Consider the following 144179-nt stretch of genomic DNA (forward strand, 5'->3'; position numbering starts at 1 on the left):
TTGTACACTCGTTGGGATTCATTTTGCACTAAAAAACGTAAGATAAATCTAATTTGAACCCTAAAACATCGTGCCCTTATGATGTGCTCCAAGGTTAAATTAGATGAGAAATTGGAAAAAATTACAGATACTTTATCCAAAAACGGGTATTCACTAGATGTGATTAGGTCTTAGGTCAGTTATCAAATAAAATTGGCTGAATTCTCTTGAATTAAAGCGAATATAGTGGTCAAATGTCCAATTTATCTTCGTTTGCCTTGGTTGGATACAGTAAGTGAGAAATTTGACAAACAAACAAGTTAAGCAGTTCATGGATGTTATTTTGCTGCAAATGTACGTGTTGTGTTCTCTACGAGAACTTTTATTACCATCTTCTCGAAAAGACGTTCTACCCCCCCACACACACACAACAACCATAATAGTAACGTTATTTACAATTTGGAATGTGGTTGCGGTGCCAACTACTTGGGTCGAACGAGATTAAGATTAGATGGAAGAATCCAACAACATGTACCCGGTAACATTACCAATGGAACCTACCGGGCAACGGAGGTTGTTACTAATACATACGCGTCTTCAATTACTGATCATTTATTTAAAAACCCGTCTTGTGCAGCGAACTTTAGCACGGACTCTTTTTCTATTCTGAGTCGTGCTATATCACCTTAAGATCTTGGAGACTATTCACATTCGACTTAGAAAACCTTCCCTTTGCAAGCGAAGGGAATGCCTCCTTGGTTTAAATGTGATTAATCTCTAGGGTAGTCGACCAAAACGCTGTTTTATTTTAATCGTTTTCCCACTTTTTTTCTCCCCGTAAATTTAATGAAACGTAATATTAATCGCTTTTTCATTCTTTGTTTTAAAAATTCCCTCGATACAGCTTTGAGACGCGAGGGTCGAAACCAGTCAGCTCGCTACTCATTTCTTTTTCTTTCCTATCCTATTCCCATTTTTCCCCGTTTTGGAGAGAAGATTAAAGGAATATATATATATATATATATATATATATATAAATTTACTTTTAATCATGAATCATAAAAGTCTTCCCTTCCAATTTGCAATATTTAAGTTTTGTATCGCTAAAAACATTATGAAATATAGGTATCCATATATACGTGCATACATACATCTATATGTATGTATACATGTATATAATATATATATATATATATAAGTGCATACAGAAAGTACTCGTTTGTGTATCTGTGTGTTTAATTTTGTTCGTTATGGAGTCAAAATGGCTGGTCAGATTCTTGATAAACTTTCTACAAAAGTACTTTCTGTTTATACAACCTAACATCACAAGTGCATTTCAGAAGATTTACCATCGCAAAAGCAGAAAGTGCCGGCCTATAGAATTGACAACAGAAAATTCCGTAACGCTGGGACAAGTTCGAAGTAAATGTTTCTACTTTTACTTTTTTTAACTTTGATTCAAGCTATTACGTAAAAATAATTTTAAAACATATACATTAAGTTCTCTCCAGGGAAACACATAAAGATTTAGCTAGGTCTAATGCGGAAATCCACGATTAGAGTAGGCTATAATCGATTTTATGGCAATATTGGTTGTTTCATAGCTCCCGACGATAATAAATCTATTAGAAGTCTTGATAATTCCTTCATAATAAATGTATTAGAAATGTGTAAATACTTCTAATCCCGGGCAACGGGTAGTGTCTCTGCGCGTATATATATATATATATATATATATATATATATATATATATATATATATATATATATATATATATATAACATTTTCTCTTTGTAAGGAAACATCATTTTGTTGGTCACTCTTGTCTACGAATGGAAACAAAGTTGATATAAAAAATATATTTTCGCGAAAATTATCTTTACTTTCATCATGTTTTGCTTAGAGTAAAATTTTTGGGTATCAAAACCTATCGCTTTACAAACACCTCCTTTTCATAACCTATCATAGTTCCATCAATCACAGTCCATTTTATGTAGGCTGATTTTGAACCCAGTCAACGACGGGTAATTTTGCTAGTATATATATATAAAGAAAGACTTTGAAATGGAGAGCCCCGTTTTCAATTTGAAGGAGGGGCGCCTGAGCATTCTGTGTTAACAATTTAAAGAGTTCCGTACACGTAAGTAATATTTATAAACATATTTTAATGTTTTCCATTATTTTGTGCTTGGGAAATATTCGATTATGGCATGTGTAGTTGATATAAAAATTCACTTAATAGTTATCGCCTCAAATTTCGGTTCGCTGAAATTATTTCAAGTAAAGAGCATCAAAAACTATTTCAAAAACAAAAAAAAACATGAACTGAACTTTTATTGACTATGGTAACATTTATTTCTTGTATATTTATTTTTCGGGTAGTCGTTGGTTGGCTTTTCAGCCAACCTTACTAAATAATATCGACGAAATATCGAAAAACAAAGAAACAAAAACAGTTTTAAAAAATAATGAAGCTTTACTTACTTTTGTAAAATAATCCGAAACAGAAAAATGGGATATTAAAAAATAAATACGTAATTCCTTTAGTTTTTTAAAGCCAAGAATCGATATAAATATGAATAAGAAGAAAATGGCGTCGTATTTAAGCAGAACAGCTTCGTTTCAGTTTTACAGTATTCAATGTCGGATTCTGAGTTGTATTACTGTAATGTACAGAACACGCAGAAAGGATTGTAATCAACTGAATTCTTTCTATTACACTGACAAAAAAGGCTAAAACAGATATATAAATAAAAATAAAACGGTTATGTAATTTTTTTCAAAAAGACACGTAATCACGTGAGCAGGATTCTTTTACTTCTTTGGACACGATAACAAGTAACGTTCTTATTTTGTATTATTTATATATTTATCTATTTTCGAAGGAGTGCCACGTGCAGGTGGAGAAGGATAAAAAACAGGGTTATGCAAAATTTGTGTAAAGAATTGTCTAAAGTTCCGACATTTTCTTGGGGGGGGGCTTTCACTTTAATAAGAACGTGAATTTATGAGGTGAATTTATTCGACACAATATGATTCAACTCAAAAAAATAAATAAAAGATAACTTGAATTAAGATTAAAGTGAAGGGTTATTGTGGGCCCTCACCCCTTTTAAAAAACCTTGTTAAACTTTGTGACATGTTTACATTCTACGGAGATCAGGCGCGAATGAACACCCAATAATTTTATCATACCATATTTCTTCAAACTGAAACATAATTATCAAAGTATACTTACACAAATATAAGAAAAGTCTTTGCTTAAGTTTGAGCCGTATTTCCATGGAGAACAGGCGCGAACGCAGACCCCACAATTTTATTATACCATCCCTATGTAAGTTGAAACATACTTATCAAAGTATTCTTATGTACATCTATATCAAAAACCCTTGTAAACGTTTTTTTTTTTCATTTTTTTCCATATTTTGGGGGCCAGGCGCGAACGCAGACCCCACAATTTTTATGAACCACCGTTCTGCCAGATCAATCATACCCATTCCTGATCCTCGATACATCTCCTATCATTATATGTAATCAGTTTTTTTAAATAGTCAACCATATAGGAGACTATTCGTGACCAGGCACACACACACGCACACGCACGCACAGACGTTCAGCTTTATATATATATATATATATATATATATATATATATATATATATATATATACGTGCATGCGTGAGATCATACGCACATCACTAGAAACTTAGATATAAAATTGTTTCACACCATTAAGTCCTTTTTCCAATATTTCGCTGGCAGCTTTTCTTTTTTCTCCATTTATTTTGCACATAATTAGATGAGAAGAATTGAAATATTTCCCTTTCTTCTTTTCCTTTTTGCGCAAAGCATGCAAAGAACTGACATATATTTATCCAGTTAGGCTACCAATTCTGTCGCGCTCATAGCACAAAAAAGTGGTGTATGATTCTCAGTTCATATATGCTTTGTCAGGTTAGACTTTAACGCAATGGTTTTCTTTATTCAAATGGAAGTTATATTTAATAGAGAGAATTTATCGAAATGTTATAGCATTTTTTTATAATTTTAAAGTCAGCTTCGTTTATGAATTCATATTTTTAATACGTGACTTACACATAATAGTGGTAAAGTTTTTTAATGCAATATTCTGGCTTGTAAATCGATATTATATTTTTATTAATCTATTTGATTTTCATTTCTACAAAAGAGATGTTTTCACATTTCCTTCTCTTAAAATATCAAAAATCTACTTGTAGGTCAGTTTGGATTGCCTTAATCCTGCAATTCGGTTTTTTATATCCTCGCCAAGATACGGTCTTGCCATTTTAGGGGATTAATTGTTCTACGTATTAGTATATGCTATAATAATGATGATCTGCAAAATAGAAATTTTCAGTTAAAATAAACAAAAATTCATGGAAAAATATTGAATAATCGATTTCTTCATTCTTTCACTCGGCCCATTGTTTTTACTTATCAGTGTATCTCTTCGCAGTTCAGCCCGGCTTTGCTCGGGCCTATATTCTGTTCATAACTTATGTGTATATGTATATATGACGTAAAAGTTTGACTCAAGTCCAGGTTACGTACATCTAAAATTTAAAGTGCTTAGACCCAAATATGGGTGAATAATTTCCTAGAGATCGCAAAAGTCAAATCTTCTGAACTTTGACCTGTTGGCATCCTAATTCTCCGCCAAAAACCGATTAAAATACTTGCCCTATGTTTGAATACATTTTATGTAAAATTTCAAATCTAAAGACCAAAAGTTTGCTTAATCAATTGGTAGTGTTTAGACCCAGAATTAACGGAGGATTTTGGTAGAGTTTTCAAAAGTAAAGTCGTTGAAGTTTGGCACCTTGACAGCCTAATTTTCTGGCATAAAATCGATTAAACATTTTTGCCGAGATTCAATACCACTTAGACTGAAAGCTGACAAAGTAGTTTAGTAGGGTAATGTACACACACAGACACACACACAGACAATTTAACTTTTTCTATATATACTAGCAGTTCAGCCTGCCGTGGCTCTATGTACTGTTCACAACTTGCCCGACGTGTAAATACACTTAAATTAAGATTTCAAATGTTTAGACCAAAAATTGTCTGAGTCATTTTGTAGAGACTGCAGAGGTAATCTTTTTAAACTTTGACCCTAATTTTGACACCTTAACGTTTATTATATTGGTCTCAACTAAAAATAAAAGTTTTACCAACGTTCAAGTTACTTGCATCTCAAATGTCAAGTGTTTAGACACAAGATTGGCGAGAAATTTGGTAGAATTTGGAAAGGTCAACTGTTTCAACTCTGACCTTTTGGCAGGCAAATTCTCGCCCCAAAATTGATTAAAATGATTGTAGCATGTCTGAATATCGGTTATGTATAAATTTTAACTCTTGGAACAAAAATTGACTGAATACTTTGCTAGACACTGCACAGGTCACATATTTTTTAACTTTGACTTCTTGACAGCTCAACTTTTCGACCCAAACCAATTAAAAAGCTTTCCCTATCTCTGAATATCCCTTATGTAAAATTTCAAATGCTTAGACCGAAACTGGCAGAGGTAATTTTTTCTTAACTTTGACCCAAATTTTGACGCATTAACATTTATTTTGGAGGGCTCAAATCAAATGAAAAAGTTTGATCCATGCCCAAGTAACTTACATTTTAAATTTCAACTGCTTAAACACAAGATTGACGGAGGATTTTCGTAGAGTTTTCAAAGGTCAAATTCTTAAACTCTGACCGCTTGAACGCCAAATTTCTGGCCGAACACTGATTAAAAAGATTTTCCCAGATCTTAATACTCCTGTGTCAAATCCCGTGTCTCTATACTGAACATTGATTGAGTCATTTGGTATGGAAATGTACACACACCGACACACACATATACAGACATTTTCACATTAATATATATATATATATATATATATATATATATATATATATATATATATATATATATATATATATATATATATATACTCGGGTTTTTTTATTCAAAAGTAATGGACTAATGAATTCAACGAGGTTGTTAGATAGTGCTCAATAAAAAGAGCTGATAATACTTGTTTATTGTTATATAAACATGATGTGAGCATGTTTATATAACAATAAACAAGTTATATATATATATATATATATATATATATATATATATATATATATATATATATATATATATGCATCTATTTACATATGCAGAATTAATGTTAAAACGTTAACGGATATTTTATGTTTGAAATATTTAATTCGATTCATCCAAAATTATTTATTTATAATTATAAGGCCGGAAACTCAAATATTCCTAGTGGAGTCTATAACTTTAATATATTTCTATACTCTAATATTATACTTAGAAGCAGCACTTTAATGTATGAAAAGGCAGATCTTAGGAATTGTCTTATAAATGCGCATGAATTCTAATAATAAAAATGTCTTTCATATAAATTTTGAAATTCTAATTGGCAATAATTATTCTTCTTCTACGTTAAAAAAGATGAAGCTACATCATCCAACATTGCGTTAATTGATATTTTTCAAATTATTTTAATCGCATTTTGTAGATATTCTAATTTTACTATTATACCTCAATACCCATGTTTAGCTAGTGAGTAGAATGAAGCTTGCTACAGGAAGAGTAACAGAAAATGAAACGAAAATATCAGATTGTTGGTTTAGAAGAAGTAGCTTACCATAGATGCTTGTATATAATCATATTATTTAATTGTCTTCAATCCCGGGTTATTTCATTCCGATCACCATATCGGATTGTTGGGAGAGTATACACACTGCATATCGGTCCAAATCATTTATATTACGCTCAATGATTCGACTTTCCTTTCAATCGAATAGTATGTCAAATACATTAAAAACGAAAAGTATAACGACTTAACATTTCTTGTCTCATTTAACGGCTGAGCGTTTCTCGTGTTGTATGATGACTAAGTGCCTCGTATTTTTCTTGTGTAAAAATAATTTTGTTTTAATTTTGAATAAATAAATAAAATAAAATAAATATAAGGTAATTATGTGTTTTGTCTCAACCTCTAGCCCGATTACTTAGATGTTTTCGGCACTGTGGTTCGCGGGCTGGCCAACTAGCACATCATCTTTTTTCAGTTAATCTAATTTGGGACTTGAACATTCGAATGTTATCTGACCTGTTATCTGTTCGCAGTCTGGATTCTCCCTTGGTATATATTTTGAACGACTATTCTTCCTCCTTCTCCAATGACCTATTATCTAAAATGCATTCTATAGACTAAACTGCTTTACATAATTAAAATTAGACATTTAACGTGTAGTTTAATGTTTCTTGAAAACGTACTCTTAACAAAAAATTATATTTATTTGTATATACTATGGGCAATTGTATATATTATATGTATTATATTACCATGCCATAACCCTTTCTTCCCGAGGTATACTCAACATTGTTCAGTTATATCAATAAAGGGTTTTCTAACTACGGATTTTCATACCCTTTAATTCAAGGCTTTTTAAGAAATGAGATCCACAGTCTTCTAGCAAACTTCTTGTCCTAATTTCACCAACTCGAACGATTAAAACATAACGTTTGCTTGCTCTCTCTCTCTCTATTTATATATTAGTATTTCTCGAGCTTAATAAAGGAGTGTTGATTCCATCAAATAACATTGATGTTTGATTCTCGACGATAAAACAATTCTTCACTGATGATCCTTCTCACTTTTAACTATTGGGATAATTATTGAACTATGCAGAGAAGATCAGCATCTACTGTTCAATTGCCATCAGATTACACAATATTTGACCGTGTACCAATAATCACCAACTATAAGCTAAATCCAGTACAAGTTTATGGTTCATACTAGCTGCTTTGAGTTTTATCTTATTGTTGTAGTCAGTGCATCATTAGACACTGTTTTTGGCGTCATGTACATCGTTAATTAGCAAGGGTCACTCTGCAGATATTAAAACCCGTTCCATTGTTTTATTTTATTCTTTTTATCAAAGATGCTTATTGTCTTCTTTTAATTGTACGAAGCACGTCGTAAATTAAGTCTGAATCACAATCTAAGAGATGTCATAAGCAAAATGTTATCCCATATAAAAGGTCACCATATAGCTACTTACCAACCTATTTATTCTCTGTTCACTGTCTACTGGACGTCTTTTATGCGCCTTTATCTTTGCTCATGATCACTTATCTCCTGATGACCAGATCTTTGCTACATTTGATTATCCCGTAAGAAATAAATCATTTTCTCGTATAATGACTGATTCTTACTACTATTGCCTAGCGTGTTGATATAAGAGGAGTGCAATGGGAGAATTTAGATAAGTATGTTTTAAAGACATACTATATTGCATTTACTTGGTTGAGCAGAGCGCATCTTTACTTGTCACTTTAGTCTGCTGCAACGTCTGATGGTACTCAAACTATTTATCAGTGCTTAAGTGGGATTATCTGACCATCCACTTCGAAGTAAATGTTTTTATATACCTTTCGTACAAGTGAATTCTGAGCATCTTATAAACGGACTTCGATCAATACTACCGAATATAGTAAACATTTACATGTTAATTAACTCTGTGCAAATATTATTATACGGATTCATCATTGTATATAATTCAGTCAAACGAAGCAGAGAAACGGAGATATTTATCCCGAATTTAAAAAAATAATTTTACGGAAGTATTCGCACAGGGTGTGGAAAAATTAACAAAATGGCTGTAGAATTAAAATTACACTGGAATGTGAAAATGTGTTGAAAAAAAAAGAAAAAATACCGCAACGTGGCATTGGTGTCGCTGGAAAAATCCACCAGGAACTCGACAGATTAAAAAATGTAGGTATATTATCGAAAATATAATACAGAAAGTGGGCTACCCCTACAGTCTATGTGAAAAAGAAACCAGCGGAAATCTGTGTTACGACAGATTTTCCGACGAGGTTGAATGCGTCTTTGAAGGACTTCCATCATCCGCTGCATTGTCCGGAGGAAAATTTTACAAGACTAAACGGTAGTCCGAATTTCTCGAATACCGACGTAAGCGACGAAATATTCACATTCCAATTAAAAATGAGAGACATAAATTACTCTGAATCGAGATCTTTACAGATTTTTTAGATTAGCCTTGGGGGCCAAGTCCGTGCCTGCAACTTTTCAACAGGTTATGGATACGATACTAGGCGGGCTTGACTTCGCCATCGCATATCTAGACGAAATTATTATAGCCAAGAGTAACAATGAAACAGCAAAAAGACCATATCTAAGAAGGATTCAGGCGGATACATGATTTTGTATTCAAAATTCAAAATCAAGAAGAATAAATACGAATTCTTCATGCTGAAAATAAAATATTTGGGGCAATTAATTCTCAAGAATAGCAAACTCCCTGACCCAGAGAGAGCCGCTGCGACAAGAAACATGCCAGAAGCAGAAACTACTACCTAACTACAAAGTTTTCTTGGACTCGCCAGCAACCATACGTGAACTGCGGGTAATGTTTAACAAGCTTTAAAAAAAATAATCGTTGGGAATGAACTGCTGAGTGTCAGATAGATTTTGAGGATTTTAAAAAGTTGTTGATATTAGACCTCTTCCTTACATATTTCAACTCGAGAGAAAATATCACAGTAACTAGTGATGTTAACCATTAGGGTATAGGTGTATTTTTGTTACATAAGTTGCCAGATGAGTCGGTAAAACTAATTGCCTATAGATCCAGGAGACTACCCCCGATCGAACAGAACTCACTAATAAGGAAGGAGAATCTCGGCATTATGTATGCAATTTCAAAATTTCATCTTTCCCTGCACGGTAAGCATTTTAAACTGCTAACAGACCATAAGTCCCTTCTAACCATTTTGGGGGAGGAGTCAAAAAGACGGACTACTCATATTTAAGGCTAACAGTTTACTAAGATGGGGAACCAGTTTATTGAATTATGATTGTAAACTGGAATTCTTGGCGGCAAAGAATATCGCACGTGCGGATGGGCTGTCCAGGCTAATTAACCAAATAGGAACCCGTGGATGACTCATTAATCGCCGCAATTAATTTATGCGGACAAGTAGTGAGACAAAGACGAGGATTTACAATACATTATATTCCTGCGTCAGTTTTTCACTCGTTTTGGTGCTGTTGATTGCCTGGTAAATGATAATGCTACCCAATACACTTCTTTGGAGTTCCGATAATTTTGCGAGACATATCGCATTAAACATTTATACATCTCAAGAATGTTATCGAAGATGTAACGGCAAAGCACAGCCTTTTGCAGACATCCTAAAAACTTGGCTTATGGACCACCCACGGAAAAAGCTATACAGCAGGTTTTTTTTAATCATACAAGAGGTTATGTTTGTTCGTAGAATTGCGGAGGTTATGTTTGTTCGTAGAATTGGACCAGTATTTGAGAAGTTCCTACAAAGACAAACCACAAATAGGAGAACCTCTATGGTACCACATACAATACAGAAATACACTATTGGAGAGAAAATGTACTCCGAATATTTTTAAAATAACGTTTCGTTTTAAGGGAACTGGAAAAATTAATGCAAAGGATCAGGAATATGAGCAGATACCAAAATTCAGACCCGAAACGCATATGAACCAGATACGGAAACATTTGACTAAGGAGAGATTAATGTAAAAAATCAAATTATATCTTCAAAAATATGTAAAAAATGAATAATTTGAACTAAAAAAAAAAACTTAAAAATACAGAAAAAATATAATGGAGGAAAAAGACAGATACAAATATAGGCACTTGCCTACACAAGGATCAATGCAAGCATAATACGTTTAATAGTGTAATCTATCTGCCTACCTATCTATCTGTCTGTCTATCTATCTATATGTTTATATATATATATATATATATATATATATATATATATATATATATATAAGCAAAAATGTGTGTGGAGGCTAGGAATAGTTTTGAATGGCTAATCTAATAATCAAAAAATAAACGATGATTTCAATCGTCTTAACTTTTGATTTTAATCTTGGGGTTGGTGTTAATTTTTTCTAAGTGAACATTTACAAAAATAAAATTATACGAAACTACAGCCAAAGACATTGTATATACGAAAATTGCCATTTACATCCAAATTGTACGTCTGGTTTCTATAGTAACACACCCGCATGCACATAACGCGCATGGATGGAACTGCTATGGCAACACGCACACACGCACCCAAATGAGCATGCATACAACCCCCAAGTTCTCGATAATATTAACTGCTTTTTTAAAAAAACTAAATCATACCCACGCCTCATTTTTTTTTAAATAAATCGTTTTTAATTATCTCTCAAGATGGAGATATTTCGTATCTATCCGTATCTGTTAAAATTTTAAAATGCACATTTTTTCCTAGGTGAACCTTTAAAAAATACAATTATACGAAACTAACCCAAAACACATTGAAAATACAAAAACTGACGATAAAATGTAACTCTTACGCCGGGTTTCTATAGCAACACTCCCGCACACACGCAAACGCGCATGCATGCGACAGTCATGTTCCCATGGAAACACGCACACATGAACACAAACTCGCCTGATAACAGCGTAAAAATTACTTTGCCCCTTCCTTTCTTTTTTCTATTTACATCCGTTTTATTACTGACTGCTTGCTTAAATTATTTATAGATTTTAGAAATATTTTTAATTTTGAACTTCGCTTGTATTTAGTATTTTTACATTTTTGATTTTTTTTTAAACTGACTTTTTTTATTAAACAATTACCGCAAAATTCCAAGTAATAACACATTTTTTTTTAAAAACCTTCACGTGTCTGTTTCCTATTTAAAAAAACAAAAATTGTTTCTTTTCATCGATTAATTAAATTTTTTTCGGTTACACAGCTTTAGTGACCTAGGAAATAACAAATTTATCGACAAAAATAATTTTTTTAAATGCATACAAAGCAGAAATCTAGCGTGCAATATTTTTTTTATTATTGTTTATTATTGTCTGAAATCCTTTCTTTTTGTTGATATAATTAATTATATCACATTTTCCTTGCATGCAACTTTTCTTTTCAGCTGATTTGCTAGGATGGTCAAATTCGATAATTTACAGAAATTTTTTAATTGATACAGAAATTCTCGCCCGCTTCTCGATCGACGGCGATTAGAAACTAAACTATGTTTCGACAGGCAACAAAAATTATTATAAACTTTCATGCAATAACAACTTCTTTGAAAATTTTATTTTTCATTTTTTTCTTAACATTTTCCTTGTGGATGGGGGTTAATTCGATGATTGTTAACAAATTTCATTATTTAGTAGAAGCACAAGGATACTTTGAACGCTATAACAAAAAAAACAGGCATCGATTACTTTAACTTTGACATGGATTGTAGACCCCCCCCATTCCTTTGTCCCTTTCTTTCTTTTTACTACTTTTTAGACTGGACCCTATCTTGTATAAGATATTTTCTATTTACATCTTTTTATTACTGTCTGCTTGCCTAAATTATTTATGGATTTAAGAAATATTATTTTTAATTTTCAACTTCTCTTGTATTTAATATTTTTTTTTTACATTTTTGGATTTTTTAATGACACTTTTAATGAGAAATTTATCGTAAAATTTCAAGCAATAACAACTTCTTAAAAGATTCTTTTTTTTCCATTTTTCCTATTAACTGAAAAGTAGTTATAAGAAAATTATTTTCATCTGCTTGGTATTTTTCCAAAAATTAAAAAAAATATTTGTGTACAGTAAGAAATAATTTGTTATAGATTATGATCAGCCAATATTCTGTGAGGCATTTATTAATATTTTTCTTGTGGGTGGGGGAGTTAATGCGATTATTGTTTAAAAAAATATTATATGGTAGAAGCAGAACAAGACTTTGAACGTTATAACAAAAAAAAAACAGGCATAGATTACATTAGATGTGACATGAATTGTAACGAAACCCCCAAAATAAAATTACTTTATCCCTTTCATTTTTTTACTACTTTTCTATTTACAGACTCAACACAATCTTGTATATTAAGCAAGGTATTACCAGTTCTTTTTAAAAATTACTGACCATATTTTTATATATATTTATGTTGCGATATTTTTTATTTACATTTTTCTATTACTGACTGCTTGCTTAAATTATTTATAGATTTAAGAAGTATTAATTTTAATTTGGAATTTAAACAAAGGATTGAATAATTTCGCCAGTCTATTTCGTATTACTTTCATTACACTTATATTACAGTTGTTAATTTTGAGAACATTACTATCAATTATGCCAAAATTAGGGAAGTTCATCGATAAGTGCGTCGATGCATCAACCAATGCAAAGAAGTAATAATGCGCAACAATCAACACTTACTGTGCCCTACAAGACATCAGAACAGCCAGGGGATGCTAGGGTCGTATTTGTTGAAAATGGCCGTTTGGATCACTCGGCTGGGAGTGGTTCTTCCTTCATTGCAGATTCGGATGCAATTGGTGATAATTCAAATTTGCCTGGGCCTTAGACAAGTAGTTTCTAAATCGTAGCATTAGACGGTGCACTGCACGCCAATCTCCCCATTTACCCAAATGAAAAGAGTAAAATCCAGGTTGTTTCTCAGGCTTCAATGGACGAAGACCCAGGATAACGTTATTTGGAAGAAAAAAACATGTTTTAACTTCAGCTAAAGAGCAACGAAAGAATCGTCTTAAAAGAAAGGCATTAGGTCAGTTTGCTCCACGCGCTTCTGAAACCGAAAGAACAACGAGACAGACGTCCAAGGAAAAAGCTTCAGCCATGTCTACTGCACGCGCTTCGGAAAACGTAGAGCATCGAGACAGACGGATGGAGGGTCAGATACAATATAGAGCCAATTTGGAAGGACATTCAAGAACAACTAAGTATATCTGGTCTTTATAAGATTTCAACTATATTCCCTCTTCTAATTATGCTGAACATCTTAACATAAAAATAGCCTCTATGTATAAGAAATACTTCCATTGTTTCGCGAAAAGATGGCCAAGTGAGCCAGCCGGAATATGCTGTTCAAATAAAAAGGTGAACTCCCAGTTCTTGAAGAATTTCCACAGCCGCTAGTAGGCTTGCTCACAGGTTCAAATCCTGAATCAAGAAGCTTCATGAAAGAAATAAGCACTACAATTGCGCATTTCAGATGACGTCTTTCGGGTCCAATTACCAATATGAAGGGGGTTTATGCCAACATTCAAAGTACAGGAGCAGGTCTACCATCTGATTAGATCTCTTCAGCACACTGAAAATGAAAAAAATGGTGTCAAAGTTAAAAATATTTCATTTTTACGTTTTCTACCAAATTACTATGAGATGCAGGGTAATCGGATTTAAGAATTTTTTTTTTTATTTGCTTTGACCCAGACAAATAACTGCTAAAGAGTCCAGAATATCATCCGGGCAACGCCGGGTCGATATGCTTCTAGTTAATAATTCAACAGACTATATCGATATATCTATAAAAGTGAAATCGTCTGTGTGTATGTGTGTGTGTATTTCCCTAACAAAATACTCTATCAATTTTGAGTCTACAGACGCAAAATGTATCATAAGAGGTATTGAGATTTGGGAAATTGTTTTTATTGTTTTTCGGACAGAACTTTGGCTGTCAAAGAGTCAAAGTTCAACGATTTGGGCTTGGAAATCTATACCAAACTCCTCCATAAAATTTGAGATTTTAGATGTAGGTTCCTTGGACATGGATCAAACTTTTAACTTCATTTGTACCCCAAAACGGTAAATGTTAAGCGGTTCAAATTGGGGTCAAATTTATAAAAATGGACCCCTCAGCCAGTTTTTGGTCTAAACATTTGAAATTTTGCAGAACGTGTATTCAGACACAGGGCAATCGTTTTTTGGATGAAATTTCCGCTGTCAAGAGGTTAAAGTTCAAGACATTGGTACCTTTACATTCTTTAGCAAACTATTTAGCAAATTTTGGGTCTAACATTATTCCAGTGTTTATTACTACGAATTAATAACAAAGATTACAAAAAATGTAGACGAAAAGTGCATAAAATTGCTTAAAAACAATGAACGACATTAGAACGTAGCATAATAGTATGATCATCAGTAGAAAATATGGCAAATATGTAAATAGTCTCATTCGAAAAGTTTTATCGCAGCATATATAAAAATGAAGAATTTAACATAAACGTAGTAGCGATACGCATTGATTGCATCTATCAGTACATACTATACGAATTATAAAGGAAAATACTAAACTAATATGAGGAATATGTTAGTGATACTGCCGTATTTAATATTACTTGAGTCATATAATAATGACACATAATAAAACTAATTATTAAGATAAGCAAATAAAAGTGTAAGAGTAACCTACATCAGAAGCACATTACAAATCAAGACATCAATATTTTTTTAATAATGATAAACGATAAGTACAAATAGATATTGATATATAAATAACTAATAATAAATCCGATATATTACCACGTTGAATGCATATGATAAATGTATAAGTAAATAATTACTATGATGTAAAAGCTGGGAAATATAAAACATATATATTGATTAAATAATTGTTTTAACAATTTCGATTAGTTGAATAGGGCGCCGACGTAAACAAAACAAGTAGCTTAACTCCAAACAAAACGACATATAATGACGAAAATTTGGAAATGAAATAAACCGCATACAGGCAAATTTAATTAAATTGGAAGATAGACTAATAATTACCATTATGGAAAACTAAAAATTAAATTATAAAAAATAACTGCGAACCTTAAAACCTGTGCTCCGGCACTGAGTAGTATGATAGCTTATCGAAAAAAAGCTATAAACACGTTGAAATATAAAACATTAGGTTTGAATTTTTCAATAATAGGTATGTTTGGAAAGTAATCATTTAATAATAACGAGTAAAATTAATACATAGAAAATAATAAACTGAATTATTATAACACTTGTTGCAAAGCAAACTTAAGGCCGTACCAGCGTAAGGGGAACAAAGTAAAAGCATGATCGAAACCAATCGCTATCAACTACTACGACATTCTGGTGATCATAGCATTGCAAGGTAATTGCGTTCAATCTAAAAATACTCTTGAAACTTGATATATAAAATACACACACACACACACACATATAAAGGGAAAATTATTCCCAACTCGTATTTAGGGTTAAATGCACTTTCGTAAAAGTAACAAAAATAATGATAAATAAAACTTGATATATATAGTGTTTATAAATAGGAATGAAAAATGAATGCCAGCTGTATTAACTTCCTATTCGTGGTCTGAAAAACATTTGTTATACTGTTTTTCAAGCACTGATGAAATATAATGTTGTGCATATTATAATTTGATGAACAGTTATATCTTATATGCCAACACTGCGGGCTGAAATAAATGAAGGCAATATTCTGACTAATAAAATAAAAACTTTGAAAAGTTCACGTATTAATGAAAATAATGCGGGTTAAACACCGGGTTGTTAAGTCGAAGAATTCACGGCGACTGTGTTCAAGTAATTATCACTTCATATACTGATGGTTGCGTAGGTACAAAACAATAGAGCAGTAGATAAAATAATTACTTGGTTGGTTAGTTGCTTTTGTTTTACGGCATATCAACCCTTTTAAAGTCGGTTTCTATTAAACCCATAGTTGGGACCCTAGCAGGTACTACCACTCCGTGTCAGAGTGAACCTGGGAGAAATGGCAATTAAGTGGTGGCTCCACACTCCCCAAATCCCGCAAGCTGGGGCCGCATAACTGGATATAGTTGAAGGTCATATTCAGGACCAGATAAAATAATTAATATTTATCCACAAAACTATTATTATTAGTCCCCTTAAACTAGAACTTCACTTCTTTAAGACTGACTGTCCAATGTACAACTTTTTGACGAACTTTATGTATTAATGTATTTTTCTCTTCCTTTATACGTTTTAGTGAATTGGGGATTGAATACCAGTTTGCAGAGTAAGAAGGGGATTTTCTCTTTTGATACGAATCCTTCTAGAGTCAGTAATTCTTACAATGATGCTTGTTGAAGTATGAAAAACTAGTATCTGTAAGTAGAAATAATATGTTTGTGCAATATTATTTATATATATATATATTATCCATATATATATCGTCGCATGTATATAGATACACGCATATATTTAGTTATTAAAACACACATAGATATGCGTTACTAGTATAAGCTCATATGTTCGTATATATTACATATATACGAACATATATACGTACATAATATATATGTATATGTGTATGTGCGTGTGCATGTGTGAGTGTGTGCGTGTTGATAGCTTCTGTACTTGTATAACCTAAGATCAGTGAGTGAAAGTAAATTTTCAATTTGAAGACATGAAAAAATTGTTCCTCTGCTTGGAGCTAATCTAATTGATGGTTTTGCGGCTGGAACCTTTATTTTTGTTTTTACTTTCGTTTTAGTTTTTCTTATACATTCTGCTAAAATTCAATTTGAATATTGCGATGCTAGATTAGCAGTCGCTATCATCTAATGACGCATTGGACTCGGACTTGCTTTCTATTTTCGGACCTCATATTCGTCTTGATAAAGCGCTGCCAACGACAAACGAAAGAGGAACAACAAGTAGCAAAAGTAATAAGGCCATTAGATCAAAATCAAATTGGGAGAAAGGTTCAATGCAAATAGACAGGAGATAATAAAGAAAAAGAGAAAAATGAACAGCTCAAATGAAAACTGTGACTGGGATAGATGGAAGAGATAAAACTGTAGAAGTAGTATTAGTATAATAGTAATGATGTTATATTTTGTAATACCTATCATCCACTTTATGAACATAACCAATGTGTATTATGTTGCAATCCAATATATATTAAGAGAGAGAGAATAAATGACAGAAAGTTATATTCCAAAATTCTTGATGTTGACCATCTTATAATGTATTCCTTTAATTCAGTTGACTTATACAATTCTTGACATATAAGTTAATTGAATTAAAAGAATAAATTATAAGATGGTCAACATCATGAATTTTAGAATATAACTTTTTGTCATTTATTCTCTATACTGCTCTGTAGTTACATTGAGCTCCTTATATAAGGATTGATAAATAATAATAAAATATATTTCTACAGAAAAAAAAGAAGTTATATGTTGTCCCCGTGTTAAAAAAGTAAACATCAAGGTTTATCATGGATTCCAAATAATAAAAATAGTTTACATTTATTATGAATAATCTGCAAACAGTTTCTATATATTTTTTCTAAACAAAAAAAAATCAAGCAATGGCAATTATACATATGTATATATATATATATATATATATATATATATATATATATATATATATATATATATATATATATAGGTATGTGTGTAAATCAATATATGTACTTCTATCCTCTCATGCAAGAAATTGGGAGTATAATACGCGTCTTTTCTCTATCTCCCAGATGATTGTTTTTAAGTATTAAGGGGAACCGCTAAAAATAACTGCCAATTAAACGACAACCTAAAACTTCCCATCTCTTATCATATGAATACGTGAGGAATTCATCCAGAGAATAAGGAAATACTTCAACTGTAGCTATTTTAGTTCATCAAAGATAATAATAATTTATATATGAAATTTATATTATGATGTAAACCTATAGGTATTATTCTGTAATCAGAGTTTTTTTTCTGTCTGTTTCGATTTACTCAAAACCGCACACACCTCGTCTTCTCATGTATCGTTCTCTTCTTCCTCTTCTACTTCTTGCTCTTTTTCTTTTTTTTTCTTCTCAGTCGTCAGAAGCGTCGTCTTTGTCTTGACTACGTTTTTCCTTCTCCCTTCTTGCTCACAGTGACCCGTTTTTATGCTAAGCTGAACACTCGTGTGTGCGAGAGAACACGAGATTTTACGTGATTACTTGGCAATATTAACCGGCAGCCGCCATCTAGCCATTTTTCTTTGGACGTGCCCGCTTTGCAGAGTGCACACCTCGAGCGTTTGTCAGGTAAGCCCGTCTGTTCGCAATTTATTACACATATTCATTACATTTGCACCGAACACAAGGCAGAGTGCACTTTGATGTAGGGGTTACTATCAGGGGCATATGTTAAAAGGATACTATGTAGGGTGTTGAGCAGCAAAACTTTTGTTTACATTACATTTAAACATTTGCATGTCTATACAATTGTAGAAGCAGGAACCCAGAAGGGAATTCCAAAGTCTAGCAATTTTATGCATTTTAAACTATTAGAGTAGAAGGTATTTAGGGATCTCTACTGTGTAGAACTTTGCTGCTTGTCGGGTTTGTCGGGGGTATTTTTGTCGAGGAGCTACAAAAGTGTGTAGTTCGTCGCAACATCAACCATTAAAACATTGTAAAACAGGCAGAGGAAGGCAACATCTCGTCTGTGATACAGAGATTGAAACAAACGACAGTGCAGGACCTATCAATTTGGCGATTCCCTTTGTAACGCTGTGCAGGAGTGAGAGACTAGTGATAGATGCACCAGCCCAAATGTAACAATACTTCATAGATGGGTGAATGGTGACGTTGTAGAGGTACATGGTTACTTTAGGGCGTATAGCACGATAGAGATACACCACCTTCTTTGCAGCAGCCTTGACAGTGCTCTCTATCTATCTGTTCCAACTCATGTTCCCTGTGAACGTGAGGCCGACGAGTTTGAATACAGTACTTTTAGGTAATGCTTTAATTTAACCATAGCTACTGCTGGTTTAGAAGGTTTCTTGTTATCATTAAACGAAACTTAGTCTTGGCAGCATCGAACGTTACCATCCATTTTTGTCCCTCTTCAACTATAGACTGAGGATCTTTATCTGCGGGTTGCACTATTGCCTTAGATATGTGTTTATTTTTTTTCTCTGCGTGCGAATTATAGGGTGTTGTGTCGTCAGCAAATATACCTATCTCAGAGATTATTTTATCAATCGGATCATATGTGAATATCAGGATCGATAAAGGTCCAAGGATTGATCCCTGAGATACACCCGCATTCATGTTATATTGTTTAGGCGTAGGATCATCGAGAACAATATAAATTCTTCTCTTATGATTTAATTATGTTTAACATCTGTCAAGTAATATCATAAGATCTGATTTTCCTTAGAAGACCATCGTGCCATATCCTGTTAAAACCTTAGATATATCTAAGACGACTGTTCTCCCCTTCACTGTCTTATCCAGTCCGTGGTATATACGTTCAGAGATTACACTTAGAATATATTCAGTAGAACAGGCTTGCCTAAATCTATACTGATGGTCAGACACGCGTTTAGTAACTTAAAGGTTGTGGACTAGGGCTTGATTAACTATGAACTCAAATATGTTGGCGAAAAGAGGGAGGAGGCTAATGGAGTGATAATTTAATAGGTCAGTACCACCGAAGCAGTTTCCAGCAGTCAGGAAATCATGATTTGTTAATGAATTTGTTTTAAAGTTTGGAGAGAACTGGAGTAACCCCGGCGCAGCATTTTAAAATAGTGATATGGTATGGTCAACATGCTTTTGAGGTGTCTATGTTTTTTATGATGTTATGTACGTGAGAAGGGATGATTTTCAGATTATCAAATGTGGTTTTCGTCCGCAAGGGAAAATCAGGGAGGGAGTAGTTTGCCGGGTCCAAAGTAGAGCTTGAGGCAATCTGACGGGCAAGCATGTTAGCTTTCTTAGTTGCTGTGCAAACAAACTCATGATTGTTGGATAATGCGGGAATTGTTGGTTGGCCTTTATTTACTACGATGTTTTAGACTTTCCCGAAATCACGAGTTCCTAATTTTTGCGCTTCCGTGCATTTTACACGTGGTTTCGGTATATTCCCTCTTAGCTGTCGCTACTTTTTTCTTACAATTACATCTAGCTTCTCCAGACTTTTTCAGTTTATACTGGACTCATGCCAGATAAATCTGCGGTATGGATGTTGCTTCTGAGCAATAGCAGCTGTGTAAGTAGAGGTAAACCATTGGGGAGAGAAGGGTCTGCTATAGAACTTCCGTGTGGGAACATGTGTTTCAATTGTTGCTTTAAATCATTCAATAGTCTCATTTGCGCACTGTTCTGGAGAAAGGGAAAATATATTTCCCCTATGGGGCATCTCTGATTTGATCTCTATTGGCATTCCAGTCAGCTTTATTGTAGTACCTTGTCGTTTTGAGCAATTACTCTTCAACTTGTGGTCGAGAGTTTAGAGTAACGTCTATCATTATCAAAACATGATAAGCATTCCCGAGTGAGCAATGGGCATTTGTTACACAATCATCAGGCACAGTTGTCAGAAATTGATCAATCTGGAAGTCTGATCGGGAATGTTATTGTCTTTGTTAAGAACCTGTAAAGTTCTGGATGATATTATAAGCTGCGTCGGTGTAGTTAGAAAAGTGTAGTGAAGTAGAAAAAAAAAGAAATAAAAAAAAAATTATATATAAGACACAGCTGTTCCTTCCAAAAGGTCTAGCTCTTCAACGTCCAAAAATAATTCACCGTCACATAAAGAATTCGCTGTCACTCCTTCCAACCGTCGTTTCACTCTCTGCGCGCTCCACGCCTGCTTTAAAAAAGTACCGTTCATATGCTGCCCATTTCTCCACTTATGGAAATTGACTATCAACCAGAGCCATCTAGTTTTCCATTTCTCCAAACAGCCAATTTGCAAAGGGGGACAACTTAAACCACATGCCCCCTTGATCATCACATGTCAATATGGCGGACGTCTCTCTCGCTGCGATCTTCGCGGAGTCTCTTCGTGAACGTCGCTACTTGGCTCGACGTCGCTGTCTTCCTCTGATGACACCACTACCGGCCGCACATCAAGGATGTGTCGAGGGATGCCGTCGATAGATACATTGTTCGGGGACTGGACACTTGTCACAATGCCCCTCCCCCAGCGGGTGGTACAGCGAGCATCAGGCGGTTTGATCCACACTTCCTCTCCCACTCGCACAGTCGCTCGCTTCTCGCCTTCCTCCGCGGGTACCTGTGCAGTTCGGGGATGCCGCCACTCGTACTTGAAGACTGCCCTCTGCGGCACTGACTCCACTTTTTGCCCTGATTTTGGAGCCATATTATACCAGAAGACAGCTTCTGGCGGCGAAATCTGGCCCCTTTCAGCTATAGCCTTAATGGTCCTGTGATGCCGCTCCACAATTCCGTTTCCACCTGGTCTATATGCAGCCCTGAAATAGCGCCGCACTCCCCACTTATCCAACACATTCTCCATGGCAGCTGAGCGAAAGGCAGTTCTATTGTCCATTAGCACTCCGTCACTGGACCCCTCTCCAAAAACACCTCTTCCAAGACCTTTGCAATTTCACGTGCATTTTCCGCCTTGATTTCCCTCCAAATGGCTACTCTTCCTGGTCCACAGTCGACCATTGACAGATACGGCCTCTGTCGATAGTGCGTTACGTCTATCGCCAACCTGCTCCAGTTCTCTGCCACCTGAACCTCACCAGCTTCGTGTCTACTCGCCGCAGGGTCGATTGATTGACACCAGCTGCATCTCTCAACCACTGTCCTAACGGCCTTCTTTGTGATTCTGCGGTCCACTTTCCTGGCCAAGAACAAGGTTCTATCCACTCCAAAATGGTGCATGTCATGCAAATCCTTCAGAGTGTCTTAAAACAACATATTGTAACAGCCGCCTCATTCGGCGCCTTTAGCCAGATCTTCCGCAATCTCATCATCACATCTGCTCTGTTCTTCCTGTAGCTTAGGACTGGATCCAAGAGAACACAGTGGCTGAGTCGGTCCTCACCTCAACATTCTGTAGCCCCCATTTCAAGGCTAAGTTGATGCCCTTCATAACCGCATCCAGCTCCGCCACATTTATGTGAGCCACGTCGTCCTTCTTCCGCAACCAAGCAGCATCTTCTGCAGTAACACCACCTATCTCCAAGGTGACCCCAACTGCTATACAGCTTGCATCACACCACATAACACCTTCTGCACTGTTGGGTACATGCCAAACACCTCTCACTGGATCCTCCCTCTTCACCTCTTCAATAATCTCTCTCATAATGTCCACAATCTCTTTATCAACCCCATCCTCCCACTTCGCTTAACTAGCTAGCCTTTTGATATAACTACATGCAGTCCGTAGCCATCCTGCAATAGGGTAATGACCCACCAGTCTTCCGCATATTGAGAAGAATTCTCGCCTGCTCAATTTTTCCGACACCTCCGGGATCTCATTTCCCCTCCGGAACTAACCGTCCTATCTGGTCCTTTCTTAGTTGGAGCCCTAACACAGCTCCTCCATCCAACGATTCCGGGCGTTTTGCAATTAGCCCAAAGCTGTTGAGGTATTTTACTACGTCCTACGCAGTTGTTACCGTCTCATCCACCAAAATATCATCAATGTAGGAACTGGTGGCTCTTCTGACTGCGTCCTCCTTGCTTAGCACCGTTTTTGAGGATCGCTGCCATAATTTTTGGTACAGAATTCATGCCAAAACCCAACCTAGTCAGGCAGTACGTTCGGCCCTTGTATCTGACCAGCTGGTATTTCCAGAATTCCTGTGAAATGTGGATCTGTAGGTATGCAGATTTTAAATCCGCAATCGTCGCAGCCTTCTGAATCTGCCTCTACTCTCGCATGGTCTCTCCGCACACGTCCATCATATCGCCTCCCGTGTGACACGCAACGTGTACTTTCAGCTCCCTGAAGTCCAGTACTGGCCGAACTTTTTGTTTTTTGGGCTCAACAACCGCCATTAACGGCAGCACACCTTCCATCTTCTCCGTCCATGGTCTTAAAATCCCCTCTGAGATCCATCGGTCCACCTCCTTCTCAAATTCAAGTCTTGTGCCTCCTCGCAACGTATGCTCGTAGCATTCCACTCTGTTGTTCAGTATGGGAGGTTCTCCCTTCCATGCCCACTTGACTGTCCATTTCTCACCATCAAAGTGTCCAGAGAAATCTTGGTCCTCTATCGTGCAACTTTTGTCTAACCCGGCCGTTCCTGTGACACCTTTTTCGAATTGCACACCTGCAGCCCTTGATTTCCTCCAAATCTCACGGAGTTCCTATATACCGTAACGCCCCTAGTCGAGCAATTGCGTCCATCGCTAGCACCACATCGACACCCGTGACAATTTTGTTAATAACAATCTCCTAGATTGTTAGTGACATCCCATGTACCATCAACCGAACGATACTTGTGCAATTGCACTTCACCTCTCTGCCGTCAACTGCCCTAATGCTGCTGGTTCCATTGCATGTGTCAACCATGTCTTTGGTGACAATTGTTGAAGTGCAGCCCGTGTCGACAAGGGCTGTTGCACTTCGTCCATTTAGGGTCACCGCTACTTGTGGTGACATCCCCTGAAGCGTCTTAATCAAATAAGTGGGGTAGCCACCGGCGCATTGGCTTCCCCCTGTTCGTTTTCCCTGGGAACAGAATCTGCTGATGTGGCCGACTTCGCCACAGCGGTAACACGTGACTTCTGGCTTTGGCTCCCTGCACTCCCTCGCCATATGGGGGCCTTGGCATCGGTAGCATCTGCCAGAGAACCAGTGTCTCTGACACAGTCCTCTCTGCTTTTCTTCCTTCACAATTTCCTGCTGCAGTTTGCTTCGTTGAGCGACAGCTACGATTCCCTGCTTACTCTCTTTTTTCCTGGCCAGCACCCTAGCCTGTGTAATCAACTCCGCCACCTACATAGTATTTACACCGGGCAGTTGCTGCAGAGCTATAGAAATATGGTCCGGGAATCCATTGATAAATGCCATCTTAACCATCTGTCGACGGCCTCCTCCATTGAATCCTGCTTGTCCCGTCAACCTCCTGATATTGTTGGCGTAAACATCGACAGGCTCTCCGGTCCACACCATACGACTTAGTTTGCCATATGCCACAAACGGTCTTTCGGTAAATGCTTCCTTTAACTTTCCTTCAATGGCGTCAACAGACAGTCGATCCTCCTCCCGCATCTGCAGATATAGGGCCAGAGCATCACCATCAAGATACAGCGGTATCAAGCTGGCTACATCCGCGATGTCCCGCAACTTAGAAGAAATTAAAAAAATATATATAAGACACAGCTGTTCCTTCCAAAAGGTCTAGCTCTTCAACGTCCAAAAATAATTCACCGTCACATAAAGAATTCGCCGTCACTCTTTCCAACCGTCGTTTCGCTCTCTGCGCTCTTCACGCCTGCTTTAAAAAAAAAAAGCAAAAGAACCGTTTATATGCTGCCCATTTCTACACTTATGCAAATTGACTATATACCAGAGCCATCTAGTTTTCCATTTCTCCAAACAGCCAATTTGCAAAGGGGGACAACTCAAACCACACAGAGCCATCTAGTTTTCCATTTCTCCAAACAGCTAATTTGCAAAGGGGGACAACTCAAACAACAAAAAGCCAAGTCAATTATTGTGGTGTGCGTTAAAGTCATCAAATACATGGATTTAAGCGCTAGTGTCGAAGGGGGGTACATCTATGCTGTCAGAGACATGATTGGTTAGAGTACAGTCCTGGTTCGAGAAAGAGTGATAAAAATATATAGGAACCAAACGTTATGTTGTAAAATTAGTTTAAAGCACATGAAGGCCTGGTCATCTGATTCTCGTTTAGATTCCCTAATTATGGTGTGAATGTTGTGAGACTTCAAGTGCATGTGTCAGTCAAAGTCCTTACGAATAAGTGTAAAGCAATCAGATATGTTAAGTATGTAAGTGGGATTTGAGGAGTGCAAGTTCGTTTCACTTAGTGCTAAGATATCCGTGAAGTTTGCTATGAGAAATGATTCTACATCATCTATGTCAGTTCTAAGTCCACGGATATTTGTAAATGTAATCCTCAATCGCGTGTGTGTCTGGCTTGATCGTTATTTTGGATTGGGCTGTCATTTCATTTCGTTTCGTAGTTTCAATTTAGGGTGAAAGGTGCCAGACAAAGCGGATGTGCATATCTACTATCATGCAACACAGGGGACTATCAGCCTACTCCTCATCCGCAGGAATAAGGCATCAGTATTGCCAACCAAAAATGAGTGCATGATCCCTTTCTGTGTGCGACATTGCACTACGAATATGCCAATATTATACAACTAATGATAGAGCAGCTGCGCTAAGTGCTACCAAAGAGTTAGAGCTCTGTACTGTCAGTCAGAAATAGCAGCCCGCAACTCTCAAAACTTAAATACTGTCAGACAAGAGTGGCCTAATACAATCATCTTAGTATATATTGTAACTAAGCACTCTCAAATGTCCAGTTTTAGAGTAAGATATATATATATATATATATATATATATATATATATATATAAGGAGACAATATTAAATACAATGAAGTTACTTTGCTTCATGATTAACTTTTATTTTTTCGATTATTGTATGAAAATTTCCATAGTTATCACGAGCGCATTCCATTCCACTGCGAACCATCTTTAGTTGAAATTTGTGGAATTCATGATGTAAATGTGAATAGGATCAAAATTGAAATGCAGGCAAGTGAAAATTAAAAAAAAATATCGAGTGATGGGAGGTTAAAAATATTTAAAAAATTCGATTAAAGCTTTGTTAAATGTGAAGTCGATTAAAAATCTGAATTTTATAAATCTACGAGTCTATGAGCCAATTTAAGCAAAGCGCGTTGTTTATGCGCTACGCCAGACATTTTCACACGCTGTTGGTTTTCTTGTATCCGTTATTTATTACAGGGTGTTTTGTTCTAATGTAAGATGGTTGGAGAATGTTAAACTTAAGTAATGCAGAGGAGAGGCATTTATAATCTTTTATTAAATGCTTGTATATAGCGCTAGGGTTGCTTAAATGCATAGTAAGGCGGCAGGACAATGGTTTCGTTGTATGTCGAATGCAAGTATTAGTCTTCTGATTTTGGAGGAGTGACATACTTTTATATAACTGGTGAAAGCCGGTTTTGTTCGTCTGTGACAGTGGAACATCTCTTGAGCGATGAGAGTCGTTCCGGTACTTCTTGGTATTCTAATAGAAAATTGTCGTTGTCGTTCATCTGCTTATCACGGTTTTTCTTTGAAAAAAAAATCCGGCAGTCATAAAATTATGTCGCCAATGAAGAGAGAAGAGAATCAATCAAATCTATAATAGTTGACGCATCTAAAATCAGATGTGCCCATACGAATTACGTGGTCATTTATTTAAAATAAAAGTGTAGAAAGCAAAGGAGCATGTGAACTTAAGCTTAGGCGTTGATGATCAGAGAAAACATTAGTTCATTGTAGGGAAAATTATGAAAACCAAGAAAATTGTTTAGCATTAAAGTTGCCGCGCGTGTGTGCATCATGTGACGTTAAGCTGTTGGGGAGAGGGAAGAAGAATAAGGGCGGCAGCGCTCATAACTTCTTTAACAGAGCGGATACGCAAATCTCGCGTATCTTGTGCAAAATCTCCCCGCTCGATTGCATAAAAGGAGGCCGCCGGGAAAGATGGCGGACAGACAGTTACGAAAATCCTTGGAGACCCTTGTACGAGAATATTTGTATGAGAATCATTGTTGTGTGTTATTGAGTCACTTTGGTGTCTTGCTTTTTTTATTACTTTTCCCTTCCTCCTTTTCTTGTTACACAAATTTACTGTGAAATACCAATAGAATTCCTATTTAAAACTTACGCGGGACAGACGAATGGAAATGAGATACTTATGCAGCATACAAACTGTGATGAAATCATAATGATATAATAAAAAATGTTAATATGAAAAAGAAAGGGCGTCTTGTAACAATAGTATGTATTCACCTAACAATTTCATAAACAAAGAAGATTAATATATGAATTTAACTTGATACTCTATCAGAAAATAGCGTAATGTGTATTCTACATAAGTAATGGAAATGATATTTTTAACTTAAACTGAGCACACAAAAGAAAATGTTTTTAAAACTTATGTGGACCTATGAAAAGTATATGATATTTTAAGCGTAACGTGAGCGTTATAAACTAAGGACGATGCTGTTATAAACTATAGCCGAAATAAGAGTAACAAATAATATTTCAAACCTATAAAGATATATAAAATTGAATGTGAAACAGATGAAGGTTGTTTAAAATAAAGCATGAGAGACGTAAATAAAATTGCATTTTTACTTCATGCCGAGACATAAAGAAGTCTTTATTAGAGAGCATGACTATATTTAAAATAGAATCAGTCCATGCATGCGGTTTATACAAATACAATTCTAAATCTATTTTTTAAACAATTAACAGTTTATCGTTTGTGCTTACATACCTCAATTGACGTGCCTATTTTTTAAACTATTAACAGTTTATCGTTTGTGCTTACATACCTCCATTGACGTGCCTATTTTTTAAACTATTAACAGTTTATCGTTTTTGCTTACATACCTCAATTGACGTGCCAATTTTTTAAACTATTAACAGTTTATCGTTTGTGCTTACATACCTCAATTGACGTGCCTATTTTTTAAAACTATTAACAGTTTATCGTTTTTGCTTACATACCTCAATTGACGTGCCTATTTTTTAAGCTATTAACAGTTTATCGTTTGTGCTTACATACCTCAATTGACGTGCCAATTTTTTAAACTATTAACAGTTTATCGTTTGTGCTTACATACCTCCATTGACGTGCCAATTTTTTAAACTATTAACAGTTTATCGTTTGTGCTTACATACCTCAATTGACGTGCCTATTTTTTAAACTATTAACAGTTTATCGTTTTTGCTTACATACCTCAATTGACGTGCCTATTTTTTAAGCTATTAACAGTTTATCGTTTTTGCTTACATACCTCAATTGACGTGCCAATTTTTTAAACTATTAACAGTTTATCGTTTGTGCTTACATACCTCCATTGACGTGCCAATTTTTTAAACTATTAACAGTTTATCGTTTGTGCTTACATACCTCCATTGACGTGCCTATTTTTTAAACTATTAACAGTTTATCGTTTTTGCTTACATACCTCAATTGACGTGCCTATTTTTTAAGCTATTAACAGTTTATCGTTTGTGCTTACATACCTCAATTGACGTGCCAATTTTTTAAACTATTAACAGTTTATCGTTTGTGCTTACATACCTCCATTGACGTGCCAATTTTTTAAACTATTAACAGTTTATCGTTTGTGCTTACATACCTCAATTGACGTGCCTATTTTTTAAACTATTAACAGTTTATCGTTTTTGCTTACATACCTCAATTGACGTGCCTATTTTTTAAGCTATTAACAGTTTATCGTTTGTGCTTACATACCTCAATTGACGTGCCAATTTTTTAAACTATTAACAGTTTATCGTTTGTGCTTACATACCTCCATTGACGTGCCAATTTTTTAAACTATTAACAGTTTATCGTTTGTGCTTACATACCTCAATTGACGTGCCTATTTTTTAAACTATTAACAGTTTATCGTTTTTGCTTACATACCTCAATTGACGTGCCTATTTTTTAAGCTATTAACAGTTTATCGTTTTTGCTTACATACCTCAATTGACGTGCCAATTTATTAAACTATTAACAGTTTATCGTTTGTGCTTACATACCTCCATTGACGTGCCAATTTTTTAAACTATTGACAGTTTATCGTTTGTGCTTACATACCTCAATTGACGTGCCTATTTTTTAAACTATTAACAGTTTATCGTTTGTGCTTACATACCTCAATTGACGTGCCTATTTTTTAAAACTATTAACAGTTTATCGTTTGTGCTTACATACCTCCATTGACGTGCCTATTTTTAAAACTATTAACAGTTTATCGTTTTTGCTTACATACCTCAATTGACGTGCCTATTTTTTAAACTATTAACAGTTTATCGTTTGTGCTTACATACCTCAATTGACGTGCCAATTTTTTAAACTATTAACAGTTTATCGTTTGTGCTTACATACCTCCATTGACGTGCCTATTTTTTAAACTATTAACAGTTTATCGTTTTTGCTTACATACCTCAATTGACGTGCCTATTTTTAAACTATTAACAGTTTATCGTTTTTGCTTACATACCTCAATTGACGTGCCTATTTTTTAAACTATTAACAGTTTATCGTTTTTACTTACATACCTCAATTGACGTGCCTATTTTTAAACTATTAACAGTTTATCGTTTTTGCTTACATACCTCAATTGACGTGCCTATTTATTAAATTATTAACAGTTTATCGTTTTTGCTTACATACCTCAATTTACGTGCCTATTTTTTAAACTATTAACAGTTTATCGTTTTTGCTTACATACCTCAATTGACGTGCCTATTTTTTAAACTATTAACAGTTTATCGTTTGTGCTTACATACCTCAATTGACGTGCCTATTTTTTAAACTATTAACAGTTTATCGTTTGTGCTTACATACCTCAATTGACGTGCCTATTTTAAAACTATTAACAGTTTATCGTTTTTGCTTACATACCTCAATTGACGTGCCTATTTTTAAACTATTAACAGTTTATCGTTTGTGCTTACATACCTCAATTGAGGTGCCTATTTTTAAACTATTAACAGTTTATCGTTTGTGCTTACATACCTCAATTGACGTGCCAATTTATTAAACTATTAACAGTTTATCGTTTGTGCTTACATACCTCAATTGACGTGCCTATTTCTTAAACTATTAACAGTTTATCGTTTGTGCTTACCTACCTCAATTGACGTGCCTATTTATTAAACTATTAACAGTTTATCGTTTTTGCTTACATACCTCAATTTACGTGCCTATTTTTTAAACTATTAACAGTTTATCGTTTTTTCTTACATACCTCAATTTACGTGCCTATTTTTTAAACTATTAACAGTTTATCGTTTGTGCTTACATACCTCAATTGACGTGCCTATTTATTAAACTATTAACAGTTTATCGTTTGTGCTTACATACCTCAATTGACGTGCCTATTTTTTAAACTATTAACAGTTTATCGTTTTTGCTTACATACCTCAATTGACGTGCCTATTTTTAAACTATTAACAGTTTATCGTTTTTGCTTACATACCTCAATTGACGTGCCTATTTTTAAACTATTAACAGTTTATCGTTTGTGCTCACATACCTCAATTTATGTGCCTATTTTTAAACTATTAACAGTTTATCGTTTGTGCTTACATACCTCAATTGACGTGCCTATTTATTAAACTATTAACAGTTTATGATTTTTGCTTACATACCTCAATTGACGTGCCTATTTTTAAACTATTAACAGTTTATCGTTTGTGCTTACATACCTCAATTGACGTGCCTATTTTTAAACTATTAACAGTTTATCGTTTTTGCTTACATACCTCAATTGACGTGCCTATTTATTAAACTATTAACAGTTTATCGTTTTTGCTTACATACCTCAATTGACGTGCCTATTTATTAAACTATTAACAGTTTATCGTTTTTGCTTACATACCTCAATTGACGTGCTTATTTATTAAACTATTAACAGTTTATCGTTTTTGCTTACATACCTCAATTGACGTGCCTATTTTTTAAACTATTAACAGTTTATCGTTTTTGCTTACATACCTCAATTGACGTGCCTATTTTTAAACTATTAACAGTTTATCGTTTTTGCTTACATACCTCAATTGACGTGCCTATTTGTAAACTATTAACAGTTTATCGTTTGTGCTTACATACCTCAATTGACGTGCCTGTTTTTAAACTATTAACAGTTTATCGTTTGTGCTTACATACCTCAATTGACGTGCCTATTTTTAAACTATTAACAGTTTATCGTTTGTGCTTACATACCTCAATTGACGTGCCTATTTTTAAACTATTAACAGTTTATCGTTTTTGCTTACAGACCTCAGTTGACGTGCATATTTATTAAACTATTAACAGTTTATGGTTTTTGCTTACATACCTCAATTGACGTGCCTATTTTTAGACTATTAACAGTTTATCGTTTGTGCTTACATACCTCAATTGACGTGCCTATTTATTAAACTATTAACAGTTTATCGTTTTTGCTTACATACCTCAATTGACGTGCCTATTTATTAAACTATTAACAGTTTATCGTTTTTGCTTACATACCTCAATTGACGTGCCTATTTATTAAACTATAAACAGTTTATCGTTTTTGCTTACATACCTCAATTGACGTGCCTATTTATTAAACTATAAACAGTTTATCGTTTGTGCTTACATACCTCAATTTACGTGCCCATTTTTTAAACTATTAACAGTTTATCGTTTGTGCTTACATACCTCAATTGACGTGCCTATTTATTAAACTATTAACAGTTTATCGTTTGTGCTTACATACCTCAATTGACGTGCCTATTTTTTAAACTATTAACAGTTTATCGTTTTTGCTTACATACCTCAATTGACGTGCCTATTTATTAAACTATTAACAGTTTATCGTTTTTGCTTATATACCTCAATTGACGTGCCTATTTTTTAAACTATTAACAGTTTATCGTTTGTGCTTACATACCTCAATTTACGTGCCTATTTTTTACACTATTAACCGTTTATCGTTTTTGCTTACATACCTCAATTTACGTGCCTATTTTTTAAACTATTAACAGTTTATCGTTTTTGCTTACATACCTCAATTGACGTACCTATTTTTTAAACTATTAACAGTTTATCGTTTGTGCTTACATACCTAAATTGACGTGCCTATTTATTAAACTATTAACAGTTTATCGTTTTTGCTTACATACCTCAATTGACGTGCCTATTTTTAAACTATTAACAGTTTATCGTTTTTGCTTACATACCTCAATTGACGTGCCTATTTTTAAACTATTAACAGTTTATCGTTTGTGCTTACATACCTCAATTGACGTGCCTATTTTGTAAACTATTAACAGTTTATCGTTTGTGCTTACATACCTCAATTGACGTGCCTATTTATTAAACTATTAACAGTTTATCGTTTTTGCTTACATACCTCAGTTGACGTGCATATTTATTAAACTATTAACAGTTTATCGTTTTTGTTACATACCTCAATTGACGTGCCTATTTTTAAACTATTAACAGTTTATCGTTTGTGCTTACATACCTCAATTGACGTGCATATTTTTAAACTATTAACAGTTTATCGTTTGTGCTTACATACCTCAATTGACGTGCCTATTTTTAAACAATTAACAGTTAATCGTTTGTGCTTACATACCTCAATTGACGTGCCTATTTTTTAAACTATTAACAGTTTATCGTATTTGCTTACATACCTCAATTGACGTGCTTATTTTTTAAACTATTAACAGTTTATCGTTTGTGCTTACATACCTCAATTGACGTGCCTATTTATTAAACTATTAACAGTTTATCGTTTTTGCTTACATACCTCAATTGACGTGCCTATTTTTAAACTATTAACAGTTTATCGTTTGTGCTTACATACCTCAATTGACGTGCCTATTTTTAAACTATTAACAGTTTATCGTTTTTGCTTACATACCTCAATTGACGTGCCTATTTTTAAACTATTAACAGTTTATCGTTTGTGCTTACATACCTCAATTGACGTGCCTTTTTTAAAACTATTAACAGTTTATCGTTTGTGCTTACATACCTCAATTGACGTGCCTATTTTTAAACTATTAACAGTTTATCGTTTGTGCTTACATACCTCAATTGACGTGCCTATTTTTAAACTATTAACAGTTTATCGTTTTTGCTTACAGACCTCAGTTGACGTGCATATTTATTAAACTATTAACAGTTTATCGTTTTTGCTTACATACCTCAATTGACGTGCCTATTTTTAGACTATTAACAGTTTATCGTTTGTGCTTACATACCTCAATTGACGTGCCTATTTATTAAACTATTAACAGTTTATCGTTTTTGCTTACATACCTCAATTGACGTGCCTATTTATTAAACTATTAACAGTTTATCGTTTTTGCTTACATACCTCAATTGACGTGCCTATATATTAAACTATAAACAGTTTATCGTTTTTGCTTACATACCTCAATTGACGTGCCTATTTATTAAACTATTAACAGTTTATCGTTTGTGCTTACATACCTCAATTTACGTGCCCATTTTTTAAACTATTAACAGTTTATCGTTTGTGCTTACATACCTCAATTGACGTGCCTATTTATTAAACTATTAACAGTTTATCGTTTGTGCTTACATACCTCAATTGACGTGCCTATTTTTTAAACTATTAACAGTTTATCGTTTTTGCTGACATACCTCAATTGACGTGCCTATTTATTAAACTATTAACAGTTTATCGTTTTTGCTTATATACCTCAATTGACGTGCCTATTTTTTAAACTATTAACAGTTTATCGTTTGTGCTTACATACCTCAATTTACGTGCCTATTTTTTACACTATTAACAGTTTATCGTTTTTGCTTACATACCTCAATTTACGTGCCTATTTTTTAAACTATTAACAGTTTATCGTTTTTGCTTACATACCTCAATTGACGTACCTATTTTTTAAACTATTAACAGTTTATCGTTTGTGCTTACATACCTCAATTGACGTGCCTATTTATTAAACAATTAACAGTTTATCGTTTTTGCTTACATACCTCAATTGACGTGCCTATTTTTAAACTATTAACAGTTTATCGTTTGTGCTTACATACCTCAATTGACGTGCCTATTTTTAAACTATTAACAGTTTATCGTTTGTGCTTACATACCTCAATTGACGTGCCTATTTTTAAACAATTAACAGTTTATCGTTTGTGCTTACATACCTCAATTGACGTGCTTATTTTTTAAACTATTAACAGTTTATCGTATTTGCTTACATACCTCAATTGACGTGCTTATTTTTAAACTATTAACAGTTTATCGTTTGTGCTTACATACCTCAATTGACGTGCCTATTTATTAAACTATTAACAGTTTATCGTTTGTGCTTACATACCTCAATTGACGTGCCTATTTTTAAACTATTAACAGTTTATCTTTTGTGCTTACATACCTCAATTGACGTGCCTATTTTTAAACTATTAACAGTTTATCGTTTTTGCTTACATACCTCAATTGACGTGCCTATTTTTAAACTATTAACAGTTTATCGTTTGTGCTTACATACCTCAATTGACGTGCCTTTTTTTTAAACTATTAACAGTTTATCGTTTGTGCTTACATACCTCAATTGACGTGCCTTTTTATTTAAACTATTAACAGTTTATCGTTTGTGCTTACATACCTCAATTGACGTGCCTTTTTTTTAAACTATTAACAGTTTATCGTTTGTGCTTACATACCTCAATTGACGTGCCTATTTATTTAAACTATTAACAGTTTATCGTTTTTGCTTACATACCTCAATTGACGTGCCTATTTTTAAACTATTAACAGTTTATCGTTTGTGCTTACATACCTCAATGGACGTGCCTATTTGTAAACTATTAACAGTTTATCGTTTGTGCTTACATACCTCAATTGACGTGCCTATTTATTAAACTATTAACAGTTTATCGTTTTTGCTTACATACCTCCATTGACGTGCCTATTTTTAAACTATTAACAGTTTATCGTTTGTGCTTACATACCTCAATTGACGTGCCTATTTATTAAACTATTAACAGTTTATCGTTTGTGCTTACATACCTCAATTGACGTGCCTATTTTTAACCTATTAAACGTTTATCGTTTTTGCTTACATACCTCAATTGACGTGCCTATTGTTAAACTATTAACAGTTTATCGTTTTTGCTTACATACCTCAATTGACGTGCCTATTTATTAAACTATTAACAGTTTATCGTTTGTGCTTACATACCTCAATTGACGTGCCTATTTTTAACCTATTAACAGTTTATCGTTTTTGCTTACATACCTCAATTGACGTGCCTATTTTTAACCTATTAACAGTTTATCGTTTTTGCTTACATACCTCAATTTACGTGCATATTTATTAAACTATTAACAGTTTATCGTTTGTGCTTACATACCTCAATTGACGTGCCAATTTATTAAACTATTAACAGTTTATCGTTTTTGCTTACATACCTAAATTGACGTGTCTATTTTTAAACTATTAACAGTTTATCGTTTGTGCTTACATACATCAATTTACGTGCATATTTATTAAACTATTAACAGTTTATCGTTTTTGCTTACATACCTCAATTGACGTGCCTATTTTTAAACTATTAACAGTTTATCGTTTGTGCTTACATACCTCAATTGACGTGCCTATTTTTAAACTATTAACAGTTTATCGTTTGTGCTTACATACCTCAATTTACGTGCCTATTTTTTACACTATTAACCGTTTATCGTTTTTGCTTACATACCTCAATTTACGTGCCTATTTTTTAAACTATTAACAGTTTATCGTTTTTGCTTACATACCTCAATTGACGTACCTATTTATTAAACTATTAACAGTTTATCGTTTGTGCTTACATACCTCAATTGACGTGCCTATTTATTAAACTATTAACAGTTTATCGTTTTTGCTTACATACCTCAATTGACGTGCCTATTTTTAAACTATTAACAGTTTATCGTTTTTGCTTACATACCTCAATTGACGTGCCTATTTTTAAACTATTAACAGTTTATCGTTTGTGCTTACATACCTCAATTGACGTGCCTATTTTGTAAACTATTAACAGTTTATCGTTTGTGCTTACATACCTCAATTGACGTGCCTATTTATTAAACTATTAACAGTTTATCGTTTTTGCTTACATACCTCAGTTGACGTGCATATTTATTAAACTATTAACAGTTTATCGTTTTTGTTACATACCTCAATTGACGTGCCTATTTTTAAACTATTAACAGTTTATCGTTTGTGCTTACATACCTCAATTGACGTGCATATTTTTAAACTATTAACAGTTTATCGTTTGTGCTTACATACCTCAATTGACGTGCCTATTTTTAAACAATTAACAGTTAATCGTTTGTGCTTACATACCTCAATTGACGTGCCTATTTTTTAAACTATTAACAGTTTATCGTATTTGCTTACATACCTCAATTGACGTGCTTATTTTTTAAACTATTAACAGTTTATCGTTTGTGCTTACATACCTCAATTGACGTGCCTATTTATTAAACTATTAACAGTTTATCGTTTTTGCTTACATACCTCAATTGACGTGCCTATTTTTAAACTATTAACAGTTTATCGTTTGTGCTTACATACCTCAATTGACGTGCCTATTTTTAAACTATTAACAGTTTATCGTTTTTGCTTACATACCTCAATTGACGTGCCTATTTTTAAACTATTAACAGTTTATCTTTTGTGCTTACATACCTCAATTGACGTGCCTTTTTTTAAACTATTAACAGTTTATCGTTTGTGCTTACATACCTCAATTGACGTGCCTATTTTTAAACTATTAACAGTTTATCGTTTGTGCTTACATACCTCAATTGACGTGCCTATTTTTAAACTATTAACAGTTTATCGTTTTTGCTTACAGACCTCAGTTGACGTGCATATTTATTAAACTATTAACAGTTTATCGTTTTTGCTTACATACCTCAATTGACGTGCCTATTTTTAGACTATTAACAGTTTATCGTTTGTGCTTACATACCTCAATTGACGTGCCTATTTATTAAACTATTAACAGTTTATCGTTTTTGCTTACATACCTCAATTGACGTGCCTATTTATTAAACTATTAACAGTTTATCGTTTTTGCTTACATACCTCAATTGACGTGCCTATTTATTAAACTATAAACAGTTTATCGTTTTTGCTTACATACCTCAATTGACGTGCCTATTTATTAAACTATTAACAGTTTATCGTTTGTGCTTACATACCTCAATTTACGTGCCCATTTTTTAAACTATTAACAGTTTATCGTTTGTGCTTACATACCTCAATTGACGTGCCTATTTATTAAACTATTAACAGTTTATCGTTTGTGCTTACATACCTCAATTGACGTGCCTATTTTTTAAACTATTAACAGTTTATCGTTTTTGCTGACATACCTCAATTGACGTGCCTATTTATTAAACTATTAACAGTTTATCGTTTTTGCTTATATACCTCAATTGACGTGCCTATTTTTTAAACTATTAACAGTTTATCGTTTGTGCTTACATACCTCAATTTACGTGCCTATTTTTTACACTATTAACAGTTTATCGTTTTTGCTTACATACCTCAATTTACGTGCCTATTTTTTAAACTATTAACAGTTTATCGTTTTTGCTTACATACCTCAATTGACGTGCCTATTTTTTAAACTATTAACAGTTTATCGTTTGTGCTTACATACCTCAATTGACGTGCCTATTTATTAAACAATTAACAGTTTATCGTTTTTGCTTACATACCTCAATTGACGTGCCTATTTTTAAACTATTAACAGTTTATCGTTTGTGCTTACATACCTCAATTGACGTGCCTATTTTTAAACTATTAACAGTTTATCGTTTGTGCTTACATACCTCAATTGACGTGCCTATTTTTAAACAATTAACAGTTTATCGTTTGTGCTTACATACCTCAATTGACGTGCTTATTTTTTAAACTATTAACAGTTTATCGTATTTGCTTACATACCTCAATTGACGTGCTTATTTTTTAAACTATTAACAGTTTATCGTTTGTGCTTACATACCTCAATTGACGTGCCTATTTATTAAACTATTAACAGTTTATCGTTTTTGCTTACATACCTCAATTGACGTGCCTATTTTTAAACTATTAACAGTTTATCGTTTGTGCTTACATACCTCAATTGACGTGCCTATTTTTAAACTATTAACAGTTTATCGTTTTTGCTTACATACCTCAATTGACGTGCCTATTTTTAAACTATTAACAGTTTATCGTTTGTGCTTACATACCTCAATTGACGTGCCTTTTTTTTAAACTATTAACAGTTTATCGTTTGTGCTTACATACCTCAATTGACGTGCCTTTTTATTTAAACTATTAACAGTTTATCGTTTGTGCTTACATACCTCAATTGACGTGCCTTTTTTTTAAACTATTAACAGTTTATCGTTTGTGCTTACATACCTCAATTGACGTGCCTATTTTTAAACTATTAACAGTTTATCGTTTGTGCTTACATACCTCAATTGACGTGCCTATTTATTTAAACTATTAACAGTTTATCGTTTTTGCTTACATACCTCAATTGACGTGCCTATTTTTAAACTATTAACAGTTTATCGTTTGTGCTTACATACCTCAATGGACGTGCCTATTTGTAAACTATTAACAGTTTATCGTTTGTGCTTACATACCTCAATTGACGTGCCTATTTATTAAACTATTAACAGTTTATCGTTTTTGCTTACATACCTCCATTGACGTGCCTATTTTTAAACTATTAACAGTTTATCGTTTGTGCTTACATACCTCAATTGACGTGCCTATTTATTAAACTATTAACAGTTTATCGTTTGTGCTTACATACCTCAATTGACGTGCCTATTTTTAACCTATTAAACGTTTATCGTTTTTGCTTACATACCTCAATTGACGTGCCTATTGTTAAACTATTAACAGTTTATCGTTTTTGCTTACATACCTCAATTGACGTGCCTATTTATTAAACTATTAACAGTTTATCGTTAGGCTTACATACCTCAATTGACGTGCCTATTTTTAACCTATTAACAGTTTATCGTTTTTGCTTACATACCTCAATTGACGTGCCTATTTTTAACCTATTAACAGTTTATCGTTTTTGCTTACATACCTCAATTTACGTGCATATTTATTAAACTATTAACAGTTTATCGTTTGTGCTTACATACCTCAATTGACGTGCCAATTTATTAAACTATTAACAGTTTATCGTTTTTGCTTACATACCTAAATTGACGTGTCTATTTTTAAACTATTAACAGTTTATCGTTTGTGCTTACATACATCAATTTACGTGCATATTTATTAAACTATTAACAGTTTATCGTTTTTGCTTACATACCTCAATTGACGTGCCTATTTTTAAACTATTAACAGTTTATCGTTTGTGCTTACATACCTCAATTGACGTGCCTATTTTTAAACTATTAACAGTTTATCGTTTGTGCTTACATACCTCAATTGACGTGCCTATTTTTAAACTATTAACAGTTTATCGTTTGTGCTTACAAACCTCAATTGACGTGCCTATTTTTAAACTATTAACAGTTTATCGTTTTTGCTTACATACCTCAATTGACGTTCCTATTTTTAAACTATTAACAGTTTATCGTTTGTGCTTACAAACCTCAATTGACGTGCCTATTTATTAAACTATTAACAGTTTTTCGTTTGTGCTTACAAACCTCAATTGACGTGCCTATTTTTAAACTATTAACAGTTTATCGTTTGTGCTTACATACCTCAATTGACCTGCCTATTTTTTAAACTATTAACAGTTTATCGTTTTTGCTTACATACCTCAATTGACGTGCCTATTTTTTAAGCTATTAACAGTTTATCGTTTGTGCTTACATACCTCAATTGACGTGCCTATTTTTTAAACTATTAACAGTTTATCGTTTGTGATTACATACCTCAATTGACGTGCCTATTTTTAAACTATTAACATTTTATCGTTTCTGCTTACATACCTCAATTTACGTGCCTATTTATTAAACTATTAACAGTTTATCGTTTGTGCTTACATACCTCAATTGACGTGCCTATTTTTTAAACTATTAACAGTTTATCGTTTGTGCTTACATACCTCAATTGACGTGCCTATTTTTAAACTATAAACAGTTTATCGTTTTTGCTTACATACCTCAATTGACGTGCCTATTTTTAAACTATTTCCAGTTTATCGTTTGTGCTTACATACCTCAATTGACGTGCCTATTTATTAAACTATTCACAGTTTATCGTTTGTGCTTACATACCTCAATTGACGTGCCTATTTTTTAAGCTATTAACAGTTTATCGTTTGTGCTTACATACCTCAATTGACGTGCCTATTTTTTAAGCTATTAACAGTTTATCGTTTGTGCTTACATACCTCAATTGACGTGCCTATTTTTTAAACTATTAACAGTTTATCGTTTGTGCTTACATACCTCAATTGACGTGCCTATTTTTTAAGCTATTAACAGTTTATCGTTTGTGCTTACATACCTCAATTTACGTGCCTATTTTTTAAGCTATTAACAGTTTATCGTTTGTGCTTACATACCTCAATTTACGTGCCTATTTTTAAAACTATTAACAGTTTATCGTTTGTGCTTACATACCTCAATTGACGTGCCTATTTTTAAACTATTACCAGTTTATCGTTTTTGCTTACATACCTCAATTGACGTGCCTATTTTTAAACTATTAACAGTTTATCGTTTGTGCTTACATACCTCAATTGACGTGCCTATTTATTAAACTATTAACAGTTTATCGTTTTTGCTTACATACCTCAATTGACGTGCCTATTTTCTAAGCTATTAATTGTTTATCGTTTGTGCTTACATACCTCAATTTACGTGCCTATTTATTTAAGCTATTAACAGTTTATCGTTTGTGCTTACAAACCTCAATTGACGTGCCTATTTTTAAACTATTAACAGTTTATCGTTTTTGCTTACATACCTCAATTGACGTTCCTATTTTTAAACTATTAACAGTTTATCGTTTGTGCTTACAAACCTCAATTGACGTGCCTATTTATTAAACTATTAACAGTTTTTCGTTTGTGCTTACAAACCTCAATTGACGTGCCTATTTTTAAACTATTAACAGTTTATCGTTTGTGCTTACATACCTCAATTGACCTGCCTATTTTTTAAGCTATTAACAGTTTATCGTTTGTGCTTACATACCTCAATTTACGTGCCTATTTATTTAAGCTATTAACAGTTTATCGTTTGTGCTTGCATACCTCAATTTACGTGCCTATTTTTTAAGCTATTAACAGTTTATCGTTTGTGCTTGCATACCTCAATTTACGTGCCTATTTTTTAAGCTATTAACAGTTTATCGTTTTTGCTTACATACCTCAATTTACGTGCCTATTTTTTAAACTGTAAACAGTTTATCGTTTTTGCTTACATACCTCAATTGACGTGCCTATTTTTTAAACTATTAACAGTTTATCGTTTGTGCTTACATACCTCAATTGACGTGCCTATTTTTTAAGCTATTAACAGTTTATCGTTTGTGCTTACATACCTCAATTGACGTGCCTATTTTTTAAACTATTAACAGTTTATCGTTTGTGCTTACATACCTCAATTGACGTGCCTATTTTTTAAACTATTAACAGTTTATCGTTTGTGCTTACATACCTCAATTGACGTGCCTATTTTTAAGCTATTAACAGTTTATCGTTTGTGTTTACATACCTCAATTGACGTGCCTATTTTTAAACTATTAACAGTTTATCGTTTGTGCTTACATACCTCAATTGACGTGCCTATTTATTAAACTATTAACAGTTTATCGTTTGTGCTTACATACCTCAATTGACGTGCCTATTTTTAAACTATTAACAGTTTATCGTTTGTGCTTACATACCTCAATTGACGTGCCTATTTTTAAACTATTAACAGTTTATCGTTTGTGCTTACATACCTCAATTGACGTGCCTATTTTTTAAACTATTAACAGTTTATCGTTTGTGCTTACATACCTCAATTGACGTGCCTATTTATTAAACTATTAACAGTTTATCGTTTTTGCTTACATACCTCAGTTGACGTGCATATTTATTAAACTATTAACAGTTTATCGTTTGTGCTTGCATACCTCAATTGACGTGCCTATTTTTAAACTATTAACAGTTTATCGTTTGTGCTTACATACCTCAATTGACGTGCCTATTTTTAAACTATTAACAGTTTATCGTTTGTGCTTACATACCTCAATTGACGTGCCTATTTTTTAAACTATTAACAGTTTATCGTATTTGCTTACATACCTCAATTTACGTGCCTATTTTTTAAACTATTAACAGTTTATCGTTTGTGCTTACATACCTCAATTGACGTGCCTATTTATTAAACTATTAACAGTTTATCGTTTTTGCTTACATACCTCAATTGACGTGCCTATTTTTAAACTATTAACAGTTTATCGTTTGTGCTTACATACCTCAATTGACGTGCCTATTTTTAAACTATTAACAGTTTATCGTTTTTGCTTACATACCTCAATTGACGTGCCTATTTTTAAACTATTAACAGTTTATCGTTTTTGCTTACATACCTCAATTGACGTGCCTATTTTTAAACTATTAACAGTTTATCGTTTGTGCTTACATACCTCAATTGACGTGCCTATTTTTTAAACTATTAACAGTTTATCGTTTGTGCTTACATACCTCAATTGACGTGCCTATTTTTAACTATTAACAGTTTATCGTTTGTGCTTACATACCTCAATTGACGTGCCTATTTATTTAAACTATTAACAGTTTATCGTTTTTGCTTACATACCTCAATTGACGTGCCTATTTTTAAACTATTAACAGTTTATCGTTTGTGCTTACATACCTCAATGGACGTGCCTATTTTTAAACTATTAACAGTTTATCGTTTGTGCTTACATACCTCAATTTACGTGCCTATTTATTAAACTATTAACAGTTTATCGTTTTTGCTTACATACCTCAATTGACGTGCCTATTTTTAAACTATTAACAGTTTATCGTTTGTGCTTACATACCTCAATGTACGTGCCTATTTTTTAACTATTAACAGTTTATCGTTTGTGCTTACATACCTCAATTGACGTGCCTATTTTTAACCTATTAACAGTTTATCGTTTTTGCTTACATACCTCAATTAACGTGCCTATTTTTAAACTATTAACAGTTTATCGTTTGTGCTTACATACCTCAATTGACGTGCCTATTTTTAAACTATTAACAGTTTATCGTTTGTGCTTACATACCTCAATTGACGTGCCAATTTATTAAACTATTAACAATTTATCGTTTGTGCTTACATACCCCAATTGACGTGTCTATTTTTAAACTATTAACAGTTTATCGTTTGTGCTTACATACATCAATTTACGTGCATATTTATTAAACTATTAACAGTTTATCGTTTGTGCTTACAAACCTCAATTGACGTGCCTATTTATTAAACTATTAACAGTTTTTCGTTTGTGCTTACAAACCTCAATTGACGTGCCAATTTATTAAACTATTAACAGTTTATCGTTTTTGCTTACATACCTCAATTGACGTGCCTATTTTTTAAACTATTAACAGTTTATCGTTTTTGCTTACATACCTCAATTGACGTGCCTATTTTTAAACTATTAACAGTTTATCGTTTCTGCTTACATACCTCAATTTACGTGCCTATTTATTAAACTATTAACAGTTTATCGTTTGTGCTTACATACCTCAATGGACGTGCCTATTTTTAAACTATTAACAGTTTATCGTTTGTGCTTACATACCTCAATTGACGTGCCTATTTTTAAACTATTAACAGTTTATCGTTTGTGCTTACATACCTCAATTGACGTGCCTATTTTTAAACTATTAACAGTTTATCGTTTCTGCTTACATACCTCAATTGACGTGCCTATTTATTAAACTATTCACAGTTTATCGTTTGTGCTTACATACCTCAATTGACGTGCCTATTTTTTAAGCTATTAACAGTTTATCGTTTTTGCTTACATACCTCAATTGACGTGCCTATTTTTTAAGCTATTAACAGTTGATCGTTTGTGCTTACATACCTCAATTGACGTGCATATTTTTTAAACTATTAACAGTTTATCGTTTGTGCTTACATACCTCAATTGACGTGCCTATTTTTTAAGCTATTAACAGTTTATCGCTTGTGCTTACATACCTCAATTTACGTGCCTATTTTTTAAGCTATTAACAGTTTATCGTTTGTGCTTACATACCTCAATTTATGTGCCTATTTTTAAAACTATTAACAGTTTATCGTTTGTGCTTACATACCTCAATTGACGTGCCTATTTTTAAACTATTACCAGTTTATCGTTTGTGCTTACATACCTCAATTGACGTGCATATTTTTAAACTATTAACAGTTTATCGTTTGTGCTTACATACCTCCATTGACGTGCCTATTTATTATACTATTAACAGTTTATCGTTTGTGCTTACATACCTCAATTGACGTGCCTATTTATTTAAGCTATTAACAGTTTATCGTTTGTGCTTACATACCTCAATTTACGTGCCTATTTATTTAAGCTATTAACAGTTTATCGTTTGTGCTTGCATACCTCAATTTACGTGCCTATTTTTTAAGCTATTAACAGTTTATCGTTTGTGCTTACATACCTCAATTGACGTGCCTATTTTTTAAGCTATTAACAGTTTATCGTTTGTGCTTACATACCTCAATTTACGTGCCTATTTTTTAAGCTATTAACAGTTTATCGTTTGTGCTTGCATACCTCAATTGACGTGCCTGTTTTTTAAGCTATTAACAGTTTATCGTTTGTGCTTACATACCTCAATTTACGTGCCTATTTATTTAAGCTATTAACAGTTTATCGTTTGTGCTTGCATACCTCAATTGACGTGCCTATTTTTTAAGCTATTAACAGTTTATCGTTTGTGCTTGCATACCTCAATTTACGTGCCTATTTATTTAGGCTATTAACAGTTAATCGTTTGTGCTTGCATACCTCAATTTACGTGCCTATTTTTTAAGCTATTAACAGTTTATCGTTTGTGCTTGCATACCTCAATTGACGTGCCTATTTTTTAAGCTATTAACAGTGTATCGTTTGTGCTTACATACCTCAATTTACGTGCCTATTTATTTAAGCTATTAACAGTTTATCCTTTGTGCTTGCATACCTCAATTGACGTGCCTATTTTTTAAGCTATTAACAGTTTATCGTTTTTGCTTGCATACCTCAATTGACGTGCCTATTTTTTAAACTATTAACAGTTTATCGTTTTTACTTACATACCTCAATTGACGTGCCTATTTATTTAAGCTATTAACAGTTTATCGTTTGTGCTTGCATACCTCAATTGACGCGCCTATTTATTTAAGCTATTAACAGTTTATCGTTTGTGCTTGCATACCTCAATTTACGTGCCTATTTTTTAAGCTATTAACAGTTTATCGTTTTTGCTTACATACCTCAATTGACGTGCCTATTTTTTAAGCTATTAACAGTTTATCGTTTGTGCTTACATACCTCAATTGACGTGCCTATTTATTTAAGCTATTAACAGTTTATCGTTTGTGCTTGCATACCTCAATTGACGTGCCTATTTTTTAAGCTATTAACAGTTTATCGTTTGTGCTTGCATACCTCAATGTACGTGCCTATTTTTTAAGCTATTAACAGTTTATCGTTTGTGCTTGCATACCTCAATTACCGTGCCTATTTTTTAAGCTATTAACAGTTTATCGTTTTTGCTTACATACCTCAATTTACGTGCCTATTTGTTTTAGCTATTAACAGTTTATCGTTTGTGCTTGCATACCTCAATTGACGTGCCTATTTTTTAAGCTATTAACAGTTTATCGTTTGTGCTCCCATACCTCAATTTACGTGCCTATTTATTTAAGCTATTAACAGTTTTTCGTTTGTGCTTGCATACCTCAATTGACGTGCCTATTTTTTAAGCTATTAACAGTTTATCGTTTGTGCTTGCATACCTCAATTGACGTGCCTATTTTTTTAAGCTATTAACAGTTTATCGTTTGTGCTTGCATACCTCAATTTACGTGCCTATTTTTTAAGCCGATTGCCTACCCTACAATTGTAACGTAAATTTCAATAATTAGAAAATTACTTTTCAGACTGATTCTAGAAATTGTGCACACATTTACTTTTTGTAGGGGGGTCATTTTTTACCTTATGTCCTTCTGCACATTTTTCTGTAGGATTCCGACTTTTAAAGGTTTTCCACTATGCAACTGAATAAAATTTCATTGCTGCGACAACTAGACATACAGATATAAAGACCTGTATTATACACTCTCATTCACTGGCCGCCACGCGCGAGAAACAAATCTATTTCACTCGTACCAACACTGCAACTTCTGAATTTCCTTTTCGAGTTTTTTTAGCATTTGCCGGCGGGTGTGCAGACAACGATTATCACGGTTAAATTTGGGGGAATTATTTCTCTAGTCCCCCTTCACAAAAAGGGTGTTGTCTATTCCGAATACCGTTCGGCACATGGGGATGTTGAGGATGTCTACTCCAAACGATAAGATGGGGGGTTCGGGTGTGTCCATTCCGAAAGCCCTTCATTAAGAGAGTGTTGGATGTATATTGCAAACGCTGTCCTTAACATGAAGATATTCAAAGAAGTGAACAAAAGGCGTAATTGTTTTGTTTTCAACGTGAATCTGGAATTTAATTTTCTACTATTGACGAAAGAGTTGAAAAGAACAGACAGACTTAAACAACAAACGTAAACAGCAAGAATTACTATCATTAATTTCGATCAGTCTAAACCGTCCATATACAGTGAGAATCCCTAAATCTAAATCCTCTGTTTATACTTTCCATTGTAATTCTAATGGACCATTCTTCGTAGTTTTATTAATTCTTACTGATTTACACATTCCCTTATTTGTTTATTTTTAATTCAAACAGTACCTTCATGTTATCGACCAAAATCATCAATGTTCGCCAGTAAAAGCCATATTATTTCATTTCCGCCACGGCCACCAGTGTCCGCATTTCATCAGGAACATCATTGGCAACTTACAATAACCGGAGTTTACTTTTTGCAAGTGGAGGGCAGAGTTATATGTGCTGAGCCAGCGGAGAATTATGGTTTTTGCTATATCAAAAATAACTATGTGTCATGCCCCGACTGCTGTAAAGAACAATTGTACATGGACGTCACTTAAACCTACGCCAAACCTACCAGTATGGAAAGAGAAGAAAGTTCCTGAACCCGAATGTAAAGTTGTCTGTTTGATTAAAGAGAAGGCAACGCTGAATTATATGCTGTACTTGCATTTAATGTTACATGAAGAATTTTGAAATGTCAAATGTGGCGACGGCATGTAAATTTAAATTAACTAAAATGTATTACAGAATTTCTGATTATACACGCTAATCAAAATCATCAGTTAAGAATAGCATAACTATTTCAATAAGGAAAACTTCAATTACTGAGTGTTTTCATAATGGAATAATGCTAACCACCAAGTCTTCAAATTGCAACGTTGATTTTCATGTGAAAATATAAATTTACTCTATACTAATAAATATAATATATTATATGAATAATAATAATAATAATAATAATAATAATAATAGCCATAACAAAAATAATAATACAACCTAATACAAAAACATCATTTTGCTAGCAAACTATCTCTATTAAGGCTAGAGTAATAAATAATAGAAGACTGCCTTATATATATAAATATATATATATATATATATATATATATGTTTTATTTTAATTCAATAAAATTAGTAAAAAAAATCTACAGCTACATTCAAGACCAATTCCTTTTGCTAAATAAAATTGCAAACGACTGAAAACTTTTCCCTTCACTGCAATAAACTAGACATAAAATACAAATTGCGTTTCTGCCAGCAAAAAAGAAAAAAAATGTATCCAAATATAGAATTTTGTGGGGCAATATTCAACACGAATAAAAGACACATGAAAACCATTTAATGACGAAAAACCAGAAATTGGTAAGTGTTAAAACGTAGTAGTGATAATAATAATAATAATAATAATAATAATAATAATAATAATAATAATAATAATATTGATAGTCGGGAGCGATATATGCATCCAAATCATTTCCTTAATTTTTAAAAGTTTCTTAAGAAACTTTCTCATGTTTTTTAAGATACTTGTCTGTTTTTTGAATCGTAAAGTTTTATCTTTATATATTATCGAGTCACTGTATAATATATATATATATATAAAATAAACGCATTTGTATACGTCAAATATGTCCACATGTATATTTCGTAAATTAATGAACAAAGCATTAGAGTTTAAGAATATATTTTGGCAAGTTTTGTTTTGTTTATAAATGTTGATATTCACAGAGAAAACAGAGAAAAAACATTGCAAAATTGCGTGTGTGTGAACAGTCAGTCTCTTACATTGAAGGAAGCAGATGGTACTTGAATAAATACATATATCATTGAAAGGTTGTTTACTTAAAGCATTGCTGGTAAATAGATATGGAAGAAATATGAGAAGGTTATAGCAATACAGGAAACGGAATGTTTATTGGAGCAACGTATGAATCAAAGTGGACAAACGAATGAGGAACTTAGTTGTCTTTGTTATTTTTACCTTTATATGTCCATTATTTTTCAATGTAATCACACTAAACTTACCGTGTGAATATAATTGGAATGATAGAGATCTGATTATTTCGCGAATACATCTCTTTCTCTTATGGGAAAGAAGCAAAGAAGTTCTTACTAAAAAAGTATTGAACAAATATATATATATATATATATATATACAGAGATAGATAAATAGACATACGTATATATATATATATATGTATATATATATACATATATATATATATATATATAATCGAGCCAGAGATGACTCGTGTTGCCGAGTTCGAATCTGTACTGAAGATTGCTGGGAGGATGAAACATTAGTGTTTGTAGGTATTTAATTATTATAGTAAAAAATAATTATGACAGCCCCTTTTAATAGACTCGTTTCTTATAGTTGAGCACTTTAAGTTGAATTAACTCGGCCAATTGAGCTCTTATGCATAGATCATCGTAAAACAATTGGATCACTGTTCTGACGTAAAGAACATTTAAAATTAAAATGTTTATATTCAACGTTATTTTCACGAGGTTAATGGTATCCGATTGGGTACGGTCTTTGCTACTCGAGTCAGAGATGGCTCGTGTTGCTGAGTTCGAATCTGTCAACTGTTGTTAATCATGACCGCCTACACTGACTATTTAAGAAAGGATGGGCCACTAGTGCTTTTAGGTATTTGATTATAATACTAAAACATTAATATGTATATATATATATACCTTTTAATAGTAGTGTTTTATATTTTAATTCGTATATAGAATGCAATGTGCTTATATTGTAAGATCTATTTAGTCTCAATGAAAATATATTGCGCTTTCAGAGCATATACATTATTTGTTAACAATTCAAATACTCCAAGTATATTTATAGCGCATTCATTTAATTCATTTCTGATGTAATGGAATAACCTAACATCCCTTCATAGATGAAATGAACTATGGACATATTGGCCCTCTCACGTGACTGAGACCGAAGGAAAAAAGACAGGAAGAGAATAAGAAAATATGCTGAGTAACTCTTGTGTCACATGTATTTCCTTGTAAATAAACCCCTTTGTCTTTCACCCATAACCCCGTGTTTCTTGCTGTATTCTTATTTAAAGTATTGGCGGCCCAACAAAGCCAGTTTGAATTTTTACAAAAAGAACAGCTAAAACAAAATGAAGTATTAAAAACAATATTAATAAAACGAAAAGACAAAATGAGTTGTCGGTTCACTCCTGAAGGAATCGCCAATTCGCTGACAGAATGGCTTGACGTTTCCAGCATATTATCGTAGGTACGAATATATTTTTCCCAAACCATGTCAGGCCTGGTCAGATGAAGAACAAATTATGCGTTCTTATGAAAATACCAAGTATACGAATTTTATACTCCCAAGGAAACCCGAAGATATTTCTTTGAAAGAGACTAGAAAAATTTTATCGACCATTTTCGGGATAGCTTATTTACACTCGTTATAGGTGTTTACATATTTTGAAACAAACTTTATCGCCTATGCTGGGAGGGTAAATGCCTAATGCAAGTTTTTAAGTTAAAAACCTAATAGAGGACATGTTTGAATGCTTGATATTTGTCCAAGGGTTAACATCCTCGAAGGATAAAGAGCTTCATTCTAGGATATTATCCGTTATGAATCAAGACATACAAATAACCTTACAGAAAGTTACTGAGGAATGCCAGAAACTGTTAAATTTTAAACAGGATAATACTTGTATCGAAGAGAAAAATGTTGACAAAATACAAAGGTAAACCAACATGGCCACTATTTAAAAATATAAATACTGTAAGACGTGTGGAGGAAAAAAAACACTTCACAAAAGAGTGCTACTTCAAAAACAAAATATGCTATAAGTGCAAGCGTAAAGGAAACACGTCAATAGTACGCAAAAAGGAGAAGTACTGTAAGCCCGAAATAAAACCATTGATCCTAAAAAAAAGAGTAAATGTATGGTAAAAAAAGAAAATAAATTGAAGTTAGAATTAATGGCTGGAAAGGAAACTGTCTTTTGGATACGGGAAGTGAAATATCCTAAATCGATGAAACAACATGGAAGAAAAGTGGTTCTCCAAAGCTGCAAAATACAAATAAAATTGCCAGAGGAATGTCTGGAAATACATTAAAATTTAAGGGTGAATTTTATACTACTGTTACCCTGAAGAAAATACTGTAAAAACTAAAATGTACATGATACCTGGAAAAAATTTTAATTTATGGGGTGTAGATTTGATGATACTTTTCAATTTATGGGAGAAATCAATAAACTCATTTTGCAAAAGAGTAAATTTGACAGGATCTGAAAATCCTAAACTACCAGGAAGATTTGTTGGGGTTTTGAAGAAGGATTTTAAAAATGTATTTTCTGAAGGTCTGGGTTGCTGCACTTAAACGGAAGTGAAATTTGAACTGAAAGATGAAGCGAAACCGGTGGTTAAACTCAAAAGAAAGTTTCCGTATTCGGCATTAGAAACAATCGAGGAAGAATGAAATGTACTCGAAGAAATCGGGGTAATAAAAAATTTACTATTCTGAATGGGCATCACCTACAGTTTATGTGAAAAAGAAAAAGAAAAAATCAGTGTATGTGGGGATTTTTCGACGAGACTGAATGATTGCTTAAAGGACCTTAACTATCCACTCCGTATATTTTCTAAGTTGATGGAGGAAAATTTTCACAAAAATTGACTTGTCACAAGCATATTTGCAGGCCAACGTCCACGATGATTGTTCTAAATACGTAACAATTAATAATCATAAATGATTATTTTCCCTAAAACGATTGCCGTTGGGTTGAAAGTAGCATCAAATTTATTCCAACAAATTATGGATGCATGCTAGCAGGCTTGGATTTCGCAATGGCTTATTTAGACGACATTTTGACGAGAAGCAAACATTTTGAAGAACATAAAAACCATATTCATAAGGTATTCGAGAAAATAGATGACTAGATTTAAAGCTGTACTTTTGGTATGGATAAGGTTGAATATTTGGGACAAATAGTTTATTGGAAAGGTAGAAGACCTAACCCAAATAGGACAGAAGCAATTAGAGACATGCTTAGACCAGACAATGTAGTGAAGTTACAGTCATTCCTGGATCTAGCAACCTACTATAATTCTATATCCCAAATATGCAGGAACCAAGAGCACCATTAAATAAATTATTGAAGAAGAATAAACAATGGATATATTAACCCTCGCACGTGACCGATGCAGAAGGAAAAAAGACAGTAAGGGAATAAGACAATATGTGGAGTAACTCTTATGTCACATGTATTCCCTTGTAAATATACCCCTAACCGTAACCCTTTGTCTTTCACCCATAACCTCGTGTTTCTTGCTGCATTCTTATTTAAAGTAAGGATATAAGAATTTCATACACGGTACGTCTAAAACATGTTCCGTTACAATATATAAGAAACAACTCATCAGAGACCAATATAAATTCATAAAGGGATTTTTGTAAAAACTGACAAAATGCAAAAAAAAAAACTTTCTTTGAAGTCATAAGAGCAAAAAAATACGTTGTTAATTGTAGATTATTTTTAATTCAGGAAGAAACCAATCCTGCTATTTTCGTTCATTTTTAAATATATATTGATAATATGTACTTAATATACACATAAATAAGTTACTTAAAAAGATTATTTTATTATTATAAATTAGTGAGGGATTGTTTATAGTTCAAACATATATTGTTAAAGAAAAAAGTGGGATAAGGAACTGATAGTAAAATGTATTTCTAAAATATTTTCTTCTTAGCTCTGATTCAATATTAAAAAAACATGATAATGTGATAGAAAAAAAAACTATTTGACGTCTTTCTACTAAATGAATGTCGTCAACGGAGAAGGCGGCAATATGAAACGGTTTAAAATACTATAAACTACAAGCGAGCGTAGGAAAATATGATGGAAAAGAAAATTATAAAAAAAAACTCATCATGCACGCAAATTATGCCTATATTCTTTCTGTTTACACGGAGACGATTGACACAAATTTATAGACACGGCCTCGAGTATTCTTGCTGTATTTTCGAGTGTGTTCTGGGAAAGCATACTCGGAAATCCTAACTTGCAAGCGCCTAATTATATGCTCCACTTAGTCACCCCTGTCCTGAACAACAATAAACTGCCATATATATATATATATATATATATATATATATATATATATATATATATATATATATATATATATATATATTAAGTAATGTGATCTATAATTTAAAAGTTTTAAAAAATTTTTAAATTTAAAAATCAAAATTTAATTAAATTAAAAATCAGTTTCATAAGAAGGAACAACAACAAAGTCAATTATCTGTACGATCGTTTCGGAAATCCGTGCTTTTTATTTGTGGTATACATGAAGTCACGTAGAACAATTATACATAGTTTTTTTGGTAAGCACGGTCTCCTCATCAGCAAATTTAGGAGGATTTCTATTGAATTGAAAAGACACCAAAAATAAACCTAGCATTAAAAGTAAGGCAGATGAATCTGAAAAATTGAAGTAAAAGGTTTGGATTTAAAATTTATAAGAAAATTAATAAGAAAATTGGTATAGGTTAGAGATAGAAATGAGTAGAAAAAATATATATATTTTGAATTTACATAATAAATTTGATTTAAAAATATATAGATATATAATTACCTTTTGGCTTTTCTTTTTTTGAAATCAGGAACTGTATTTAAAGTAGTCATTTAGATGTTTGCTATAGCTTTTTATTTTATTGAATGATGAATTTTAAAAAGGGCGACGCTCGTGCAGTAAATTGTTTCCGTTAGCGTATTTTGATTTAGAGACGCTACAGTTAATATCTATAGAGAGAGAGTATTTTTTTTTTATTTTTTTTTGCAAGTTTTTAAGGGGAGATAATTGTCATGGCTTTATTTATTATTTGATTTACGAGTCTAAGGGCGGTAATTGGTTTAACTTAATTTATTAGAAAAAAAAATCTATTTTTACTAACTCATTAGTAAAAATAGATTTTTTTTCTAATAAATTAAGTTAAACCAATTACCGCCCTTAGACTCGTAAATCAAATAATAAATAAAGCCATGACAATTATCTCCCCTTAAAAACTTGCAAAAAAAAAAATTAAAAAAAATACTCTCTCTCTATAGATATTAACTGTAGCGTCTCTAAATCAAAATACGCTAACGGAAACAATTTACTGCACGAGCGTCGCCCTTTTTAAAATTCATCATTCAATAAAATAAAAAGCTATAGCAAACATCTAAATGACTACTTTAAATACAGTTCCTGATTTCAAAAAAAGAAAAGCCAAAAGGTAATTATATATCTATATATTTTTAAATCAAATTTATTATGTAAATTCAAAATATATATATTTTTCTACTCATTTCTATCTCTAACCTATACCAATTTTCTTATTAATTTTCTTATAAATTTTAAATCCAAACCTTTTACTTCAATTTTTCAGATTCATCTGCCTTACTTTTAATGCTAGGTTTATTTTTGGTATCTTTTCAATTCAATAGAAATCCTCCTAAATTTGCTGATGAGGAGACCGTGCTTACCAAAAAAACTATGTATAATTGTTCTACGTGACTTCATGTATACCACAAATAAAAAGCACGGATTTCCGAAACGATCGTACAGATAATTGACTTTGTTGTTGTTCCTTCTTATGAAACTGATTTTTAATTTAATTAAATTTTGATTTTTAAATTTAAAAATTTTTTAAAACTTTTAAATTATAGATCACATTACTTAATATTGAATTAGCTCTAGGACATTTAACTATCGAGCTTATTATATATCTAAATTACAACGAGCATTTCCTGTATTTTAATTAAACTAGTAATTTCACTATTACATTAAAATACACTTAGCTCTTTAGACTATTATTCTAATCTCCTTTAAATTATATATATATATATATATATATATATATATATATATGTTGGCCAATACAATATTGCAGTGTATTGTTGTTCAGGGAAAGACTTTCTACGTGGGGCATATCATTCAGCGCTTGAAGCTTAGGAGTTTCGAGTACGTCCTCCCCAGAGCACGTGTCCATATCGTGTAAATTAATTTGCATCAACAGTCTCTGTGTAAATAATATTATTTACACCCATTGCAAGACTAGAGTTTTAAATGTTTGACATAATTCCACCCAATACTTGATGTAAATGAATAATTTCCTTCATTAATATTTCTGTATTTAATTTTAGTTATTTGATTAGATGATAGTGTCAGTTGTGATGCCGCAGTTTATGAATGGAAGAGTTTATGGAAGAGTTTATGAAAGAGTTAATGGAAGAGTTTATGATAAATAACACACTAATGTTACTGAGAATATATTTAAAATACATATTGATCGACTACTATATATATATATATATATATAATGGTATACATATATACACAAATATATATATATATGCATGTATTTTTGGAGACGCCTCTCCATGGGACGTCACTTCCTCTAGTGACGTCACTTCCGGTATCGAGTACCGCTTCCCGCAGTCCGAGATTGGCACGCGACCAAGCAGGTAGAATGCACACGCCTCATCGTTGAGGAATGGTATTGCTTAACTCGCTTTGCCTGTAATCTATGTGAATACATGTTCGTTTCCTAAAAAATCCTGTGTTCCTTCGTTCTCATTACTATTTAACCCCATAACAACTAGCGACGACAGATTCGACTTTCACACAGGTTAACTCCAAAAAAATATCTAATTGACCTCAAAGAACTTCGGATTTACAAGCTAAGAAGTCGGCTAGCAATTACGTTCTAAAAACAAAAGCCTAAAAGCAAAACAAAAACGAAAAAAAACACAGGGCAAAATTATCGACGCAATTGTAAGTAATCTTTTTGTCTCTATATTTAAACTGAAAAGAACTGAGCGTAACGCATTTTGTTTATGCCGTCAAAGTTAGTTTGGTTGCCTAACGAGAGAAGAAGGAGAAAAGAGAAAAAGTTTGCCCCAATTGTCACTGCGAGAACAATTCTATTGTAAACTATCGCCGTTTTATTCGTATGAAAATTTGAACATTTCTTTCAAATGAAGTGAAAAGTTGTTTTTTTGCCTTTGTTTTATGCTGCTAACTTTATTTTAATGGGAGACAAATGTGTTTCCCCTTTTCGCTTTACTTGGACTAAACGAAAGACGCTTTTTCATTGAGTGGAATTTTATTAAATATTCTATTTTTAAATGTCGGTCCTAAAGTGAAAAACTTTTTTTTCTGCCGCGTGAGGACAACTCCCCCCACACGCACATAAAAAAAACATTTTGGTTAACATCAAGACAATTCCACAAGTATTTTTATTCTTTTGCAACTGTATTGTATCACAGTACATTTTTTATTTTTGTTTCGTAAGTAAATTTTATTTTGTCCGCCCTTATATAGGGTTATCTCTGAGGGTTTTACCAAGTACGAAAACACTCAAGGAAAGGACATTTCCCGGTTTTTTTATTATTTATCTCGCTTATCCGGTCCAAATCGGAAATATTTTTTGTTCGCCTGCTTGGAAAAGCCATTACATGATGGAGGGATTAAATCAGTATTAATACACCTAATCAAAACCTAGATGGACCAGCAGCATAGGGCTGAGGAAAATTTAAAAGGACATGATAAACAGCTCCAGTTACAATTTCAAGAGAGGCACCAAGCGTTGGAGGAGATAATGCTACTTCAACAACAGAGACAAGAAGAGCTATTTTTTAAATATTCGATAGAACGGAACAGAGGGACGATAGTTTTGCTTTCTTCCAAATTACAATATGGAACGCTATAGAAACGTTCAGCTACCAACCGAAGTTGGAGGGGACGTTTGACGCTTTCTATCGGAGATATGCGGACCTATTTACCGTGGATTGTCAAGAGTGGTGCAACTTTAAGAAAGTTCACCTACTTTTGAGGAAATTAGGGACCACAGAACATAGAAGGTTCGTGGATTATATTCTTCCCATGAAGACGAGTGAATTAGAATTTTCTGAAGCAGTCAAACTTTTATCCGAACTGTTCAGCCCGTATTCTACGCTCTTTCATAGAAGATGGAAGTGCTTGAACCTCCATAAAAGCGACGACCACGATTGCCTAAATTTCGCATCCGTGATAAATAAACACTGCGATGATTTCCGTCTGTCTAACTTCTCGGTAGATGACTTCAAGTGTTTAATTTTTGCGCAGATCTAGTCTCATCCAAAAACGCTGAGATTAGACAACGTGTTCTCTCGAGACTTGAGAGCGAACAGGTCCTCATCCTCCAGGCCGAGGATTGTCAACAGCTAGTCTGCGTAAGGAACAACTGGTGACACATCGAGGAGTCAGGTGCAGCATTCATTAGAAGGACGACCTTCAGACCGGGAAAATACTCTCCCCGAAAAGCAAAGCTGGAAGTAAGAAAACTCAGTTTATACCTAATAAGTCCAACCCAGTCAAAAGATCCGGATCCCCTACAAGTCCGTGCTATCGCTGCGATGGAAAACATTGGTAGAATCAATTACAAACATAAGTATTGCAACGAATGTGGCAGGAAGGGCCACAAAGCGACCCAGTGCATGAAGAACAAGGTCAAGTACATCGTCCGACAGACTAGATTCGACTTGGATTCCGATAAGAACCGGCGCAAATATATCATAGTAAACATCGCAAATAAAACTGTGCATTTACAATTGGATTCCGGATCAGACCTGTCCATCGTTACCCTTAAGACATGGAAAAGGCTAAGGAAACCAACTATGCGGAAGACGAACAAATCAGTTCGAGCTGTGACAGGCGATAAAGTGGAATTTGAAGGAGAGCTCACAATCCTTGTGACCATATATGGTGTTACTAAAAGTAGTGAAATTGTATGTATATAGGACATCCGTAAATCTGTTCGCTACTGATTGGATAGAGCGATTTGTATTGTGAAACCAACCTATGAATAAATTCTGTCATTAGGTAGAAGACTCGTCTACGGAAGCGCAATAACTTCAGGACGAGTTTAAAGTGGGATTTCCAGAAGTTTTCTAACCAGGACAAGGAAAATGTACACATGCTATAACAAGATTCGAACTGAAAGAAACCACTCCGCCCGTTCTCAAGAATAAACGAAACGTCTCATTTGCAGCAATAGAGAAAATCGATACGGACTTGGATCAGCAGGAAGAGGCCGGAATACTATCGAAAGTAAGCAGCAGTGATTGGGCAACCCCTAACCTATATGTAATCAGGAAAGCCAACCAGATTCGTGTATGTGCGGATTTCGTGACGGCTCTGAACGCAGCCCTCAACGATTATCATTATCCACCCCCCACACCAGAGGAGATATTCAACACATTAAACGGTGGCAAAGTATTTTCTAAGGTGAATTTGAGCGACGCATATTTGCAGATCCCCGTCGAGGCAGAATGTTCCAAACTCCTCTGTACAAAAACACACAGAGTACCCTACAAGTTTTAAATGTTAGCTTTCGGAGTCAAGGTCGCACCTACGATTTTCCAGTAGGTCATGAACACCAGTAAATCCACAGATTAGCACCAGAAAACACATACATGAATTTTTTTGAAATAATTCAAAGTTTCGGTTTAAAAGTAAAAAAGCAAAATGTTAACTTCATGATGAAGGAAAAACGTTACTTAGGTCACATTATTGATGAAAATGGTAGACACCTCGATCATGAGGGCGGAAGGCAAAAAAAAAACACGCTAGCTCACAATAACGTGGAAGCACTACAAAGTGTTCTGGGCGTGGCTAATTTCTATCAAGTCTTCATCAAGTATATGCATGATTTGCGCACCCCACTAAATGAACTGCTGAAGAAAGAGAAAGCCTAGAACTTGACGCCAGAATGCCAGAAGGCGTTTGAGAAGATCAAAGAGATGTTAACGGCAGATCTTTTTTGACACACTATGATCCATGGTTGAGATATATAGTAGCGTGTGGCGCAAGCTAATTTTTTGTGGAAGCTTGCATACTTCATACAATGCCTGACGGTACAAGGAAAGCGATCGCACATCTATCTAGAACGCTACAAAGTCCGAAAGACAGTACTTTCAAATTGAAAAAGAAGCCTTAAGTATTATATTCGCTGTGACAAAGTTTTATAGATATCTAAACGGCAGAAAATTTACATTTCAGACGGACCATAAGCCGTTACTCACGATTTTTGGTTCCAAAAAAGGCTTACCGACATATACGGCTAATAGACTGTTGAGATGGGGTACATTATTACTAAATTATGATTTCACCCCGGAGTACTTGTCTTCGAAGCAAATTAGCCATGCAGATAGCCTATCTAGTCTGATATTATTAAAAAGGGATCCGTTTGAAGTTTCCATCATTGACACTCTTCGGACGGACGGGGAAATAAAAACGATGATGGGCAACACAATCAGAGAACTCCCGGTGTTTCTACCGGAGATTAAAAGGGAAGCAGACAAGTATGACTTCATCTGTGACATAAAAATAAGATCGCAACAAAGGGCGATGTGCCGGACGTGTTTTCGCTTTGCGATGAGGTTTTATAATATGGCGAAAGAGTGGTGATTCCCAAATGTTTCCAAACACGAATTCTACGGGATTTTAATACAGGGCATCCTGGAAAAAAATCGCATGAAGAGTTTTATGAGGAGCTATGTCTACTAGCCTAATATGAACAAGGACATCAAGGATAGACTCGTGCACACTCTGTACTCTTGTGGTTAAATCATCACCCATTACGTTTTAACCTTGGCCGAAGCCCAGCCATGATCTGGGGTGCGCATCGATTTTGCGGGTCCGCTCGAGGAGGACAATTATTAATTAGTCGTATTCGATAGTTTCATCAAGTGGCCTTAAATATTGAGGTGCAGAAAACTGACAACTGGAACGACTATAAATTTCTGACATGAACTGTTCTCACGTTTCGGTGTAGTCGATTGCATCGTAAGTGATAATCGAACTCAGTTTACGTCTGCTGAGTTCAAAAGCTCTTGTGATACGTTCCACATTAATCATATCACCACTCCCCAATACCATAATAGGTCGAATAGGCAAGCGGAACGCTTCATGGGCACTCTTAAAAGAACATTGAAGGAGGACCAAGGGTCCCCAACAGATGAAGCACTTCAACAATTTCTACACGTGTATAGGATTACACCCAACCCGAACACACCAACAACAGTCTCACCTGCAGAAAAAATGTGTTCGCGGAAATTGACATCCGTTTTTGACAAACTCTTCCTCAAACAGTCAAGGCCACTTGTGACCACTTATGTGCCCAGTAAACCTTTCAAGCCAGGTGAAATAATGTTTTTCAAAAGTTATAAAAACAACACATCATTCTGGGAGGTGGGTACAACTACTAAGAGAATCGTTGACATGGTATATATCATTCAAGGACCAAAATATACCCACAAACGTCACGAGAACCAACTAAGAACATGTCGATCATATATCGATTAGATAAAAAATGGCAATTTTACCGATTTAGATGACAATAAAACATTCATTGATCGTCATAAAAACTCGAGTAACGGCGGATAACCGGCAGGTCTGAAATAAGAAGAACCATCAGTTTTAGTAAATTAGTTCAGACGAATGCCTGATTTGCAATTATAAAGTCCTATCAGAAAATATATTGTGAAATTTAACGTCAGAAAAGCTGAAACGTAATTATAAAATCGTTAGCTGTCTTCACATCTAAGTACAAAATTCAAACAGCAACTTATAGTCGTATTCTTATATTGATATACATAACATTAGTTCCTTAAAACTCCACATCCTTTCCTAGAGAACTTCAATGTCTACCGAGACACTGTCCTAAAGTTTTCATAATTCATACTCTATTAGACTTTCTAACTTATAAAACATATTACTCCTATTCCCTTATATTGTTGAGTGTTATTATACCTGGCGTTTTGTCTAAAATTATTCAGCTTATTACTTCGATTTCTTTCTATTTTTGAGTGTTATTACAACAGGTTTTCTGTGTACAATTTGTTCACGTCTTTGCATATAAATACCCCATAGTATTTCATGATTTGCATTTTCAATATTATTTTTGGCCCTGTTTGTATAATTTAGTGGCATTCTTCGTGTAATCTTGCAAAATCCCTGGTGGGTTGCATTACCAAATATATTATTCTAACTTTTATATTCCTTTTGTCTCTTGTAGTTGCATTTATGTGAGCCGTGATTCATCGTTTCTTTACAGTTGCCACAGCATCTATATTTAATATTTGTCTTCTCTAGGGTCCACTTTGTCATCGATATTGTTTGTTTTAAGAATCTTATTTTATTCACATTCACGAGCAATAGTCTCAAATGACGTTGTTTTGCATTTTCGTTCATCGACTGTTCAATTATATAATTAACATTAACTCTACTTTCAGCTGTTGCAAACTGTCTCAATATAAATTTTCTGACAATCATTTAATGTTACTTTAGCACTATCCTCTTATCTTGTGTTATTGCCACTTCCAATCTCTTGAAATTAAGTGTAGCAATTAGTTAATTTACTATTTTATTTAATAGTTAATTAAATGCATGTTATTATTATAACTACATGTAAAGAATAAGAGCAAAATTCACAAGTAAACAAAAGATGAATATTTTTTTTCAAATTTGAAAGTGTCGAAATATGAATATAAAAATATATATAATCATGGAATAAACCTTATCCAGATTTAAAATGGTTTCATATATATCATAATATGAGTAAAAAAACGTCAATAAAAATATGCATTGAGTTGGTTATAGAATAGTTGGTTTGTCTATATTGTCGCACTTCGTATCTAGTTATTCAGTTTTTATATGTTTTTTTTCCATTTTAACTCTTTAATTTTTAAAATAAGACCGCATATGTCTCTCTATGCAGCAGGAACATTTAATGCTATAGATTGGATTTTACTCCCGCTTTTAAATACAAGATCCGTCTACACGAACTTTTCATCACTTCTACAACTCCGAATATATTTTTAAAAAGATTCCAAAAAGGATCTTACTGAACTCTTCGTAGATTTACTAATCGTCACACTTATTACGAAACATTGAATCACTGCCACAAAAATTATTGGATATTGCTTAGTACTCTTTTTATTTTTCCTTTAAACTTTTCTTTCTTTCAACATTTTTTTCTTTACTGTTTTAAAAAGATTGAGCTTACCAGCAAAAATAGATATTTGTCTATACTTATATTTTACTAACGTTTTTCCCCCCTCTGGTGAGCAAAGCCTATCTTTGAAACCCCATGGAATAAGTAACATTTAGCCTCAAATTCGTATTCAATGTTTTAAATAGAATATTGTACATACAATACAATATTAACTTGACGATTTTTTTTGGGCTGGGGTAATAATTATATATATATATATATATATATATATATATATATATATATATATATATGTATATATATATATATATGTATATATATATATATATATATATATATATATATATATATATATATATATATATATATATATAGCATGGTGCCCAGGTCGTAATATGCGCTATAGTATGATATTTTGATTAATGCAGATTTCGTATTTATTATTATTATTATTATTATTATTATTGATGTTTTTGTTGTTGCTACTACTACTACTACTACTACTACTACTACTACTACTACTTCTATACATTGGACTCAATGATTTTAAAAGTAAAAAAAAATAACTCATACGCCAGAACGAATCTAAAATAAAACATTTAGCTTACGATTCACTTTTTACATTGATTCTTATGATTCAATAAAGACATTTTTGCTGCAAGACTAACAATTAAAACATGAATCCATAGCTATTACGTTATGCATGTATATTGGTAATACCGTCGATCGACCTTCATCTGCCAAATGTAATGTTTTTAATATTTACAATTTTTCCTCGGCAAAAACCAAAATATGAACTTCCACATGGGTTGGAATACCTAAAATATTAAGTTGCATGTAGACCAAAAACTGACAGATGCGTTTGGTAGGTAAAAAGTTTAAGACACGTGTAATAATAATGTGCATAAGAAATATATATAAAAATAAATTTGTCATTATTATAACTATTTTACGCAATGTTACAAAAGTAGAAATCATGTAGAATATCTGCATGAATATAATTGCACGTAATAATTAACTAAAGATGATCATCTCATAAGCAAACCGAAAAACCTGATAAGGAATTGATTAAAATGAATGTTTCAAAGAATATGAAAATTAGCAAGATGTTTTGCAGATGAATACAATTCCATGACTCACATATAAGAAAGTTGTACTTTCTCTTTAATAAATACAAAAACGGTTTTTAAATATAAATATCAATACACAAATCTGTAGGAGTATATATATATATATATATATATATATATATATATATAGATAGATAGATAGATAGATACATACATACATACATAGATATATGTGTGTATATGTATATATATAAATATATAAATATATATATATGTATATATGTATGTGTGGGTGTATATGTATATATATAAATATATATATAAATACACACACATATATATGTGTGTGTGTGTGTATTTATAAAGAGTACGTGACAGCACGATTACATTAAATTTCACTACTAGAAGAGTTTGGCAAAAATACAAGGGGGGGTTGTAAATTGTTGCCCTGACGCGATGATGGCATTTCCTTTTGATAAAACGGTTTTCTTTCTTTTGTTGCGGACCATCTACTAGTTGGCTAGTTGTGTACAAATCCGAAAAATTTTATCATTTTTTTTTTTTTTTACATTTTCACCCCAAACAAGGCACATTGCCACTTTGGTGTAGGGGGCTACTATCAGGGGAAACATCTACTGGGGTACTATGTAGGGATTTGGGCAGCAAGATGTTGGTTCACGTTGCACTTGAACTTATGCATGTCAGTGCAGTTGGGGAAGCAGTGACCTGGAATGGAATTCCAAAATCTAGCAGTTCTGGGGAAGAAACTACTGGAGTAAAAATATCTTTTACATCTAAGGATCTCTACAGTGTGGGGGTGGGATTTTGCAGCTTGCCGGGTCTGTCGTGGGGGCACAAGTGCTTGCAGTTCATCAGAGCATTCACCATTAAAATACTTGTAGAACAGGCAGAGGGATGCAACGTTTCGACGATGGGACAGAGGCTGAAGCTTAGATGCCAGTTTAGGGCCTATCAGATTTGCGACTCTCTTTTGAACCCTGTCAAGGAGCGAGAGACTAGTAGCCGATGCACCAGCTCAAATATGACAGAAATACTCCATACATGGGCGAATAGTGGCCTTATAGAGGTACAGGATACTTTCGGGTGTTAAAAGTTTTCTAGCACAGTAGAGAGAGCCCACCTTCCTCGCAGCGGCCCTGACAATGCCCTCGACGTAATTGTTCCAACTCATGTTTCCTGTGAACGTTAGGCCAAGGAGCTTGAAAGACGTACTCTCAGATAAAGAGTCGTTGGCCATTGCTATAGGTGGTAGAGAAGGTTTCTTGTAATTATTGAATGAAACCAGTTTAGTCTTGGCGGCATTGAACGTGACCATCCATTTTTGTCCCCATTCCACTACTGATTGGATGTCATCCTGTAGTGTTTCTGCCATTACTTTAGATATATGTTCATTTGTTTTCCTGTCGTGCCTGCTATAGACTGTGGTGTCATCAGCATATATACCCATCTCAGAGGCAATTTTGTCGGGGAGGTCATTTATGAATATCAGGAACAGTAGAGGTCCAAGGATAGATCCCTGGGGCACTCCCGCATTTATATCATATTGTTTAGATGTACGACCGTCGAGGACAACCTGGATTTTTCTCTTATCTAAGAAGGATTTAATTATGTTAAGTATTCTACCAGTGATACCGTAGTATCTAATCTTCCTGAGGAGACCCTCATCCATACCCTGTCAAAAGCCTTAGATATATCTAGAGCTACCGCTCTGCCCTCTCCTGCTTTGTCCAGTGAATGGTAATGCGTTCAGAGATTACAGTGAGGATGTCTACCGTGGAACGGGATAGTGACACAATGTTCATTGAGCCAAATCTTATTTATACCCGTGTTTTTTCCATCATAAAAAAATTCTTTTAAATAAGACCTGTTTTTTCCTTATAACCGTGTGTGTATGTGGGGTTGTTGCGTTACAAACATAAATAAAAGTTACTAGTTTTTCGCTGTTACTAAAAGCATTCACATAAATTTCAACGAACAAGTTCTGTTTTTTAAATTACTTTTTTACCTTTTGGAAATTTTCTTTCATTTTTTTTTTTTAGTACGGCGGCGTTTTTTTTTTTTTGTGAGTGCGTATGTGTATGTGTATGTGTATGTGGGAGGTCCGTTACAAACATAAATCACGGTTAGACTTTTCCGAGACTACTAAAAAAATTCTTTTTTACACTACCGGGAAGTTTTTTTACGGCAGTGTTTTTGATTTATACACATACTCATTTTAGTACCTTCTAAAAATTAGAAAATGTTGGTTTTATTTAAACAGCATTTGGTTTTTTTTTTTGGTCTGTGTGTGTATATGTGTTTTTTATACCCGGTCTGTGTCTGTTTCTTTGTGTTTGTATGTGTGTGTATTTTTTTTGCGTGTGCTTGCGTGTGCACGAGCGAGTGTGTCTGAGTTTTTAATATTTTTGATTTAAATACGACAGTGTTTTTTATACTCGTGTGTGTGCTTCTTTTGCGTGTGCGTGCCAATGTGTCCACGACTATGTGAGAGGTTGTGTGTGTGGGGCGTGGTGAGTATGTGCGCGCGGTGTATGTTGCTATGTGTGTGTGTGCTCCCGTCTCTATATGTGTAATATAACTCGAGAGACTATTTTGGAGGTTTTGCCAAAATGAAACTCGATTTCGTACGATTTAAATAGTTATTTATTGCCAAAAATAAATAATAATAAGAAGAAGAAGAAGAGGAAGAAGAAGAAGAAGAAAAAGAAGAAGAAGAAGAAGAAGAAGACTTACTAAATGGCAGAGGACAGACATGGGCACAAGGTCCGTTTTAGATGTAATGAAAATACAGTTCTCTCACAGGCGGTACACTAGATTGAGAAAAAACACTTTTGTAAGTGAGGTGGGGCAGGCTTCCACCGGGCAACGCTGGTTACCGGCTGCTTCTAGTAATTAAAGAAAATGATCAGCACATACAGAAGGAAAAAATGTGGCATACGTATTAAATGCTTTTCTTAAGCCTTAACTACACTATGAAGCCTTATGGGGAAACTATCTACAGCAGCACGCGCAGCATCTAAGGGTATTTTGATATAGAGTAGACCAGGCTCTGCTTTCCAGGATTGACCACAAAGAATAATCAAGAGCCTTAAGATCATACAATGAGGGAGGGCATTCTGCTTTGGTTATCCAGGGCTAACAGTTGTCTTTACACCACCCTGGTGTTACATGAGTAGTATGGTTTGTCGCACCATTTTGTTGAAGAGGCCAAACTTCATCACCGTACAAAAGATTACACTATGGAATCCCTGCACCTTCAACAATGTCCTCAATGTAACGTTCATTGTTAATCTTGATCTCTTAACGGGATAAAATAAGTGGAGATTTCGCTATCTCAGAAATAACCGCCAAGACTATCACTGATGCTCGATTTAGCGTTTTTCAATATATATTTTGTATTATCAGGTATTGTCTTACGATTTCCCCTAAGGACTCTATAATTTTGATGGTTGTGGACCTGTTTATGTAAGAATAACTTTACATATACGAGGATGATCTTATTGAGCGTGCCCTCACTGATACGGTTAACCAAAAGTCAACTTCTGATGAGTCTCTCTGTAATTATGGGTGCAGAGAGAATTTGTCGCTTTTGGAGCTTATTGTGTAACAACTGTAGGGCATTTCGACAGTCTTCACGTTGTGCTTGGTGATATTTGTGCTTCCTTTGCCATTTGGCTTATGGATCTTCATCGACTTCACCTGATTTTTCCCTTACATTTTTGATGAATTTAAGTGTTCTGAAGATGTGGAGACGGCTTGATCGTATTCTCTCTTGGATCCACTAAGCGTCAAGGTTACGGTTTATCGTCCTTTTCATATGCATCTTTTTGATTTTTAAGCGTTTCCGTAACTGGAATATTTCTGATAGGCGCAGGATATTTTCATGCTGATCTATGATTGCTTGATTATTGATCAATATTTGTATAAAAAGTATAAATATGAATTTCTATATAATTAAATCTAGTTTCATATATATATATATATATATGACGGGTAATTAAACGCGTCTCTATTTATTGCCATATAGAAAATTTCATTATATATCTAGAATTTCTTATCTATTCTGTCTACTAATGGTCTTCTGATGAGATGTTGGTCTAAAGAACGATACAAATATATATAATTTCCTCTGAAATTTGGTTAGTATTTATTAATTCATGTTTAATGACTAGTGTTGGAGTTTCATGAAAATCACGCGGAATTTCACTCGTTTTAAACGCTTTACATAATACTATACACATGTATGTCAGGTCAGGTCATATGCTACTGGGACCATGTAACCCAGTACTGCCTGCCTCATAGTCGGATCACCGGTGACTAAACCGGTCCCCACACCAGACTTGTTTGGTGAGGAGGGTGGCTAGTCTACCTGAAGGATTAAAAACAAGATCTTCCAAAGGGCGAATGTACACTTTTTCGTGTGTGTTTGTATGTGTGTGTTGTAATGGAGAGGGCTCCCGTAAGCCATTGTGAAGGCAACCTTTCTAGGAGAAGCAAATCTCTGATTTAAAAAAAACATAAAGCGGGTGACCAGTACCCGCATTCAGCTGGTCTACAGTTTCACTTGTTGCTGGCTATCTGGCTCTTGCTTGATGCTGGATCTCAACATTTTGAACTGATAGAGAGACTTAGTTGTCGTACAAAGCTAAGACTCTGTAACATCATCTGTGTATAGATACTCCCTCAGGCATTTGTCTATTAAACTGGTCCTGTGGCAATGGAAGTCATTTTTTGGCTCATGGACTTTAAGTGTCTGAGGGAGTGGCACCTGTCTGAGAAGACGTTGTAATCATCATACATATGTACAATCCATATTTGAACGCCTCATCTACGGAAGCTGTGAAATGCTTGGTTTATTAGTTTTATAAATATATAAACATGAACATCACTGTATACACATACATACACAAACACACACACACACACACACACATATATATATATATATATACTCTTTCTATTTATTTTTACAAAAGCAATAATATGTCGCTACACATGTATGAGCATGTTTCGGTCTTCTAGTTACTAGTAACTACAAACCTCTTCAGGCGATATTGTTTATACGAAAGCTTAGTTTTGTAATGGAAATATCATATCGTCATAGTAAATTATTATCAAGGGATTCTGTCACACGTTGTTAAAAATAGTAATAAGGAATAAAATTATGGTGTATGCAAATAAAGATAAAACAGGTGTGTGGATTATGATCTGTATTGAATTATGATAATAAAGAAGGAAAGATTATAGGATTAAGAAGCCAGAGATAAAGATAATAAATGACTGTCAAAGAAGGTATATGTATGTGGTGTGTGGAGGGGGTGCATAATTTCACAAAATAGAATTTAACATTAATTGTCAGGTGATAGAATTTCCCATCATATGTGTCCAATGATTTTGCTTATATGCTTACTGGATTATGTATACATAATGTATTTATATTAACTTAGAAAGCTGTTATATATAATACATGCGATAGTAAATATGGCACAAATGGTATCAGCTTAAATATCATAATTCACATCATTGGTTTCAATAAAAAGCAGGACAATGTTGGCAGCTGGTCTAGCTGCCCCATGCCCAGCATTAAAATCTTCAAAGGAAGAAAATTTAAAAAAAAAAAAGAACATGTGAAATTCCCTACTATTTTAGATTTGGAGGTTATAACACTTGTGTGTGAATTTGACAAATTATGCGAGATATAATTTTATAATAAGTGAATTCAAAGCCACAAAATACCCACGCAATTGATAGAATTAAAAAACGCCATTTTAATATATAATGTGATTAATGTTGTAATATGAATAGTTATACAGTTATTATATCTCCTTATTTGCATGGCGATATTTGACTCATGAGTTATTGAGATTGTTGTGTGCAACTAATGATTTACGTTTTCAATGATATAAGTAAAAGAATCTATTGAAATTTTGCGTAAGCCAATTATAGTAACCGTAATTACAGTATAAAATAGCGTAACAGAAAAACCCTACGTTGCATTTCTTTTTAGTGTATTTTATTTTGATTATTAATATGGTCGCAAGAAACTAATGTTTCATAAGACTCTCTAAAATACAGTCTTTAACATATGGTTTAAATGTCATTTAAATTAGGTATACGTGTTTGACATGTTTAGAGGTTTTTCCTCCGTATCTCCTTTAAGAGAGCCCGTAATAGTTTGACCCGTAGACATTCAGAATTAATTTCTCTTTTTCTCCCGAAAAATGGTATGCATATGTTATAAATAACAATCTTTTCAGTGATTTTAAGAAATTTTTTTAATAGAATATATTTGAGTTTTGGGTTTTTTTTTTTCAAATTATTATTTAAGCCATAGTTGGGACCCTAACAGGTACTACCACTCCTGGCCAGAGTGGACCTGGAAGCACTGGCAATTATAGGGTGGTTTCACACTCCCCAAAGGCGTCAATCTTGAGCCTCACCATCGGATATAACTTAAGATCATATCCAGTACCAAATATAATATGTGATCAGATTTAAGATGCCGTCTCAATATATGTGATATGTCTCAATATATGTGATATGTCTTAATATATGTGATATGTCTCAATAGTTCCGTTAATAAGACAAGAAGCGTTTTATGAGCACTTGTTTTCTGATGAAAGTATTGCGTATATAATTTGCATTTATTTGGATTATTCAGACTCACTGTTCTGAGCTTGTTTGTTATACTCGCAACATTGCAGCCGATGGACCCTCCGACCTTTTTCATTTGTCCTTTGTCTAACTTCCACTTATGGCGTAGTAAATAAAGTATTACGTGAAATTTAGTTATAAGAAGCACTTTTCTTGATGCCGTAGTGTTGAACGTTAAGTGTCTGAAAAATAGCTGGACCCTGGTATTTAGTGTAAATATTGAACATAAACGGAAATGCTGCAGATAAAAAGAAGTGAATACACGCCAATCCGACTAACAAGTGTGTATGACCTGTGCATAATACCGACAGCTATACTCTTTCTGTCTTTATAGTGAGCAAAGGACGTAATTATTATCACTAAGCTTTGCACCACAAATAGGTTGAAGATAATCCTCAGTAGGGGCGATATGAAAAGTGCAAGTAACAAATCAATTAATACTTCTAGCCGTCATTCAAACGAGTGAATGTTACAAAATAAATAAAGGGTTCTTTTCGAAAATTGGACAGATTTCGGAGTTTAATAGAAAGACTCGCGAGCCCGAAAAATGCACCTGAAGAATATCTAAAATTACATCGATCAGACGTTGTGAAAATAACAGTCAATATGATGTGCACAGTATTCCGAATTATCCGATTAATATACATTGTTAATATTTATATAGAAGATTCCGATTCATTAAATGTATTTGTAATATATATATATATATATATATATATATATATATATGTATATATATATATATATCTATATATATATCATAAAATTCCCACTTAAGGACAAACAACTACTCATACGCTGTCATATTTTTCAAATTATCCGCCTTTCTTGGTAATATCTTGCGTGGTATTCTTTGGTCTTTATATTGGATATAAGTATATAATAATGTATTAATAGCCATTTTTCATTAATGGACACACTCTTTAGTAAAATTTAAAAAACACAATTTTTAAAGTTTCCATATTCTATAGAATAGACTTTCTTATTATCATAGACGCATTCACTTTTTACACCTACAGGATATATGTAATGATTCACACAAATGGTGTTGACATTTTATAATTCCATTAGTCTTGCATTTTTTTAAAACTCCTTAATTTCAGAATGAGTACTTATTTCATTTTGCTTGTTCAATGCTGCTGCTACATTTTTCAATTCCCGGTTATAGTCCCGAATTTTTAATTCAAGATCCACAGTGCTTTTTTTATAATAAAATTCATGGCAATCAGTATTGTTTTCATATATTTCATATATTTCGTATATCGATATAATTATTTTAACATATATTAACGTATTTTATTATTTTGATGTATAAAAACAAAAAGCATATATTTGTGTGCATAATCATCATTATTTAGTCTGTTTAATTTCCAGATATTTGTCGCGAGGTTTTCAGCTTATATATATATATATATATATATATATATATATATATATATATATATATATATATATATATATTTATAATTGTTTACCATAATTATTATTAAATGCTTACATACACTAATATTTCATCCGTTCGGGAATCATTAGTGCAGGGAGTCACGATTACACACACACACACACACACACACACACACACACACACACACATATATATATATATATATATATATATATATATATATATATATATATATATATATGCATGTGTGCGTGCGTGTTCATGCAACATTGTTTCAGAAGCGAACAGAAATATTAAATATTGATATTCATGTGTAACTGCTCTGCAATAAGCGTTTTTAAATATAAACATTTGTGAAAGAATACCTATATATATATATATATATATATATATATATATATATATATATATAGTGATATTCCTCTGACATAGCAATACATTGTTTTGAAAAATACTTCAGCAAGTTTAGGAAAAATTATATTATTTATAAACAATAAAAAGAATGTTAACGCATTCAAAATGAAGCCCTCAAATTTATTCTAATAACAGTGGATGTATTTGATGGCGCCGTCTGCCAAACAATTAGAGAAAGCCAAACGGGAATAACGCACACCGAATATTAATTTAAAATGGAAGTCAGTATCTGAATGCAACGGAATTTGCATAATTGTATTAACCTACAAAACTAGGTGGGTTTATTGTTGCACTATTTTCATATGAGGTGAAATAATTTCATCACAGCTCATTTAAATTCAGTTTAAAAATCAATTATATTATTTAAGTCATAAATATTCCTGACATGTTCACGAGTGATAAGACAATTGAAATCATTTTACTTCAGTTAACGTACTGATATTTTTGTTATTTCGAATATTCCGGACTAATCTTTAATGTCATTTAGAAAATGTTTCGCGATCCTATAATTGTATCGCATTAAACTCGGGAATCTGCACGGAATTTTCAACAGAAAAATTTTATCTACTACATGCTCTGATTTTCTCAGCTATGACTGAGAAATTCGCAATCTCTAATCTGCAGAACTATAACATTTTACAATTAAATTTGAACAAGGCCTGTATTCACTACGACAAGGGCTCTACGAATGTTAGAAGACTTAAAGTTATTTTGTTTCTTGATGTAAATATCTTTATTTATTTTGATATCATATACTTTATGTATATCAATTAAAGCATATATATATATATATATATATATATATATATATATATATATATATATATATACAGGGTGTACACAAAGTTTGGCTACATTATGTAGCCAGAGACTTTGTGGAAGCATCCTGTAGATTATGTAGCCAGATTTGTGGACACCCTGTATATATATATATAGACCAAAGCATATCGCCACTTGGACTAAAGGGGCTACTATTTGAAACGAGGCCTAGGAAAGATATAAAAGATGTTGGTTTACGTTGCATTTAATCTTCTGTATAACGGTACAGTAAGGGAGCAGGTCAGGGCGTGAATTTCAAAGCCATATTGTTCGAGGGAAATAACTATTAGACTAGAAAGCTTTCTGGCATTTGGGAACGTCAACATTAAAATAGGTTTGATTTTGTTGCTGAGCGGTTTGTCGGAATATGTGTGTCGATGGGGTACATGTGCAACAAGTTCCTCAGAGCATACTCCATTTAAATATGTGGGTAAAACAGACATTAAATTGCGGCGATAGAGAAAGGGTTTATCTTTAACTAGTTAACAATAAAGTTGTTTTTTTTAATATTAACCTTTGCGAAAAATTAGTATACCGATTTACATTTCATAACAATATATTGTCCGAAAAAGTAATTAAGCAAAGATTGAAAAATTGATGGGCTTTAACAGCAATGAAAAATAATATTAACGAACTCAGAAAAAAATTCTGAAATTAATTTAAACAGCGATAGACGAATGTGGTGTCGCTGTCTGAAAAATAGTGAATAAAAGGCCAATCGCATAATGCGCCACGAATATTATTAAAAAATGTAAATAGAATATGCATAAGTGAATTCACCTGAAATAATGATGAAAGTTTACTGTTTCACCTTGCAATATGCAGTGAAATAATTCCATGCAAACTCATTTAAATTCAGTTAAAAAAAAAACAATTATATCATTCAAGTCCTTTTTTTACTCCCTTCTTTAAATTCTACCAGCTAGGCATTTAAGATATAAAATCTGTTCCAAAAATAATAACATTAACATTATTAACGCTAAGAAATAATAAATTTCCCATTGCTGACATAAACAAACATGTAAAATGTACTGTTCACTGACACTTCGACCCTATGATATCTTTTATCTTACTAATTTGTAGTTTTCTTTTCTTTTTCGTTAATTCATTCTTTCTACTCTCTACTCCATTTCTTTTTTATTCACATATGTAAAATTCTTCCCAATATTTGTAGTTAATCAATTTCATTTATACTAAAATGTTTGACACATGTTCCTTCTTATTTTTATGGGATTTCATTTTCATTTTCACGATAACTCTTCCATTTTGATATGACCAGTCGTATCTGGAGAGAAAAAGTAAACCATCTACCATTATGGTATCAGGTAAAAATTGAAGACAGAGAAAAACAACGTAGATAACACAACTGAATGAAGCAGCACATATGCTGAGGAATAAGTAATTACTAAGTAGCCCTAGTAAAAAAAATACAATATAGGAATTATTAAATATGGGAATTAGTAAATATAAAAAATCGATAATATATACAAGTAATTAGTAAAAACATTTATATAGAGAGAGATAGATATATGTTAATATATATTAATTATTAGTAATAAATAATGACATGAACAGCTAGAAATAAAATTAGGTTTAAGGCTCCTAAAATTCATACTAGAATTGTCCGGAAAAACCCCTTGCGTAGTGGTTACAATACTTAGAAAAAAAGTGCAATTGCGAATTACTTAGGACTAAGGGAAGAAGAGCACGGTTTCTCCGTGAAGTGAATAAAGGTTTCTGCTCGAAATTCGGTAAAAATTCCCAAGTTCGATAGAAACATTCCCGTGTTTGACAAGACACACGTAAAGAAGGCATAAGGTTATATCGACCGAAACGTTGTGTAAATCACTTTCAGAAGATGGGAACAGTAGTCCGATATATCAATATAATACGAACTCTTCCATTATTTTCAACGTACACATGCTTTTTGACTTGCTTATTTTTCATTCCTTTTAAGATTATTAAATATGCTTGATAATTATTAAACTATAAATATTAATTCATGCCTTCCTTCCTTATTTCATTATAAATCTTTATTTGCCTTAATTCTACTGTGATTAGGCCCTAATTTACTTATAAATTACTTCTTTCGAATATATATATATTTTTCGTTTCTTTATTTTGATTTTCATTTTTAATGTTTCTTCCTCACTATTTCCTTACCAACATATCTATAATGTTTTCATTAATTTTATCTTATTTTTACTTATTTTTTAAACTTATCTCCACCCGCTGATATGTAACTCTATTTTACTTCCCATTTACTGTGTTCTTCTCCTTTTCTCCTTTTATAACGATTTATTTCTGATATGCCTCGATTTTTATCCTTTTAAATAGTTTCCATTAATCCACCTAATATTATTTTATTCTTTAGATTGCGCAGGATTGACTGAGGATCAACGAATGTTTCGCACTTTCAATAAATTAATTATCAATGAAATCGTTGAAATCACACAAGTTTTCAATAAAATCAATGAACTGTCTGTTTTTTGTCGGGGACAGACACGATACACGAGAAGGAATATTCACAGAGCCTCCTCACATTGAATAAAATCGATAATGTTTTGTAGTTTACGTAATACTGAAGTGAACCTACTGTTGATTTGATATTTTTATATAATAGCGTTAATGAAATATTTAAATTTAAGGGGCAATTATTATGGTTCAGTTGTGTACTAAATGGAAACATCAATTTAAAACGTTCCACTGTCTTAACAAACAACATAATGTTGATTTTATATGTCTGATTATTTTACTTGTGTGATAATAAAACTTTTTTAATGCAATTGTAAAATATTCCCGCGAAAAAGTGGTAACTTGGCTCCGAATCAGACTGTTCCGTCTTTAATCTTCTTTTTTCAATTATAGATTTTCGATAAATATCAGAGGCATTCTACTATGTAACCTATTTACGAACACTTCCAGGCACGTAAGGTACATTTGTGTAAAACGTCATAAAAGTGAAACCAGCCATTTTGAAGTCCATAAGGAACGAACATACAGACACTCAGAGGAACAGACAAAGTCTCTTTCTATATAATAGTAGAGATAATACTGGTTTTTCGCATCTTTCGACGAAACGCATTTAGCATTTGATAAACCGAAGTATTTTCTGCTCTCTTCTCTTTTTCCTTCCTATTGATCTGATTATTTAATAAAGTCCTGTGTAACTTTGAGTCCTCATTTTGACAGTTTAAAGGTGTAAATATGGATTTTAGTGTGTGTGCTAATTCGAAATGTATCAGTGTATATACCGTGATATTTTACAAGTTAGAAAAGCATTTCATCCAAGGCATGAAAATTGTTAAACAAAATGTTTTTACTATAGGCTTTAAAAATAAAGGTACAAGATTCAATTTGAAATTTATTTATCTTCAAAGTGCACTTTTATAAATTTTACAAAGTAAGGTATAAAAATGTAATTTACATAAAATCAAAAAATTACCTTGGATTTATTTTATGTAATGTACATTTTGTTGCAATTTAAAAACATTATCTTTCATCTAGCAATTAATGATATAGATATGAAATTTTCAATGATTTTTTTTTAAAGTGCATTGCATAAAATAAATCCAAGGTAAGTACATTACATAAAATAAATCAAAGGTAATTTTTTTATTAAATTTAAATTAAATTTTTATACCTTACTTTGTAAAATTTATAAAAGTGCATTTTGAAGATAAATAAATTTCAAATTGAATATTGTACCTTTATTTTTAAAGCCGATAGTAAAAACATTTTGTTTAACAGTTTTTATGCCTTGGGTGAAATGCTTTTCTTACTTGTATCTTATCTTTTTAACATTATATTTTAAAACTCTCTTTCTCTATTTCAGTTTGTATTTCTCCTCACACCACAACTCATTTTTGCAACCCCCTCTTTGTATTATTACAGGTCTGAATATTCTCTCTGTTTCAGATTGTATTTCTCCTCACACCACAACTCATTTTCTGCAACCCCTCTTTATAATACAGGTCTGAATAATGAGACTGTAATCAGAGTTGTTTTTCTGTCTGTTTCGATTTACTCAAAACCGCACACACCTCGTCTTCTCATGTATCGTTCTCTTCTTCCTCTTCTACTTCTTGCTCTTTTTCTTCTTTTTTCTTCTCAGTCGTCAGAAGCGACGTCTTTGTCGTGACTACGTTTTTCCTTCTCCCTTCTTGCTCACAGTGACCCGTTTTTATCCTAAGCTGAACTCTCGTGTGTGCGAGAGAACACGAGATTTTGCGTGATTACTTGGCAATATTAACCGGCCGCCGCCATCTTGCCATTTTTCTTTGAACGTGCCCGCTTTGCAGAGTGCACACCTCGAGCGTTTGTCAGGTAAGCCCGTCTGTTCGCAATTTATTACACACTCCCCCCTGATCTCATTATCACAGAAAGAGCAGGGAGGCGGTGGCCTTTTTCTTCGAGTGCTTCTTCGGAGAGGGGGATTCGGGGCTTCATCATCGTCTGCGCTGTCTTCCGTGACACGAAGGTCGGCGAACCTAAAGCTGAGCATCGCAGTATCACTGTCCGGGTCTTCATCATCAGCAGGAGGGTCAGTACTTTGAAGGCTTCCACTCTCAGTGTCGCTGTGCGTTGAAGCCGTCATGAACCAGAATGATGGGTCCCTGGTCACGGATTCAATTTCACTATCTTCGTCAAGCGGCAGCTGCGTTTGAAATACTGATCTTAAGTCTTTAATATGACGAGGTACTCCATCAACTCGCACCGCCTGCGGGCTGATCACTACAGTGACATGACCGGTTTCGTAGCGAGTCGTGCACCGGCCTCAGGTTTTTTTAACCCAGACGACATCTCCCTCTTTTATGTTCTTTTGTGGTGGCTCCGGTTCGGGTAGTGAGCTGCTCTCCAAACCTCTCACCCTGACACGGTATGTATGTAGCGCGTTGGCTGGCGCGGTGGAGGGTGAAACATCGTCCTAGGGGTGACGTTGTACCAATAGACTGCTTCAGGTACCGTACACTCCTTGCGCGCTGCGATTGTCTTAACAGTTCTGTGATTGCGCTCAATAATCCCGTTTCCACTGGGAGCATGCGCACACCGAAAATGGAGATGGACACCCCAGCCATCTGCAAACTGTTTAAACGGCTCACTAACAAAAGCGGGGCCATTGTCGGTGAGTATCTCAGAAGGAGGGCAACGCTCGAGGAACACACCTTCCAACTCATGGATAATGGCAGCCGGGTCCTGCCGGCGAAGGGGCCGCCACAATGAAAACCTAGATGGTCCACAGTCGATAAGCGTCAAAAAATGCCTCCCGTTGTAGTGCGTTATGTCCATCGCAATCCTATCCCAATTACGCTTCACACTGAGTATTCCCTTCTTCCACCGGACAGGTGCTGGGTCGATCGATCGGCAGGTATTGCAGCTTCCCACAACAGATTTCACAGCCCTCCGAGACACAGAGGGGTCAACCAATCTGGCGAAGTAAAGCGTTCGGTTTACACCGGGGTGCCCGCTTTGGCAATGGACATCATTAATATGCTTCGGGTTGAGTCTATGTCCCACTGCAGTGCAATTTACAGGTGCTGACTCGTTCACTTCTTTTGGCAGGTCTAGCCAACGGCGTGGCACTCTGGTAAGACGATCCGCCTGATTAAACAGGACTGCACCAGTGTCACATCTATGACCAAGTCGTATTCCTTAGTTGTTTCGGTTAGGGTAGCAAGCCGCCTCCGGATCAACATTTCGGCCGACGCCTTCGTTGTCAGACGTGCTTTTCCGTTCAAGGCATTGGTCATCCACCGATGCACACACGTGGAATCCGTGATGATGTGAAGGATTCTAACCTGCCACTGAAGCGCTAGATTGACTCCTTTCAGTGTAGCTTCGAGTTCAGCTAGGTTTATATGCTTGGCGTCATTCTCCGGCCGAAGCCAGCAGGCATCTTCTATTATCCTTCCGTCGACCGCCAGAGCAACGCCAAGGGCAAGTGAGCTGGCGTCTACCCAAACTGTAAATTCACTCCCATCGACGCACCAGCTCCCCCGTACAGGGTCATCATTGGTCACTTTGGCCACAACTTCCACCAGTATGCTTCGCAGGGCAGGATCATGCACCTCATCGTCCCATCCAGTTGACATAGAAGTTGCCCGTCGCTTTATGACCGCTACAGCCACTCGGAGCCACCCAAACACAGGGAAGTGACCCACCAATTTTCCGCAAATGGCAAACGTGCTCCGATGTGTGACGGTAGATGGGATTTCCGGGATTTCACCACTCCTTCCCTATTGAAGGCCATCTGCACTTCCGCTCACCTGCAGTCCGAGCACTTTCCCCCCGTCCTGTAGCCGCTCCGGCTCCTTGCACGACAATCCGAAGTGCTCGAAGTGTTCTTTGACCGCCTGGGCAGACAGGAGGTTCTCATTGACAAAAATGTCGTCTATATACGACGATGCCGCATGTTGCACCGCTTCATCTTGACGCCGGATCGCCTGCATGATTGCTGTCATGATGTTAGGGGCTACATTCAGGCCGAATCCTAGCCTGGTCAAGCAATAGCGAGTTCCTTTGATCACCACCGTCTGGAACGGCCACAGCGATTTCTCAACACATATTTGCAAGTACGCTCTTCGCAAGTCCAGTATGGCTGCTTCCGCACCCTGCCGCCGCCACTCCCGTAGTTTATGAGCACAGACATCAGCCCCCGCAGTGTATGGGTCAACGTATTCATTAAGTTCCCGGTAATCAAGAACAGGTCGAACTTTCTGCTTGTTCTCTTGTCTGACAGCCATCAGGGGAATTAGCCCCCGCGGGGGCCCGAGCTCATCCTCTGGGTATGGAACTAACCAGCCATTATCCAGCCACACTTGAAGTTCTGCCTCGTACTGCCCCCTAAGCCACGCAGGAGGGGATACTCTGTAAGTCGATTCCGCAACGACACTGGTGGCTGGTCGCCTGCCCATTTCCAGGACGCTGTCCAAGTGTTTGTGCCCTTATCGTATTCTGCATGGAAGTCGGGCTCATCGAGAGTGATTGCTGCACACATTTATTTGTTTGGTCGAGAGAAGCTCACATCACCGGCGCCGTTCACAGTAATTCCGCCTAGCTGTGTAATAGCGTCCATTCCAAGGAGAAGGTCATATCCGAGCAGCTCCCCATCGACCACTAACACCCGTCACAGCAACCGGAGAGCCATTGCCAATGCTGATATGAACAACGCTGACCCCACAACACACCAATTAGCCTTGGCCGACAGTAAGTACAGGGATCCTTCGTTTCTTCCATTTGGCGCAATATTCCTTTCGAAGAAGGGTTTGGGTACAGCCGGTGTCAACCAGCGCTTAACGTTCACATCCATCAACTTGAACTGTTACTGCAGGCAGCGCTTTGTTCAATGCCGCGTTGGGGAGGGTGCTAGCGCTGCGGCGTCCTCCCCTTGCCCGTTTCCCGGACAATTCCGCACTATGTGGCCTGGCTTATTGCATTGGTGACACCGTATTACTTGTCGTGCTCCATAATTAGGGGTGCGCCTTGTACCGCTTTTGCAGTCTCTGGAAAAGTGGTTGGGGCCACCACAGGTATAGCATCGTAGACCCTTCGTTGGCGAGTCCAGAGTGTCAACAGCTGCGGAGACTAGTTCTCGATCGTCTTTCAAGATGTTTCGTGCTCTCGCCAATAACTCCTCCAATCCAATCTCAGTGAGTCTTGACGATGCTCGCAGCAGTCGACTTGCCTCATCCGGAAGTCCCGACAAAAAGGCGCATGCCAATATGCGATCACTTGCAACGCCGAAGGGAGTGGCAAGCTTTTTCAAGTCGGCCATGTAGACATCCACTGTCTCCCCCGGCCCAAGTCGGCGTTCGGAAAACTGCCTCCAGGTGACAAAAGGGTCTGTACCAATGCCCCGTATAGCGCTTGTGTAATCTGCTCCATGGTCGGATCCTCCCCTAGCTGCTGGTACACGGCATAAGCCCCTTTAGTGAGTCTCAATGGGATAACCATAGCTGGGTCATTAATCTTGCACAACCGGCAAACGCGCTCAGCCTTTTCCAGCCATTCGACCACCGAGGGACCAGTATGGGGGCCATCGAATTCCGGAATTAATCTTATGTCAAATTTCTCCATACCAAAGCCGAGATAGCTTGTAATCAGAGTTTTTTTTTCTGTCTGTTTCGATTTACTCAAAACCGCATACACCTCATCTTCTCATGTATCGTTCTCTTCTTCCTCTTCTACTTCTTGCTCTTTTTCTTCTTTTTTCTTCTCAGTCGTCAGAAGCGTCGTCTTTGTCGTGACTACGTTTTTCCTTTTCCCTTCTTGCTCACAGTGACCCGTTTTTATGCTAAGCTGAACTCTCGTGTGTGCGAGAGAACACGAGATTTTGTGTAATTACTTGGCAATATTAACCGGCCGCCGCCATCTTGCCATTTTTCTTTGGACGTGCCCGCTTTGCAGAGTACACACCTCGAGCGTTTGTCAGGTAAGCCCGTCTGTTCGCAATTTATTACACAGAGACAATCTGATTATTTTTAATAAAAACTTTAAAATAACTTTTTTAAATTAAATTTTGTAAACTTCTTTCGGAATAGAAAGTTTTTAAAATTTAATAAGGAACAAATTTCATATAGGTTTCATTAACAAATATTCAGTACATAACGAAAAAAATAGAGATGAAATTTCAGAAGGATTGTATAACTGGTTACGGTCAAGTAGTCCTTGCCGGCGAAAGTCTTTGTTATTATTATTATTATTATTATCATTATTATTATTATTATTATTATTATTATTATTATTATTATTATTATTATTTAAAACATTTTGTGTCCTGCTCTTTTGCGCGAGGACTAATAAGATTTGAACTCGGTACAACAGATCCAATAATGTCGGTGTTTTTTTTGGGGGGGGGGATCATATCTTCGATATATCATCATTGCGAAAATTTACTTTATTTATGAAGTGGAATTTGACCTTTGCTTGCGGAGCTTTGATTTCGCTACATGTACTGCGCTCACATTTTTAACCATCGAATTAGTGTTCGAAGAAGAGAGAAGTGTATACCATAAAAAAGTGTTTCTGAAACACGCGAGAGATTGCGGGATATAGAAGTGTAGGAGTTAAATTAATCAACAAATATTTGACGCAATATTAGTCGAATGGTCTGAAAAAAATATCGCCTCCCCCTGCACCAAAATTCAATCAAATTAATAAAATCGACTTTATTCTTTCTCCATATATTTTCAGCGTTATTTTTTGTTGTTTAAATTCCGCGGTTTCTCTTTAAGAATCTTCCCCCTTTATTTCCACCATGCCTATAAAACCTCCGTAATTTCAACACGAACAATTCTAGCAATAGTTTTTCTTTATCGGTTTCTTGTGTTTTCATCTTTTAGCCGATAACTTAATCAACGGGTTATTTCCCTTTTTTAATTTATTTATTTTATTGTTTTGTATTTGTTGGTTGTTTTTTTTTTTTTGTTTTTTATGTTAAATTGTTCAGTTGCATTTAATTTTAGAATTTACGTTTTTCTCAATCATTCTTATTGCTTCCCTCCAATCAAATGTCGGCCATCTTCCTGTCTTGCTGTCATTTAGATATTCACGCATCGGTTTATATTTACAATCCTATTTTCATTCAGTCAATAATAATGGCGCTTTCAAAAGTTTTAGGCGGCGTGAAAAGATAAAACTTTTAAAAAATACAAATAAGTTCAAGTTTTTATAAAATGTTTTGAATACGGCCAGTCAAAGTAGAATTACAATAGCCAGGTTCATCCAAGAATGTATGCTTTGTAACACCAAGGGCATCTCACCTCAGACGTTTTGAATAAAGCCACGTAGAATAACATGGAAGTTTATTTTGTGTGGAGAGCCCTGTAATTATACTATCTCTTATCATATTTCGGCTAATAAATCTGTGTCGCATTTACAGGTTCTTGATACATTGCAACAATTCTATTTTAATTTAATTGGCCCCAGACTTTCCTCTTCGCCGGAAACTCTTTCTTACCGACGTGATGTTTCTAGTCTCAGTCTTTACTACAAATAATATTATTGCATGTGTTCATCAGTATTGTGTTTAATCAATTGGTTCCTTTGTTCCAGCTCGTTCGACTCGTTGATCTAGAGGTCTTCATCAATTTGCTGCTTAAATATCTCTTTGTAATACAGCTTCTAATTTCAGTAGTTTATTTCCAAGGACAACAAGATTTTTTTTACATGGAAGTCACCACTTATCAAGGCCCGGAGGCAACTCAAGGATGAGTGTTATTGCGTGTACAGTAATCAATGAGTAGTGTAGTAATCATTAGTATTGGAGATATGATAGAGTGTCTTACTTAAGGAGGCGGTTTGTCAGGAATTTGTTTATGTTGGATTTGAAGATATCTGAGTTGTAGTCAGGTGGGAAACAGGCGTACGAAAGAGAGTTTTACAATCGTGCACTTCTGAGAAAGAAGCTCTGCTCATGGAATCTACGTTTGGATTTAGGCACAGATAAAGAGTGGAGAAAATTTTTGACAATAGTTTCAGCCAGACGGGTGTTTCTCGTGAAAGATTGGCGGGGAAGGGGGGCGAGAGATTGGAGCTCAGACGAACACTTGTCCTGGAAATAACGATAAAACAAAGACAGGCTCGCAACATCTCTTCTGTAGGAGAGAGGTTGCAGGGAAGAGAAAAGGGCATCCCCCACTAAACTACGAAGTCTATTTTGTACTCTGACAAGGCAGGATAGGCTGTTTTTTAGCAGCTCCTGCCCAGATGTGGCAGCAGTACTCCATCCTTGGACGTACTTGGCTTTTATACAGATAGAGAATTGCATCATTAGTGAGATATCTTCTGGGACGGTAGAAGGATCCCACCATTTTCCCAGCGTCCCTGGCAACAGATTTTTCGCTCAAGGTCAGAGGATAGAGAATTAGAGAGAACTTTGTCATTTACGGCCTTTGATGTGTTGCCATAAATGGTCGTGTCATCAGCATAGATGTCAACGAATGATTTAAGTATGTGTTTTGGGAGGTCATTGATGTAGATCAGGAAGAGAGTTGGGCCCAGGATTGACCCCTGAGGGACTCCAGCATTAATACGTTGGGCCTCTGATTTCTGCCCATCAACCACTACTCTTATGAACCTATCGGAGAGAAATGATTTTATGATTGAGAAAACATTTCCAGTATTACCGTAGCTGGAAATCTTGTGAAGTAGGCCCTTATGCCATACCTTATCGAAGGCCTTCGATATGTCAAGAGCCATTGCCCTGGAAAGGAAGCCTTTGTCAAGAGATTCACTAATCCTATGTGATATAACCGTTAGCACATCTGCTATAGATCTTGCAGAGCGGAAACCATATTACATGTCACTAAAAAGGATTTAGGAACTCTCTTCCAGCTTAGTATTTCCCTTCTATCTACAGCCTTAGTCCTTTCAAAATTAAGGTTAATATGCATCTTATGCCTTTTCAATAATCATCATTTGTTAGTGCTTACTTTTTCTACCTTTTCTCGAGTAATTTTAAAAAGGTCGGACGTTTTGAGATATCGGACTCGCTATCGGAATATAAAAAAATGTGCATATTTTCTCTTACAAATCTTTGAATTATTTATTGTTTGTTTTAGTTCGAAACCTCATTTTTTTCACTGGCTTTACTTCCATTTTCTCTACTGTTCTCCTATAAGTCAGGACTGTACTCTAATGGATAATGTCTCTGATAGTATAGACGCAGCACTCTCCTTAGATATTAATGCCGAAATACATGTATTTCCTTACGTTAATGTCAATCATAAAATAGTTGGGTTTTTTTTTACATAAGCGGCACCACTTATGGAGGTCGAGAGGCCACTCAAGGATAAGGGTTAAAGAGTGTACAGTAGTCAAAAGGACAATATAGTAATCGATAGTAATGGAAATTCGGTAAATTTGTTAACTAAAGTGGAACGACTCATCAGAAACTTAAAACGAAGTAATATTGTGATGTCATTTATATCATAAATATAGCTGAGACAATTGGAGACCTATTTTTTTTTTATTCAGGTTACCCAAATGCAGCTAGATGTTCAACTTTTAGCTTCTCTATAGCCCATTCCCTCACACAGACAGTCAAGTACCTAACCCAACTCCCAGATAGTGACAACCAGCACGCTTCACTTTAAAATCTATTCCTTACCACAGTACCTGAGAATTGTGTAATCAATTCCCACAATATAGTCGGAAACGCAGACCACTTAGTTGTATCAGTAGACATCGCTCTGAAATCCCAACCCCAAAATGTGGAGTTACTGTACAAAACGACAAATTACTACGAAGGCTTGACAGGAAAGCTATCTGAGGACATATTGGATATGCCCCATGGACCAATATCTTCTCTCTCTCCCTACTAAACAGTGTGCAAATGAGACAACTGAATGATGCGAAGCGGTCATTGAAGCACATGTCCACGGAAGTATTATAGCAAGCATATTATATTATAATTATATTATTGTGCAGCTGCCATTGCACAAAGACAATATGCGCTCCCCCGGCTCGTACGACGAAGGTCCAATGTAAATAAGCAAACATTTATACATGCTTGAATTCATTGTAAGAGGGTAATAACCACAGCCAAATAAGACATGCTGAAATAGCCAGGGAACGTATAGAATCGCAGAAGATAAGAACGCGATTTCTGAAAAATTCATAACAGTGTAGGTAATAAAAGACAATTAGTAATTAAAGTTGCATGCAAGGTAACTGAAAAGGCGGAACTGCTTGTTCGGTGTTTCGCCTTCAACTCCTCTCTAGAGCAAACAAACAACTCTCTCCCAAATTTCTCTATGCGGAAGGAAGCCACAATTTATGATCTGAAAATCAGTCTTTCACATGTCCACGATGCCATAAAAACTTAGACACATCCAAGGCGTGTGGGCTTGATCTTAACCGTGCCAACCTAATTAAGAAATGGTCGGCTGAGCTAGCCGCTGTACTTTCCAAACACTACACCAAATGCCTTGCTGAATCCTGCTTCACTAATAGCTGAACGATGGCATCTGTATAAACAGTGTAGAAGAATTCTGGTGAAAGGAACGACCCTCTGAATTATCGTCCTATAAATCTCTTCGAGGTCTTCGTTATAATCTTCGAGATTCTAATCAATCAAGCACTAGTCCACTATATTGCAAAAGCTAATCTTCATTCTGACAAATTTCGGATTGAGGAAATGTCGTTCTACTGCAGAAATTTTAACAGCCATCTCTGAACGTAAGTACCATGCTTTGGATAAGGCGGATGAAGCCAGGTATGTAGCCCTGAATATATCCAAGGCATCTGACGAAGTCTGGCATGAAGGACTGCTAATGAAAATCAAAGTATATGGTATAACTGAATAAATACTAAATATAATTAGATCCTTCTTAGACATGAGAACCATCTCGTTTGTCATTGATAGACGTCTATCCAAGCAGCATAACATTAATGCGGGACTGCCTCAGTGGTCGATTGTTGGACCACTATTATCCTTGATGACCTCTCCAATAATAACAAGAGTTCGAGATGGGTATATTTGCTGATGATACAACGCTGTATAACATGCATGAGGGAAGACAATGAATGAATCCTTAGAAAATGGCCTCTATACCGTAGTTGAATGAGGCGTAAATGGATGGTGACATTTAATTCTAGCAAGACTAATTGCTCTCCTTTAACAATTATAAGAAACCTTTTCAACCGCCGATATCCGTGACAAATAACACCCTACTTAAGAATTAATCCTTCAATCTCCTCGGCTTAACATTCACAAAAAATATGAACTGGAATAAATACATTGAGGATATTGCGAAGGATTCTACAAAGAAGGTGGGCTCTCTTTATCGTGCTAGAAAAGTGCTCACACCTAAGACTATCCTGTAACTCTATTTGCCCATACACAGAGTTGCTACATCTGGATTGGTGCATCTACCGCTAGTTTCTTCCTCTTTGATAGGTTCTAAAAAGGGTATTAACTCTAACAAGTCCCACTCTGTCAATTAGTTCCCACTTTCTCAACCCCTGTCCAATTGCTGCACCATCTGCCTGTGTTTTAATGGAATGTGCTCTCATAACCTTATTGCACTTGTGCCTTATCGACGTACATATCCCGGACAAACCTGCTTAGCAACAAAATAACACCCCTTCACTGTTGAGGTCCGTAAATATCAGAAAGGTACACTCTAATAGCTTCTTTCCTAGAACAGCTACACTTTGGAATTCTCTTCTTGCAACCGTTTCCCAAACTGTACTGATATACAGAAATACAATTACAGCGTGAACTAACAGCTTAATCTTTCTTAGTTATGTTTCCAATTAGTAGCCCTTTACGTTTTTTTATGTATCGGAATCGTGAATATCGATGTCATATGTACTTTTCATATTTTCATATTTCAGAATTAATAAGACACTTTCTAATGTACACCAAACATCATAGAAAATAGTGCCTTCTCAAAACGAATATGTACCTTTGACTTAGCAAAAGATTGCAAAAGCAACAACAATGTTTCGAATATAAATTTCTTAAAAACGATCAAACATCCAAATTTTTCGTATTGTTTATTTTTCATTTTTAATTTGAAACTTGGCTGAGTATATTCAGCTTACTTCTTTTTGTACAAAGTTTTCTTGCCGATCCCCATTAATAGTTTTGTCACGTTTCAACTGTGGTGACGCACAATTCCTTACAATGTATAATTCCTTACAAAATAAAGTCAAATGCTGAAGGCGAGTTTTTAATTTCAGTAATACTGTACATTTGTAAAGTAATCACTTTTCCGATGAAGAACATTAATGATATTTTGAACAATTCTCGAGGTTTGAAAAGCAGTTTTTAAAGCCAATAATTCAGACTGGCATCACCGTTATCTATGGAAAATAAAGTCAAGATAACACGGTGTACGAGATATCATCGGTCATGTAAGTTTCTATTGATTAAAAGTGAGATACCTTTTCTCTTGTTGTCCCATTGCGATACAATACACCATGATAATTTCAACTTTCTTTTAGATTTATTTTTGTTTTACGAATTAATTTTGGAACAAAACGTGCAAATCATTCAGGTTATAACTGCGTTGTTTTAAGAGATTGTTACTCCAAATATTGGTTTATCATTGTATCCAGTTACGGCTACAGAATACGTAAATATACGCATATATATATATATATATATATATATATATATATATATATATATATATATAAGTATATATATATATGTGTGTGTGTGTAGTAGAGATTTAGAAGTCTTCTAAATCTCTACTACATACCTATCTCACACAATGCTTCAAGCAAACTACATATCAATCCTATATATACATATATATATATATATATATATAAATATATGTATATATATATATATACAATCGTGAGCAAACAAAATTGGGCAAAACTGATTTATACATTTTATTGTACTAAAAGAACAATCGAACATGGAAATTTAAAGGAGTCTATTAACACAGAACAAGACATTTAGTTTAATAAATGCTTGGTATAGAATCGCATTCCCTTATTATTTCTTTAAAATATCAATTCTTTTAGACATGCTCTCAACCAAAGTGGAACACTGTGAAGAGGAGATACTATTCCATTGGCTTTGTACAGCTTCCTACAGTGTGTCATTGTTCAAAAAAAGTTCTTCTAGCCAATGCACGAGATATTATGGACCAAATGTTTTCGATGGAGTTTAAATTCGGGATTTGACCTGGTCAAAACACCACATCAATTGAATTATCAGAAAACCATTTTTTGTGACTTTAGTAGTATGTGCAGAGTCATTATCAAGTTGAAAACTAATGACATGGGATATTCCCAGCTTCTGCATACTTGTTAACACTCCTGTCTCTAACATTCGAATATGTTCCTTAGTATTTATTGACTTCTCACATTTAATAAGTTCCCCAACTCCTGCTGCAGTAAAAGTTCCCCATACCATTACCTCTCCATTCCAGTATTTATCTGTCGTTTTTTATGCATCGTAGCGAAAATCATTCTCCAGTTCTTCGAATGCACCGTTCGGGAGCATCACTAACAATATTGATTCATCTGACTAGAAAACATTCCTGAAACAGTCTGTATCTTTCTTACCATAACACGAGAAAAATCTCTTTCTATCATCGATGTCCTTAGATAAAAATGGCTTCTTTGTACACGTTTTAGAAGAAAATCCCATTTCTCTCATTCGTCTAGATATTGTATATCTAAACAGAGAATTTCAATCCCCTGTTTTGAATTTTTTGCTATGGTCAACATAGGTTTTCTTTCAATCCTTCAAAACAGTTAATTTAAACTTGTGGTATCATCATTCAAAGTGGATACTCTAGGGTGACCAGATCCAGATTTCGTTTTTACCGAGTGTTTGACTTTGAACCTCTGACCAGTGCGCTTCACTGCAGAAAGAGATGTTTTCACATTTTCTTTTCTTAAAATATCAAAAATCTTCTTGTAGATCATTTTGGACTGCCTAAATCTTGCAATTCGTTTTTTTTTTATATCCTCACCAAGATGCAATCTTACCATTTTTAGGATTAATTATATGCTATAATAATTATCGTAAATAATAATTAATTATCGTAATATAAATTTTCAGTTAAAATTAACAAAAAGTAATGGAAAAATATTGAAAAATCGATTTCTTCCTCCTTTCATACTTGGCCCATTTTCTTTGCTCATGAGTATATATATATATACATATATATATATATATATATATATATATATATGTGTGTGTGTGCGTGTGTGTGTGTGTGTGTTCTCATTGATCATCACATGTTTTTTAAACGTAATATTTACATCGAGGAATTTTTAACATTAAGAAAGCGATATATATATATATATATATATACATATACATATATATATATATATATATATATATGTTTAAACGAGCATTAATACTATTACAAACTTGCAAAATAAATTCAAAGGACAAAATCTTATCAAAAGTCAGACATAACTCTGCCAATCATTTTTTAAACGCAATATGTACATTGCATTATTTGTTACATAAAAAGGCTCAGATATCTTTACTAACCCAAGAAATATTAAAGCATTTCATGAAGATCGCCTATTATATTCACAATAAATACTATTTTGCAACCAAGTTTGGAGCGGTGTTTAGTACAAGAAATGGTTTCCCTACTTTTCGAAATGGTGGTAAACCTACCACATATTACTCTGTTGGTTTATCGTTTTAACGTGGGGCATACAATTCAGCGTTTGGAGGTTAGAATTTCCCAACATGCTTCCCTTCGAGAGAAATAACCAACATCGAGGCGGGTAAAAGCTCACAAGTCGAACATCGATGAACATTTATTGCACCTGAGAATACATTGATGAAACTGTCTCTACATTACACAGTCTCGGGGTAGTATCTATTAATTTGCGCCAACCGTCTCTATGTAAACAAAGAGAGCATACTCTTAATTTGAAACTCATAAGTGTTCGTTGAAATTGTTTATTTTTCTCCCCCACCCCAAATATTATTTTTTCTGTCCTTTCTTAATAATTTATGGTCGTTTAACCATGTTTTTAAACGATGCCCTCCCCCCTCCAGTGTCAGCTTAAAGACGTGCGGATAAAGTTTTATTTTTCTACTCCACCCCTTACTTACCTTTTTTTGTCTAATTTTTTTTATTTAATTAAAGCTAAACAGAAAAAAGGGAAAATATTTTAGAAAATAATTTTGGTTTCATTTCTTTGTAAATTATTTTCTTTAATTATATATGGCTATGCTATAGAAAAAAAAGCAAAACCTCAACAATCAATAATGGCATTGCGCCCAGTTTTATTCAAATGTTTTATAAAATTATGTACCGAAATCTTTATTCATCTGATTAATATATATATACATATTATTATAAGTGTATATATAATGTAATATATGTAAATAATTTGCTACATAGCTCTACATAGGTATAGAGCACTGTTAAAATAAATATTGAAAATTGATACATAGAATATATATATAATGTGATGTATATAAATAATTTGCTACGTATATTTACTTAGGTATTGAGCACTGTTGAAATAAATATTGAAAATTGATACATAAAATTTTATGTGTACGCCTGAAGTAATATACATATACATTATATACATTTTTTAATTTTTTAATTTTTTATTTCCATACTTTGTGGACCAGGCGAGAACGCAAACCCCACAATTTTAATGAACCACCGTTCTGCCAGATCAAACATACACATTCATGTGTCCCGATACATCTTCTATCATTATATATAATCATTTTTTTAAGATAGTCAGCTATATAGTAACCTATTCGTGACCAGACACACACACACGCACACACACATTCAGCTTTATATATATATATATATATATATATAGCAAAAATTGTAATTCGTAAACACTTGAAAAAATGCTCAATACTATTATTGCAGAGCAAATATTTATTTTTTATGTTATTACCGTTTTGTCTGCTTAGTTGCACATGCTTCTGTTACCGAACTGTGTCAACGATCGAGCAGCTTCGTCAGGCTTTAAAGTAAGTGGTTATTATGATTTGGAAAAAGGATATTGGAAAAAGAAGAAAGAAAAAAGGGGTGAAGTTTCAATTCTGATTTGACAACATTTAAGTTTTAATAATTAAATAAATATCGAAAAGGCGTGAAGTGTAGTTTAAAAACTTCGGCCTACCCCGTCTCCAAAGTTTTATGCATGTTACACTATTCCAGCTTTTCTTCTTTTCCACCCTCTCTTTCTCTCTTTCTCTCTCCCCTCTCACTATACTCCGATCCGTGTGTGCCTGAATTTTTTAAACCACATTTCACTCCTTTTCGATGTTTATTCAATTATTAAATCTTATAACATAAATGTTGTCAAATCAGAATTAAACCCCACTTTTTTCATCTCTTTTTAGTATCGTGTTTACAAATCATAATAACCACTTCTGTTACAGTCTGACCAAGTTGCTGGATCATTGATACAGTTCTGTAACAAAAACATGTGTAACTAAACAGATAAAACGGTAATAAAATAATATATATACATATATATATACATACATATATATACATATATATATATATATATATATATATATATATATATATAAGAACTAGAATTTGATTGTTTTTGTTTTGAAAGGTCTTAACCTTTTTGCGTAATGATTGCACATTTCTGTATTCCTATCTTACAAAAGTAGTCTTAAAATTAACAACTCCCCCAAGCATTCATATGATAGAACAAAATGTTTCCTGAAACATAATTCTGGCTAATAAAATTGATTCTATAGTAAAAAAAATTAAAAGAAAAAAGATAAGCTAGGTGATATACCCTTATTAATATTTAGAAATATATAATAGATATTTATTTATACACTCTATTTACCATAAATGTCGATTTAACTAAAATATTGACAAATTTTTCCATGTCATCTTGTTAATACGGATCGACTCGGTTGATGCTTCTCATTTTACAATTAATATAGTAAAATAAAACTCATGTCTTAAAGCTTAAATATATATTTCAATTTATTCTTTTGGATATTTTGTGTAGTGAAGTTTTTCATTTATTTTCCGCGTGACAATGCCAAGACACGGGTCCTGTAAATAATATTACAAAACAGTATATAAGGTCATAAACAATATACGGAAAAAGAATCCGACTTAAATTTATGATTTATGCACGTCGATAGTGATTGTATATGCTTGCGATTTCAATCCATCAGCAATTATCTTACCCGTATTAGATAGAAACCCTTTTTTTAAGTGTAGTAAATATTTCCACATATTCAATACTAAACACGTTTCTAAAACAATATTTGTTCTGCACAGTATTATCGTTGTGTCAAAATATATAACAAATAAGATGTCATCTTAGTCGATTTTGTGCGAGTTGACAGTCTGCAACTGTTTATTTTGCAAAACAAAACGCGCAAAAAGGTTTAACTAAGTAGATTGCATTGATGGCGGTTATAGGCAATTATATATGTCACCATTAATAAAAACAACGAAGTTTTGATAGGTTGGCAATTAAGTTCTTTTTAAATCTACAGTTTTTGCAGAAGTTTACATGCAGAGAGAATCAGACGTCGAAAGTGCATTTTTAAAACTGAATATATCATTCTGAGGATTTGAAATAACTAGACCAAAATATATAAATAATACATAACTTATAAATTTAATAAACGTAATATACCAACAAAAACGGCAATAACTTAAGCCCACCCAGTACAGTGTTTTATTGGTTATATAATGCCAAATTATTTTCGAAAAAACTATGCTTTAAGTTACTTATATCTTTTTGTATTTATACACGATCTTTGGTTTGGTTGTTTTGTAAATGACAGTTTCATCATATTTTTTTAATTTCCAGACCATGATTCAGTTTTGAAAGGGAATAAAAAATAACATTAATGTTTGGTGCCTTTATAATCAGATTACCTTTTTTTTTACATTTTCACCCCAAACAAGGCACATTGCCACTTTGTTGTAGGGGGCTACTATCAGGGACATAGACATCAGGGGTACTGTGTAGGGAGTTGGACCGCAAGATGTCGGTTGAAGTTGCACTTGAAGTTCTGCATGGCAGTACAGTTGGGGAAGCAGGGACGCGGAAGGGAATTCCAAAGTTTAGCTGTTCTGGAGAACATCATCAGGTATCAGATAGCACCAGGTATCGGATAGCATCAGGTATCTGATAGCATCAGGTATCGGATAGCATCAGGTATCGCATAGCATCAGGCATCTGATAGCATCAGGTATCGGATAGCATCAGGTATCGGATAGCATCAGGCATCTGATAGCATCAGGTATCGGATAGCATCAGGTATCGGATAGCATCAGGCATCTGATAGCATCAGGTACCGGATAGCATCAGGTATCGCATAGCATCAGGCATCTGATAGCATAAGGTATCGGATAGCATCAGGTATCTGATAGCATCAGGTACCGGATAGCATCAGGTATCGGATAGCATCAGGCATCTGATAGCATCAGGTATCGGATAGCATCAGGTATCGCATAGCATCAGGCATCTGATAGCATCAGGTATCGGATAGCATCAGGTATCGGATAGCATCAGGTATCGGATAGCATCAGGCATCGGATAGCATCAGGCATCTGATAGCATAAGGTACCGGATAGCATCAGGTATCGGATAGCATCAGGCATCTGATAGCATCAGGTACCGGATAGCATCAGGTATCGGATAGCATCAGGTATCTGATAGCATCAGGTACCGGATAGCATCAGGCATCTGATAGCATCAGGTATCGGATAGCATCAGGTATCGCATAGCATCAGGCATCTGATAGCATCAGGTATCGGATAGCATCAGGTATCGCATAGCATCAGGCATCTGATAGCATCAGGTATCGGATAGCATCAGGTATCGGATAGCATCAGGCATCGGATATCATCAGGTATCGGATAGCATCAGGTATCGGAAGATAGAATGGTGAGGGGAGTTGTTTAACCATCAATAGAAATGTTCTGCATCTATAGGAAGTTGTTGATTTTTTAAAGATTCTGTTGTAGTATTTACATCATTTAGATTGCTGCTTTCGTCTCAAGATCAGAACACACACACACACACACACATGTATGTATGTATATATATATATATATATATATATATATATATATATATATATATATATAGGTTTGGGATGTTAAAAAGTATGGACTAATGAATACAACGAGGGTTTTAGATATTCTTTATTCTAGGGTAAACAGTTACATTTGGTCGCTACAACAGCCATCTGTTTCAGTCAAGGAGATTTCGTACAGGCGACCCTGAACCATTTCACGCCAGAGAAAAGAAACTATAAAAGTTGCGAGTTCTCTAATAAAGAAGGATAAAAATGAAGAAATCGCATTTCAACCTTTTGGAAAATATATTTATGAATTATGAAAAATCTTTTATTTACAAAACAACCAATCACGTATAAATACTAAACGATATATATATATATATATATATATATATATATATATATATATATATATATATATATATATATAATGAAGAGCTCAGTCTTTCCTTTTTTGGATATGGCGTCGAATAGTTCAGGGTTTCCTGACTAAGTCTCATTGACTGAAACAGATGACTGTCTGTAGCGACCAAATGTAACCGTTTACCCTCGAATGAATAATATATATATATATATGACATTTTTCTGTTTGCATACGGTTAAGTACATTAACTTAAACGTTGGAAGGATCAGTTGAGATGCTGACATCAATGTTTCTACTGATATATGAATGTTTCTTAAAGTATTTCTAATCATAAATACATTATGGGAGTTGAGATACATATAACGGAAGTTATATCAAAGCAAAAACAATATAATCAAAAACGCGTTATGTCCTTCCAGGTGAGGTTTTTATAACAACAGATATAATTGCCACTTACTATCACAAATTTTAAAAATCGACCAGGAAAAATTATCTTTAATTTTTTTCAAATATAGTTTGATTGAACTTAAAATACTTTCATCAGTTTAAAACGAAGATCGTTTTTAACGAAACGCATTTAAATATAGGTGTTCATTTTCTTTTCACTCGGTCATAAACATATCCGTCACTTTGCTTAAAGATGTTCTGTTTAATTAAATTTCACACTTCACTTGATGAGGAATAAGTTATTTATGAAACTTTTTCAACTCAACTGAACATAATAACTTCAGGCAAATCACTTACTTTATCACCCGAAACTATGCCAAATTTACTGCAACTCCTATGTTGTACAAAGTTTACACAGTGCAATGGTAAAGAAAGAGGGCTAATGATACCGAGGTTTATTTCAGTCTAAAATATTGCAAACGTATCATTTCTGAAATATTACATATTGCACAGAATAATAGCCAGGTATTTGTAATATATACAAAAATTGAGTGTGCTCTGTATTATATTTCGTAGACATAGGGAGTGACATGGTGATAGCATTGCCTTTTTTGTTTGATCTCCGAGACAAAAAAGCAAATAATATTAAATAAATAGGAGGTGTTCTAAATTTACATTTAAAACGCATTGTCTGATAGATAAGAGTACATAGTTGGACGCCCTAGAATAGACGACATGATTTAATTTCAATTTGATGAAAACCGGTTTTCTTTTTGCTGCAGACCAACTACTGGTTAACCAGTTGTGGAAAAATCTCAAGAGCGATAGAGGCTTTCTATCAGGTCTTAAAGTGATGCAATGAGCATCGAGATATATCGACGATGCGCTGCTGTACAACTCATACTCTTTACCGTTCCAAGTTATGACAATGGAACCATTAGCAGCACGCTCTAAATGCAAATCCGGACATTTCATTGCTTATGGGCACAACTCAGCGCAGTTTCCGGCCTCGGTTATGGTATTTTTTGTTGTTCCAAGTTAGAACCACATCATTCCATCTCACATTTTCAAAGTCAGCTTCAAAGTCAAAACTAAAATGTTTCTAGATATTCTGAACGGTGTGGTGATTACCTGGTGCAATCAAATGGCAACTTGCACACCCTGTAACAGTAAGACTCGGCGCCGGTCCACATATCCAAAGAGACCCAGGCTTGGCTTAAAAAGAAGTGCTAAGACTTTGTATCTTTCTCTCGAGGCTCCCCCTTCTTCTCTGAGCTAAACCCGCTGGACTACTAAGTTTGGTCATACGTCAAGAACATCACAATTATGACCTCCATTAACATCAAAGTCAGCCTGCTCATCAAATATTGATGTCAGCTTTAATACATGCTCAAGTTACCTGAATTGATTTTTTTAATACGTGTTTTAAAATATAGCTGTATGCCTGTTTAGAGCGACACATGTATCATTGCATCTTGTATTTACATAGTCAACTATCTTCATAATTATTTGAACATGTAACTAAAGTTCAGTTATCCAGAGAAAATTTCTGCCATGCAAAAATGTTCAATGTTGAAAAAGTCGTTCAACTTACTAACTGTATTCCTTGATCATACTTTATAAAAAACACCAACCAACACATATACAATTATCCCTTTGAATTATGTTGTCTTGTCTTTCAGGTCTTTTGTTCATAAAAATGTAATTCACGTGGATCATTGATGTAACGAATATGAGTGCATCCGTGTTCCCATTATAGGAATATGATTTCCTGGATAAAGCAGTAATACTGACTAATTGAACCACCTCAGGAGAAACGTTGAAAACTACGGCAAAAGCCACGAATAACTTACTTCGATCAAGAACATCCATTGACTATGGCGATTTATTAAATCTTGCAAAGATCACCAATTACGTAAAGAAATATATGCATTTTTCGCGACATAATAATAATAATAATAATAATAATAATAATAATAATAAAATTAATAATAATAATAATAATAATAATAATAATATTAGAGAATGCAATTAAACAGTGGAGACTTGATCCGACAGCTGATGTAAAATCCTTAAATTCAATCCAAATAAAAAGAGTAATCTTGCAATGTGATTCCTTATCACCATTAATGTTCATTATAGCCATGATGCCCCTGGACAACATCCTCAGAAAATGCCAAGCCGGATATAAGTTTACTAACACGAGAGACGGGATGAACCACTTTATGTACATGGGTGACCTGAAACTGTTTGCACAAACAAAGACAGAACTAGAAACACTAATAAACGTGACCAGAATATTTAGGATAAAATTATTTATGGAAAAGTGCGCATTTGTTACTATAAGGAGGGAAAAACTACAAGCAAGTTAAGGTATAGTTACTATCCAATAGAACAAGAAAATTCCTCGAAACCAAACTAATCATTCGAAACCTAATGAACTGAAAAAGCATGTAAGCAGTGTCACTAATAAGATACTATGAACCCTTTATTAATTGGACCAATGAAGCACTAAGGAATCTTAGTAAAAAAACAGGAAACTAACGACGATGCACAATGCACTACACCCGAATGATCATACTGACCGGTCATATGTGGATAAAAAGATGGAGGAAGAGGATGGTCTGTATTGAAGACTGTGTAAATAACACGAGAAAAGGAGAAGAAAAAATACATAGTGCAGAACACTGAAAGAATAATTACTGCAGCAAGAGACACAGAGAAAAAAATAGAGAAATAGACGAGGTATAAGACGAGGAAAGGAAAATGGAAAGAGAAACAGCTACACAGACGATTAATAAGGATTGCAGAAAAAGGGACGAACGAAAACACTTGGAAATTGTAACAAAAAGGAAACCTTAACAAAGAAACTGAATCGCTAACAACAGCTGCACAAGATAGCACGATTCGAACAAGCCATTACAAAGCAAGGATCGACAAGACACAAGAAAAAAATAAATGCAGATTATGCGGACAAAGAAAACGAAACAATAAACCACATAAGTGAATGCAGCACACTAGCCCAAAAAGAATATAACAACAGATATGATTAAGTTGGACGAACGGTTTATTGGCAATTATTCAAACAATTACATCTTGAATACACAGACAAATGATACAAACACAAACCTGCGGCAGTAATCAAAAATGAAAGTCACAAGATGTAATGAGACGTGGATATACAAATGCTATAAACGCATACAATCAAGAAGACCGGATATCATAACAGTGTACAAGAACTTAAAGGTCTCCCAGACCGTAGATTTTGCCGTTCCAGCAGCCCACTAATATCAAGAAGAATTAGAAGCGGAGGAAATAGACTGAACTGGGAAGAGAGCTCAAAAGGACATGGAAAATGAAGAAAGTGAAAACGCACCAGTAATAGGAACGAGATATAAAGAAGGGGAGAGACTGGATTCAAAAGGATGGCCGAGAAAATATAACGAAGTTCAATAATGAAACCTGCAGAAATATTAAGGAAAACCCTTGAATGTAAAAACTAACACCACACATATGAACTTTATTACAAGGGGCGTGCAATAAATAATGCCCCTGACTTACTTCCCGTGGTAGTAGAGCAACGAAACTTTGCAAAGTTATTAGTCTTTCTCTACATAGGAACCACGCAGAGTTATGCATTTCTCCCATCGTTTGATGCAGGTATGGGACCGTTTTTGTAGAACACCTCAGGTTGGTCCTCCCACCACGACGTGAATTCAGAAATCATGGCTGCATCATCTTGGAAACACTTTCCTTTCAGAAACAACTTCATGGCTGGAAAGGGGTGAAAGTGAGAGGGCGCAGTGAGGGGGAAGGATTTAATAACCACCCGCGCGTACTTCTGATATGGCGACATACGAGTTGTGGACCAGACCGTTGTCCTGCAGGAGGAGGGTATCTTTGCTGATCTTGCCCCGCCTCTTGGTTTTGATAGCTTCCCTTAATTTCCTCAAAAGTGAAGCATAATAGGCTCCTGTAATTGTGGTACCCTTTGACAGGAAATATGTCATCACTACTCCGTCCTGGTCCCAGAAGACTGTGAGCATGACCTTGCCAGCGGAGGGCTGCATCCTTGCCTTCCTTGGAGGTGGTGAGTCCAAGTGCTTCCTCTGGGCTTTGGTCTCTAGATCATAGTGATGGCCACAGGTTTCATTCAGTCTTTTGAAAAACGTTGACTCATCTTTTTGGTACATCTCCAAATTCATCCTCGAGCACTCAACGCGTTCTCGCTTCTGGAATGGTGTGAGCAACCTGGCAATCCATCTGGCAGACACCTTATGCATATGCAAATGGTCATACATGATAGTTTACACAGACCCTGTAAATCTTGACATCTTGGGCTATTTGGCGAATAGCAATGCGCCGATCTTCCAAAATGGCAACCTCAACTTGACGGACAGATGCCTCATCAAAGGCAGAAGGGGGCGACGAGGTCTGGGTTTTTTTTCCACAGACTTCCGGCCATGTTTGAATTCACGATGCCAGCGTTTTACAAGGTCATATGATGGGACATTATCACCATACGTTTCTTTCATTTCATCAAAAGTCTCCTGTGGTGTGCGTCCTTTCAAATACAAAAACCGGATCACTACTCGACATTCAACGAGCTCCATTTCACACTTGACTCAGTTCAAACTCCTGTAAAACAGAAACCACAATTACTTCAGCGCTGTAATTTGGGTCAAGGGCATTACTTATTGCACGCCACTCGTATTCCTAATATTCATAAATGATCTCCCTGATAAAATTGTTTCTGAGATGGGTATATTTGTTGATGACACCACTCTCTATAACCAGCACGAGGGAAAACAAATAAACACACATCTAAGGAAATAGCAGAAACACTAGAAGATGAGCTCTGTAGTGAAATCTGGAGAGAAATGGATGGTCACATTCAATGCTGCGAAGACTAAGCTTGTTTCATTCAATATTCACAAGAAACCTTCTCTACCACAAATAGCAATGGCTAAGAACACATTACCCGAAATTACTTCCTTTAAACTCCTAGGCCTAACGTTTACAAGAAACATGAATTCGAATAGATACATTGAGAGCATTGTCAAGGCTGCTACAAAGAAGGTGGGTTCTCTCTTTCTGCTAGAAAACTACTTACGCCTGAAAGTATCCTGTACCTCTATAAGGCTACCAATCGCCAATGTATGGAGTACCTTTGACACATTTGGGCAGGTGCATCTGCTACTTGACTCTCACTCTTGACAGGGTTCAAAAGAGTATCGTCAATCTAATAGATCCCGAACTATCATCTAGGCTTCAGTCTCTATCCCATCGACGAAATGTTGCATCCCTCTGCCTGTTCTACAAGTAATTTAATGGTGAATGCTCTGATGAACTACAAGCACTTGTACTCCTTTGAGGTGAACACCCCGACAAACCCGACAGCAACTAAATCCCACCCTTTGACAGTAGAGATTCCTAGGTGTAAGAAAGCGTTCTACTCCAATAATTTCTTCACCAGAACTGTTAGACTTTGGAAGCTGCTTTCCCAGCTGTACTGACATGCAGAAGTTCAAGTGTAATGTGAAGAGACATCTTGCTACTCATCTCCCTTCATAATACCCCTGCAACTTATGTCTCCGATAGTAGATCCCTACTTCAAAACGCATTGTGCCTTGTTTGGGCTGAAAATTGAATATTAAAAAAAATTAACTACACACAAACTGCTACAGATGTAAAACACAAAGATACATCACATAAAATCATGAAAACTGAAACTGAATAAATGAAAAACACCTTTGTCTTTTTTATCTGTGAGTGTCACCATAAACCGGCAGCACACCAAATAATGAGAGCAAAGGAAGAGGGAAAGACCGTTGAATGCACTATCCTGGGATCCGCTGGAGATGTGCAAAGGGGACTGGGAACTTGAGGAAGCTTATTGCCACTCAAATTCCAGTGAAAGTTAAGAGTTGCCACCAACGAGAAATCAATAGAAAGCGGTTGTTGCGATAACGCAAATTATTATGCAAAGGTTATCGAAAGAGGTGGAGAATACTGAAATCTGGGGGGGGACTTGTAGTCACTCAGACTCCAGGGAACACAAAAGTTGTTTTCATAAGGCAGTCTTTGATGATGGCTTGTGTTAATACTCCTAGTGAGTAAATAATAATAATAATAATAATAATAATAATAATAATAATAATAATAATAATAATAATAATAATAATAACAATACTGGAAAAGTGCCCACAACTAGTTATAAGAAAGGAAAAACTGGAAACGACAGAAGGTATGGAACTACCCAACCAAACAGAAATGAGGGCACAAGGGAAACAAGACAACTATAAATACTTGGGAATTCTGGAAGCGGACACCATCAGAGCAACATAAATGAAAGAGAAAATTGGAAAGGAATACCTCAGGAGAAGAAGAAAACTCCTGGAAACTAAATTATATAGTAGAAACCTAATAAAAAGGTATTAATACATGGGCAGTATCAATAATATGATACTCTGGACCGTTTATAGGGCGGACAAAAGAAAAACTGAGACAACTCGACCAGAAAACCAGGAAACTCATGAACATGCATAATGCACTACACCCAAAGGACGATACTGACAGACTCTACGTGAAAAGGAAAGGCGGTGGGAGAGAACTGATCTGTATAGAAGACTGTGTGAAGGACACGACAAAAGAACTAGAAAAATACATAATGCAAAACACTGAAAGGATAATTATGGCAGCGAGAGACACTGAAAAAAAGAAAACAGAAAACAGAGAGACGACAAAACGAGAAAAGAGAAATGGGAAGAGAAACAACTCCACGGAAGATTCATAAGAATGACAAAAGATGAGAATAAAGAAAACACTTGGACATGGATGCGAAAAGGACATATAAACCGAGAAACTGAATCTCTAATAACTGCAGCACAAGATAACTCGATAAGAACCTACCATATCAAAGCAAGAATCGATAAAACACAAGAAAACAGCAAATGCAGATTCTGTGGACAAAGAGACGAAACGATAAACCATATAGTAAGCGAATGCAGCAAACTTGCCCAAAAGGAATACAAAAACTAGCATGACCAAGTGGGGAGGGTGGTACACTGGGAATTGTGTAAACGACTGCATTTTGAGCGTACAGACAAATGGTACAAGCATAAACCTGCAACAGCACTAGAAAACGAGAACCACAAAATCCTATGGGACATGGACATACAGATGGACAAATCCATCCAAGCAAGAAGACCAGATGTCGTAATAATTAACAAGAAAGAAAAATTCTGTCAAATCGTGGACTTTGCAGTCCCAGCTGATCACAGGGTGAGTATGAAAGAAAAGGAGAAACGAAGCAAATACACAGAGGTAGCCAGAGAGTTAAAAGGGATTTGAATGATGAAGAAAATCCAAATAGTACCGATAATAGTAGGAGCACTAGGAACAATTCCGAAAAACTTCGAAAAAATGTCATGAATTAGAATCAGAGGAATAACTGCAAAAGTACAACGACTAACGATAATGAAAACGACTGAAATATTAAGGAAACCCCTTGAAAGCGGAGAATAATACAAGAAGACAATATAATGAATAAGCGTTACAGGGAATGAAGAACACCGAAACTGCATATCTACAAGTTCTACACCCCCATCACGCCTCCCCCCATTGTTTCATCATCGATCCCCCCCCCAAAAAAAATGATACCAAAGGGCCAAGAAGGGTCAATAAGGACTGAAAGACCGAGGAGCGAGCGCCAACCAGACCTCGGTTGGACAAGCGCAAAGAGAACTGGGGCCTTGGGGAGGCTGAGTGCCACTCAAATTCCAGTATAAACCAATGGCCACTACCAGCGAGAAATCAATGGTAAGCGGCTGTTGCGATGATGCAAATTCATTTACAAATGCTATCGAAGGAGGTGGAGAGAGCTGGACGTCTGGAGAGACTTTTTCTCACTCAGCTTCCAGAGAACACCACAGGTTTCCAAACAGATCGTTTGTTGACTTGTGTGAAAGTTCCATGTGAGCCAATATTAATAATAGTTATGATATTATGAATAGTTCAAATCCATTGCCTCAGACAAACTAGTATCACTCCTGGCCTTCTCGTGTGGTTTAGTCACTAAGGATGTGAACTTGCTTGAAAGTGCGTGCGAAATACGGAGACACGGAAATTTAAACAACTGAATAAAAAGTATATAGATGAAATTAATAGAATAGTAGGAAAAAGTCAAATAGTGGACGGATACGAAGAGGGAATTGGGCATTTCCGATAAAATACCTTGTTAGAAATAAAAGTTCTACATGGAAATTAATAAAAGTACAAACTACTCCAAAAATGGCCAGATAGCACACAAATTTAGAATAATATTAGCTGTGTTTTAAATGAGTGTAATAAATGTCGTTTTGTTGTTGAATAGTTGGGAAAAAAAGTTGTGGTGACTTTGAACAAGGGGAAAAACAAAAACAACATATGGAAATTCGCGGATCACATGGTTTTCAGGGATATTGCATAAAAGCACTTTACCAAATTGCATGAAAGTGTTGCATCTCAAAATACCGGACATTCATAGAGGGTGTAATTCCTGAAGGAAAGACGCAGGGATGAAAAGTGTGCTGTAGAAATGAACCACCAAGCGCAGTGCATCACCTGCATTCTATTGATGTGGAAAGTTCTAACAGGGATTTTGGCAAATAAAATGTGTCAATACTTTGAAAGGCAAAGTATCCTATCTTAAAAAGGGTGTAAGTTGGGTAGGAAGGGCTAAAGGCCAATTGCTTATTGATACGATAATACTTCGGGGTTGTGTGAGAAGAGTTACAAACCTATACATGTTATAGATAGATTACTGCAACGCATAAGATTTGGTTTCATATAGCTAGATTAAGAAATTATGGAAATATATGGAATAGCGGCAAATAGCCGAGATATATTTTGTATGAGTATGAAACAATGAAAGGTGTCACTGACAGCAAACGGGTGATCTTTGAAAAGTTTATCTAAACAGACAGATTTTATCATGGGAATAGCTTGTGGCCATTGTTTCTTGTTTTGAGTATAGTAACCTTGTCGTTCCTATTACTAAAGGTAAATTGGGTATAATTAGTGAGGAATGAAAGTTATTTATTATTTATAGATTTAAAATGATACGTAAACAATCAAAACCATCGAATTAGGCCTATGTATTCTGTTTTAATACCTCGTTCGAATGCAGTTTTCTTTTACCAGTACCTTCTTTTAGAGACCTGCTCGCTTATGGAACTCTCTTCCTCCTGACTGTTCTCTTCTATATATACCATTTCTTGTTTCGAGACTAAGGTCGATATTAATGCGCTATCTTTGCAACTGTTAATTATTGTTCTTTTTAGCTCTTTATATCAATTGGATTAAAGCGTCGTCTGGAACGATTATCATAAAATATAGATGGAGTGAAATATACGAATTATATTTTGAATTATAAATGCTCTTACAAATTTCTATTTATTCTAATAATATCACACGACTATAAATATTTGCTGAAGTAAAATCCACTATTAAAATTGCAGATATATTTGGTCTTCTGATACAATGTGTGCTACTCGTTTTGTTGTCAGTCAGAGAAGACTAATAACTATTCATAGCTGATATAATTGTTATTGCTTTTTACAATTTAGTGTATGTTTATTAGGTTTCGAGAACCTGAGCTTGTCTAACGTTGTAGATATCTATAATTACGCAATTAAAATCGCAATATGTGAACCATTAAAATTTTTAATATATTATGAAATGATTATTTTATTGTAAAATTCCATTGATTTCAAATATATTATTCCAGTTGTCACATTTATTTATATCATCATACATTACTTGATCAATTTTTCAATGATACACACACAATGATCAGTTCAGTGCACACAAATGCTTATTATTATGAACATGAATATCTGATTCATCTTCATCTCAATCCACCTGCACTGAAACAAAATGTTAATGTGTATACATTTTATTCTGACATGTTCCGTTCCCTGTCTTACGTTGTTCATCGGTAAATATTAAAAACTCATTCTATTAACTGCAATCCGCAGATGTTTCCTTTGACTTGCTAGCATAGGTTTTTGTCTTTAATACGCAATATAAATAAATATTAATTTAGTGAAACCTGTAATTATGGTTGTCAAAAGAATGAAAAGGAGTATATATCTTTTTGTCAGTTTCACTGACTCAGGTTTATTCGTAACTAGTAGGGTGATGTTGGCCGGGATATAATGATGTTCAATGAATGTTTCACATTTCTATATTTTTATCGTCATGAAACTGATTAAATTGCACATTTTCCAATCAAATCGAGTGCTTGCCTACTCTAATAAGGAACCCATCGCGATGTATCTGTATGACGCTTCGCAGTGACTAAATTCACAATATTTTGTAGTCTACGTTGCACTTTTGTAAAAAAATATTTGATGTATGATGGTTTAAATTAAAGTTTAAAATGCAAAAGTCAAGTATCATGCTTCAATCTTGCGCTTAGCAGAAACGCGCCATTGGCATGTAAAAGAACCTGCTGTTAGTTTTATACGCCTGGCATTAATGGTTGTGCGGTGATATGGGCTTGAATTCAAGTTTTAAATAAAAGAAAAGTCAAGTATCAATGTGAAATTGTGTTTTAAACAGATACATTCATTTCGAACTTGCCCTTGTTATATCAAAGAACCTACTGTTATTTATATGTTGGGTTTCTCGGTTCGTGTAGTAATACAACTGCTCAAATCCACTTGTGATGTTAGGCTGTGTAAAATGTTAACTTTGGTCCAAATCGCCTGTTCCTTCCTTTATCAGTTTATTTCGATTATCGATGCATATCGAAGACATTCGTACACAAACCCTATATAAGAACACTACCAGCACATTAAGTACTTTCCTGTGAAATTTCATACAAACGACCTAGCCGCTTCTGAGTCCATGGTCATGAACACACAGACACATAGACACAGAAATACGGACACACAAATTCCTTTTATATAATAATAGAGAGATTAGCGTCCATTCACGTATTTTCGTGGCCAATTTCGAAAATGCGGGCACTTAGTTGTATAAAGCAGGGTTATCCAAACTGCGACCCGTGGGCCTAATCTGACCAGATACCGTTCTTAATCCAGTCCGCGGAGCTCTTAAATATTGAGTGAAACATTTAAAAAATGGAAATGTGTGAAAAAAGTGTGTTCGTTTTTTATTTTTGCAAAAATTTATTAAAAGTATGAGGTTTGCAGAATGATTTTCACAAAAAAAATCTAATGACCAAAACAGTATTAAACACGTACAGGTCAGATTTGTTTTATCATTTTGGTCTGCGTAGCCCTAAAAAGTCAGCAATACGCGACTCCTATTGAAAACTCTGGAACCCCTTGTATAAAGTTTTATTGTAAAGTCGGTAACCTTATCAATAAATAAAAGTGTATAAAGGTAACGTTTCTATTTTAATAGTATGTTTTACAAGCAGATTGCACAACAAGTGCATTTAAAGAACAAACTATGGGCGATGAGTTCGCCTTCAGTTTCAAAATATTAATCTGTCATGCAGGGTTCGAATCTAACACCAGATAAGGTTTGAGTTTTTTGTACTATAGCATAGCATTGCTGTTATTTCTTATAATTGTAAAACTGAGGTATGTATCTGTATTTCTTATATTTCAAGTTGAAGTGAAAAAGTTTCGTTTGAATATATGTTCAGAAGTATAACGTTTCTGAAAGCAGATCATTAGAGCTTTGTCATTTGATATTTATTTATATTTAATGCTTATTGTGTAAAATATGTTATATTATTATTTTTTCTACAATGTTTATATGTACATGGCACGAATGACGTTTACAAAGTAGTGTATCTTAATTTTCTTCCACCCGAATTGATCAGGGTAGATTAAAACTTTCATTGCTATAATAACTGAACGTATGTAATCATGATCTGAAAGATTTGTGTCTTCATTGCAGTAATTGACGATGTGAGATTCTAAGAAAACAACTCATGCCATAGACGTGGGTCAGAAGCAGAGAGAATTCTGCTGTTAAATCGTTTTTACTGACAAAGCGGAGGCCTCCATGTTATACTCATTGATGAGATGTTGAGAAGTAAGCCTCACCTAAACGATGTCGAAGTAGCTTTAATTAAAACACATTTATAAACGTGCGTTTTTGTAAAACCTTTAGTAAAACTTAATAAATTATTTTCCTAGTTCATGGTTAAGATTTCGGTGTTTCTGAATGAATTCAGATCTATATGTCTATACACTAATTTTACTGGACAAATTCTAAGAAGAAAATCGCGAAAGGCGATTATCTTCCAGGTTATCTTAAGCATATGTTTCGAAATAAGAAACAACAGCAGTAATGTTACATCAAAGGGTGTTCGCCTTCTCATGTAAGTAAGAAGACACACTAGAAAATGAAACTGCTATTAGGAAAAGGCTAGAAGCGAACCCTTTATTCTAATGGATAACTGAAATCCTAGGAACACAGTCCATTGTTATTCTTTTAGAAATAGCTAAGTATTATTTATGTCAGGAAAAAAGCGATTGTCTATTCCATTAGAATAACTTGATATTAAATATGTCAGTTAAAAGAATGGGCAATGCAAGTTAAAAAATATTGTATCAAAATAAGTTCGATATTAAACAATTAGATTTGGGATTTTTTGTTGCCAAAAGTGTATTTTGACAGACATATGTAAATCCACGTGAAAGTTAGTCACGTTTGGAACCACACGTCTGACGCGATAAGGAGATTTCTCAATATATGAATCGAGGCTTCGAGGTGAGAGAGAATCAGATAATCGGAGAAGATCGCACACAGTAATAGAGTCAGTTAAAGACTGGGAGCTGCTTAGAGGCGAAAGGAGAAAAGTAGATCATGTAGTCGAAAAGGCTTGAATTCCTTACTTCATCATTCGTCGACAGATGAATAAAGAAATCACTATTAAAAATATGTAATTGTTTGTCCCGTGTCGTCATTCCTCAAAACCGAAAAGGTAAATATGTTTTGTATATTCATCTATAAACGAATTCTTGTATAACCCACTTACAAGTAATGTGCCTCTTCCAGCAGCAATAATGTATCTCCTCCCCTCTATACGTGTTAAGAACTATTGCATCATGTCATGCAGTCTGTATTAATAATATGAAGTCGCCAGGAATCATCCTAGTCTCTCCTAAATGGCTCCCTCCGTATTTATTATCGCAGTCGTTATGATGTACTCTTTGTACATCATGACGACTGTGATAATAAATAAATTCATAAATGTCTTCCCCTCAGAATTGTCATCACCATCGTTATTCGCGTATTATGAGTCCCCGTTTTACATGTCCCGTTTATATGCCCCCCTACACAACATTAACGTTGATTTGGTTCCTCTCTTTTGAAATTTTACTCGAAATTATTATTTAAAACTATAAATATTAAATAAATTGGTATTTGTCGTACTTCATATTATGTGAGAAATTAACTTAACGTTTTTTGTAGACACATTATACCTACCATTGTCTATTTTTCTCTCTCAGTGAGAGTAGCAATTATATATATATATATATATATATATATATATATATATATATATATATATATATATATATATATATATATATAAGCGAGATAAGACCGATAGAATTCAGATGAAAAATCCTGATAGATATTACTTATCTTTCAAGGTGATCCTAGCCAAAAAGGAAACGTTCAATATTTAACAACGAAACCTATATATATATATATATATATATATATATATATATATATATATATATATATATATATACTTGTTAATTGTTATATAAACATGCTCACATCCCGTTGCTACAAATAGCCACTTGTTTCAATCAAACAACAGATATCATCAGGCAGCGACTTGACTATTCAAAAGTTCAATGAATAATGGATTTTTATTTTAGGTAGAAACTCTTTAAAAGTTGGAGTTAAAAAACTTAAAACACAGAACTTTAATTATAAGATGTAAAGAGGGAGGGGCAATTTAAATAAAGTTAAAAGATTATAATGTAGAGAGAGTGATTAAGAAGAGAAAAAGAAACAAATAGAGAAAGAAAATAAATAGAGAAAGAAAATAGAGAGAAAAAAATATATATATAATATGGAGAAGAAAAAGAAAAAAGATATAAATGGTTATTATAAAGAGAATAAGGACTAGAAGTGAAAAGAAAGAATGATGAGATATAGTTAAAGAATGAAAGAGAGAAAGTAAGAATTAATAGGAAGGGAATCTTAAACAGTTGACAGTATATAGAAAAAGAAAAAAAGATCTGCATGTCAACCAATTTATGAACAATTATACAATTCAGTAATGAGACACGTTATTACAAATACAAACAGAAAATACAATCTAAGCGTTAGAAATGAACATGTCAAAAAAGACAGCGAATGTATCCAACCAACATATTAAATTAAAAGTGGATATTATATCAGAGGTTAAAACTGTAATTTTTTTGGATGTGAACTTTGATTTAAGGAAAGGCATCTACCAACCATATAGGAAGGAAAACTCAAACCCAATTTATGTACACCCCCTATCAAATCACCCAAAATCAATCATTAGGCATATCTCCAAATCCATTAGTAAAAGAATCAGTGACAATTCTTCCAATCTTGAAACACTTAATAAACATAAATATTTCTATAACAGGGCCCTTAAGGATAGTGGATACAAAAAGACGCAAATTGAGTTCATAGAACCAACACACCAAAACACAAATACAAATAGAAACCGTAAGAGAAAAATCCTGTGGTACAATCCCCCTTTTAATCTGAAACTTAAAAAAAATCTAGGAATGAAATTCTTAAACTTAATTAAAAAGCACTTCCCTATTAGTAACATACTACATAAAATTTTGAGCACTATCTAACAACCTCGTTGAATTCATTAGTCCATTACTTTTTAATAAAAAAACCCGAGTATATATATATATATATATATATATATATATATATATATATATATATATATGTATACTAACTGTCAATAAAATATTCAAACTCATTAGGTTTGTCATTTTAACTGAACACATAGTGAGTTTGGATATTTTATGTAACCTAACTAGGAACATTGAGCTAGAAGACATCGGTCTAAATAGAACCGATGTGCTTATCACTATAAAAGACTCTAATTGTCTTAAATGTGATGGAATAAATAATATCATCCGCAATTAATTTCGGAGAATCAAGCTAAAATTTTATATAGTTTCTAGTATTAAAATAGTTATTTTTTGGGATGTAATCTTAGATTATCATATCAGAAGGATAACGCTAATCCCATCTATTTTAACCCACTGTCTACCCACCAAAAACCTATTACTAAGCACATACCGAAGTCAATTTGCAAAAAGATTAGTAACAACTCCTTTAACCAAAGCATCTTCAACTCTTTTCACCACATCCATGGTTCGCCTATACAAAGTATCTTCCCCTCTAAGCAAACTTATATAATCATGAATAACTATATATTTTATTTCAGGGACTTATTCATATTTGTCATGTATATGTATCCTAAGATTCTATTTTATATGTTATATATATATATATATATATATATATATATATATATGTGTGTGTGTGTGTGTGTGTGTGTGTATCCCGTGCATTCTGTACAAAAGTTTTGTTAACATGTGTCTATATCTCTGTTGCCCATCTATATTGTAAGCGTACACCCATCCCTCTCTCTAAACTTATCTAATTAACTTTCAACTGTTATTTTTTTACAAGGTAGTCACAACTTATGAAGGCCCGGAAGCCACTCGGGATAAGGGTTATTGTGTGTACAGTACGTTAGTTTTGGAGATCTTATAAGGTGTCTTACGTAAGGAGGCGGTTCATCAGGATTTGTTCACATAGGACATGAAGACATCCAGGTTGTAGTCAGGTGGGAAACAGGCAACCGGAAAAGAGTTCCACAGGCGTGCATTTCTAAGAAAGAAGATTTGTTCATGGAATCTACGTTTTGATTTTGGCATAGATAAGGAGTGGGGGAAATTTTTGACAGTGGTTTCAGCTAAACGGGTGTTTTTCATTGATTGGCGAGGTAGTAACGATAAAACAAAGACTCCTGTGGGAGTGAGATTGCAGGAAAGAGAAATAGGCATCACCCACTAAACCATGAAGTCTATTTTAGGGTAGGCTGTTTTTAGCAGTTCCTGCCCAGATGTGGCAGCAGTACTCAATCCTTGGACGTACTTGGCTTTTATACAAATGGAGAATTTAATCAGGGGTGAGATATCTTCTGGAGCGGTAGGAGGATCCTACCATTTTTCCATCGATCTTGGCAACTGACTTGATGTACGTATTCCATATCAGGTCAGGGGAAAAGGTCAAGCCCAGAAGGTTATCAAAACATGGAGCTTTCCCTAAACGAAAGCCACCCATATCAATTAATGCCAGATGGGGATCAGAGCGTTGATGATGTAAAGATAGGAGTTTGGTTTTAGATGCATTAAAGGTAACCAGTCACCTCCTCCTCCACTGTACCACGCGCTCAAGATCAGAGGAGAGAGAATCTGAGTGAACTTTGTCATTTACGGCCTTTGATGTATTGGCATAGATGGTCGTGTCATCAGCATAGATGTCAACGAATGATTTAAGTATGTGTTTAGGGAGATCATTGATGTAGATCAGGAAGAGAGTTGGGCCTAGGATACACCCCTGAGGGACTACAGCATTAATATTGATGGCCTCTGATTTCTGCCCATCAACTACGACTCTTATAAGCCTATTTTATTTTTTATGGTCGAGAAAACATTTCCAGTTATACCATAGCTGGACATCTTGTGAAGTAGGCCCTTATGCCATACCTTATCGAAGGCCTTTGATATGTCAGGAGCAATTGCCCTAGAGTGGAAGCCTTTGTCAAGACATTCGCTAATCCTATGAGATATAACAGTTAGCATATCTGCTTTAGATCTGGCAGAACGGAAACCATATTGGCTGTCACTAAGAAGGTTATTTCTGCTGAGGTGGTTGACTACTTCTCTATTTAATATGGATTCCAGCAGCTTACTCATGATACACAGGAGACTTATTGGTCTGTACTGAGAGTGAGAGCATTTATCACCTGAGTTCTTATATATTTATGGTTACTAGTATATAACTTCTATACTTTTCCCCATTTTAGTATATGTTTCAATATTTATACGACTGCATGTTTGTATACGTATGAGCTGGGAAGGAGGAAAATGTTATAGATCCAATAAAATGTTATAGCTCCAAAACTAATTCTATTGCATTTTTATTTATCCTCGTTTTTTATCCGTCTATATGTGTATATGTGTAGGTGCGTATGCGTATGTGTGCGTATTTTATGCAAAAGCCTGTTTAGTATATGAAAATATCTTAACATTAGGTTTTGGGCAAAGATTTCTGACGATTTTATTTATTTATTTATTTATTTTAATTATTGTGGAGACGCCCACTAATTAGCATAAGTGAGTGAACAAGATATAGATAAAGATATCAAGTCAGCAAGACCAGGGAGCTGTATTCGAACGCCGGATGGGCAAGACGCATGTACCAGTTGCTCCATCAAAGACCTCTGCCGGACAATCTTTCAACTGCAATAAAACTGCACCTTTGTAAATATGTATTATCTTTTCGTCTTAATATATTTGTTTTACCTTTACTTTCTGCGTTCGTGTTGTTATTGATACAGACACAACATAAATATATTCTGTATACAACATCAGGAATTAGATATTAATTGTGTAGTGCGATATACATTTGGTTTTACCGGTAAATTCGTTTTCAACTCATTTAGAATGATGGTATTTAATCCTGCATGGCCTAGCCTACACAAAATGAAGCATGTAGATATTTATATGCGAGGAGTGTTCTAAAATTATATCCTTATTCGGCTCGAATGGATGACAGTTGGTTGCATATTCGAGTGTTATAATGACTGAACTCATGCATTCATGACTTAACTGTTTAATTTCTCTCTTGCATATATTGACGGTTGAAACTCGAAGAAAACAGTGCCTGCTATAGACGTGCGTCAGAAGCAAAAATGTGTCATATAATACCTTGCAAAAGTAAACTGGGACTGATGGAAACTATGAAGAAAAATATATTCTAGAGTACAAAAGGTCGCTATTCCTAAAAGGTCTACTCGGGTGTTCGTAGGTTTTTAATTGTTTGAGTAAAGAATCGGAGATTTTAATTTATTTAAAGTAATAAAAGATTCATGATAATAATCAACCTACACGGAAACTTAGCTGAGCGTACGATATTTTTATTGTGATAAACTCTGTCTTTTAAGGGAATAAAAAAGTATAGACTACTTTGCTTTTCATAAGCACATTACTATGTTGCCATACTTATGTATCGGATGCAACACATAACATATCCATATAAAATATATGTTATTTAGTAATATAAGTATGTCATAAGAATTGGTATAACATATATATATATATATATATATATATATATATATATATATATATATACTAGCAAAATTACCCGTCGTTGACTGGGTTCAAAAACAGCCTACAGAAAATACACTATCATTTATGAAAGTATGATAGGTTATGAAAAGGAAGAGATAGCTTCGAATTTGGGGATATCAAAACCAAAGCAAAATATGATGAAAGTAAAAATAGATAAACCCCATAATTTATTATAACATAGCTGTTTACACTGAAACACTTATCAAAATATCTATATTAAAAAAAAAACTTGTTAAACTTTGTGGCATATATCCATTCTATGGTGGTCAGGTGCGAACAAACACCCCATATATTACACCATGTTTCTTCAAACTGAAACATGATTATCAAAGTATACTTACGCAGATAGATATGAAATGTCTTTATTAAAGTGTGTGCCTATTTCCATTCTATGGAGGTCAGGCGTGAACGCAGACCTCATATATTTATTATACTATCCGTGTTTAAGTTAAAACGTATTTATCAAAGTATTATTATGTACATCTATATCAAAAACACTTGTAAACTTTTTTTAATTCTTTTTTATTTCCATACTTTGTCGACCAGGCGCGTACGAAGACCCCACACCTTTAATGAATCATAATTATGCCAGATCAAACATACCCATTCCTGTGTCTCGATACATCTTCTATCATTATATTTGATCAGTTTTCTATAATAGTCAACCATATAGGAGCCTATTACTGACCAGGCACACACACAGACGTTCCGCTTTATATTATAGATATGTGTGTGTAAAATATGCCGCTTAACTGTGTATACACACACACGCACACACACACACACACACACACACACATATATATATATATATATATATATATATATATATATATATATATACTAGCAAGTAGTCACAATGTTGCCCGGGATTAATATGGATCAACGAATGCTACAAACTCCTGATGTCATTGCAATCTAAATCGGTGAAATCACCAACTTCACAATCAAGTCGATTGATTGCAATCTCTATTTGGGGATCCATCGCGGAGCATGTGGTGGAAGTTATACATTCTTCTCCGCATTGATTAGTTTATAAAGCATTGCACTGTAGAGAACCTATTGATTGCAATCTCTTTTCGGGAACCCATCGCGGAACATCGGGTGGAAGTTACACATTTTCCCTGCATTGATTAGTCTATAATGCATTGCACTGTACAGAACCTATTGTTTATTTTATAAAATTATTTTATATATACTAACTAGAATCAACGCTTGAAATGCAAAAATACAGTATCATGCCCTTATTGTGCTTTAAACATTAACATTCATTTCGAAGGCATCCCCATCATATAAAAAAATAACTACTATATATTTTATATACCTGGCCTTTCTAGTTGAGTGGTTATCACGGGTTGAAATAATGTTTAAAATACAAGAATCCAGGATAACGGTTTATTTGTGCTGTAAACACTAACATTCATTTCGAATACGCCCCTGTCACATAAAAGAACTTACTGTTGGTTTTATGACACATTTGTTTGTGAGGGGATAAAACTTTTCAAATGTACTTGTGATATTAGACTGCCTAAAAGTGGTAACCTTCGGCAAAATCGGTCTGTTCCATCTCGTATTTTTTATAATCGATTTTCGATACTTATCGGAGGCATTCCGGTAAACCCCATACCGTGGGACACTCCGGGACACATGAAGTACTTTTATGTAAAATTTCAAAAGCCTCGACCAACCGTTTTGGAGTCCATAGAGAACGAACTTTCAAAGACACGAGCAAATTTAATTTTATATAATAATAGAGATAGAGATATATCTCAAGTCTTTGAATAATCAGATTAAACTGTTTTTAGAACACGGTAAAGATGCAAAAATGTTTTATTTTAAATAAAGAAGAAAAATACAATCTATTTTCTTTCTTTTTTTTCTTATTTTCATTTGGAAAGTTGAAAGTTTTAAAAAAGAGAGATATATGATTGTATTAGTTTAATGATGTTAATTAAACACTTTGCACTGTTAACATGTTCTAAAAACAGTTCTATCTATTTATTCAAGGATTTTATATTCCTAACAATGCTTCCAAGAACGGTAATACTAATATATATATATATATATATATATATATATATATATATATATATAGGTGGGGGAGTAAAGACTTATCCACATAAAATATATGCATATGCATTGCATCATTTCCCGGGTGCGTAGTCATTGAGGACACCAAGGCGAAATAAATGCATTAATGGAAGATTCCATATAGGAAAGATGCAAATAGCGTACGATCGATTTAATCCCTTTGAAGTAATTCAATGGTAAATTGACCATTTATACTTGTCGCCGATGGCTTTTGTCGATGGAAGAGCAAACCTTAATTTCCAACCGAACAAAAGAAACCTTCCAAACATGGGGAACTGTTTATCCATTTAAATTCAGATCGTGAGAGTAGATTTCAAAGAAGTGGCTGCCAGAATCATCTGGATAAGATGACATAAAACTATAAGAAAAAGAGGGTGATAGAAGGAGAGAAATAGACGTTGCGTCGGCCGTTTCTGCCTTGCAATGGCTGATGCTGCACTGAGATAATGATGTTAGCGGACAGTAAATGACTGAAAGTGTCCATCAGAATAGCAACCTAGCTCTCATTATCTGTGACGTTTAAAGTAGGGTCAGAGACAATGATGAGCCTTTAGCGGTAACTAGAAATTTAGAAGAGACATACAACTCTTATTGGGTTTGTAGATTTTACCTATATTATTCAACTTAAAAAATCTACAGTAATCTACTCTATAAACGGCTAAAATAGGCGCGATCGTTTGTGTATGTCGACGAGAGGTTTTTTGTATAGGTCTTCTCGCGTCGGTTTGATTCCGCGAGAAGTTTTCGCATACTCCTCATATCGTAATATCTCGGATTTGCAAACGGGCATTGTCTCTATCTCCTTTTCTTTCTTTTTTTGATCGAATTAAACAAAATTCCCACCGAGCTGTTGTGTCGGCTGTTTGCTTTTCTTTTTTGTATAAATAACGCGAAACTATTCGAACGATATCCCAGCGCCTGGCCTACGCCCGGATCACATTTGTTCTGTAATCGGTTTTATGTAATTGTAGGAGAAACTCTTCATACTGAGACAATTACTATTTATTTGAATACTGCCATAGTTCCTGCTTTATAGGGGAGAGTTGATTTTCCCCACATTCCCTTCATGCGAGGTGTAAAAGAAAGGCTATTTCTACAAGTCAAGTCATCTTTTGGATTGAGTACCTTAAATTTGAACATTATACAATTCCGGTCGCGTCATGGAGTACTGTTAAGACGTCAGATTTTCTTTCAGTATCTTTTAGGCGTCCACGTCACGAGTTCGAACCTGCCTGCCTACGTATTACCACTGTTTTTTTTTGTTTCTGTTTTTTTTTGCTACACCCACACTTCTAAACACTCGGGAAACGCTGAGCAGCAAGACTAGTTATAACATAAGAGAAACGTTAAGAGTACATACGATGATTTTATCATATTATAAAACATCACTATGCAACATACAAATATTTGTGCATGAGGGCGCCAAACTAATCAAGAACCTTGACTCCAGTAAAACAACTGCCCTAGACGGCATTCTAATTATAGTGTTGACAAAACTTCAACCAGAACTTGCCCCCCACTTACAAAACAGTTTAAACGTTGCCTTAAAGAGAAGTGCTTTCCAACACCCTGGAAACCCTCGTCAGTGTGCCCTGCATTTAAGAATTCAGGTGATAAGTCATCTCCCTCTCACTAGAGACCAATAAGTCTCCTGTGTGTCATGAGTAACCTGCTGGAATCCATATAAAATAGAGAAGTAGTTAACCACCTCAGCAGAAATAAACTTCTTAGTGGCATGCAATATGGTTTCCGTTCTCCAAGATCTACAGTAGATGTGCTAACGGTAATATCTCATAGGATTAGTAAATCCCTCGACAAAGTCAATTGCTCTTGACATATCAAAGTCCTTCGATAAGGTATAGCATAAGGATTTCCAGCTACGGTATAACTGGAAATTTTTTCTCAATTATTACATCATTTCTCCCTGATAGGCTCATAAGAGTAGTGTTTGATGGGCAGAAATCAGAGGCCCACAGTATTAATGCTGGACTCCCTCAGGGGTCAATACTGGGTCCAAATCTCTTCCTGGTCTACATCAATGATCTCCCAAAACACACAAATCATTCGTTGACATCTATGCTGATGACACGACCATCCATAGCAACACATCAAAGGCCGTAAATGACAAAGATATATCTGATTCTCTCTCTTTCACTGATCTTGAGCGCGCGGTACAGTGGAGGAAGATGTGGCTTGTTACTTTTAATGCATCTAAAACCAAGCTCCTATCTTTACATCATCAACGCTCTGATCCCCACCTGCCATCAATTGAAATGGATGGCTCTCGTCCTCGGGAGGCGCTTTGTTTTGACAAGCTTCTGGGATTGACCTTTACCCCTGACCTGAAATAGAATACGTACATCAAGTCAGTTGCCAAGATCGCTGGAAAAATGGTAGGATCCTTCTACCCCTCCAGAAGATACCTCACCCCTGATGCAATTCTCTATCTGTATAAAAGCCAAGTACGTCCAAGGATGGAGTACTGCTGCCACATCTGGGCAGGAGCTGCTAAAAACAGCCTATCCTGCATTGACAGGGTACAGAATAGACTTCATGGTTTAGTGGGGATGCCCTTTTCTCTTCCCTGCAACCTCTCTCCCACAGAAGAGACGTTGCGAGCCTGTCTTTGTTTTATCGTTATTTCCATGATAAATGCTCGTCCGAGCTCCAATCTCTGGTCCCCCCTCGCCAATCTTTCACGGAAAATACCCTTCTAGCTGAACCAACTGTCAGTAATTTTCCCCACTCTTTATCTGTGCATAAATCAAAACGTAGGTTCCATGAACAAAGATTCTTTCAACTGGGATGTCTTCAAGTCCAACATAAACACATTCCTGATTAATCGTTCCCTTAAGTAAGAACGTTATAAAATCTTCAATACAAACGATTACTACGATACTATCCCATTGATGATTGTACACGCAATAACCCTTATCCCCGAGTTGCTTCCGGGCCTTGATAACTGGTGACATCGATGTAAAAAATATCAGTTTGCTGCAAGCGTTCTTTCCGATATAACAATTATATGTTTTAAATAAAAAATTGTGTTTTTGAAAATATGTATTTGTAAATATAATGGCATTTATTCTCTATAACTATATTTAATCTATCAATGAACTAATACATGCATCTTTATAAAATTCGTTATGTTTGATGTGAAATATGAGTTGTATTCATATTCAATCTTCAATAGTGATGTCAGCCGAGAACTATCTTAATTTTTTTATAATCCTCAAACTAAGTGATAATCCGAGGGAGCTTAGTTAGGTGAATAAGGAGAAAGCAAAATCACCCTTTTTTTTCTTAGAGATGTTTGGTCAGTCATTTTGTGTGGAGACGAGTATTATCGTGATGGAAGTTAATTCTCTTTTTGTTGATTACAGAAGGTTGTATTTGAATCAACATGGTTCAGTATCATGCAGAAAAATCTGAATGATGCTTTAAGAATCTGAAATGAAAACTTATTGATAAGTTTTAGTAAAAGAAAATGTGCATGAATTAAATTACAAGTGTATTAAATACCTCTTCCATTCACCAGCAAAAACTTTTGCGGCGACCTGGTATTAAGCTTAACCCAATCCAATACCGCTGCTACTTTTGTCGATAATTTTTATGCTATTGTTTAGAATATATATTGGTTTGATCATGTTTATGATTTTCTTAGTCTGGTAGCAGTGAGAACTTTCCATCTTAGAATATTAGACACATTTTTACGAGAGACCAAATTAGTATCAAGTCATAAGTAGTTTATTTAGATGTAGGTTTTAATACATATAACAAATACAAATAACGATTATGAACTTTAACAGTATATATGGTATAAAACTTTATTGCGTTTCCAGTGTTCTTACTTTGTTTTATAGCTTATTTGCTATTTCTCTTGTTAAGTCCACAGTCTACTGAATGATAACGACTTATAGATTAGATTAATTACCTGTTAACATGATGACTATATTATGAGATGATTGAAGTTGATGAATAAATTGAAGATTTTCATGACGGTTTCTGAAACGTAAAACACATATTAACATAATAAAACATCAACTCGTATTATTTGGATTAATAGGACTACTATTCTCATCTCGAGTGTTAGTCTCGCAAGAATTGTAGAATTTACATGCTAGCTCTAATTAATACCTATCCATCTATTTATTGATCCATCTGTCTATCTAATTGAAGCAAAGTAGATATCTCACTGCTGATGCTATTCTCTACCTATATAAGAGCCAGGTACGTCCAAGGATGGAATACTGTTGCCACATCTGGGCAGGAGCTGCTAGAAAGGACTTGTCCTGCCTTGATAGAGTTCAAAATAGACTTCGTAGCCTCGTAGGAGATGTCCTTTTCTCCTCCTTGCAACCTCTATCTCACAGAAGAGATGTTGCGAGTTTGTCTCTGATGTATCGTTATTTTCATGGAAAGTGTTCAACTGAGCTTCATTCTATGGTCCCCCCTCGCCAAACTTTCACAAGAAACACTCGTCTAGCTGTAAACACTATCAATAATTTCCCCCACTCTTTATCTGTGCCTAAACCTAAACGTAGATTCCATGAACAAAGCTTCTTTCTTAGAACTGCACGCCTGTGGAATTGTCTTCCGTTTTCCTGCTTTCCGGCTGACTACAATATGGTTGTGTTCAAGTCTAAAGTAAATAAGTTCTTGATGAGCCGTTCCATATAAGTTATTAAATTTACCAAATTTTCATTACTAATGATTACTATATTGACCAATTTCTATTGTACACTCTTTAACCCTTATCCTTGAGTGGCCTCTGGGCCTTGATAATGTGGTGATGCCTTTGTAAAAAAAAAAAAAAAAAAAAAAAAACGGTCAGATGTGATGCTATGTTTTGATAAAAGTTATCAAAACATATTGAGGTGTAAATTGGACACGTTTCACAGACCAGCATCGGAAGTACGTGTCTGTCTGTCACGTGTTCTGATTAGCTGGAAAAATAGTAGAGTTGGACAGAGGAAGTCAAACAAAGCGGGCGGTAAAACAGGTAGTCCCCCCTCACTGGGAGGGAGCTGACGTGTCTCAGAATGGAGATTAGGATTAATCCCACAAGCAAAGATCGTCCATCACACCTTAGCTAAACGTAATACCTGAGAGTGAAATAACTATATAAAAATACACAGCGTATTGGGTCCTCTGTTGATATGTCTTCATCAAACACAGAATCCTTCTCACCAAGATTGACTGAATATCTCCCAGAGGCTAACAGCAGAAAACCGGGTATGTCGTCAAATAAATGTGTTTATGTAATTATGAGAGTTAGTAGCATGGCACACAATCACAGGACGTATATATGAACATTAACATTAAACCATAACCAGGTAAATATGTACCTTACTCTCTGGTTACAAATGAAAATGTATGCATGCGGTGCGTATCCAAATAAACTATTTACAAGAGATATACATATACACTCGTATATCTAATACAGTGTAATGTAATGAAAGAAAAATGTATCTGAAATCCATACCTTATCTATAATACACTTTGTCGTTGATGAGTCGCTACGTTTAGGGTTCATTTCAGATCAGAAATATTTATTTACATATATCCATCTATATAAATTTAGGTATGTTTAGATATTTATACATTTTTAAATACAGGATTAAATCCAAAACGAAATAACCGGTCGCTCTAATTTTTTTAACAAACTGCTATGCATATCCAGTTAAAATGTAGAATATATATATAATTTAATTTAATTTACACTATTATAGATCGATATAAAAACGTCACATTATATTTAAGTTTTAATCAAAAAATATAACCTAGTTATGGCTGTAAAAGAAGGTTACGATGTCGTTCGCAGAAAGGTTATGAACATGATAATCAACTTGTATGACATTCCTAGCAGTTACTTATTGCATTATGCAGTTGTTAGGAATATTGAACTACGCATTAATGACGTGAAATTCCATCGCTCTGTTGAAGAAATTCACCGCATCAGACTCTAAGAAAGACACTCTTGTCATGAACATGCGTCAGATGCAGAGAGGCGTCATTGCATTTCTGCCAAAGCTGTATTTCGAATGGTGATAACCGTGTAGAAAAACATTCTGGAGCACAAAAGGATGCTCGTTTCAATAGAACTACTTTCGTCTTCGGAGATCTTCAACTTTTGGAGTTAGACAATAAAAGGCTTGGTTTTGAAACAACCCTCATATTTCTTTTCACTTTGTAAATTCTTATTGGAGCATGGAAATGTTTATGTCGAACACGCAAAACTATTTAGGATTTCAAAAATCCAAACCTGCCTCGTCATGGCTGACGGGATGAAAACAAATGGGTTCACCTCGCAATATTGTACGGGGTGAATAATCGATTCTTAATTCTAAATAAAAGCTCACCAATATTCGTATTATATTTCTGTATTTTTTAGTTAGTTTATTTGGATTTTTCTGATTAATGTATCATCAGTGTATTTCGGTTGATATTACGCAGGTCTTTTTCATGCTTATCTAGTCAAACTTTAAAGTCTTTCTCTTCAATACAGAAATGGTTCGGCCAAACTGTATAACTGCGTTGAGTTTCGAAGACAACTCATTATTTATTCGACGGGGTAGCATGCATTCGATACGTTAGTACTGACTAATGTTCGAAGTAATATATAATTGTATTTTGAGTGTCGCTCGACCTGTGAATGGAGACTTCAATCTCCATATCTTAAATTAAAGCTTTACGATATTTTTTATTATATTAGGTGAAAGTAGAGATTAGTTACAAAGACCACTTCTCCCTATGTTACGAAAGGCTTTCTAAATGATAATCTTATTATTTCAGCATAGTTAAATAAGTGCATAAGTACCCTGTTTATCTTTTAAACTACCACTACATAATTATACATATATATATATATATATATATATATATATATATATATATATATATATATATATATATATATGAAATCTGGACGAATTAAAATATTAATTAAAATTGTAGCATAGTTTATGACCGGGCAAAGCCAACCTCCCGCTAGATTACTTTCTTTTTAGATTATTTAAAATGAGGGTTTAAATGTTAGACACATCCAAGATTGAAATATCATTTTTAATTCTATATCATATGATGTAAAACTCCTTATCAAATGAATTAAAGTCACATTTTGAATGGCTTTGTAAATCTTATCAACTGCGCCAATGATCGTCGGGCAAAATAGTTTGAATGCAATTAATGCTTAAATTCACTATGTGTCAAAAGATTCCCATAAGATAGTCGGAGATTACATTGCTCGAAATATTGTGATTATAGCAAATAAAATGATTCTGTATATTACAAATAATACGTCATCTTGTCTAGTTTACATATAGTTTCAAAGATCTTATGAGATGCATGAGAATCTTTTATTGTTTGAGATATCCTGCCAACACTTTATCACATTATTTTTAATTTGTTGAAGTGTCCTGCTTCCAGGATTGCATAGAGCAGCCTTATCAATTTTCCATGAAACATCCATTTTATTTTACACGTTTCCAACATCAAGCTGTTTCTACATCTCTTTTCACACATTTCAAGTGGCAAACCCGACGGTATTAATTAGATATTTCTTCCACATCCCGCGGGTTACTTGTCAGAACAAGATGCTAGATTTTTTTTGTTTTTTTTTGTCTTTGTCTAAGAAATAACACAATCTAACACCATTCCTCAGCATATTCTGCTAGACAATAGAATGTTCTTAAAACATTATTTAATGCCTATTAACGAACTTTCCATACGTTTATCTGTCCGCCAGTTGTGATAATTTATTCTTATATTTTGTTCTCTGAAACCTCCGACTTTCTTCAGAGGTCCATATCGTTGGGGATAATGTACTTGTCACAATTCCACGGTAAAGTACGATCCTCTGGAGATTAAAGTTTGTAACTTCATTATAGTCGATACTAAACATATAATTGCGAGATATGTTTACAACGAGCCATGACGTAGTGGATAAAATACTTGGCAAAATCTAGTTATGAGTTACACTCCTCTGGAGGTTGAAGATTCAATTCTCAGTGTGGGCGACACTCAAAAAAGGATAGCAAATTACTCAGAGATTCTCTTCATTCATCGCTGACGGATCGAAGTCATATATATATATATATATATATATATATATATATATATAGAGAGAGAGAGAGAGAGAGAGAGAGAGAGAGAGAGAGAGAGATTAATGACAAACGAAGAGCTCTTCAGACGGACAGGTTCGGATGCACTTTCCTCGAGACTTAAATTCATGAGACTTAGTTGGGCAGGCCATGTAAACCAAATGTCATGTGAACGCCTACATCACAATCTATTGCATGGTGTTTTGAGAGGGTGCTCGTCTTGTTGTTCAAACGCGTCTCAAAAAACTAAAAATACGTCGATTCAAGGCGCCATAGTTTTGATCTCTATAGTACTGTCGGTCACGACAGACGCTTGCAAAAGAAAAGGAAGAGAGATATATATTAATGTATTAAAACTGAAATGAATGGAGCCATGTCCAGGGGCTGAAAACTAATACATAGGAAAAAATGGGAAGTAAGAAGGGAGAGTCATAAAAATGTTATGATATTTAATAGCAAAAAACTATTCGATAATAATTATGGCATATAATACTAGGTCTTCTTTCTCAGCTTTTCAAAAGCATGTTTTCCTACACGAGATAAAAGTTTAGAAATGTTTGATTTTAAATGTAAATGTGAAGCGGACTATATGAGTCGCTTCAGCGCTTAATATTCAGAGTATCACAATATGTTCCTTAACGTTTTCGTAAGTCACAGATATTTAAGAAATATATTGAGGAACGCATCTGGGTGTTTAAGGAATACACCTGGACGTTTAGAGAGCACATCCGGGCATTCACCTATTCCCAAGTTAGCACTTGCGCAGCATTTGCTAGTTAGTAAATCTTGCGGGTGTGTACTCAGCTAGATGATTCTGCATCATACACAGGGCCCGCTCCGAACACTAACATAATATTTTGAAAGCCTGGTGTAAACAATGCGGAAACTTTCCTCTGTAGGCAGGAAAGCTCGCTCATGAGTTTGAATTATTATCACTTAAAAAAATACCTACTTTAGTCAATATATTTAGTATTTATTTTTGCTATTACACGCAGATATGAACTTCCGTTTCCCATTGTCATATTGACGATAGTGCTCTTTTCCTACGACTTTCTTTTTCTTCCCTCATTCGACTCTTTGTTTAAACGTTATTTGCCGACGTTTTATTTTAAACGTTATTCGCTGATGCTTTTTTTGATAATGAATAGGTAGAAGGGCATCTTGAATGTCATCTTTTTACTCGAATAGTTTTTCTTGCTATTAAATACCATACGATTTTTATTGACTCCCTCCCACCCCCACTCGTTTCTATTTATTAGCTGTCCCTGACTTGAGATGACTCTATTTAATTTCTTTAAGATATTAATAAAATAATTGTACGACAAAGGATCTTCACACTCACACACACACACACACACACACACACACACACACACACACACACACATATATATATATATATATATATATATATATATATATATATATATGTTTTTACAAAACACTCCCGGCAGACCCAACATTTATCTCTAAAATAGAACTCACAAATCTTATCAAAAATCTTACTCCTTGTATCTCCACGATAATTACTTCCCTCATTCCCACAAATCCTAAAGCAGCTAACTTTTACACGACTCCTAAACTACACAAACTTCACAAATTCATAACAAACACAGACACTACCACCGCTACACCTCAAATTTTGGCCCTGAACCCTGACAAGATTTATGAACTAGCGAAATCCCTTAACATCTCACCCCCTGGTAGACCCATAATATCAGGTGTTGGCACCCTAACAGAATATATCTCTGGATATATAGACAAAATTCCAATCCCCTTATTATCCAACATCCCTAGTTATATTAAGGACACCACACATTTCCTCAACACTATTCGACAAATCTTTCACAAGAAATTATTTTAGTCGCATTAGACGTATCAGCTCTATACACTAACATTCCTGATGATGAGAGAGTAGAAGCCTGTAGAACATTCCTCCTTCACAATAATTTCCCCAACGAAAAAATAGAAGACATTTGTAAGCTTATACACTTCATCCTCACACATAACAATTTTTAATTTAACAATCAAAATTATCTTCAAATAAAAGGAACCGCCATGGGCACAAAATGGCCCCTAGCTATGCCAACATTTTTATGCATGTGCTAGAAACCGAACTCCTTGAAAACTTCCCCCTCAAACCGTCCCATTATTGCCGATACATTGATGCTATTTTTTCATATTGTCACATTGATTAACAAACCTAAAGAATTGCCACAAATACATCCATAATTCACATAATATAAAATTTACCATGTAACACTCATACAACTCCATCTTATTGTTATCATATCCCATAACAATAGACTATCTACGTCCCTTTATTTTAAACTCACTGACAATCAGACATTCCTCAATTTCTATAGCCACCACCCATTAAACCTTTAAAAAATCTATCATTTGCAGTTCATACATACGAATAAAACGCATCTGCTCCGACCCCCTAGACTACATACACCATATCACAAAGCTTACGGAAAAATTCATCAATAATCAATATTCCATTAAGTATATTAAACAAGCCATAAAAAACTAATAAAATTGACAGATCCCGTCTTATCCAGTACAAACAAAAAAAAAACATTAACAAACGCATCCCAAAGGTTTTCAACCACGGCCAACACATGCATAAAATTACAACGCACCTAAAAAGCTTACAACAACCTAAAAAGTAACTCCACTATTAAGTCTATATTTCATCTTCCACCAATTAATGCGATCAAACAACGACCCAATCTCTCAGCCATACTCCCCTGCAAACACACGCAAGACACACAACAAAATGGCAATTATAGATGCAATAAACCGCGATGCCTTATATGCATACACCTAAATACCAAACCACTATTCAATATACCTGAAGGTAACACTCACATAAAACCACCGCGTCTAACATGTGACAGTTCTAATGTGATATATTACATATACTGCTCCATTTGCAGCTATGGAGGATATATTGGCGAAACTCTGAAACGTTTTCGAATCCGCCTAAACAATCATAAGACGACAATCAGACAAAAATCCCCCACCCCACTAGTAAACCACTTCAATTTACCTGTTCACACTATAGACAATATTAGATGCCTCCTAATAGACTCAAATTTCCCAAAAACAATAATACGAAAACAAAAAGAAATACAATGGATCATCCGACTAAACACTCATAAGACAGGTCTTAACACAGACCTTGGCCAACTTAAATTCTACAAATACTTCAAAAGATAATTAAGTAACACAATCACCTACGCTTACATAAATACTTATACGTATGTATTAACCTGTTCTTGTTCTATATTGATTTCAATATGTATATTACACCTTTTCGTTTTATAGCTAACATATGCATTATTCTCTTGTTATTCTTATTACTTTATTTATCTTCATTATTATTTCTATTATTATTACTGTTATTATTACTAGTTTTATCATCATCATTATTACTACAATTATTTTCGTTATACCAAACATTCTATCTGCACCATTTTCCTTTATATATATGTTTACATCTATGTTTGCATCGTTAACTCCATATCCCTACTTATTCACTCACTTTATTTTATACATGTCTTTAAATAGTAATTGATATTTGTGTTTGACTATATAAGTATGTGCATATGCGCCTATATATGTATGTGTGTGTTTATATATATACGTTCCTGTCCATGTAATGCATAATTATTTTGATGTGCACATCTTTGTGCTGCATTACATGCTCTTGTATTTTTTATGCTTATATATTTGTATATGCATGTATATATATATATATATATATATATAAATGTGTATTTATATGTATGTATATATATATATATATATATATATATATATATATATATATATATTCAATAAAATAGGGGGAAGTTTCTCAAGAGCTCTTTCGGCTATCATCTCATCATGAGAAAATCGATAGCGTAAAAAATAATAGTATGTCGAAAATTTAAAGAGTTCTAATTGGGAACTATAGAATGTGCCAAAAGTACGGGGACAACTAAAAATAAGTTTATTAACGTTTAAAATAAACGATTAAAATATTGGCACAACGAGGAAAAAAAACGGGAGAAAAGATTCAAAGTTCCACAAAGAGAAACAATGCGTTTACTGTTTCCTTTTTGCCGGCAGAAAGAAGGTTTACGCACCGCAATAGAGACAAACTCTCAAATCTTTAAATGGTTTCTGGAGTCCGCTCTATGTAGAACCTCGAAACATTCTATTTTATATCAATCGGCACATACCTGAAACATAATTATCAAAGTATACTTACGCAAATAGATATGAAAAGTCGTTGTTAAGTCTGTGCCACATTTCCATGGAGTACAGGCGCGAACGCAGACTCCACAATTTTATTATACCATCCCTCGTCAAGTTGAAACACACTTATCAAAGTATTCTTATGTACATCTATATAAAAAAAAACCTTGTAAACGTTTTTTTTTTTTTTTATTTCCATACTTTGGGGGCCAGGCGCGAATGCAGACCCCACCATTTTTACGAACCATCGTTCTGCCAAATGAAACATACCCATTCCTGATCCTCGATACATCTTCTATCATATGTAATCAGTTTTTTTTTTAAATAGTCAACCATATAGGAGCCTATTCGTGACCAGACACACACACACACTTTCAGCTGTATATATATATATATATATATATATATATATATATATATATATAAAATTCATTTTAAAATAAACATTTATAATTTTAATGCATATATATATAAATGCGTACGTAATATTTTTTGATATGTAAAAGATTGTGTTTTAGGTTTGCACACTCAAACTTGCAGGAAATGTTAATTACGGTTAGCAACGGGTATTGAAACCAATCCATTAAGTCAATATTGGTTTTGCAGTCCAGCACTCATACCCTCGACCAGCAGAATTAAACTTTTAAGCGACAGTGACTTAAGATATTTATAAAACCATGAAAGCAGCCTTGTCACTAGTTCAATCAGCGATGGTCAGATTCGAAGAAACATTAACTTTGTTAAAATTGCACGTAGCAAATTCGCAGCTTTATTTTCCATTTACATATAAGGCTCAACGTTTAATTTTACTTAAAAACGGCGTTTAATTATAATATCTTTTAAAATAAATATTAATAATCTTTAATGCTTATAGACACTACATTTTACGCTTACGCTATTACCAATAAGGAAAGTGATAATACCTGCTGATTTCGGGACTCGAACTAAGTCTAAAAAGTCAATCTTGACTAGGCAGTCTTGCGCTCTTTCTGCCGATCATCACATTAACTCTTGAGTGAAAGTGAATTAAGATACAAATGAAAAAATGAAAAAATGGAAGCAAGCTTATCTCATGTTCAACCAACAAGGAAAGAATTCAAACAAATAAGTATGTGAATAATGCCAACAGCCAGCTCCCATCTTTCTAATCAATTCTCAAATAAGGCTCAAGTTTAATTCTACTTAAACGGGATTCATAACTATAATATTTTTCATAAATATTAATAAAGTTTAATGCCTATCGATACTGGTATTTTATTCTCATGGAATCATCAATACACACACACACACACACATATATATATGTATGTATGTATATATATATATATGCGTGTGCGTGTATGTATGTGTATGTGTGTATTAAATAAATAGATATAATATACATGTGTATATGTGTGTTCGATAATTATATTTATTCAAATACTTTCTTTTTAGTTGACCAAACTCTGCACTTTATATACTACTTCTTCTGTTATGTTTCTTACATAATATTAATACCCGAGAATCATTCTACATCTGTATGTTATTCTGTTTCTATTCTTGTAAAGATAGTTACAGTATTATTACTTTACACGACATATCTGCATACGCTAGAGATATTTTCAATATGATTGAAAAAAAAAAACATTTCTTTACTTATTTGTTAAGTGGACCCGTCTTATAACTGTCAGAACCGGCACGAAAATTTTAATGCTTATCTGTTTTACGCATCGCCTTGCAGTAGTGCTCATCCTCTACATGTTTTAATGAATTTTTTTTATATGCTTTCTTGATATACCTGGATTCTAGTAGCTAGAAAAACATGTCAAAAATGCTAATCACTAAGATTGAACAATGTTACTTGAAATTGTAAATTAATTTAAACTCTTAATTACAAAAGTAGTGCAAAAATTGTACTGTTTACTGGTGATATTGAATTCACCAGAGAAAAAGAAAAGACAGAGGAAGGGAACGAAAAAAGGGAAAAAGATAGAAAAGTGGGAGAAGGAAAGAGCTATGGGTGTGAGAGGGGAAAAGAAAGGAAATAGGAAGTGGGAGATAGTAAGGAGAAAAGAAATAAGGAGATTATAAAGGGGAAAAATGGTAATTGAGGAAGGGTAGAGAGAGAGAGGGAGGCAGAAAGGGAAAGAAATGGAGAAAGAAGTAGGGACAGAGAAAGAAGCAGAGAAAGCAGAAGGGGGATTCAAAGAAAAAGAAAAGAGGGAAGGGAGAAGAAGAGAAAGAAAGAGAGATAGAGAAGAAGTAAGAGATATGGAAAGGAAGGAGGAAGAGAGATTATAAGAACAAAGAGAATGGTAGAAGGATGAGAGAGAGAGAGCGTAGCGGCACAAGGGGCGAGGGACAAAAATCGAAAGAGAAGAGGAGAAACAAGAAGAAAAACGAGAATGGTAGATAGAGAAGGGATGTGAGAAAATAGGAAGAGAGAGTGAGGCAGAGAGGTTGGGGAAGAGAAAAATAGAAAGAGGCGGGAAGAGACAAGTAGGAAAGTTATAGGAAAACAAGAGAGATAAGCGATGGAAAGAGAGTGGAGGAGTGGATAGAGTGAAAAAGGAGAGAAAGTGCGGGTAGAAGAGGAACACGGAGATAGGAAAAGAGTAAGAAGAGGGAAAAGGGAGTATGGGGGAGGAAAGAGGAAGAAGACAGTAGGAAGAGAGAGTCAGACACGAAAAGGGAAAATATAGAGGAGGCTAAAGATATAGGGAGAGAGACAGAAACAAAGAGGAGATGCAGGGAGAAGAGAAAAAGAGAGATACAACAAGTATATTATTTTTTCGGCATCCAGACTAGTACATATTGATTGCTAGTCATCTATCTGCATATTCATGCAACTATATATATGTTTATTGTTAAACTAGTAAAACATATTTTTAGTACATTAATGTTTTTTTTTGTTTTTTGTTAGTTTTTGTAAAGCTGGCATATAATATTTTGTTTACAAGTGTCAACCTCGCATTTAGTTTCGGGCTCTTGTAGAAACAGAGAGGGTGTGAAAGTGAGAGTAGGATTTAGACTGACAGAAAGAGCGAGAAAGGACTCTCCTTTTCACTGATTATTTGCGCTTAATTAATAATAATATTGCCTGGTGAATTCGCACACTTAATTGCATTCAATCGCGCTGTCTTTTTAAAACATCGATGTTAATCAATTCACCGTGTGTCTTCAGGCCGCATATGAAAAAAAAAGTACGGACGACAATGAATATTATTGATTAGAAAAAACAATGAGATGAGAATGATGATGATTATTATGATGATGATATGCGAATTGGATTGGATTAAAAGTTAATTTGGTTGAAAGATGCCTCAAAGTTTAATCTGTTATTAATAATGTTCAATTCCAAAGTTCGTTAAAAAGCAATCATATCAGGAAAAAGATTAAACTCGTAAAATAATCACATAACCACAGGGTCATTGATATAACCTAACTTTCCGTCTCCCTATCAATCTTATCATATATATATATATATATATATATATATATATATATATATATATATATATATATATAAGTATATACATATATGTGTGTGTGCGTGTGTGTGTGCGTGTGTGTGTGAGTGTGTGTCCTATTATATAAAAGTCACTTTGTGTGTGTGCGTTCCTTCCTCTATAGGTTTCAAAACAGGTCAACCTATTTTGCAAATTTCACACGAAGGTAATTTATATGTCTGGCATTGTTCGTACATATGTTTTGTATAGAAATTCATCTAATTAGTATCGGAAATCGAAAAACCCCGATCTTAAAAATAGTCTTTCTTTCAATAAAATGAAATGGATAAAAATATTTTTTCGTGGAATATTTTCTGTTACACCGACAAACGGAAATAAAAAAACATCTCAGCAAATCATTTGTGAAAATCAAAAGAAACGAACTTAAAAGTAGTCTTTCTCTCTAATAAAAAAGAATGTTTACAGGGGAATAGTTAACGTTACACCGGCAATAGGGAAATAATTAAATCTCAGCAAATCATTTCTTCTTTATTATTCATCTGGAGATATAACTCAGTGGTAGTATATTCGAGAACAATATGAATTATCCACCATTTTATTTTGATTTTTCATGAATGAGTTAAAATTACGATAAAAGAAGAGCTACTATTTAAAATTGCCGCAAATCATGTCTTCGTTTGCATAATTTAAAATAAAACATTAGCGATTACTTTTTAAAGGCATTCATGGTCGGTCCGAAATATCAGCTGACATTATATTGTAAAGAAACACAGACGGAATTTGATGAACGACATTATGATTATAATTATTATTTAAAAAAAATTTGCTAATTAGTTCACCAGGTAAATTTGTCATGTGGAAGCGTATTATACGACCTGGCAACACCGAGTGGTCAGCTAGTATATATATATATATATATATATATATATATATATATATATATATATATATATATATATATATATATTATCCTCTGGCCTTGATTAACGGGAGACTAACATTTGCTTCTATCGTTCAAATGATTTGAAATAACAGCAAGGGGAGACTTCATTCCAAATATTTCTCAGATGTTATATCTCCCCTCTTTAGTTTTCATGCATAAAGTAAATCTCACACTTTACAAGATTAGTTGATACTGAGATATTCATAATCGTACCCTATTTTCAAAAGTGATAGGATATTCCCATACGAGAAATATTTTGAATCAAGCCTCCCCTTGTTGTTATTTAAGATCATTTGAAACCATAGCTGCACATTTTAGTCTCCCGTCCATTAAGGCCAGACGTTTGGGGAAAATATCAGATATTTACTAATTCATACACGCATGTAGGAAAACAAATGACTATTATTAAAATATATTATTGCTGTAAAAAAGTGCCAAATATAAGTTCTGAATGACTGATGATTCAATAAATGTGCGAGTTAAAGGGCAAATGTCGTATAGCCCACTGCATAAATCGGGCCATTACCTTTCAAACGAGCTTTCATCTGTAAAATTCTTATCAATAGTCGGCGCAGATATGTTGAACTTATAAAATTTCCAAAAATGGTGGTATATATATATATATACATATATATATATATATATATATATATATATATATATAGAGAGAGAGAGAGAGAGAGAGAGAGAGAGAGAGAGAGAGAGATAATCGTTTGGGTGCTAGCCTAGCGAATATTTTCCTGGGTTTCCAAGAATCTGTTTTTCTTTAACTTGGGTTACCAAACCCCTTCATTATTGGCGGTACGTTGACGACACGTTTTTCATTTTCAAGTTCCGCCATGAAGCGAGATGATTTTTCCCGCCCTTGAATAATCTCAACCCAGTACTAAAATTCATCATGGAGGAGGGCATAATTACTCTCTTTCCTTCTTGAAAGTTTTGATAGAAAGGACTGGTAATAGTTTCCCTACCACAGTATGCAGGAAACTGACTTTAACGGGGCTGTATATTAGTCGGGATTCCTTTGCCCCCATGAGTAGGAAAAATAGCTTGATTAAAACTTTGATTCACCATGCTCTTATGACTTGCTCTAAAAAAGATGACAGATATACTCATGATTTCACTGAGAGTATAATTTCGAGGTTTATGCATAAAATCTTGCGCAATCGAATAGTGACATTTCTTTGGGCCACCTAAATGTCCGGTGTATACAAAGTTTCCTTTCCTTGGCTCTATCAGTAAAAGGTTTCTCTAATAGGATCAGATCTGTAGTGTTCCGCTGTTACTATGCGGTGCAACCCCGTGTGGTATTTGGTAACAAGACGGATTTACTGGCTTTGCGGAAAAATGTTCTACCCACACTGAACAAAGGTTAATTTATTTATGAATTCAAATATAAGTGTGGTGACTATGTGGATCAAACTCTTCAGCGTCTGGGGTTCAAACTGGACCAGCATATACAAGCACGAATTCGGAAGCCATGTATGTCCAACAAGAACGTATCGACGAGCACATCCGGTCATTTAAGGAATACGCCCGGACGCTTACTTATCATATCCGGGCACTTACATATCCACGAATAAATTGTGTGGAGATGCCTATCCGGATGAAGTTTTCGTATCGTGCACAGGGCTCGCTCACATGTATGTAACGATGCATCAGCCCTCGCTTAGCAGACAGAAATAGCTCTCACACACATTACAGTTATTTAAGGAGCTCTAATATATATTTATATATACATATTTTTGTGCATACTAATATGAATTCAGGTCTATTAGCGTCGGTTACTAAGGTCTATTTGTAAATCAGGAACGGTGGTTTTTCTCTGTTTGTTTACTTTGTGTTATTTTGCTTTTTCAAAGTTGCTGATGGATTTGCGTTGATTCCATTCAGCCTCTTATGGTTGATTCAACGCAATGAAACCACTGGTGCACCTTTGAAATATGTATATACAGTTTTGGAATGAGTATTGTTATCTTCAGCTGTCACATCAACGAGCGAACACTTTATTTGATTTGTTTTCATCGCCTCGTGACACGCCACTGCGGTTCCGATTTCTGTATCGAACTTGTCTTGACATTGGTCGCTTATGCGGTTGAGCACTCTAGAAAATAAATATTTTTCTATATCTACAACTGAAGTGAACAATTAGGAAAATGAACAAACAAAAACTCAGACACTATCCTGAAGACATCCCGACGGCCAGCAAGACATTCTGCCTGAAATCCCTTATAAATAAAATGGAAGATGTAAATCGTATGCGGTGGACATATCACCTTTCTACTTCTACAGAGGATCCAAACATGAATAACCAATCTCTGAAATCGTATCAAATATCACGACAAAACCCCTGAAATGAAGGACTTTGAGAAAGACCTGCTGGATTTAATTTTCAAAATACGTCAAGCCGCACCTTATCCAATATAAACAGGGAAGCCTCAAACCTTGCAGCGAAGCTGAAAAACTGATTACAGAGCAAATCAGCTAGCACAGAAGACATCCTTCATTACTTTGAACGATCACAAGCCCCATTTATAAGACAAACCAACTTGTAGACTTATCAACCCAGCTAAGAGTAAATTGGGTCTAGCAAGTAAACATATATTCAGGAAAATTTATAAACATATAAAAAATAACTCAAATCTAAGCCATTCCCAATACACAACAATGCAAATTCACTCAGTTTGACATCACAGACTCCCATCCGCAGGGGAATCCTCGCTTACTCTTTAACCTTCGCCAGATCCTTCATGAATATCAGTGACCTAGAGCTCGAAACTATCCTCCACACTAGAAATACCCTTCTCCTTTTTGACAACAGAACGTTGGTTAAGAAATCCAATCCTGAGAACCCCTTTGACATTCCTATGGGATCCTTTGATAGTGCGTTGTGTAATCTGGTAGGCTTCTTTATTCTCCAGTCCCTGCACAACAAGTTCCCTAATCATTAATTCGGCCTCTACCGAGATGATTGCTTGTGTCTTTCAGGCAACTACAACGGTCAGAATCTAGACAGCTTCGGAAAACAAATTACTGGATTTCTTAAAGAACTTGGTTTAAATATCACCATTGACACAATCCGCACTAGTACGGAAATTATAAGATTTCATATTGGGCCTGTCAAGCAACTCTACTAGACCCTGTAACTGAACAGCTTAGTTACATCAACACTCAATCATTCCACCCACCTCGTGTTTTCTAGAACATTTTCCCCAGCATCAGCAGAAAAATGTTCAACCTTTCATCCAGCCGAGAGATTTTCCAGCAAGCTGCACCATATTACAAGTGCCCTCCGAGAAAGTGGATACCAGGAATATATATCATATATATCCAATGCACCCCACAGACAGCGCAGACCCAACAGATCTTGGAACATTATTTGGTCACCCAACTTTTCCCTCAATGTAAAGTACAATATAGGTGGGAAATATCTCCTACTAATAGATACAAATTTTCCATCCACCAACAAACTCCCTAGGATCTTTAACAGAGTAAACTGTTTTTGACTACTATTTGTGGGTATGAGACCAGTGGATTCGCCAATCGTTTTTATAACCACCGGCTGTGCTAAACCAACCAATGAAAATGTTCCAAAGCTACTATAAATATTGACGAATTTTGGATTCAATCAGTTCGCCGTTAACTACGTCATGGACCGCATCTGATTCTTGGTCGCCATCTCGGTTACTGCCAATTACACTTAGGATCTTATCTGAATTATGTCGCCATCTTTGTTCAACATAATATCTCAAAACTTAACAGGTTATGCGCCCAGCCATCGTTTTTTCTTTGATGGATCAGAATCTAAATTCGAATTGTGGTAGATAGATTTTTCTGGGATATCTAAGGATTCGAAAACTACACAAAGTGAAACAATCTCAAACATGGAATCCTAACGACCCCGAATTTCTCGAAAAGAACGCGACTCTTTTTGCAGAACTGATTCAATGCTTAGACGATAGAAGTCTGTCTGATTATAAGAGACGCCTTGGATGACGGAAGGAAAGCATTGAACATATTAAGAGAACATTATATATCAAAAGGGAAACCGAAAATTATATTACTACATATGCATATGTCTGTCCGAGTCCTTACGGTAGAGTGGGAGATAACCAGGCATGTTAAAGTGGTTAGAGGGAATGGAGGAGTGAAGGTTAGTTTCACTTAATGCTAAGATATCCGGGTTGTTTACAAGGAGAAATGACTCAACATCATCTAAGTTAGTTCTAAGCCCGCGGATATTAGTAAATGCAAGCCTCAAGGGAGAAGGCAGGTTGGTTTTCTTTGAGTTTGGTCCTGGTTTAAACGTAACTTTTGCTTGAGCTGTCATTTCATTTAATTTATTTAAAAGTTTCAGTTAGGGTGGATGAGTGAGGGGGTGCTGGACAAGTAGTTGTGCAGAATACCAGACATGCAATACAAGTAGACCATCAGCTGTCCTCACCCACAGGATTGTGGCCTCAGGAAAGCCCACCGGGGATGAGTGCAGGGTCCCTTTCCACGCGCGACATGGCACTACAAACATCCCGATATTTTACAACTGTTGATGGAGCAGCCGCTCTAAGCGCTACCAAAGAGTTAGGGCTCCTGTACTATCAGTCGGAAACAGCAGCCAGGAACTGTCAATCCGGTACCCTCAATCCATTAGGCAAAGCCAGCCCAGTCCAACTGCACCGACATATATGGCACTGAAGCACCCCACTGTGTCCAGATAAGGGGGTTGAGATGTGGCGGGAGTGGGGAAAAGCGGCGTTCATTGCCCTAGTCAGGAAACAAGGTCAACCACTGGGTGATTCAGACGAGTCCCTGTGATAGTACCTCTACGCCTGGGCAATAGGCAAAAAAGGAGTATGAAAGCCGGGCGATAGACAGAGTCTATCTCCTCCTTAAGCAGTTTAGGTTTGCCAACCGGTGATTTGTTTGAGTCACCAGCTCTAGGAAGGTTGTCGTCCAGGACTGAAGAGGCCTTCCTCCCCTAGGTTTAGTTTCAGAGTTTTCCTTCTCCTAGACGGATGGCCTGGGAAGACCTACGGGTCCATCAGCTCCGAGGGGGTTCGCCCCGCGCCTGGGTCATAATCCAGGTATTTCTGCGACCCCGCATGGGTAGTTAATATTTATTGGTTATTTAGGTTAATATCTCCTGGAAAAATCGGGCATTTAGGTTAGCTTCTACAGAAGATTTTCACTCCTCAAGCGTGGTTAAAAAAGGGCATTATTATGCTTTCCATTTTCATTTTTACTGGGAGAGGGTATAGGTAAAATTATTACAAATCACACAGACGTAGCTGGTAGCGCAACTCATAGCTTCTCTATATCTCATTCCCTATCTCAGTTGGTTACATTTCCGACACGTTTCCCAGACCAGCACGATCAACATGCCTCACTTCTAGATCTCTTTCTGACAACGGTTCCCAATGACTGTACAACAAATGCCCACAGCCCACTCGGGAATGCTGATAACGCTGTGATAATGGTAGAAATAAGCCTAAATTCTCGCCCTAAAACTGAAGACCCACTTCTCAAAGCAACGAGGTATTACAAAAAGGCTGATTGGGAAGGCATCAGGGAGCTCATCAGAGATGCCCCATGGCAAAATATCTTTACTCTTCCAGCGGAACAGTGTGAAAATGAGACAACTGCATTGTTCAAAACTGCTATTGAAGCACATGTTCCCGCACGGAAATACTATAGCAAGCCCCACTCTCCCCAATGGTTTACTTCTGCTTGTGCAGCTGCCATTTGTCAAAGGCAGCATGCGTTCCGCAGATTCAACCGACATAAGTCCAGCTCAAATAAACAGAAGTTTATAGAAGCTAGAAATAATTGTAAGAGAGCGATAGACACAGCTAAGACAGATTACTCTGAAACCTCCAGAAAGCGCATCGAAGCACAGAAATTTGGAACCCGGAATTTTTGGAAAATCTACAACAGCGTAGTTAATAATGGACAGTCAATTATTCCCCCACTAACAAACAATCATGAGGTTGCTTGCACGGCAACTGACAAGGCTAATCTGCTTTCCAGTCGGTTTGCCTCAAACTCCACACTGAACTCGGTACACCACTCACTCCCTGATTTTCCTCTGCGAACAGACGCCACACTTGACGATTTGAAAATCACCCCTTCTCAGGTACATGATATTATAAAAAACCTGCCGAGGTTGCTCCAGTTCTGTCCAAACTTTACAATAAATGCCTTAACGAATCTTGTTTTCCCGACTGCTGGAAAACCGCCTCTGTGGTACCAGTCTTCAAGAATTCTGGTGAAAGAACTGACCCACTAAATTATCGCCCCATTAGCCTCCTCCCGCTTTTCGCCAAAATATTTGAGTCATTAGTTAATCAAGCCCTAGTCCAGCACCTAACAGCTGCTAAACTCCTGACTGACAAACAATACGGATTCAGGCAACCCCGTTCAACAGCAGATATCTTAACTGTAGTTTCTGAACGTATATACCGTTCATTGGATAAAACAGGGGAGGGTAGAGCGGTGGCCCTTGATATATCTAAGGCTTTTGACAGGATATGGCACGATGGTCTTCTAAGGAAAATTAGATCATATGGAATCACTGGAAGAATTCATAATGTAATTAAATCCTTCTTAAGTAATAGAAAAATCAAAGTTGTCCTCGACGGACATACATCCAAACAATATGACATAAATGCGGGAGTACCTCAGGGGTCTATCCTTGGACCTCTATTATTCCTGATATTCATAAACGACCTCCCTGATAAAATTGTTTCGGAGATGGGTATATTTGCCGATGACACCACTCTCTATAACAGATATGAGGGGAAAACAAATGAACACATATCGAAGGAAATAGCAGAAACACTAGAGGACGACCTCCAATCCGTAGTGGAATGGGGACAAAAATGGTTGGTCACATTCAATGCTGCTAGGACTAAGCTTGTTTCCTTCAATAACTACAAGAAACCTTCTCTACCACCAATAGCAATGGTCAAGAACACATTGCCTGAAAGTACTTCTTTTAAACTCCTCGGCCTAACGTTTACAGGGAATATGAACTGGAATAGATACATTGAGAGCATTGCCAAGGCTGCTGCAAGGAAGGTTGGCTCCCTCTACCGTGCTAGAAAACTACTTACGCCTGCCAGTATCCTATACCTCTATAAGGCAACCATTCGCCCATGTATGGAGTACTGTTGTCACATCTGGGCTGGTGCATCTTCTGCTTGTCTCTCGCTCCTGGACAGGGTTCAAAAAAGAATCGCCAACCTGATAGGTCCTGAACTGTCATCTAGGCTTCAACCTCTGTCCCATCGACGAGATGTTGCATCCCTCTGCCTGTTCTACAAATACTTTAATGGTGAATGCTCTGACGAACTGCAAACACTTGTACCTCCCCGACGTAACTACCCCCGACAAACCCGACAAGCTACTAAGTCTCATCCTTTTACAGTAGAGATCCCTAGGTGCAAGAAAGCCTTTTACTCCAATAGTTTCTTCCCCAGAACTGCGGGTCTTTGGAACTCCCTTCCGGGATTCTGCTTTCCCAACTGCAATGGTATGCAGAAGTTCAAGTGTAATGTTAACAAACATCTTTCTACTCTTCTCCCCTCATAATGACCCCGCTAATTAATTCCCTAATAGTAACCCCCTGCTTCAAAGTGGCACTGTGCCTTGTTTGGGGTGAAAATTAAATTTAAAAAAAAACTATATACAGAACTAACGTCTCTGAAACGTAACGAGGGTGAAACTATTACCGACTACGTTATAAGGGCGGAAACAACCGCCACTGCCTTAAAACTCCCAGGTGAAATAATAAGCGATATCTTGTTTATATCAATGACCCTCAAGGGACTTCCAGCCGGTTTTAAACCATTTACAAGTGTTATAACGCAAAAAGACAAACCCATAAATTTAAGTGAATTTAAGGTGGCATTGCGTAGTTACGAAGACACGAATCGTATGCTCGTCGACAATAATAACTCCAGCAATATTATGAAGTTAGAAAATGCTTCTCAAAAACAGACAACACCAAATTACGCACCTCACGTGTTCCCCAAAAATAATTTTCCCAAGAAAAGATTAAAATTATCTGCTGTAATTGTGGGCGACCCAACCACAACAGTTTTCAATGTCGATATAAAAATGGACTCCGTAAAAACGTTGAGAACTTTGAGGAAGAACATACGTTTCTATTCACATGTAACTTTGACAATACCAGAAACGGTAAAAATCTCATTGTAGACTGTGGTGCTACAGCGCACGTTATCACCAAGGAATCTGATTTTATTAATTGGGATTCAAACTTTAATCCACAAAGTCATTTGGTCGAACTTGCCGACGGTACTTAAATAAATGATATGGTCTTGAAAATCGGCGATGCTAAAATATCCCTAAAACATAATCAAGGCGAAATCTGTAACTGTATTCTAAAAATTGCTCTGTTCATACCTACATTTAAGCAAGACATATTTTCCGTGCAGACTACAATGAAACAAGGCGCGAATATAAAGTTTGGCCCAAACAAATCAAAATTGATATATCCCAATGGGACTGTATTTGACATTAAATTTTGATAAGTATGGTTCCCTTAAAAACTGCCTAACTGCCTGACACGACCCGTAAACCTGGCATAAAATTCTAAGACACTGCAATACAGCTCCGAAATTGTGATGCGTGTATATTTGAAAAGTGTTTATTTCTATATGTATCAAAAAAACTAATGTGATTTTTAAAAAAATGGCTTCTTGTCGCCCACATTATACCAATATATTAACAATTTCTTTTGACCAATGTGAATAAAGACAAATTCCCAATAACAAAAAAACAACAAACAAAAAAATGTATTAGTTTATTTTTATTTGTTCATTTATTTGTTTATTTTTATTTTTATTTATTTTATTTTATTTCCTTTTCTCAAGTCAAACCAAAATTTAATGTAAAAGTATTTCTCCATTATATCAAAAAGGGGTTGTGTAAACTTTTTTGACTACTATTTGGGGGTAGAGATTTAATTGCTGCCCAGCACAGCAATATGTGGCACAAGGCCGGAAGTTGGAGATCAAGCAGGCTCCCCTAAACGAGGGGCACTCCTGCAAATGCAAAAATTGCCTGAGTAACCCCGTCGGCATTCCTCTGGCAGTAAGCAATGAATTTACTCCACCGGAATGCCCGGTTGTATTGTTTATTTGAATCATATTGAATATTCGGACTACTGTTCTTATCACGAGTTTCATTTTCACAATGTTTCGGTTGATGTAGCCTCCGTCTTTCTTCAGAGGTATGCTGCTGAACTTGAAAATGTTTCTGTCGAACTCTGAAATCCGAACGAACTTGCAAACAGACCCCTTTATTTACTTCGCAGATGTATCATGCTCCCGTTTTATCTGCCATGACTTGATAGATGTCCTAACTAATTCCCAGTGGTATGTTTCTGTTGCCCACACTGAAAATTGAGTTTTTTACCTTCTCGAGAATACACTTTAGATATCGTTTCCTAAATACTCCAAAAACGGCGCAAGTAATATTCTCCTGAAGATGGAAAATTCAATTCTCAGTGTGGTCAACATAAAAACTCAATTGCAAATAAGTTACTGCCTCTATCTAGTCATTGCTGATAGAACGATAGTATGATACCTCCGTGAAGTGAATAAAGGATTACGTTTCGAGTTCGACATTTTTTTTTACATAGGCATCACCACATTATCAAGGCCAAGAGGCCACTCAAGGATAAGGGTTAAAGAGTGTACAGTAGAAATTGGACATTATAGTAATCATTAGTAATGAAAATTTGGTAAAGTTGATAACTTATATCGAATGGCTCATCAAGAACTTATTAACGTTAGACTTGAAGACAACCATATTGTAGTCAGCCGGAAAGCAGGAAAACGGAAGGCAATTCCACAGGCGTGCAGTTCTAAGAAAAAAGCTTTGTTCATGGAATCTACGTTTAGGTTTAGGCACAGGTAAAGAGTGGGGGGAATTATTGATAGTGTTTACAGCTAGACGAGTATTTCTTGTGAAAGTTTGGCGAGGGGGGACCATAGATTGAAGCTCATTCGAACACTTTCCATGAAAATAACGATACATCAGAGACAAACTCGCAACATCTCTTCTGTGAGATAAAGGTTGCAAGGAAGAGAAAAGGATATCTCCTACGAGGCTACGAAGTCTATTTTGAACTCTATCAAGGCAGGCCAAGTCCTTTCTAGCAGCTCCTGCCCAGATGTGGCAACAGTATTTACACCTTGGACGTACATGGCTCTTATATAGATAGAGAATAGCATCAGCAGTGAGATATCTACCGGATCGATAGAAAGATCCCACCATTTTTCCAGCGGCCTTGGCAACAGATTTGATGTACGTGTTCCATTTAAGATCAGGAGTAATGGTCAAGCCAAGAAGTTTGTCAAAACTTGAGGCCTCCTGAAGACTAGAGCCATTCATTTCAATTGATGTCAGATGTGGATCAGAGTGTTGATGATGTAAAGAGAGAAGCTTGGGTTTAGATGCATTAAAAGTAACCAGCCATTCTTTACCCCATTGTACTACGTGCTCAAGATCAGAGGAGAGAGAATTGGAGAGAACTTGGTCGTTTACTGTCTTAGATGTTCCACCATAAATGGTAGTGTCGTCAGCATAGATGTCTACAAATGATATAAGGATGTGATTTGGAAGATCATTAATGTAGATCAGGAAAAGAGTAGGGCCCAGGATGGACCCCTGAGGGACACCGGCATTAATACTGTGAGCTTCTGATTTTTGCCCCTCAACTAGTACTCTTATGAACCTATCAGAAAGAAATGATTTAATAATTGAGAAGACATTTCCAGCAATACCATAGCTAGAGATCTTATGAAGTAAACCTTTATGCCATACCCTATCAAAGGCCTTAGATATGTCAAGAGCAATTGCCCTAGAAAGGTTGTCTCCGTCGAGAGATCTGCTAATCCTATGAGATATAACTGTAAGCACATCTGCTGTAGATCTAGCAGAACGGAAACCATATTTAGTGTCACTAAGAAGGTTATTTTTGTGGAGATGTTTGATTACTTCTGTATTTAACACAGATTCCAGCAACTTACTCATGACGCACAGGAGACTTATTGGCCTGTACTGATACTATTATCGTTTTGTTAAAAAATCAACTATAGTTTGATTTGAAGTCAACATATATTGTGAAATAATTTGATTTTTAAAGGGTTTGTACGTTACCATAGTTAAGGTGAAAAATAACATTTTTATAAGACAAGACGAATGTTAAGGAAGTGTTGATTTACAAATTATATTATAAAAAGCGTCTCACGTTTCTATTTTTTCTTTTTAATTCATTCTTTTTTGTTCCCAGCAATTTATATTCGCCTAAATCTGTGACAAGTTTAAATAACTCACGATGAACAAAACGAAGGATACGCGTGATGAATGTGTTTTCTAACAAATATAATGATCGGGGATCTAGATAAAAAATGATGGCTTAATTCGTGTCAGTTTACTAACTGTCAAATTTACTAATATATTTATCGTATTTATTTCTCTGCTTACATTTTAAATTGCATTAGCCTTTCTTTTATTATGTAAGGTATTACTTAAGATTTGGCAATAGGGTTACCGTCGGCGAAATGTAGATCGATCACTCAAAACATATGCTTATTCTTAAATGTTTTATACACACACATAAACACACTCATACACAAACACTTACATACACGCATACAAACACATACACACGTACACGCACACATGTATATATATATATATATATATATATATATGATGAAAATAATGGAAATAGTATTCCGACAAAATAGAGAAAATAAAAAGGAACAAACCGTATTATGTGTTCATCAACGTTTCGTCTTTATTTCATCCAGAGGAAGTCTCGAAATAAAGACGAAACGTTGATGAACACATAATACGGTTTGTTCCTTTTTATTTTTTCTCTCTCTCTCTCTCTCTTATATATATATATATATATATATATATATATATATATATATAACCATTACATCAGTTTTCCTGATATTTCAAACGTGTTTTCACACCTAATTATTCTTAACAAAAGAAAACTTTCATGTGAACGATGCGCACATGCGCAGTCGTGAAACAGTTAGCTAATAGATTAAAATTCGATTATACTCACATACCAAATGTTCAATTTTCTATCTATTAACAGCCTTTTTTCGGGCGAAATCCGACCAAAAAGTTTTCCACAGGTCTGATTACTTATATGCCAAAGTTCAAGTCTCAAGATGAATAGTTCGTTAAA

The sequence above is a fragment of the Euprymna scolopes genome, chromosome 10 (genome assembly GCF_053919585.1).
Source record: "Euprymna scolopes isolate OS-2025 chromosome 10, ASM5391958v1, whole genome shotgun sequence".
Taxonomy (NCBI): Eukaryota; Metazoa; Mollusca; class Cephalopoda; order Sepiida; family Sepiolidae; genus Euprymna; species Euprymna scolopes.